Source organism: Periplaneta americana, chromosome 2 (genome assembly GCF_040183065.1).
Source record: "Periplaneta americana isolate PAMFEO1 chromosome 2, P.americana_PAMFEO1_priV1, whole genome shotgun sequence".
NCBI classification, from domain to species: Eukaryota; Metazoa; Arthropoda; class Insecta; order Blattodea; family Blattidae; genus Periplaneta; species Periplaneta americana.
Genome location: NC_091118.1, coordinates 112,105,802 through 112,221,421, shown reverse-complemented (window position 1 = coordinate 112,221,421; position 115,620 = coordinate 112,105,802). Strand labels below are relative to the sequence as shown.

The 115,620-nt window shown below is 36.0% G+C and overlaps 2 protein-coding genes across 4 annotated transcripts; both read left to right on the top strand.

Annotated features, from left to right (window-relative positions):
* Positions 1-5,293: 5,293 nt before the first annotated feature.
* Positions 5,294-8,634, top strand: LOC138694511 (U1 small nuclear ribonucleoprotein A-like). Its single transcript, XM_069818297.1, has 2 exons — positions 5,294-5,404; positions 7,631-8,634. The coding sequence occupies exon 2, from the start codon at positions 7,664-7,666 to the stop codon at positions 8,357-8,359; it is 696 nt and encodes a 231-aa protein (XP_069674398.1). The 5' UTR covers positions 5,294-5,404; positions 7,631-7,663; the 3' UTR covers positions 8,360-8,634.
* On the top strand, positions 5,307-107,573 carry nbs (nibrin). Of its 3 annotated transcripts, none has more exons than XM_069818293.1 (10): positions 5,307-5,400; positions 63,996-64,129; positions 65,750-65,916; positions 67,960-68,119; positions 82,800-83,055; positions 88,535-88,672; positions 94,606-94,966; positions 96,905-97,442; positions 103,974-104,132; positions 106,765-107,573. In XM_069818293.1, exons 2-10 carry the CDS (start codon positions 64,031-64,033, stop codon positions 106,963-106,965), a joined length of 2,079 nt encoding a protein of 692 aa, XP_069674394.1. In that variant the 5' UTR covers positions 5,307-5,400; positions 63,996-64,030; the 3' UTR covers positions 106,966-107,573. The 3 variants fall into 3 exon arrangements, with proteins under 3 accessions (XP_069674394.1, XP_069674392.1, XP_069674393.1); XM_069818291.1 differs by lacking the exon at positions 5,307-5,400 and adding an exon at positions 56,293-56,714; XM_069818292.1 differs by lacking the exon at positions 5,307-5,400 and adding an exon at positions 56,308-56,438.
* Positions 107,574-115,620: the final 8,047 nt, after the last annotated feature.

The following is a 115,620-nucleotide window of genomic DNA, read 5'->3' as shown; positions in this document are numbered from 1 at the left end:
CGATGAGTTGTAATAGACATAGTATTTAAGATGAACTCATATATACTAACTCTATGATTAAGCTCTGATCGCGATTGGGAGGTTGACACCATACAGCAGCCATCAGCAAAATTGTACTCACAATGACATCACTGGATGCAACCCGCAATACATATCAATCGAGGAGTATAGAGCACTACGTTGGATCCCAGTGGCAGACTCAACACCAGTATCTGAATTAGACTACGCATTAATGATTCATAGATGGAAAAATCATATTTTATTTCACCTTAATTATTACTGTACCACACTATTGTTTAGATTTTGCAAGTTTTCATTCAGAAAAGAATTGTTCGGAAATATACCAAATGTAGAGCCAAGTAGAGGTAGGCGACCTAAGATAAGACTAAGGTATAGATATTTTTTTATGGAGAGCATTTTAAATAGCTAAACCTGAGTCAGTCTGATATATTATGCAATGGAAACTTTATGTTTTCACTTATTTCCAGCTGTCTTAACACGTTAGTATACCTAGTAGCCTAGACTTTTTTTAAAGTCATATTTTGAGTCCTGTCTGTTACTACAGATACAAATTGCTTTATATTCCGATTCCTTTCTTCTATACATTTTCTTCATGCTTAGAATAACACTTTTTCTGTTGTGTTTCCTTTAAGTGGAATGACATCGACCAAATAGTCTTATATGGAGAGATTCTTCATAAACTCTGCAGATGAAAATTATCAATTCTACTGCATCAATGTATGTGTTTTCACATAAAGCGAGCAAATAGAATACAATTCATGCATTTTTTATTTCATTTCTTGTTCAGCTAGTGTTTCAATGTCCATTATCTCCTCTGTATTGTCTGTATGGATTTCATACTATTAAAAACATAAATCATTCAGGACAAATAATGTTGTTGTTTTCTAATGCCAGGCGTTTGACAATAAAGTCATTTGACCTCTTGCACTCCAATATTTTTCGAAGATATTATCATGGTCAGCCACTGAAGCACAGATTTTGAGGTGTTCCAAATCAAATCTTGGTTTGAATTGCACAATACGCAGTTAGAGAACTGATATATTCCAATTCTATGCAGGTGTTTGGCCAAATAGTCATGGTCTGTTTTCAATCTAAATCAGTGGCGTATACTGGTTAAAGGGTTTGGGCTACCGCTGACCCTATTATTACACAAAATATATCTAACAATTACTTTAATTTTAATTACTATGGTAAAACTAATAATAAAAAATTATTACATTATGTTATATTATAAACTTTTTCTTTTGTAATTTCCTTGGGCTACTGCCAGTAGCCCCGGTAGCCCGCAAAATACGCCCCTGATCTAAATGCAGCTACAGACGATTTGCGTGGTAAATCGGGAATTAACTGTGGATTATGATGCAGAGAGTTCCATTTTTTCCCTTCAGATTGTGTTATCAAATTTTGTTTGTTGAAGTCTAAGTATGTAGATTTAATAAACCTTTTCACAGAGTAATATGTAGATTTAGTAACTGTTCTGTAAGTAGCAGTGCTGCCCTTCCTTGCTAATGCATCCGCATTCTCGTTTCCCAGGTTTCCACACTGGGATGGTATCCATTGGAATACAATTCTTTTATTGAGTGTTATTAATTGAGAGAGCATTTTAGTTATTTCTGCTGTTTGAGATGAAGATGTGTGTCTAGAGACTACTTATTGATAGAATAGCTGCTTTGGAGTCTGACAATATAACTGCATTTTTAAATTTATTGATGTGGCATAGAAGATTCCTGAGACTTTCACTTATTGCAATGATTTCTCCATCAAAACTTGTTGTTCCATATCCAAGAGATCTATAAAGTGAGAAGAGACAGCACATAACACCTGCACCTGCACCTTGTTCCCTGGAGGTCAAGAATCTGTCGGTGTATAAATGAAGCCAGTTTTGTGAAGGGTACCTAATATTAATTGTCTCTGAAGGTAACTGTTTCATTATTTCAGTGTTTACTTCTGATTTCAATATTTTTTCTGTTAAATTTAGATTATACTCTATATTTAATAGAGTTAAAGGGTTTGGTTTAATTTGTAAGTTTTCTTTTAAATTCGGGATATTGATGTGAAAATGGCAAGTTGTAGCCGATTTAAGTGAACACCATATTTTAACGTTTTGGTGGCTACTTCATTCACACACAACCCCCAGAATGTCTGGAGAACCACACCTGCTGTTGGTCGACAGGTCCATTGGACATAGCTGGGAGATCTTGTTGATCACCAGCTTTCCCTCCTTAAACCACTGGAGAACGATTTTAGTGCCATAGTAGGTCAGCAATAGGAACAGAAAAGTAGAAAGAGGAGGAAGGAAAGTGAAATGAACCCCTAGGCCTCGAATGCTCTAATGCAGTTGGGGTCGAAGAAAGTAAGAGTTCAGTCAGAGGAATGGATAGGAAAGGGTAAAGAGGGAATTAGGTATTGAATAGAGGAAAATTATACCAAATTCAGTCATTAACTCATCAAGCTGACCAGTGCTAATTGATGAGTAGCCCCTTCCTTTAGTTCAGCTTGTAAAATTATGCTTACTAACAGCTGCGCCACGGGAAGGTAGGGATGGGACATTGGGTATTTGTCCAGGTTGGTTCCTTAAAGCCTTCAATGGGAAGGATTAATGGCTCTCCCCCCTGTATCCGACAGATACCCTTTTGCAGCCGGACAAATAATGTTAGAAACTTGATTGAAACATGTCTTAATGAACTTTCCTTCATTTTTGTACTTCAATGATTCTGCACTTTCCAAAGCAATAACATAATTGACGTGGAGTTTTCTTTCACTCATATCTTGTTCCATCATATTTTAGTACGGTACCGGAATTATTTGAATTTCGTTTTTTAAATGTTGAGATTGCTTCGCCCCATCCAGCCCTACAAAGAGAACATTATTTTTATTCTCATTTTATCACAGTCTACAGCACAGTCTAATACATACAGTCGCGCAACTTCATCACTTTTTTTGCCAACATTCGCGACACTAGCGCCCAAGTGGCAGGCAAGGCACTGGTCATAGGGTTGATACAGCCAGCACGTGCTTTAAAGGGATGCGAGATGTTATAATAACGTTTTAATCATGCGTCGGAATAAAGGTAATGTGTGCAATGACGAAAATTGCAGTAACAACAAGTTTAAATCTCCGAATTTGTCGTTCTTCATATTCCCTAAAGACCAAGAGAAAATCATAACTCAGTCATAACCAATAATCCACGTTGTAGGTAGCCTACGTATTGTGTTCTGTACAACATTTATTACTTATCAGTTACCTATTTGTATGTCAGGAAGGACAGTTTAAATAAAAACAAAGTAAATACCTGTTACAGTATATTATTTTTTTTTGCAGAGATCATATGTGTAAATGTGTAACCATTCCGATTTTGGATAATATATCTACAGTTTTTAATGCAAGTAATTCTATAATTTTTGTATTCGCGTTTTTTTCTTTATATTTTTCAAAAGTTGAATGTTATATATCATTCAAGTAGGTACCATGGTGTTAATTTTGCAAGAATTCATGGAGTATAGTAATCCTTTTGCAAAATATTCACTTCTTGAATAAATCCAGACTGTGTAGATAAATTTCTGATGTGTTGGTGTAGATTCAAGTGGCAGACGTATTAAGTTCTCAAGAAATAAAAGAGCCTTTTTAAATTTAATATAAAAAGCAATCTTTTCTGTAATAATTTGGATGACTGTTATTGGTGTTGATTTTATATTCCCAGTGATTATTTGAGCCGTTCAGTGCAGAAGTGGTGTAAGTCAAAATCAGGTAATGAGGTTTAAAGTAAAAATTATGTAAAATACAGCGCAAATTAGCAATTAATATATCCTTCATGCTATTCACTGACTATTAATAGTTTAAATACATTCAATATTAACTGCCACTTTGCGCTGTATTTTACAGAATGTTTACTTTAACCCCTCATTACCCATTTTTGACTTACACCACTTCTGCTCTGAAAATAAAATTAGGCCCTACATTTTCTGAGTTAATTGAAGTTAACAATTTTTTCAACAAAATTGTGTGTTCATTTATTTGTTCTCACCTACGTCATATTAACAGTAAGTGCATGTAAATTACGTATTATACAGGTAGGATAAGTTAAAATTAGGCATTATGTATAAAAATTGGAAATGTAATGTAAAATGCGGCAAACTTGCCATAAAAATTTAAACCACAACATCAGTACTATTTGTGACTCAAAATAATAAAGGAAATACCGGTTCTTAAGAAATGGAAAAATAATGAACTTCATATTAATGTTTAAATCCTCCCCTTTTCTTTATTTTCAAGTTTACCTCAGCGGCCGAGTTTACCCCAATTTGTGGTATGCAAAATCGTTAATTTCTCAGGAAATAGGGGAGAGGAGTTCACCGCGCGATGTATCCTACGAGATATGCCCTACAATTTTGAAGCTACTAATTTTTACTCTTCTCACAGGAAATACAAAGTTCCAATGATTCATAACTATATTTAGAAATGAATTGAATTAACCGACCAAGCACGAACAATTATATTATTTCAAACCATGATACGTGATCAGGGCCATTATTCAGCCGTAAGGAGCAGAAAGAATCACGTTTATTCCCAGCTTCTGAAACTTGTAGATTAACTGCGTGTGAAATTCTTCCAGGATTCTAAAGTAGAATTAATAAGAGCCATATACACTTATTGTATAGCATAAAAATATAAATTAAATTACGCAAAACCCGTTTCCTGATGTGTTATCATATATTGTGTGCACACTTTTAACTTGCCTGCCGCTAGAGGGCTACTGTCGCGTCAGCTGTCAAATGTTGGCATATTTTATACGTGACTGTATCTATTAGACTGTGGTCTACAGTATACAGTCACGAAGCTTGAGTTTTGAGGGTGCTAGAAACAATAGACTGTGACGGTTCTATTTTGTATTGCCTGTAATGAGGCGATATTAGCGATCCTAGTGATGAGCAACTACCTAATGTTTGCATATTTACTACGTATTGAGCTTCGCGACTGTATATACTAGACTGTGATTTTATACTATATATATCAGGTGATTATATTTAAATAATAATAATAATAATAATAATAATAATAATAATAATAATAATAATAATAATATTGTGCCCTTCGAAGATTGTGCCCTGAGAGGATAAAACAACGACTAACTCGTTGGGATAAAAAGATTGTGCCGGTAAGCACTGGCTGCGAGCAATATTTTTTTATTCCAGAAGGTGCCTAGTAACTTTGATGTTTTGGATTGGCAATGCTGAATTTTGACATTTTTTTTTTGCCCGCTAAATTCCAAACCTGCAGTCTCAGTCTGCGCCTGTTGCCGCTTATACGTGATTTGTAAGAAAGTTGAATGTGAAAAGTAATTGTTGCAGGTGTTGTCCTGATGTAATAAATCCACAATAGGTATGTAAGTAGTAATGTCATTTTGGGATCATTAGAATATTGACATGCATTTTGTCATTAATATTATACAACTGTTTTAAATGTTGCTAGATAACCTTAAATAATTTGCGTTCAACTAACGTTAATATCGAAACATGGTGGTTATATAGTAAGTGCCATAAACTGACATAATATGCCAAATAATTAATACATAATAGCTATAAATGTATTGTTTTGCCTGATCTTTGTCACATATTTTGCGACTGTTAAATTGTATACATTAAAGCTGCACGTAAATGGGATTATTGTGCATCATAAAATAAACACAATCTAGATTTAGATTTAGACCCGAACCTAGAGGTGTGGCTCTTTGGGGATGCCATTCATTTTCTTTAATTCCAATAATAAAATGTTCCGCACCGTAGCGTCATTGTCTAAGACATCATGCCTGGAACGGAATGCGCGCTGGTTCGAGTCCTCATGGGAATTATGGGGAAGATATTTTCTCATGAAATTTCGCCGATTGTATGGGACATGCCCACCCACCATATGGATGAATTTGGGGCGCAACGATAGCGAAATCTTGTTTCGAAGAAACAACTATAATGGCTACCATACGATACCACCGTCTTTGATAAATGAACGTTTACCTATGCTGAAGCACGTGGACGTGAGGCCAACCTGGAACTGTCTACATAAATGCACATGTTAGTTTGTGATTGATTAATGATTATGTATGGTCTGCTAGGAAAGGTAAAATGGAAAATAATAGGTCTAATCCTATTTCTCAACGAGTGTTCATTTGTAATTCACATGTTCATACTGAATTCGCTCGTGCTGTCAGGAGACTATTTCAGTTGAAATTGTCAGGTGTTGGAGTTCCAAGTCATACTATGATTCATAACTTGGTTTAATAACTTGGGAAGTCTTTAAAATAAGAAACAAATAAGACTGAGTGCAATGCTCTCAGGAGAAACTCTGGATGGCATTGAGCACTGGCTGAAAAATTCTCCAAAAAAAATCTCTTCTGTGTCTTTCTCAGCAAACGGGAATTTCCTATACTTCTGTACAAGAGAATACGAAGTTACTTAAGTTAAAACCTTACAAAATTTATATGGTGCAAGAACTTAACCGGATATGATTCATTACTTAGGAGTAGATTTTGTGAATGGATTGTGAGTAAAGTGCATGATGGCAAAATTGATCCTAATCTCATTTTGTTTTCGGACGAAGCTTGGTTCCACTTAAATGGCTACCCAAAATATTAGAGTGGAGTGAGCACTTAGCAGTGACAGGATAATAAGTATTTTTTTCTTTTTTGAAGAAACAATGCGATCGTTATGTGCAAAGAATTTTGCATCCCCTTTTTTTTTTAATTACTGTGAGGGAAAGTAGTTTGCGTTTTTCCAGCAGGACTTTACGACTACACATAGACCCAAATTTTCCTTGCAGACAGTTCATGAAAGTATTCGAGGATAAAGTTATCATTAACTACACAATATAGCCCCTTCAATCCCCGATCGAACCCCCTCGGAATATCTCTGTGAAAATGATAAAGTAAACAGGACAAATCTATAATCTTAGAAGAACTCAAGAATAACATCAATCAAGAGATCTAAAAAGGATGATGGATATTTTACGTCACTTTTCATACAGAGGGAACTACTCGCCAGACTTTTATAAACAGTCGCATTCCCTCCAGTTTAAGCCGGAGCTGATGGTATAAGAAGACAGAAGTAATCTATAAACGTCATTGGCCCACAAACCTGACCACTTCTGCGTAATTTCCTTCTGTATGAGAAATGAAGTATAAATAGATGCCAGAAGTGTGTGGAAAATGAAGGTAAACAATTCCAGTATCTCCTTCCATGACATGAGTATCTAAATATGTAACTTTTTAAAAATAAAAATTAGTAATATTTTGTTAAACGGTCACTAGTATCGCGAGCTTAACCCGAAATCTTACTCCATGGCCAGTGAACTCCATGCCGCACTCACATTTCATAGTTAATTAATCCATTCGCCCTGTATCTGCTATGTTTTAAGAGCATTTTTACTAAGTTTATAGTACGGTAACTTGTTAAGCTCCTCACTTTACAGTATTTCGTCATATAATAACACGTCTTTAATTGGATGGCAAAAAATCAAAAGTATGTCAAAGGAGTGAATAATTGGGTGAGTGAGCAAAGCTCAATAATATCTAAACCTTAACTTATAAATATTAATATCTTACCTTTTACTTTATTTGCAGACTTTTAAGCAAAGAAGCAGTCATTTTGTAGCCATGGACTATCGACCGAATCATACGATTTATATCAGTAACCTAAATGAGAAGGTAAAGAAAGAAGAATTGAAGAGATCATTGTATGCCATTTTCTCTCAGTTCGGTGAAATTCTGGAGATTGTAGCCTTGAAGACATTGAAGATGAAAGGGCAGGCGTTTGTTATCTTTAAAGAAATCTGTAACGCAACAAGTGCTCTGCGATCGATGCAAGGTTTTCCATTTTACGACAAACCCATGAGGATTCAATATGCCAAAGTGGACTCCGATTTAATAGCCAAGATGAAAGGCACTTTTTCAGAGAGGCCTAAGAAAGCTAAAAAGGAGCCAGTAATATTGAAAGAATCGATTATGGAAACAAAGAAAACAAAGAAGAAAGGTGGTAAAGAGCAGGCCCAACAACCATATAACACCGGAGCAAAGAACACACCTACTACAACGTCGGGTATCGTCCCAGAACAGCCTCCAAACCAGATCTTGTTCCTTACCAATTTGCCACCCGAAACGAATGAGGTGATGCTTGCCATGCTGTTCAACCAGTTCCCAGGGTTCATTGAAGTGCGTCTGGTGCCAAACAGATATGACATCGCATTCGTGGAGTTCAAGAACGAACTGCAGTCTTGTGTGGCCAAAGATGCCCTGCAAAATTTTAAAATTACCCCTACCAACGCTATGAAGATATCATTTGCAAAGAAGTGAATAAATAATGTTTGGTGATATTGAAGTTTTATTTCACATTGGAGTGTCCTAATAGAATGGATTACACATTGCTTTCAAAATATTTATATTATAGCTAATGGGGCCATTATTTCTATTTCTAGGTACAAGATTCAAAACATGTAAATTTACCTTACGAAAATATTGGTGTAATTAACTATCTTCTTTTCGCATCTCCTGAATAAATTTTGTCACATTTGAAACCCATGTAATAAAATAAAACAGGTTTCGCGCTATTGCATTTTGGTAACATTAAATTTGTTTTCTTTCAATTGTCTTATACATAAAAACCCTAACAACTGAAATCTAGATTTTTATTGCGTTTTCATGCAGAATTCAAAATGCTTTGAACATGCTTGTCATATTGAAATCTTAATGAAAACAGGAATTCAAAATGATTTGAGTCACAAGGTCAATGCTCCTAAAAAGTGGGATTGGATTGTATTCAATACGGATTGAATTGTATGAAAACGCATAAGTTATCACATTCAAAATGATTTCTATACACATAGCTCATGAATGATTGTCATTTGTTTGATCTGTCATCTGTTTTACCAAGAGCGATCACAGTATTGTATTTTGAAAATTCTTGTTATAACTAGAGTCCTGCATTTGGCACTGAATAAAAGATAAATGTACGTCGAGCATACTAGTTTTGCTTAGTAAGAAGAGCAAGTTGCGAATCAACCATTCACGCTGCAGTAAAGCATTTTCCTGTACGCTTTGGTACTGTGTGTTTACATCTGTTTATTCATATGCCTGTGTGTATGTCGATGAACACCAGGCATAGTACACTTGTACAAAATATCACTTGGATTTAATAACAACAATAAGAAATTATTTATTTAAAGGCAGCTTTATAGGGTGTTTAAAAAAAGTGTCGCATATTTTTACAGTAGGTAGCATTGGTCGAAACTAGAAAAAAGTTCCTATAAATATATTGTGTCCAGAAACAAATATCTGTTGAGATATGGGCCATACTTGTGGCCTATGATGCCCACCTGTCTGTTACGTAGACATTACAGAAGGTTACCACGCATTGTTACACATGTTTCAACCCTTCTCAGTGAATCACGAATTCTTGCGACCACACCTGGCTGTTGTTGGATTTGCTCACATGCATTGGATACACGCTCCTGTAAATGTCTCCATAGCCAGAAATCCAAAGAATTTAGGTCAGGTGATAGGGGAGGCCATGCCATTGGACCTCCTCGACCAATTCATCACCCATTAAACCTCCAGTTAGGTATTGTCGTACGAGCAGTGGCGTAGCGTCAATGTAAGCTAAAAAGCTTAGCTTCCCCAGTTAATAATAATTTCATAATAAACCTGCAGTTTATGGAGAAAATTATTTATTAATTTTAATAGAATTTATATTTACGCGCTAAATATTGTGATGCGGCAGCTCAGGATTATTTGTGATGCAGCAGTAAACAAGAAGCCTGCACACACCAGCTTCCAAGCAGACCGGTTCCTTCTGTGTAATCCACCCCGCAGATTTTCCATCCCTTTTAAACTACCCTAGTCGCAAGGCTCGCAAAGAAGCTAGCTTTAACATTTAAAATAAGTAGTTTCCGAGTTATCCCTATTCGTCAGTTGTGTTCAGTTGAAGTGTTAGTGTGCATTGTGGCTGATATAATAAATAATGAGCGAAATAACAGTTCCTGACACTAATTTACTTGAATTTTTAGGACAATTGTATTATCAAGACTGACTTACGAACAAAAGTGTGATTTAAAAAACAAATGACCGACTCCCTTGCTGTCAATGAAGGACACCACCAAAAGACAGACGCATACTTACGTAATGATACTAATATTGTGATTTCTCTAAGTATGACAGGGAGTGAGCTAATGATATACGTATACGTGTCTATTTGTTAAGAGATATGTGTAAACCATGAAATCGTATTTTATTACGTCTCATTTGAGGTCATGCTTATTGGTGTTACTTACGATGTTCCAACCAATCTTCGACTGCTGACTTGAAATTGACTACTATTTATTTTAAGACTGTATTTTTGTAATACATTTTCTCATATTGCATGAAAGACAACTTGAGTTAGCTTCCCCTGCTCAAAATTTCATGCTACGCCACTGCGTACGAGGCATAGAAAATGGGTTGGTTATCCTTCTTGCATAAACAGAAAGACAACCTACACCTCTGAATACTGTACATACTTACTAACAAATAAAATGATAGACTTTATAGCACCCTAGACCTTTGTTTAGTCCTACATTCTGTTTAATTCTGTTGAGGGATGCTATCCACTCTTAAAACGTGCACCATTTTGTTTTGTTTTTTAAACGAATGACGATCATAGGCCACAATATAGCATGGTCCTATCTCAACAGATATTTGTTTCCAAACACATTTTTATGGGAACTCTTTTTCTAGTTTCGACCTATGCTGCCTCCTGTAAAAATATGTGACAAAAGATAATTTTTACCAGGAACAGACAAAACTAACACATTTTCAGGAGTCACCACATTTTTCCCCGCACATGCAATGAGAAAATCATTGGACCTAAGATAAAGGTGACCCCGAGCAAGTTGAGATAAAATGCACTCTGCTATGCTCGTTGGACTTTGACCAGAAGGTTCAAAGAAACCCCAGAATCTCTATACATGACATCCTCAATTATCACAATACCTTAGTATAAGGACAAGTTGAAACATGTCTGGTATGTCCGTTGTCTCGACTGTCATGACAGCAACACGTTCTGCCTCAGTAACTTCAGCTGAAATATGTTCTGTGCAGACCTCCAACTACACTCTAACAGCTCAGTTTGAATAATCTTGGATGGACCTTTAAAGAAAGATGCACTCTCTAAATGAGATTTATGCACAGAATCGAGTTTACATGTATATTTTATCAATGTCAAAAAAATACCAGGATTATTCGAATTCTTAGCTTCATCGTGTCCTCTCTTAGTGCTAGTTCATATGGGCCACAAAATTTTACGCAGTTTATTATTTTAGATACATCTCTGTTTTTGCGAATTTTGTTGTTGTGTCACTCAACTGATTCTTGTAGGCTTTAAACCCACACGAACATCAACCGATGCTAGGAAAGCAAGGTTAATGACATTATTAATTTACATGCTTGTCAGACTTCTCGTGCTTGTGGATTTTTTTCATAAAGTCTAAGTCTGACACTCCTTTATCAGTCCATGCCATACTTGCAGCGTCACCCGAAACCCCGAACAGAAGATATGGAAAACAGAAGTGCATTCTGAACTTCACAGCCACAAAGTCATCGAAGTTATTATAAATTTCAGGATTAAAAGTTCTATGGCCAGTTGCAGAAATGTTAATCATTTATGATCGGACTTTGATCGATGATTAACTTGAGTTTGACCAGCAATCAGTTACATTCTTTTTGCACAAACAATAATCTGTATTTGATTGGCAATCAAACTGTCGTCAGATTTGATCAGTAATGTTTTGCTGGTCAAATAGTGATTCTCCGATCAAGTTTGTTTCATATGTTGCATTTATAGATTAATTTGATATTCTTTTGGAAAATATTTTGTTATGGATTCTTCAGATGACATTTTTGAAAGGTATGAGGAAGAAATATTGTTAAGACAATGGAACATACAAAGGCGAGACGAATTATATTTTATGTTTGAAGAAAAGGAGTTTGAAAACGATTTAAGTTAAGTAAAGAATCTTGTTGTTTGGTACTTTAAAAAATTGAAAGAAATATATGTAGACAGACTATCAGAAACTATCCTCTCTCTGCAATGCATCAACTTTTAATTACATTAAGGTATTATGCAACTGGTACCTTTCAGATAGTCTTGGGTGGTATTGTAGGGTTGCATAAGTCTACTATCAGCAGAGTGGTGAGAGAAGTTACCCATGAACTTGCTTTTATCAGCGCAGACTTATATAAAGCCTTCAAATTCTGAGAGGGAACATCTTGAGATTCAAAGATAATTTTCAGAAATATCTGAATTCCCACGAGTAATTGTCTGTATAGACTGCACCCACATCCCCATTATATCACCTGGTGGAAATAATGCCGAACTCTATCACAACAAAAAATGTTTCTTTTCGATAAATGTGCAGGCTGTGTGCACATCTTCATTATGATTTTGGAATATAGTGGCCGGTTGGCACGATATTCCTCATGAGCAGGCTACGTACTCAGTTTGTGAATGGGGAAATGGAATTCTATTAGACAATGGTGGCTTTTCTTGCTCTAATTTTCTGCGAACACCTCTGTCTAACCCAAGGACTGAACCAGAGGAACTATACAACACAACTCACATACGAACACGAAACTGTATAGAAAGAGCATTTGGCATTGTTAAAAGGAGATTTCCATGCTTATCAATGAGTTTTCGCTTCAGGCTGAGAAGGTAGCAATCAACAACACTCAGAAGTATTATGGCATGTTTTGTCCTATATAACCTACTGTTAGAGCATGGAGAAACTGAACCCCACCTCCAGATGAAGACTTGGTACGAAGATTCTATCCCAAAGCTGAAAGGGACCAAGCATCATTCAGTGGAAGAGGAAATGGAGGACATGTTGTCAGGACTGCTTTAATAAATGCACACTTCACAGAAATGGCAGAAAGGTAAATAAAAACAATACAAGTTTATTTTCAAACATGCAACTTTATTTTTTAACTCATTAGCCAAAATTGTTTTTTTTTATTTCCAAATCTACTCTGGCAACCTCAAGGTTTGTCTTCAATATCTCTATTTCCATGCTGTGTTTCTCCAGCAGAAGGTGACACCTTAAATCATAGAAGTCCACTTTACTACTTGTATAGCCTTCCATCCTGTTTCTTTTGTGCTGTCGTGCAGTAGGTCTACTTGTTGTAGTCTGCATCTGCTGAAGGCCTGCTGTTGGAGTCGTTTCTGGTCTATTTACAGACGGAGACTGCAAAGGTGGTGGAACAGTCTGATGGGCTAGCACCTCTTCATGAGGTTCCATCTGTATCTCTTCAACATTCATAACAGCAATGGACCATCAAAATACGTTTCCAGTGACTCGACACAGGAAACGGGATCAGAGTCAATGTTTTAATGATCTAGTACTTGGCCATCTCTGTCGCACAGGTTACAGAGAGGTGTGAAGTTCTGATAGAGTTTGGCTATAAGCTGCTCCCCATCTACGAGGCGCGTCCATAAAGTAACTTTCCCACTCGTCCCATAGCTAGCAAACCATATGTTGCGCAAAGTGATTGCATGTACATGATAGAGTAATGTCCTGGCATGGCAAATGCGCTAGTGGAACGTCCCAAGTGCTCTCAGTAGCTTCACTGCATTGGTTGAAGATGGACGCTCCTATTCTAGCTCCCACCATGTGTGAAGTGCAATCAGTGATAAAGATTTTGAATGGACAGGGCATAGCGCCAATTGAAATTTATTGTCAGCTGTGCCAGGTCTATGGGCCTAACGTCATGAGCAAGCAGATGGTGCATTGCTTCACAAGGTCATCTGTGATGATGGTTGGCCTCCCACTGCGCTCCTCATCATGCATATTTTGGTGTCCTGCTGTAAACTGTCTACACCTGTTGATTTCACTTCCACATGCCTCAGTAGAGGTGAACGATCATCCAACCTGAACAGAGATACCGGTATCGTGTGGTTAGCACTTCTGATAATACCTTTAGTAATTTTATTGTGACTAATTGGTAATCGATTACAAAATTCACAACTCTGATAAGAAGAAAGTGAAGAGTACCAGTATGTATTTATATTTATGATGTTACCGTTGCCTTCCTTCTTTTGAAAAAATGTGTGATCTTGGAATTAATGACATAGCTTACCTCTTCATACCAATACATTATTAATAATAATAATACCATACTTCGGTCGATAAATGAAAAACAAAAACCTTGCACTATAAAACAAATTAATTATTATTAAATTAGGACTAAACAAATAGACCTAAGCCCTAAATCAATAAACACATAAAACTCGGAACGGCATGTTGAAATTTCTTCTGAATTCGTTGTTGTGGTGTTTTGAACCATAGACACAAAGAGCATTAAAAAATTTGTAAATTGCTTGGAAATTCCTGGACTCGAATAAAATTCCTCTTCTACTTTCTACCATGCCCACAGCATCAGTTTTTTTTTCTACTGTATTTCATATTTTTTTCTACTATCTTCACTAAATATCAATTTCAAACCGCAAGAAAATAGCTGTGCGTGCACTCTTCCCCATCGGCTCCATGTTCTCGATGTAAGATGTTTCTGTCATTCTATAGAGCTCACTGGATGTGGCAGACTACAGTCACTAATTGCGATCGTGGTTGTAGCACACACTAGTATACCACAGTATAATACATACAGTCGCACAACTCGTACGTATAAAATATGTCAACATTTGACAACTGGCACGACAGTAGCACTCCAACAGCAGGCAAGTTAAATGTGCGTAAAGTACATATGATAACACAGCAGAGAAATGATACTGATATTTTGGCAGTCTCCGACATTACATTGCAAAATGGCAAACGAGCACAAGGCTACTACTATGTGAAACAAATTATGCATGTATGCATGGAAGTCAACACTTAGTGATGAGAGAAAGGCTGCTATCTTGTATTTGAAAAGCTTATAAGTTGTAACTGTATGAAATCGTGGACGTAGATTATAGATAGACCACCAAAGCCGCATTGATATGATGTGTCCAGCACACCTGTACAGCAAACGAACTGTTGACCAAACAGACATTATTACCTGGGTTCAAGCCCCATATAAATGTACCAGTAATTTCTTAGAACAGGTATGAGTATGAAAGAATTGCAAGAAAATAGTCAAATTAGAATATACATGGGGTGTAACTTTAATAGTGGCAACACTGCTGTAAAAGCTAAACGAGATGTAGTTCATTGTTGTCACTTCTACCACATGTTAGTCTATGTCTGCCCTCCTTCCCCCTAAAAGGACTCTTCCCTTTGACTCACAGCGCATGCGCTATGGAGAGTTGAAGTTAGTCTCCTGTTAGTTATAGCTCTAAGCAGTTGTGTTTCGCCATGCTTACAAAGCAGGAACAGCAATCTTGTCTGAAAATTCAATCCGCCCGTAGTCATACAACACGACAATGTCATAACGGTCTTGTTGAGGAATGTGGAGAGATGGCGTTACCATACAGGACTGTGGCGAGGTGGAATTCGATCCTTCAACAAGGGGCGTGACCGTGTGGAAAACATGGCTTGGCTGGGTCGTCTGAGAGTTAGTGAAGAGGAAGTGTAAGCTGTTTCTGCGCCATTAGACAGCGATCAACAACAGACACATCCTATAGCTGATTTGTACCGTCGCTGGAGGTGTGAAGTGTTTTTCCATCCACCACATTCGTCCACACCTGCGGAGTAATGGTTAGCGTGTCTGGCCGCGAAATCAGGTGGCCCGGGTTCGATTTCCGGTCGGGGCAAGTTACCTGATTGAGGTTTTTTCCGGAGTTTTCCCTCAGCCCAATACGAGCAAATGCTGGGTAACTTTCGGTGCTGGACCCTGGATTCATTTCACTGGCATTATCACCTTTATCTCATTCAGACGCTAAATAACCTAAGATATTGATAAAGCATCGTAAAATAACCTACTAAAAATAAAAATCCACCACATTCACCGGACTTATGTCCCTGTGATTATGACTTCATCCCAAAGATGAAGAAACCACTTCGTGTCGTGACGTTCGATTCTGGACTGTTCCGGATATTCTGCAGGCAGTAGGGCGGTCCATCAGAAACATCAACAGAACAGGAGCTGCTACATGGATACTACGACTTCCACATCGCTGGCAACGAGTTGTAGACAATGCTGGTTACTACATTGAAGGACTGTAGAAGTTTCACAGATGTATCACGTGTATATTCGTAATAAATAAATAGTTGCCATTATTAAAGTTACAACCTATGTATAATGATCCAATGACACGAAGTATAATTCCATACTTTGAACCCAGTGAGTGCATTATATGCCTGAGTTCGAGTCCCGTACATTTATAATGGGTCCACATAAATAACAATAGGCCTACAAAGAAATTGCAGGGAAAATGTGAAAATTAGCATACATAATAAGAATATCAAAGTAAAAATCGATAGTCTGAACCTAATGAGAGCATTATTTCCTGAGTTCGGATCTTGTACATTTATAAGTCAACAGTATGTGTAAGAAGGAAGTGCAGAAAAACAAAAATATTCTTCATTATTTGCAAAAATAATGTCCCTAGATTAAATAGTAACAGGCCTAAGTTTGAACTCAGCCAGGACATTATATTCTGAGTTCAATCCTTTTATACTGATAAGAGGTAGTGTACAGGTATGAATTGCCTAAGAAATAGAATGTTTAATATTACAATCTCTCCTACTGGAATACTAATAGGCCATAGTTTGAACCCAGTTTGGATTTATTTCCCAACTTTCACCCTTGTAAGCGATGCTAAAAAATTTGCAGAACATATAAACGTAACACAGGCCACAGCGTGAACCCAGTGTGAGAGGACAGAGAAAAGATGAGAGTACAGAGTGGTCTGAGAGGACAGAGTGGACAGTGATTGGACTGAAAGGACAGAGAGTGGACTGAGAGTACACATAGTGGAGTGAGACTTCAGAGAGTGGACTGAGAATGGAATGAGAGTAGAGAATGGACTGAAGAGACAGAGTGAACTCAGAGTAAAGAGGTTGGACTGAGAGGACAGGAAGTGGACTGAGTACAGAGTGGACTGAAGAGAGACTGGACTGACATTACAGAGAGTGGTCTGAGAATACAAAGAGTGGACTGAGAACACAAGAGTGGACTGGGAGTACCAAGAGTTGACTCAAATGACAGAGATTGGACTGAGAGGACAGAATGAACTGAGAGAGCACAGAGTGAATTGAGAGGACAAGAAGTTACAGAGAGTGGAGTGAGGACTGAGAACACAGATTGGACTGAAAGGACAAGAGAGGAAAGAGAATGGACTAAGAGTACAGAGAGAGAGGACAGTGGACTGGGAGAACTGAGAATATAGTGGACTGAGAGACAGAGTGGACTGCGAGTAGAGACAGTGGACTCAGAGTTCAGGGAGTGTACTGAGAGGGCAGAAATTGGATTGAGAGACGAGAGGGTAGACTGAAACTGGACTGAGAGGAGAGAGGATTGAGCCGACAAATAGTGGACTGAGGGGACAGGGAGTGGACTGATTGGACAGAATGGACTGATGTACAGAGAGTGGTCTGAGAGCACAGAGATTATACTCAAACGAGAGACAGTGGACTGAGATTACATAGAGTAGACTGATAGGACAGAAAGTGGAATGAAAGGACAGAGTAGATTCAGGGTACAACGGTTGGACTGGGAGACAGATTGGATTGAGAGTGCAGATAATGGGCTGAGAGAACAGAGAGTAAACTGAGAATTCAGAGAGTGGACTGAGAGAACAGAGAGTGGACCAAGAGGACATAGAGGGGACTGAGAAGACAGATCGTGGACTAAGAGTGGACAGACGGTACAGAGAATGGGCTCAGAGGACAGAGAGTGGACTGACAGGACAGAGATTGAACTGAGAGAACAGAGAGTGGACTGAGACTACAGAGAGAGGAATGAGAGTGGACAGAGAGAACTGAGATTACAGAGAGTGCATGTAATAAAACTTACCAGAAATCGTTTTTAAAGAAACTTTTGTTATGTAATATTTTTCATAAGAATCAATAATAAGCTAGATATTTCGATTTATTTAATTCAAGCCCCCTTATAACCTCTTTTTTATATAAAATATTTTGAATGCCATATAGCCTATAATCTAAGTTAGAACAAACTTAATTTATATTCCAATTGTCATATAAATTGGTTCTGCCATTATCACGTGAAAGGGTAACAAACATCCAGACAGACAGACATACAAACGAAAATTTCGAAAGTTCGAGTTTTGGTCTCAGGTTAGTTAATTATACATGTTAACACCAACTAAGATTTATTAGTAGTACTGACAATGCCATGCAAAGGCATATGCCAGGGGAGGAGGTGTTACTGAGTTTCAACCCCCTCATTGAACTTAAAATATATAGGGTATATATATATATATATATATATATATATATATATACATATATATATACACATATATATATATATATATATATATATATATATATATATATATATCGATTTAAATATTATTTTTATCTATAATAGCTTTCCTTTCACTAATTTTTCACTATTATATACTTATATATACTTATGACTAGGGACTGGATTTTTATGTAATATCAAGATGTGAAATATGTACATACTTACGTAAGTAAAATAAGCGGAATATGTACCAAAATATGTAAAATCATGAAAATATTTAATATCAATATCTTGCAGATATAGGATAGAGAAGACTCTCCACTTGTGATTTCATAGAGCACCCGACTTTTTTTACTGCACACTTAACACATTACTATTTTTCCATCTGTAGTGAAAGCTTCGTCTATAGCAATCCATGATTTTGTTTTTGTCGTTAGGGTTGAAGATACAGTGGAAATTTTAGTTAAAAGCAGTAGATAAACTCGCACTTTATACTGTAAGTACTAAAATTAGAGAAATGAGTGAAATGAATGACACAACAGTATTGCAAGTACTGTTTCGCTGTACTGGATTAGGAGAAAATAAGAGGAGATGTGGGACATATGCATTTTAGCTGCTCCCTGTAAGAAATAAAGTACCTACTAAAATCTCAAACTATAGGCATTTACAAACTGTTGTTTGAAAAGTGGCATTCCTTTCTCATTCAGGAGGAGGATTATTCCAGCCGAGAACCATACTTAATAATAACTTGGGAAATCCCATTTCCGTATAGGTTTACTAAATTTAAAGTAAAGCAATAACCTGAAAAGCTATTTATTTTAATCTTTCAACATCTTTCCAGTTTGTTCCTTTATTTCAGCTTCTTTTCAAAAGTCGGCTACTTTATTGCGGCTCATGCCAGACTTGACACGGGTTTTTACAATACAAGGTAGTTGTATGAGAAAGGTTGCCTTCTGTTCATTCATATTTACAGTGGGTGCTATGGGGTGAGTGCCTCTATTACTTCCTGGAACTAAGGACATTATGTTTCGTCCCGAAATATATTCTTTCTTGGGTAGGTAAAAAGGCTTTTTAAATCTATGTATTTCAAATTGGAAACTTCTCCAGCAGAAGTTCCCCCCCCCCCCTTTTAGAGAAATAAAAATGAATAAAACCCCTAAATATGTAGATTTATGTAATACCAAGCCATAATATGTAATGTGGGGTAAATATGTAAAAATATGTAGTATCAAATTTCAATATATTAATGGTAATTACAAGATTCGCAAAGATTTGTTATTTATATACGGTTAGGTTGAAAGGAATATAATATGTAATTGCATAAAAATTCGGTCCCTACTTATGACTTTTAAGGAAGCCGGAGGTTCATTGCCGCCCTCACATAAGCCTGCCATGAGTTCCTATCCTGAGCAGATTAATCCAGTCTCTACCATCATATCCCACCTTCCTCAAATCCATTTTAATATCCTCCCATCTATGTCTCGGCGTCCCCAAAAGTCTTTTTCCCTCTAGCTTCCCAACTAACACTCTATATGCATTTCTGGATTCTCCCATATGAGCTACATGACCTGCCCATCTCAAACGTCTGGATTTCCACTCTGAGGCTTATTTTGGGGTTTTGTAACAAGCTGGTTTTTTTTACGGTGATGGGTTCTTAGCCCTTCGTTCAATCCCCAAGCTGGAAAACCGTACCTTATCAGCTGTCAGCGACTGCTTATTCAATATATCTCCATATCTGAAGCCCGTCTCCTCTGTCTGCAACCTGAGGACACGCCATGCCATGGAGGCAAAGCTGATATTTCACTGTTAGAATAACAAAATCTACATCGACATAAGGCTTAGTCCTCCTACCCCTCCTTCAATATAATCCCGTGTTGTTTGTTAAAAATGGAATGACTGTAAAAAATTATATTTCAAAGATTTTATAAGGTATTAATACATATACCGTAAAATAACAATAATAAAACAAAATATACAATACCGATAATGTAAACTGTAAACAGTTGACAAAATTCTGCGTACGGCACTGATGCCATAAATACTTGTAAATTCTACGGTGAAATAAGAACCTAATCTGAACTAAACTCTAAATCCGTGCATGTCACCTGCTAGGTCAACAGAATGAACAGAATATATTAGCAGTCGGACACTGAAGAGAAGAATTCGTCTGTGAAAGAATCGGTGACGAAGCTAAGGTCTAAATACTGGGTAGGCTGAAAAAATCTGCTTACCTTATATCTTTTTATACAGTACCGTAGTTTCCCCTAACTATGGTCCAGATTTGTCACATTTTTCTTTGTATATTCAGTACTATTCATCCAGATTAAGTGAAATTTTGGCTTCGGACTCTTGTAAGTTTATATTAAATAAATATTGACATATGTGTTTGAAATTATTTAATTACAAGTGTTGAAAAAATAATAAGCATTGGTACATAGTTGTATTCTGAGTTGTCCAACTATGGTCCACTCATATATTCATGCTTGAAAGCATGAATGGATTATAACTGGAGCTGTAATTATTCGTAAATAAATACATTGAGTTTCTAATTTAAGGGTAGAGACATAATCTAGCACAGAAATATTAAAAATAAATGAAAAGTACATAGATTCTTTTTATTAGTACACATTACATAAACACTCAATAAACAAGTGAAATCTGAAAGTCATTTTTCTGCAATAATGAACAATTCGACTCACCGGCAAAAAAACCGGGCCACTTAAAGTTTCTCAATTTTTTATGAGGCAAGAATCAGAAAATCCTTTATGAAATGAAGAAAACATTACTTCCCAGGAAAAAAAAAAAAAAAACTTACAAATTATATCAATTTTCTTCCAAATGTTCAACTGATTTTGTGGCCACCCAGATGTTGGTAATAGCGGGTATTGCCTCCCCGTGACTGTATGACTGTTACCATTCGCCGATTCAACCCTTCTGGATGTCAGTCTGGTCGATTCTATTCCATTCTTTACTTAGAACATTTCGGAGCTGCTATAAGTTGCTGTGAGGAGTTAGACGACTTCTAACTCACTTCCCTAGCATGCCCCACACATGTTCAATAGAGTTTATGTCAGGACTTCTTGCTAGCCATGTCATCCTATTCAATCCAACGTCGTGAAGGAACTTATCCACGATTCTTGTGGCATGAGGGCAAGCATTGTCATGCATTAACAAGAACTTTCCACCAATAAGTGGGACATATAGTACCACATGTTAAATTAGACCTTCTTCGATGAATCTTGGAGCAGTCAATGCACCTCCATTAATGAACACAAGTTTTGTGTGAGCTTCATACGAAGCCACCCCATACCATTACTGATCCACCTTGGAAACTGACACGTGAACTGAAGTTACATGAAGAAAAACGTTCTCCTTCTCTTCTCCACACTCTTTCACGTCCATCTGTAAACTAAATCTCGATTCATCTGTGAAGAGCACTCGTTGCCACTCCCCCAGGTTCCAATTAGCATGATTGTGAGCAAAACGTAATCGTTCAATATGATGTTGCTGGAGCAATTCTGGGCCTTTAGCTGGTCTTCTGGAATCAGCCCACATTCATCCAGACGTCCTCTTACAGTTCCCTCACTCACATTAACTTGTCTTGTTTTCTGGAAGGCTCTTCTGGTCTCAATAGCTGTGGAATGGCGATTTCTTAATGTGTTTAGGACAATAAAATGGTCGTCACAAGCCGAAGTTACTCGTTTTCTCCCTGAACCGGGTCTCCTGGAATAATCTCCTGTCTCTCTAAAGCAATGGTACACTCGATCGAGGAATCCCAAGAACTGCAGTCACATAATGCTGACTAATCCCACCTTCTATTAATGCAACTACTTTTGCTGAATCGGTAGGATTAAGCGACATTAATATACAATGAAGTACTCCAATACTGCCTCAAAAGAGCTTACCAGTCTGTAGACATCTTCAGCTTAGCTCGAAATGAGTCCGAGAAGTTTACAGATAATATTAGAAGAAGAAAGAATCTTCTTTTCAGATCATTGTTGGCTATTACGTATTCAGTATTACATTGTTACGTATCAGAAAATAAATGAATAACTAAATGAACCTCAGCACACCTACAGTTATTTAAAAAATCCTACAATTTTAAAAAATTTTAAAGAAAATGTAGTTGGCCCGGTTTTTTCGCAGGTGAGTGTATATTAAAAAACAAAAGTACGGTATCAAAATAAACACATTCTTAGCAAAATATTATGCAAATAAATTCACTGATAATGTTTATTTATCGTACTGAGAACTACATTCATTAGGCTTATTTTGATCCTTTGAATCTCCAATTCTCTTGTAAACCTGAAATTGAAAATAGATCTCTCTTTTTCGAGACGCATTTGGGGTCTTCAATTTGTTTTATTATGTTTTCCTTTCTATAGAATAAAATGTCTTCCATTTCTCGCCACCTCAGTAATTGCCGCTTCTTACTATACATGAAACAACAGCTCCATTGTTCTTCACTTCCAAAACATTCCCTGGCCACAATTCCTCCCCATAAGTTACTACCATATAACTATGTGCCTTTAGCATTAATTTAACAGATTTCGTCTTCTTTTCCATATCTGACTCACTGTCTGTAAATATGGAGAGAACACCGGAAAAATCATAATCTGTATCCAATTCAATTTCATCGCTCTCATAGTCACTTACAGGGACGGTTGTTTTCTTTCTACCCTGAAATTTTCGTTTTACTGGACCATCATTCGTGCTAGTACCATTGATGCTGGAACAGCCTGTTTCTTTGTGTACTTGGCTATAATGTTAAATTTAGAATATAGGTACTGAGATACCGTATTTGCAGAAATAAATAATCACATTGATCAGATTTTATTGAAACAAATATTTCAAAATGAAATACAACTATGGTCCACGAAAAATTGTGGTACATAGTTGAGGACTGACTTGTAGCCTTGAGATTAAACATTTTTCACGCAGAGTCCTTAACCTCTGCAAGTGTAATTATTACGTGAAAGTAAACACTATATAGCCAAGTTTAATTGTACAAAGAATCATATATCTACAACGTACCAGTTCTGCAGAGGAGAGCTTAATAAAACAGACAATCACAAACTGAATGATTTCGTGTCTTCACACATTCAGTAGAACGATGCACACTGACCTTGTTAGGCATCCTTATCATTGCCACGTGTAATGGTAGATAGAAGCATCTATGGGGAACATAATTCCATCACAGTGGCGCCTTAAATGGTAAACACCGAACTCTTGGGGGACTAAGTAATACATAATGCGTTTTGGACCATAGTTATGGGAAATTACGGTATATGTTTATCGGCTTATGTATCAAATTTTTTTGTGACACAGACCGCACAAGAAGATGACCACTCATTTCATCCCCAAACAGAATATAGGTATAACAGTATAACTTATTTGTCTCAGAGCACCCTGTTAGTGAAAGATATTTCTTATACCATGAAAATTGAAATTTTCTAGTTTATATGTCACCATCCACTATTTCAATACCAGTATGTAAATGTGATGCCGATCCCCTATCTTAGTAAGTTTATTTTGTTTCATATGCCCAACTTGAAAGCAGTTTATCTATTAATTCTGCAAATAATGACATCAATGAACACTCTGTAAGAGCCATTTTACACAAAATTAGTATGTAATACACAAATGCATGCACTTTTGATTACATTATTATCTTAATGATGTTTAATTTATAGTCGTCATTCGGAGTAATAAGTTATGTAAATTTATGGTAATTTTTATTTATTATTGATAAAATTTGTGTCAGCTTCCGTGGTTATACAATGCACATTCTCAGAATATCATGGTTGAGGCCAGCTCCCGTCCTGCTACTGAGTTGTAGTGAATTGATACCCTTTCTTCCCCAGCCTTCTCTCAAGCTTGCAAGTGCCGCTGACTGTGAGCGAAGTTATTGCGCCTGGCTTCGAGGCTTTGTGTCATAAGCCTCTCGCAGTGGAGTGACTGTCAACAGTGAATTTAATATATGGAAGGAACGGAGTGAATCAAAGTGTTACCATTCATCGTTATTATGAACTTACACTGTTACTAGATATAGTAACTCAAAGTCTCTTAAGAGCTTTCCCCTGAAAAGAATAGAGTTTCTGGAAGCACCCTCTAGAAAACAACCATCAAAAGAAATGCTACTAACACATTCCTGTCCTTAGAGCCAGTAATGATATGGTTATGTACATTAATTCAACTTAGAAAACTACTTCAGTCACTACTTAAAATGCATTCAAATGAGTACTTCATTAAACAAATTTACTTACTTATAAATAGCTTTTAAGGAACCCAGAGGTTCATTGCTGCCCTCACATAAGCCCGCCATTGATTCCTATCCTGTGCAAGATTAATCCAGTCTCTATCATTATGTGTTGATCTAAATGAGGGGTTGGAAAGCAATGGTGGATCGTTAATGTTTAGGTGAGGGGTTTGGACTTTTTCCATTGCTGGTTGTCACAATCAAAAATTAAGACACAATGTTTCGAAGGGTGGTTCTCCCTTCGTCTTCAGGTGGAAGGAAGGAGAGAAGAGTCATACAGAATAGCTGTACGTAACGATCCCAACAGTAGGTTTTTTCTCTTCTCTCCTTCCTTCCACCTGAAGACGAAGGGAGAACCATCCTTCGAAACGTTGTGTCTTAATTTTTTATTGTGACAACCAGCAATGAAAAAGTCCAAACCCCTCACCTAAACATTAACTCTATCATCATATCCCACCTCCCACAAATCCATTTTAATATTATCCTCCCATCTACGTCTCGGCCTCCCCAAAGGTCTTTTTCCCTCCGGTCTCCCAACTAACACTCTATATGCATTTCTGGATTCGCCCATATGTGCCACATGGCCTGCCCATCTCAAACGTCTGGATTTAATGTTCCTAATTATGTCAGGTGAAGAATACAGTGTGCAGTTCTGCGTTGTGTAACTTCCTCCATCCTGTAACTTCATCCCTCTTAGCCCCAAATATTTTCCTAAGAACCTTATTCTCAAACACCCTTAATCTCTGTTCCTCTCTCAAAGTGAGAGTCCAGGTTTCACAACTATACAGAACAACCGGTAAATAACTGTTTTATGAATTCTAACTTTCAGATTTTTTGACAGCAGACTAGATGACGAAAGCTTCTCAACCGAATAATAACAGGCATTTCCCATAATTATTCTGCATTTAATTTCCTCCCGAGTGTCAATTATATTTGTTACTGTTGCTCCAAGGTATCTGAATTTCTCTACCTCTTCGAAGGATAAATCTCCAATTTTTATATTTCGATTTCGTACAATATTCTGGTCACGAGACATAATCATATACTTTGTCTTTTCAGGATTTACTTCCAAACCTATCGCTTTACTTGCTTCAAGCAAAATTTCTGTGTTTTCCCTAATCGTTTGTGGATTTTCTCTTAACATATTCATGTCATCTACATAGACAAGAAGCTGATGTAACCCGTTCAATTCCAAACCCTCTGTGTTATCTTAAATTTACAGAGAATAAAAAGTAATGAAATACCAGAAACTATTACATAACTTGTGGAACTCCACTAAGAAAATTTCTCCACGAAGAAGTTACTGAATGTAATGATTTAAGCATAATTTAAGAGTATGTTCTTTAGGAGATATTGAAACCATAGGAATGCGTGCCTGGCTGGAAGAATGTATGTAGCGATTCCCAACTTTTCAGGAACATAAAGGATGACTCTTACTGTATTCAATATCATACCACACTGGTCTAGTAGCTAGAGTGCTGGACTCATAATCCTGTGGACGCAGGTCAAATTTCTGGCATGCCCCTTTCTTTATAACTTGTGCAGGGCAAGCTCATGGACCAGGTAACATAGGGTTTTCTCTGGGAGCTGCAATATCCCTGTGGCATCCAAACAAATAACCATCATCATCTCATCTCATAGGCGTAGCATACACCAGTCTCATATGGTGCATCTTGGGCAACAACTCTGATAGTAAATTGGTCTACGTAAGTGGCTTCACATGAATGTCGAAGAGTCAAGTACCTGCCATTAGAAAAAAAAAAAAAAAGAACCAATACAATATAAGAAACAGGTGAAAGGGATATGAGACTGTATTTTTTTTTTTTAATGAAGGATTAAGAAGAGAAAATGTCAATCTCTCTGTGGAAATAAACCTTAGAACATTTAATATTTACATCAATGAGATATGAGCTCAAATACTTTTAGTGAAATAATTCTAAACAGTTTACTTATAGGAAATCTTTCACTATTGTAATTAGTTATTTCGAATTTGTAGGAAAAATTTTATGTGAAAAGATATAGAAAGATACACTTTTAAGTAATTGATACAATTATATTATTATTATAACAATCACCTTCTTCATCTAATCTCATGTACCTGGTTGTGGGATCGAGTATGAGATAGGGTCCTCCATCTGTGACGGGTCTCTTCACTATTCTCTTCCACTAGTGCTCACCACGATTTCTCTTTTTTTTTTTTTTCAACATCCTTCTTAATTTGATATCCATATCTTGTTCTAGGTCATCCAACATGTTTATTTCCTATTACTTCAGTTTTAGTGTCCTCTTTGTAATTTCTCTTCACCCATCCTCATAACATGTCCAAACCATGTAATTCTGCTCTCCTCCAATATATCTTGCAATTTTGTAATTCCCAAAAATCTAATACCTTCCTTTATTAACTCAATATCTTCGTGTTTTCTGTATTATACTTCTAAGGAATATCAACTCTGTCGCCTGGATCCCTCTATGATCAAAATTTTGTCATAGTCAAAGTTTCCAGTGCGTAAGTATGTCAAGATTGGTGTGTAATGTAAATTATACATGATATTCTTGCACCTTTGAGATATGTCTCCATTCCATTCACCACTACACTATATTTGTCTAGAAAAAAATGTATAATATTATGTAATAAATACCCATTACTATGATACACTCGTATAATTGTTATATAATTATTATTATTGTAGTAGATGTTGTTATTACTAGTTCCATTATTATTATTATTATTATTATTATTATTATTATTAATGTAACTGGAATTATTAACAGTATTATTACTACTTGTAAAATCACTTGCAATTTTTTTTCTAATTTCGCTTATTTTACGACACTTAATCAACTGCTGTAGTTAACTGGTGGCTGAGTGAAATGAAGGTGATAAAGCCATCGAAATTAGTCCAAGGTTCAGCGCCGGAAATTACTATCACAGGACTTGAGGAACCACGACAAACCCTAGTGAGGATAGCTGGCCCCAGGGATCTAACTCTGGACTTCCCGATTAGAAGACAGGAATAATAACCAATACTCCACTCTGCTCGGTGTTGTGTGCACTTCAACAACAATAATCAATGTATAAGCCAAAACATTGAAACAATATATATATATGTATATATATATATATATATATATATATATATGTATATATATATATGAAAGCACAGAAACAACATACCAAATGTTCAGAAACATATCAGCATGAGTGCGAACAAGAGTTAGTTTCCATTCCGAAGATTGCATCAGCTTGGAGAGGGTGTGCAGAATGAGAGTAAATTGATAATAATGGCAAACACAGCTACTGATTTGAAACAGAACAAGAGTAAAGTATATACCGGTAACGAGAAACTGAAATAGGTGTGATCGTTAAAAGGAAAGCAAAAGTAAGGAAGCAGAAAAGTGTAGTTCATGATTTAACAGCTTGTAAGCTATGGGAAAAGGAAAACAAGCTAAGAAGTGTCACACATGAAAAAGCTTTATCTTTCGAATTGCAGTTTGCAGAGTACTGGAAGAAATTAACATCAAGAAAGAAGAATTAGATCCAAAGAACAGGAAGGTATTTATAATGCAGACTTTGTGATATTGTAAGGGTAAAGGTAAAGCTAGTCCCTTCACATGTCATGAAGACACTTGGGTCCATGGAAGTGGAGTATCATGCTTACTTGACTTCGGCACTAGATTGAGGTCCGAAAAGACCCTGTACTCAATTTGATAGGAGTCTGAGTGAATCTTGGGGCATTCCTGAAGTTTGACAACGAGAAAATCCGAACACCACCCATGATCGAACCCTGGATCTTTCAGTTCGTAGCCAGCTGCTCTACTAACTGAGCAACTTAGCCACCAGTGTGATAGTATATTAATTTGCAATGTAACATAAAAGATATAAGAACAAAAAAAAAATTGAACCTAAACCCAGGTAATTACAATACAGAATAGAAGAGAAAGAAGAGGGACTGTTTAAATATATAGAATATACATAAATATGTATATCAACTGCAGTAGCATTGTAAGTGTAAAAAAAAAAAAAAAATTGGAAAAAGTGGAAATCAAATGGAACATCAATGTTTCCGCTGAAACGGGTGATTAATTAAAAAACCCAATCCCACATACCTATTATCGAACAGTACACCACTGGCAATAAACATGTAAATTGTTGCACCACAAGTTTAGACCAATGAAGTGATTTGAAAAAGAGACAAAAAAAAAAAAGACGAAAAATCACTTAGGACAACATGCAATATAGTGCATGAGAAATGCGTTTGTATTTCAATTTACCTGCTGTGCTGTGATGCGATAACACAGTTGTCACACATTTCACTTGCTGTCATCTCTAAATACGCATCATCCATTACTATATCATTACTTTAGGATAACTGCTGGAATAAAAGAGTGGCTGAAATAAGTGTGTGTTTATAAAATTTAGTCATTTAGTTAATACATTGTTCAATCGTGAACAAAACAGATCACAACACACTGCACTCGGAACAGGCATGGATAGCAGGCACAAGAACCCATAATTGTGAAATGGTGAGGTTTAGGGTGGGGAAGAAAAGAGTTTAAGAAAGAGAGAAGAAATGATGTGTGGGCCTAAGTTAAGGAAGTTTTTTTTTTTTTGCAAAGAAAAGGGCTAAGCACAAAACATTTAAAATATATTAAAAAAATACAAAGTAACATCTTAGAAACAAAAAACATACCTTGGAAAAAGAAATATTAAATATATGGCATCCTTTCAGATTGTGAAGGCGTTTAATAATGGATGATGTGGCAGCTGTAATTGTGCGAGAGGATACAGGAAATGCTGGAAACAACAGCCTACCAATCCAGCAAGTAGTCTGAAACGAAGATAAAGAATCGACCTAACCAAACTTGCAATCATATTGAAGTAACTACATCAGAAGGAAGAAGGAAAGGAGTGTCGTATGTTAGACTAGTTTGTAGGCTAAGAAATGTACCAATCACAATTAAATGAAGTTAGTACTTCACTTCTTCGAAACATTCTAACTCTAAAGACAGGAAAGTTCTCAGAAAGACAAGATGCTATACAAATAACACAATGACATCACAGAAACAAAGTCATACTGACAACATAAAAACAGATGAGTTGAGAAATATAAAATTTGCAGCTCGAGTGAGAAGGAGAAAGTCTACCTAGACAGAGGATGCAGCAGCCCAACAATAGGTCTTGGATTAACACACAAACAACCAATTCCTTCAAAATATTTTAGGTTACAGTACCAGTAGTTACCTCGACCATATTACCATTTTCAATATTTCAAAATCAATTTTCTAAGAGACTCAAGCTAAACAACTTGGAATGATCAATTTTAATGTAAAGTATAATGAGACATGTTATGGAGAAAGAACGAAGGAAGAGTCTAATGAATGCATTGCATGGAGTGTGGCATTATAGGCAGAAATATGGACATTACGATGAAGTGAAGAGAAGCGAATAGAAGCATTTGAAATATGGATATGGAGAAGAATAGAACGTGTAAAGTTGACAGACAGAATAAGAAATGAAACTGTGTTGGAAAGAGTGAGTAAAGAAAGAATGATGCTGAAACTGATCAGGAAGGGGAAAAGGAATTGGTTGAGTCACTGGCTGAGAAGAAACTGCCTATTGATGGATGCACTGAAAGGAAATATGAATGGGAGAAGAATTCGGAGCAGAAGAAGGTATCAGATGATAGACGACATTAAGATATATGGATCATAAGAGAGACAAAGAGGAAGGCAGAAAATAAGAAAGAATGGAGAAAGCTGGGTTTGCAGTGAAAGACCTGCCCTTGGGCAGAACACTGAATGAAAAAGAAAGGAAATAGCACAAAAGGCTACATAGCGCTCAATCTTGTCACCTTGGCCAAAGAGATCTTGTATGTACCACTGCTGGAGAAGAATATTATTGGAGAATCTTTAGTGTATTGTAAATATTCATAACTTAATTATGTATGTCACTATTGTATTGATTAAGGCTAGTCGAGTGGAAGAGAAGGTCTTATGGCCTTAACTCTGCCAGCGAAAATAAAACAGTCTATTGCTTTGGAGCACTGAGCATGCCCAATGCGTTGTATCTGGCACTTAGAACATTCAGGTGGTCCTTTTTTCTCAAATGTACCTACTTTACTTCTAAAGATGACTGGCAGAAACATCGACATACGAATGAGCTCGCTCAAATAACAGCAGATTGCATTGACAGCAATGCAAAGAAGACTTCATTATGAAGCTGTTTCTTGTGATATCCGATGAATATTCCTCCTGCAAAAATAACTTAAAGTTAATGATGTACGGCACAAATTATAATCAATGATGCATTTATAAATATTTAAAATCTAAATAAGTAAATTTGTAATTTCTAACGTACCTTAATGAGTTCGATCAACACAGTTCAAAATGTATGTACCACAAGTTGCAGTTATCCTGTTTGGCCAAAGAAGGACGAATTTACTTTTCCATTTTACAATATTTATTGTGTGGTTAGTAGGAATTAGTAAAGTTTTACTAAGAAACTTTATGAAAGGGGCAATTTAGAAATTTGCTGTGAACATGAACTAATTTAAATACTCGGTAACAAATGTTCTGAAGGAGACTGGTCAAGGAAAATTACAAAAATAAATTCAGCGATTAATAAAACTGTCATTCATGCATCATTCTTTGTTTCACCCGCTCGCCACGATGAGGCACAGGATATGAGCGGGGCCTGAAACAAAAGAAACAAAACAAAAAAATTGCATTAGTGAATATACGGAATTTGCTTGATTTCTATTAATTCCATTTGTATACTATCTCCATTTCTCCTTCACTTACATTTACTCTTCCTTCATAAATCAGGATCCTCAGTCTCGTGGCTTTTGAAATCTGCATATAAAATTGTAATAATTATATTATACAGGAAGGAAACCAAAAATAGCAATGCGTCCAGTATCCCTAAATTAATAAGAATATTATTTCAAGATGTAAATGAGATAACTTAATTCAATAAATGAACAAAATACTATATTTCATTCGCAATTTATTAACAATATAGTAAAACACTTTATATAATGCTCCCACGTTGGTCCAGTGGCCAAAGCGCTGGACTTAGTTCTGTGGACCTAGGTTCGAACTCCGGCGTAAGCCCGGCATCCAGGTAAGAGAGGGTTTTCTCCGAAAGCTCCAGTTCCTCTGTGGCATACCAACAAATCTCTTACCATCTCATCACAAAGCGGGTGAAGTGAAGGCCAGTCTCCTATGATGCACCGAGGAGCGATTATACCCAACTTACTGAAACACTACTGATGAAAGCACAACAATTTAATAGAACTCATCCACAATGAGCACTATTTACGGTAAGCTAAAAATATATTAAGAAATTTTGAGCTAATTTATGGTGAAAAGAAAGAAGTAAGTAAATAAAGAATGTCTTATCGAAAGAAATGTATTTTAAATATCCACAAGGTGTTAAAACATAAACCACTTTATCATCCAACATTCACTTTGTTCAAAGTTTGTTGCTTAAACTAAGCACTTTTTTACTCTAAAAGCCGTTTCAAGAATGTCATTTAACTTCACTTCGCCTTGACGTTTTCAAGTCTCAGACATTAGATAATACAAAGTAAAGTGTCGAATTCTCAATCAAAGATAATACGGTACTTATCCTTCCCCTGACAAAATCTTAAGTAGGTAAGAAAGAAGTGAACTTGGTGTTTGACGTCATCATAATGACGTAGTGCCAGCATATGGCGTCTCTATGTGAAAAGTGCAGAAATCATTAATTCATTTCTGGCTATGTTATGTTTCAAACCTGTTATTTTCAAAAACAACAACCGAATTGGAATGAACCACAGACGAAAGTGTAAGCCTACATCAAATAACTTGTTCACAAATAAAGACGTGGTGGAAAATAAGAAATCATACGTCATTTATGTTCCGGCAATAAAGAAGAAATTGTACAAAATTGAGAACAAAAAAAAAATGTAAGCAATACGAATAGACCTAATATTAATTACTTGAACATTTCATTTACAATCTTAACTTTATGTTTAATAAGGTATATTAATGTAGAATTAAAAACAAATTTTGTTCTAAGATGAAAATAATATCACTCTATTGCAGATAATTATTTTGAAACTCCATTATTGCAAGATAATCTATGGCGAATCCTCGGCCTCATCTCGCCAAATATCTTCTCGCTATCACCAATCTCATCGACGCTAAATAACCTAGTAGTTGATACAGCGTCGTTAAATAACCAACTAAAAAAAAAAAAAGAAAAAGAAACTCCATTACGATATATAAACATTTACAAGTTAACCAATGTTACAAAATATAATCTCTCTTCGCCATTTATTTTCGATGATCATCCATTGATTTTCAGATAATCATCATGATCATGATCACGATGAACACAATAATAGAAGTAGTAGGACACAGTAGTAGTAGTAGTAGTAGTAGTAGTAGTAGTAGTAGTAGTAGAATACAAAATATTGTGACAGCGACGTGAGATTCGAACTGACGACCAGCAGAAGGAAGTGCAAGGTCGGCCGGCGCGGAGGTTGCGCGCGCATCTGCTTCCTGTGGCATGTGCTGTGGCTTAGGGAGTAGAGTGGAGTGGGGAAAGAGTGACCGCGGAAGAGAGGAGAGGGGTCCGGATTGTTCGAGTGACGCTTGGAGATATCCAGATAATTCGAGAGAGCTATCTCTGGACAACCGTAGAAATTTCTCGTAACTATGGTTTAGTTATAAAAGAAGAAACGCGAGTGAATTTGAGCAGTTTTTAGTCAGTCAGTCAGTAAGGCAGTGTTGTTAAAGTCAGTGGAGAGCAAGCCAGACAGTCTTGTGTAGCAGTGAAGCCAGCTTCGAGACCAGAGCGCGACTTGAGTTGTGTCCGTAACTGTGGAGCCTGAAGCCCGGAGTTCGAGTGCAGTGGACCGCAGTTGGGGGACCTGAGTTCGAAGTGCAGCAGATCGTCTCTGAAGGTTTGGGGTTCGAGATTCTGTGAACGCGAGTGACTGAGCTAGAAGAACTAGCCAAGACAAACGAGCTGTGAACTGAGAACTGACAGTTCTGTGTTGTAAATAGTGCTTTGTGAATATTAGTTAAGATTAACAGTTCATTGTTGTTCGTAATAGTCCAAGTAAATTGTCATTGTCGTTTGTGGAGTGCAATGACGAACGCTGTGTTGCTGTGCAGAGAGCAAATCCCATTGTTGACGGGAGTGAAATTAAATTGTAGAAAGTGAAGATTTATTATTGAGATAATAAAATTACATTGTTGTTCAGTATAAAAATTTACAATATTAATTAATAAACATATAAAACTGGCAATAAAATAAACTAAATTGAAATTAAAACCACAAACAAAATAAGTAAAAACCGAATTTCTCCATAAAATTTAACAAATTCCATTCCATTTAGAAAATATAAAACATGAGGTCTGTAAGAATACAGTTATTTAGCAGTACCGGTAGCCTAGTAGTAGTATTGGTAGTAGTGTTAGTAGTAATAGCAGTAGTAGTAATGTTAGAGAAGTAGTAGTGGCCGTGGCCATGGTAATGATAGTGGTGATAGCGGCTGTGGCAGTGATGGTGGCCATAGTAGTAGTAGTGGTGGGGGTAGCGATGGACGTGGCGCTGAAGGTCACGTAGTAGTAGTTGTAGCAATGGCCGTGGCCATGGTACTGCTAGTAGTAGTAGTAGTAGTAATAGTGGTATGGTGGTGGCCATGGTAGTGGTGGTATTAATAGTAGTAGTGGTGGTGACGGTAGCCATGGTAGTGCTAGTGTAGTAGTGGCCGTGGCCATGGTAGTGGTAGCAGTATTAGTAGTGGGGGTGGCGGTGACCATGGTGGTAACGATAGCCGTACTAGTAGTAGTGGTGCTGGTGGTAGTAGTAGTAGTAGTAGTGGTGGATGGACCATGGTAGTGGTACTAGTAGTAGTGGTGGTGGCAGTGGCCATGGAAGTGTTAGTAGTAGTGGCAGTGGCCATGGTAGAAGTAGGAGTGGTGGTGGCAGTGGCCATAGTAGTAGTAGTAGTATTAGTAGCGTCGATGGTGGTGGCAATGGCAGTGGCCATGGTAGTGGTAGTAGCAATAGTAGTAGTAGTACTAGAAAGTCACAGAATTAGTATTAGTAGTAGTAATACTAATGGCAATGGCGGTGGTAGTAGTATAAGTAGCGCTGGTAGTGGCCGTGTAGGTGGCAGTAGTAGTATAAGTAGTAGCAGTGGCGGTTGCAATAACAGTTGTAGTAGTGACGGTGGCAGTGGTGGTTGTAGTAGTAGTGGCGGTGGCCTTGGCCTTGGTAGTAGTAGTAGTAGTAGTAGTAGTAGTAGTAGTAGTATTAGCAGTGACGGTGGTGGTGACAGTAGTAGTAAAAAGTAGTAGTAGTAGCAGTGACGGTGGTGGTGACAGTAGTAGTAAAAGTAGTAGTAGTAGTAGTAGTAGTAGTAAGTAGTAGTGATGGTGTCGGTTACTGTGGTAGTAGAAGTATAACTACTAAGTATTAGCAGTGGCAGTGGCACTAGTAGTAGTAATAGTAGCAGCAGAGGCAGTGGCACTGGCCATGGCCATGGTAGTGATAGTAGTAATAGTAATGGTGGTGGCCATCATGGTGGCCGTGGTAGAAGTAGTAGTAATAGTAGTAGTAGTAGTAGTAATAGCAGTACTAGTATTACTAGTAGAAGTAGTAGCAGTAGTAATAGCAGTACTAGTATTACTACTAGAAGTAGTAGTAGTAAGAAGAGTAATAGTAGTGCTGGCAGTGACCATTGTAGCAGTAGTAGTAATAATGGCGGTGGCCATGGTAGTAGTAGGAGTAGTAGTAGTAGCAGTAGTGGTCGTGGCGCTCACGATGGCAGTAGTAGTAGTAAGTAGTAGTGGTAGTGGCGCTGGTGGTGGACATGGTAATAGTAGTAGTTGAAGTAGTAGTAAGCAGAAGTAGTAGTAGTAGTGGTGGTGAATGTAGTGGTAGCCGTTGGCCGTGGGAGTAGTAGAAGTAGTAGTACTAGTGGCGGTGGTGGTGGCGTGGTAGTAGTAGTACTAGTGGCGGTAGTGATTGTGTGGCAGTAGTAGTAGTAGTAGTAGTAGTAGTAGTAGTAGTGCTTACGATGGCCGTCGCAGTGGCCGTGGTAGAAGTAGAAGCATTATTATTAGTAGTAGTAGTAGCGGTGGCAGTGGTAGTAGTAGCAGTAATGGCAGTGGTGGTGGCAGTAGTAGAAGTAGTAGTGGTAATGGCGGTGGCCGTGGTAGTGGCTGTGGCCATGGTAATAATAATAATAGTAGTAGTAGTAGTGATAGAAGTAGTAGCAGTAGCCTACTAGTAGTAGTAATCAGTGGCGTGCATTCTGGGTAGGCTAGGTCTGCTGCGCCTACCCAGACAGACAGGAAGAAATTTATTAAATTTGTATTTAAAAGTAATACTGTTAATTTAAGAAAGTCTGCAGAGTCCTTAACTCATTTCAGCAAGTTTTGGCTTGGCATCCTATTTTCATTTCCTTTTGGCCGGTACTGTACGTCGCATTTGAATTATTGTCCGCAGTGTGCTCACTCTCGCATCATCTTTCGTCACTGGAGAGTTGTGCTCCCGGCACCGTAGCCTACCTGGCTCTGCAGTGAGCGTAGTGTTTCCCTTCATAGTCAGTACATTAGAATAGCTGGCGCCTGCGCCCTGATTTACGTGTCTTGCCCATTGCCGTAATACGTTAGGCTGGTAGGCGCTAATGAAAGCGCTTTTGGTGATGAAATTACTGTATTATAGTGTTTATTTGAACTTCTAGTGGTAAAGTGAGTGTGTTATAGAGTTTATTTAAACAAAGTGAGGTATAACTAGTGCGATATTGTTGTAATATGGCAGAAGATCACTGTATAATTGAATAGATTTTTAAAAAGCCTTTCGGTTGTAGATCATTTAGCGAAAAATTTGAAATTATAACTGTGGGGGGAAGACCAGTGCCGGCGCTTCCGAACTTAAAGTTTTTACATAAAGAAAAGAGTAGAGAATATTTACGTTATTTCAATGTGAACCAATATGTGAAAACTAATTGGCTAACCGGATGCAGTCATCTTAATAAATTATTTTACTGGCCATGCTTATTATTTTGTAACGAACAAAGTGTGTGTGGAACAAAGAGGGTTATAACAATTTAAATAATCTCAGCAATGCTATTGTCAAACACGAACGATCGGTCCACACCTGTGGAGTAACGGTCAGCGCGTCTGGCTGCGAAACCAGTTGGCCCGGGTTCGATTCCCGGTCGGGGCAAGTTACCTGGTTGAGGTTTTTTCCGGGGTTTTCCCTCGACCCAATATGAGCAAATGCTGGGTAACTTTCGGTGCTGGACATTATCACCTTCATCTCATTCAGACGCTAAATAACCTAAGATGTTGATAAAGCGTCGTAAAATACCCTACTAAAATAAAAAAAAAACGATCGCAGTGTCATTTGCGTTCGGTTGTTCAGCTTTCTTGTTTTGGAAGTGTTCGTATTGACACCCAACTTGATCAACAATTGAAATCGGATGTGGCGCGTCACAATGAAATGGTGAAGAAGAACAGAGAAATATTGAAACTTCTAAAAGACGCAACGTGCTTCTTAGTCATGCAAGAACTGCCGTTCAGAGGGCATGGCGAAAGTGAAGATTCACTTAACAAAGGCAACCATATAGAACTTTTACATTTGTTGAGCAGCTACGACACTATTCTTCGAGAACACTAGAGTCGTCTACAACATTTAAGGGCACATCGAACAGAATTCAAAATGACCTGATAACTGCTATCAGTGGCGTGTTGATGGAATCTATTAAGAATGACATTTCCATGGCCCAGCATGCTGCAGTTATATTTTAGATGAAGCATCCGATGTAAGCAACAAATCACAATTATCCACCACTCTCAGGTATGTCCATGACCAGACAGCACAGGTTCAAGAAACGTTTATTTCCTTCGTTGATGTGAGTGCAGATGGGTCCGCTAATGGTTTATTTAATCATGTAATGGACATAGTGGAATCTTATGATATCAGAGACAAATTAGTTGGTCAAACATATGACGGTGCGGCAGTGATGGCTGGAGAAATAAATGGACTTAAAACCAAAGTTCAAGACATTTATCCTAGAGCTCTCTTTGTTCATTGTTTCAGTCATGTCCTAAATCTAGTCTTATCTCAGTCAGCTATGAGTATTAAGGAGTGCCGGATCTTTTTTCAGACATTGAATGGACTAAGTAGCTTCTTCTCCAAGTCTACAAAACGCGCGCATGCTCTTACTGAATATTCCAACAGAATAATTCCAAGAAATGCACCCACAAGATGGAATTTCTCTTCCAGAATAGTCAGTGTTGTAAAGGAGAGCCGTGAATTTCTGGTGGACGTTTTTAAAAATATACTCAACAACTCATCAGACTGGGAAAGTGAAACTGTTGCTCTTGCGCGTGGATATTTGTCTTTCCTTTCAGAGTTTGAGACCAAATTTCTTCTAAATGTGTTATCAAAGATCTATGCATACACTGACATTCTGTACAACATTCTTCAGACGAAGCATTTGGATATTCTGTATTGTGTAGAAAAGGTTAATGAAACAAAACGTATTGTTCTACACGAGAGAGATAGATTTGATGCATTATGGAGTGATGTTTGTAATGAAGTCGAATGTGAAGAAGTGCCGCGAAAAAGAAAATGCCTGGAAAATGATGTCATAAAATACAGGAGAATATTTTTTGAAATAATAGACAATGTGACAAACCATATTGCAGATAGGTTTGGAAATCTCCCTCAGTTGGAATTTATTTCATTACTTGATCCAACGAAATTTCAGTCTTATAAATTAAATTTTCCTAATTCCGCCCTGGATGCGCTGAATGTAAAGCACAGTGCAGTGTTTGATATAGTTCGTCTAAAAAATGAATTGACAGTCCTATATTCAATGGAAGAGTTTCGTGGAAAATGATTTTAAATGTGTCACCAGTTCATTATGAGTCCAGACATAAAGATACTAAAGATATTAATCTTCGAAAATTTAAATATTTCTCTTCAGGGAAAAGGCCAGCTCAGTATTGATATGTTGAATAAATTACGGGATTTCAGTCGTAAACTTACATTTTTCGTAAGTCAGTTTCGGGAAGCTAATATGGCTTACTTTCGAACGATAGAAACTGCTCGTGATGAAGCCATGTTAAACGATTATGTGCAAATATTAATTGAAATTCAAAATGAATTTAATTCTAGGTTCCAAGATCTTGTCTTAAGGTCCACACCTGTGGAGTAACGGTTAGCGCGTCTAGCCGCGAAACCAGGTGGCCCGTGTTCGATTCCCTGTCGGGGCTGGTTGAGGTTTTTCCGGGGTTTTCCCTCAACCCATTATGAGCAAACGCTGAGTAACTTTCGGTGTTGGACCCCGAATTTATTTCACCGGTATTATCACCTTCTTCTCATTCAGACGCTAAATAACATAAGCTGTTGATAAAGCGTCGTTAAATAACCTACTAAAAATCTGACATGAACTGGTGACACATTTAAAATCAAAACAACTCCACACATCATTTGTCGAATTGTACAAATTAACCCTAGTGGTTTTGACCATACCAAGCACATCTGCATCTGCTGAGAGGTCATTTTCTGCCCAAGCGGATTAAATCATTTCAAAGATCAACTCAAGGGCAAGAAAGATTGAGCAGTCTAGCCTTGATGTCCATTGAGAAGAAAAAGCTGAAAGAAATCCGAAAATCCCCTTCATTCCACAGCGATGTCATTGAGAAGTTTTCTAAAAAGGAACGCAGAATGGAGTTCACCTTCAAGTAAATAAGGTATGATTTATTTAATTATTAATTTATTTTATCATTAGTTTCCGGAGGTTTCTGTTTTCTTACCCTTCTTCTGGCTGCTGCTCTGGTTTGATGTCAGAACTCACTAAAATTATGTCAAATATCAAATTAGCAATAAGTTCTGTTCGAGATATTGTAAGTTGTATACCTATGTAGCATGCAAACATGAAGAGCCTACCCTAATGCAATAGGATCCGCACGCCACTGCTGCAAATAAAAGTAACCTAACCGAAAATCATATGCATATAATCTCATGAGGACTAAACTTCTAATATTACATACAAAAAAAAAAATACTTAGATGTGACCTTACTGATGAAACGTTTCCTTCATCACTATAAGTTATGCTGCAGACTGAAGATTTATGCCATGCCCTTTTTAAACAAACCGCAGGCTTCATAACAAATCACATTGTAGGAAGAGCTTCTACGTTATAGTCCTATCCTGTAGCTACTAAAATTAAGGCATTGTGTAATGCTTAAACAGAAAATAAATTTATACTGAATACTCCTTACGAATTTAAGTATCACGAAAGTTATATAAGAATTGCCACGTTATTAATCATATTATGCTGAAAATAAAAGTGCATGCAAATGCATAGAATAAACCATATAATTCCATATCAATTAAACTTCTATTATTAGGTAATTTATATGAAATAGAAATGATAGAACTGGCCTTTATGATGAATCGTTTCCCTGTCCACAATTTGTTAGGCTGACTAGAGATTCATACTCTGTCTTTCTTGAAGTAACACGAGGTTTCATTACAAATCACATTGTAAGAATAGTTTCTACATTATTGTCCTTAGTGCACTGAATCTTGAAATATTTTGAAATGCTTAAACTGAAAATAAACCACTGATTAACTTTATATCTTTTTTTACTGTGTTAATATGAGGAAATTACCTGGATGACTAGTTTCGAAGTAATATTCATTGTCCGAAGCCTAGTCAATTGTACTAAATTATTCCTTCCGAAATTAAATATCGTAAAAGTTCTATAAAATTTGCCAAATTATTAATCATACGAGTATTATGCTCGAAACAAAAGTACACGCAAATAATATTCATAGAATAAAACGTAATTTAATGCGAATTAAGTTTCTAATATTAGATAAATAAAACAGAACTGGCCTTTCTGAGGAAACGTTTCCATGATCACTGTGTTTTGTTGCAGACTGAGGATTCATGCCATGGCCTTCTTGAAATAAATGGAGGTTTCATTACCAATCACATTGTAGATTATAGGTAATCTCTACGTTATGTTTATGTTATCTAATGCCTACCCACTTCACTTACGTGATTCGGGTTTCGCATACTGCGGATAGATGGCAGGACAGTGGCTCATTTTCAATTTGTACACCACTTCGGCAGGCCACGCTGTACATAATACGTATCTGTGAAGAGTTATGTCGTGTACTATGGTAAATGTATGTGTAAGTGTAGTGTAGGGAATGGGTGAGGATGATGATTATGATGGTGAGGAAGGGAGAAGGGGAAACCTGGTGCTGGCACGTAGCCTACTCCTGTCGAATAGCACCAAGGGGGCCGCCAGGCTTAACGTCCCCATCCGACGGAGGAATCACTATGAACAGCGACATATGCTTTTTCTTCATATACACTGCTGAGAGATTTGGGATTTAACCCAGACATATTGGTGTACAATTTAGTGATTAGTAGTTGTGCACCGCCATCTCTCCTAGTTCCTAGGTAGAAATTTTACATAAAAATCTCTGACCCCGCCGGGAATCGAACCCAGACCGGCTAGTCTGGAGACAGACGTGCTATCACAGGGCTAACTCGGCGGACTAGTGTCTACGTTATTGTCCATTCTATATTGAAGATTAAATGTGCTTTAAGATGCTTACACTGAAAATAAATTTGCACTAAATATTCCTTCCGTATTTAAGTATCGCACAAGTTGTACAAGAATTGCCAGGTTATTATTCACATAATGCTGAAATGAAAGAACACGCAAATAATTAGCATAGAATGAAACCTTATAATTTAATGCGAATTAAATTTATAATATTAGATATAAAAATAAAATATCCAGAACTGGCCTTTCTGATGAAACGTTTCGAGAACACTACATGTTAGGTTGTAGACTGAAGATCCATGCCATGACTTTCTTGAAGTAACACCAGGCTACATTACAAATCAAATTGGAGGAAGAGATTCTATGTCAGGCCTGCACAAGGTTTGCGCTCTCCGAGCCGGCTCACAGCTCATGAGCGGAATGCAGATATTAGCTGCGCTCAGTATAGGGTGGACTGGAAGAAGGGGTGATCTCGTATGAAATATGTACACAAAAGGAAGTACTAGTAAGAGTGTTCATGACACGAATTCCCGTTCAGTGTTTACAAAACTATCTTGGACTTGTTAATTTATTTTTATTTTATTGGGTTATTTTACAACGCTGTATCAACATCTAGGTTATTTAGCGTCTGAATGAAATGAAGATGATAATGTGGGTGAAATGAGTCCGGGGTCCAGCACCGAAAGTTACCTAGCATTTGCTCGTATTGGGTTGAGGGAAAACCCCGGAAAAAACCTCAACTTGTCCCGACCGGGATTCGAACCCGGGCCACCTGGTTTCGCGGCCAGACGCACTGACCGTTACTCCACAGGTGTGGACTTGGACTTGTTAATGAATACAGAAATATTTATTTTACAGAAATAATAGAAATTTTATACCTACTTAAATGTACAATATCATTTTGTTTTATTTTTATTTATCAGTACGGTACATGAAAACGAGATTTTATGCTGTTGGCAGCTGAAAGGAACAGTAGCCTACTGATTGTAATGAAACATCAGTTACAGATGTTCGATGCCTGCCTTTATTAATGTTGATTATAGAAAACAGTTCCTCACAAATATAAATGTTGAGCCAAACATAGCAATCATTTTCACAGCCAGCCTGTGTAATCGTGGATATTATTGCTAATGTTTAGTCCTGTAAAACTCAACCAGGCTAGTAATATTATTCAAACGATCTTTAGGCCTTAGGTCACATTGAAGATCAATAAGTTCGAGCTGTAAATCGTTAAATGTTATGTTTTATTTAACGACGCTCGCAACTGCCGAGGTTATATGAGCACACTTAAATGCAATCGACCTGGCCCGGAATCGAACCCGTAACCTCAGGCTTAGAAGGCCAGCGCTATACCAACTGTGCCAACGAGGCCCACCTGTAACTTATATGACATTGTTTCAACTGGTGTTGAAGGAATTTATTATGATAACTTTAAACTTCTTTCCATTTAAGACAAGATTTTTAGTAGGTTATTTAACGACGCTTTATCAACAGTTTATGTTATTTAGCGTCTGAATGAGAAGAAGGTGATAATACCGGTGAAATAAATTCGGGGTCCAACACCGAAAGTTACTCAGCGTTTGCTCATAATGGGTTGAGGGAAAACCCCGGAAAAACCTCAACCAGCCCCAACAGGGAATCGAACACGGGCCACCTGGTTTCGCGGCTAGACGCGCTAACCGTTACTCCACAGGTGTGGACCTTAAGACAAGATCTTGGAACCTAGAATTAAATTCATTTTGAATTTCAATTAATATTTGCACATAATCGTTTAACATGGCTTCATCACGAGCAGTTTCTATCGTTCGAAAGTAAGCCATATTAGCTTCCCGAAACTGACTTACGAAAAATGTAAGTTTACGACTGAAATCCCGTAATTTATTCAACATATCAATACTGAGCTGGCCTTTTCCCTGAAGAGAAATATTTAAATTTTCGAAGATTAATATCTTTAGTATCTTTATGTCTGGACTCATAATGACGCATTATGTTACGTTTCTTTCTACCTTTCAAAATGTTGTGGCAGATAAAGCACTGAGTATTTACTCCAGAAGCTATGAAAAAATAAGCATTTTCCCATGCAACATTGAAAGAATTTGCCCCACTTTTCCGTTTTTTAGATTCCTCCATACTGTACTGTAGCAGTAGATAAGCAACGTGAAACAGTTACCATGGATAAATATATCCATGCAGTTACTGAGAATACGCACTGCACTCCACTAGATAGCTGAGTGGTCATTTCCCTCTCCTCTACCTATAGCAAGTTTATGTCATTCTGACGTAATTCCTCTCCGTTTCGGCGAGCGGTAAACACCGCTCTCCCACTCCGAAGGAGCGCGCGCGCTCGTTGAGCGCTGTTTGTGCAGGTATGTTCTATGTTATTGTCACTTACTATGCAAAAAATTAAAGTGTTTTGAAAAGCATACACAGAAAATAATTTTGAATTAAGTACTCCTTCCGAAAATAAATATCACATAAGTTCTATAAGAAGTACCACATTATTAGTCATTAATGCTGAAAAGAAAAGTATGTACAAGCAAATATGCATAGATTAAAATCTTTCAATTTGATACGAATTAAGCTTCCAATCTCAGATATATGAAATGAAGAAGATCGAACTGGCCTTTCTGATGAATTGTTTCGACGATCACTATGATTTGCAGCAGACTATGGATTCATGCTAGCCTATGTCCTCGAAGTAAATGGAGGCTTCAATACAAATCACATTACGGTATAGGAAGAGTTTCTACGTTATTCTCGCTTACTGTATTGAAAATTGAAGTATTTTCAAATGCTTACACCCGACATACATCTTTACTAAATACACGTTCCGAGTTTATGTATCACACAAGTTCTATAAGAATTGTCTCGTTATTAATCATATTATGCTGAAAATAAAAATACAGTACACGCAAGTAATACTTTGAAATGCTTACACTGAAAATAAATGTCTACTTAATACTGTCGAAATTAAATATCGCGTAAAATCTATTAGAATTGCCACGTTATTAATCATATTATGCTGCAAATAAAAGTACACGCAAATAATATGCATAGATTATGTCCTTATAATTTCATACAAATTAATCTTCTAATCTTAGATACATAAATTGAAAAAGATAGAACTGGCCCTTGTGATGAAACGTTTCGATGGTCACTATAATATGTTCTGCTTCAGATTGAGGATTCATCCCATGTTATTCTTGAAGTGACGCGAGGCTTCATTACAAAAGACATTGTAGGAAGAGCTTCTAAAATACTGTCCCTTATTCTACTGAAAATCAAAGTATTTTGAAATCTTTGCACTGAAAATATATTGGTACAGAATACTCTTTACTAATTTAAGTATCGAAGAAGTTCTATAAAAATTGTCACGTTATTAATCACATTATGCTGGAAACAAAGTACACGCAAATAATATGCGTATAATAAAACCTTATAATTTTATACTAATTAAGTTTCTAATCTTAGATATATAAAATGATAAAGTTAGAACTGGCCTTTCTGAAGAAACGTTTCCATGATCACTGTATGTTACGCTTCAGACTTTCATGCCATGTCTTTCTTTAAGTAACGCGAGACTTCATTACAAATCACGTTGTAGGAAGAGTTTCGAAGTTATTGTCCCCTATTGTACTGAAAATCAAAGTATTTTGAAGTATTTACACTGAAAATAACTTTGTAATAAAACTCCTTCCGAAATTAAATATCGCATCTGTTTTGTAAGAATTTCCATACTTCTAATCATATTACGCTGGAAAGAAATGAACATGCAAATAATATCCATAAAATAAAGTTTTATAATAATTTAACGTATTAAAGCATTTTTAAATACTTACACTGGGAATACATTTGAACTATATACTGTGTATGTATATATATATATATATATATATATATATATATATATATATATATATATATAATGAAAAAAATAGAACTGGCCTTTCTGTGAAACGTTTCGATGATCACTATAATAGTGTGTTAGATTGAATATCGAGGATCCATGCCATGTCTTGTTTGAAGTAACGGAGACCAATACAAATCACATTGTAGTCTGTACCAACATAATAGCCTTATTTGTTCATTCCTGTTAAGAAGTGTCTGTTGATCTTTTTCACATTTTCACATGCTTTATTAATCGCAAATCATTTCTCAATTAGTACGATATTAAGTACATGGAATAAAATAGATGTCCATAACCGTAAAGATAATTGGTAACCATGAAAACATAATAATATTTCGTCATACTCTGTGTTGTACACTGCCTGCTATATTGCATTCAGGCTCTTACAATGCCTGCTTAATCAAAGTTATTTTGCCTCTAGTTGGCAGATAGTGCATACCGCTATTGACATCCTTGTCTGAGTCTGATAGTTGTCGAGCTTGATGAATGTTTTTTCCTTAGTAATTCCTACACCTGTCGCATACGTCGTTAACCGATTTAAATCCTTATTTATTAAGACTCCCCTATTACCAACTACGGAACGCAGAGAATGTTGACTTTTTCACCATCTTCATAATCTGTGCCAGCAATTTCGCTTCTTCTCCAATAACAAGGTTCTTTTTCTTTGTGGCGGTCTTCTGAAACGAAGGGTCAGGATCTGAATTATCCTTTTCGTTTTTTTCCTCGTAAACGTCATCACCACAAAGAAAGGGATGGGTGAAAATTTGGTAGTTTTTTTTTTTTTTTTTGTAAAAATAGAATCACATTCTTTTAGATCCCTACGTCGGTAATGTCATTAATCACGCCATCATAAAAACCTGCGGCAATTAAGTTTAAATGCGTGGAAACGTTTAAACTCATTTTCCCGTAATTTTTTGCTCACTTCTCTGCGTTCATATTGCTAAGGATTCCACAAATTTTACGTTACGAAACTGAAATTTTTACTGTATGTTATTTAAAGTGTACTTAAAGTTATGTTCACATTAAAAATAAATAAATAAATGTCTGTTTGCATTCTGTAAATTATATAAATTTGAATATCAATAGCTTTATTTTTCTCTTATTTTACAAGGTAAAACTAAAAAATGTAAGAACATAGCGAAGATATTGTAAAAAATCAGACATGACGCTTAAAATTTGAGGGATGAGAAATTTCGAAAATATGTAAATTATTATTTTTTAATTCAAATAACTCTAACTACTGAATATGTAAAAACTAAACTTAAACGCGTAATTACTGATATCAATATTACTGTGTGTACAAAAGAGAAGTTTCTGACTTAAATATATGTAAAATAGAAATTTCATCCATCACCTCCCTTTACGGTCGAAGAATGAAAGCAGTTTTTTTCATTAGATCACTGCACATCGCATAGGAACAGTGCACAGTTTCTGTCGATGTTTTCAAACTTTAACTTAGTTTGCTTTACTGCTGTATCGGAATATGTTCGCATTTAAGAGGAAATCGAAATTATAATCCGTTAGCAATCAGCTTCATGGTGAGGGGAGAGTGAGTCGCTATGAAGGTTAAATCCCTGACCTCTGCCTGACATGAAACAAGATAATTTCCCGGGAATGAGCAAATTAGCACATCTTCCTTTAAGCAGTTTTTTCGTGCAATGAGATTATATTAATTTTTCAACTACACCGAAATTCCCAACCTCTACTGCAGTTATTTTCAACCGGTCTGCCGCGAATGATCCGCTGGTGTGCCGCGAGAAAGTACAAATAGTAAAGGTTGTCGTAGCAAACATTGGAAAAATAAAAGTTTAGAATATCCTACCAACCTTAAAAAATCGTATTGTACTTGTTTTTATTAAAAAAAATTTCGTACATTAAGTACCGGTACCTCGACATATATATAATAACTAATAATGTAGTTTTTAATATTTCCTAAATAACAAATTAAGAAAACATGCATAATACCATAATTATCACTAATATTGCACTGTAATAATTTTCTGTCATTAAATGTTACATTTTTTCTTGTAAGCTTCAAATAGCAATACAGAAAAGTGTTCGTTCTATTTGTGAATGACATAGTAGGCCTACCCTACCTATTCTTTTCGGCGCTTCTCAACTTTTTTTCTAACATGCGCCCTTTCAGCTCAGCTGATGAATAATCGTTTGGGTTTGTAAATTTAATAATCTGACTGTCTATGTACTGTATATTTTTAGTAGAGCCATCGATGTAGCTCCAGGGCCGCCGACAGGATTTATGGGTCCCTGTGCAATATTGTGCTCGGGCTCCGTTGAAAAAAGTTAAAAATGACAAGTTACCAATTATTCTGACCACAATACTTATTTGCAAAATAAATAAAAAATAACCCCATACACAGATACGAATCTAAAAATATACACTTTTATTACATTGAAAACTTTGAGCAAAACTTCACAAATATACACTTGTATTACATTGGAAACTTTGAGCAAAACTTCACATTACCACAATATATTAATCATAGTCTATTCATCACGCTTCTTTTTCAGGAGGGCCTACATGGCATGTTTCATGACGAAACTTTCGCCTTTTCGTTGTCGTTCTTGAGTTTTGAAAATACTGTAATACTGTTTTTGGAAAGGCTCTTGTTTTCGAACAACACTTTCAGTGACACAATTTGTCTGCTACATTTTAATTTTCCAAGGTCGCTCAATTTCACACCAACTTCAAACAAAGTTCTACTCCCTTTCTTAATATCTTCCAATTTTCTGTCTCTCCTTGCGCTTCTCAGCTCCCGACTTATGCTTCTACTTGTCCATTATCCACTGGTAACACTAATGAGCAGAATATACTAGAAAAACGACAACGAAAAGACGAAAGTTTCGTTACGAAACATATTATGTAGGCCCTATTGAAAAGGAAACGTAATCCTCCGGCTTGGATTTGGGAGAGTCCACTAGCATATTGCGGTGAACCGACAGGGGTTGGTAGTTAAGAGGACAAGCCAATTGAACGTGTTCGGTACAAGCGACGGGAACATATTTCAGGCAAATCCCGGAGCCCTCAAATGTCGTGTCGATGATTGTGGGAAACCGACATTCTATTATAGGCTATAAAAGTTAAATATTTACATAATGAAGTTGTTATTTGTGTTAATTCTACTATTGTTTGTTAGTATGCCAGATTCATGTAACAAATGTTCTTACAAAATTTTATAGTATCGGTATGTATCTGTGAATAATTATTCGTGATAATAAAAAGTAATCAGACTCACTTAATCTAACGGGCCCCTACTGCTCACGGTCCCAATTATGCACTTGCCCCCTTTGCCCCCCCTTCTCGGCGACCCTGTGTAGCTCAGTCAGCAGACTCGGTGGCCTGCTGATCCGGAGTTGCGCTCGGGCTTGGGTTGGATCTCCAGTTTGGTGTGATTGATTGATTTCTTCTGAGGTTTTCCTCAGCCGTGGGACTGATGCCGGGTGGTCTATGGCGAGCCCTCGGTCTCACTTCACTTCACCCCCGTTTGGTCTGATTACCTGGTTGGGTTTTTTCCGAGGTTTTCCCAAACCATAAGGCAAAGGCCAGGTAATCTGTTGGGGAATCCTCGACCTCACCTCATCTCACTACATCTCACCAAAAAATTGTAAGAAAATTGAAATTGAAATTGTAAAAATTGTAATTGTAATCTTGTAAAAATTTGACTTGTTCCACATCTTAAAGCTTCATTGCTAATGTAAGATCTATGGAATATAATAAATTTAATTTAAAAAAAAACATCACTCATCACACTGTCATTCCTTCACTATGTTGGATCAATAATAATACATATAATATATATTATATATATATATATATATATATATATATATATATATATATATATATATAAAATAAAATTGAAAATATTTCGTTTTTAATGCATATGCATTTATCTCATTTATTTGTATTTTATAGACCACTTTCATTCCTAAAATTCTTAAAATTCCCCCTGGTTGAGAACCGCTGTTTTAGATTATGGGTGTGCCGCGGCATTTTAAATTACACCTTTAGTGAGCCACATGTTCAGAAAGGTTGAAAACCGCTTCACTACTGGATATAACCCTAGATCATAGAAGTATCAGATGGCTCAAGCCTGTACCACAGTCTACTATAAGTTATACAGTCACGAAGCTTGAGTTTTGAGGGTGCTAGAAACAATAGACTGTGACGGTACTATTTTGCTTTGCCTGTAATGAGGCGATATTAGCGAGCCTAGTGGTGAGCGACTATCTAATGTTTGCATATTTACTACGTATTGAGCTTCGCGACTGTATATATTATAGACTGTGCCTGTACTAAAGCTACGATTTGGCTACGGCGATCTTCGCCGACGTTCATCGCTGGGATTCTGTCCCGTTGATTTGAATGAGCATGGTTTCTTTACGGCGATGAACGTCAACGAACGTCGCTGGGCTCGACGAATATCGTCGGCGTTTGCCTTGGATGCAAAAACCTGGCGATCATCGCCGAGAAACCAATTGTAAAATTACAGTAGGTGATGGATTAAATTATTTAATAACATTGATTTATACATCATACATACCATAATGGCGGTAGAAACGAAATCTTTCTGCAATTTCTCCACTAATGAAGACGAGATGTTAATTGATTAAACACAAATCCCTGTTCGACATGAGCCAAAAAGAAGAACCAACGTAAACAATAACAGATCTATATTTTGCAACAACCAGAACTGTTAATACAATTGAGTAAAATGATTCATATTTGGACAGACACATGATGCGGCAGATTTAGCTACTGAAGCAAAAGTTTGAGTGTGAAATAGTAAGTGAAGTGGAATTCCGAGCAAAGAAGAGAAGTGCAACAACATTATTTTTTTATTTGTACTTTATTTCCTAAATAAATGCTCCTAAATGAAAAAAAAATAATATTGTAAAAAGTGGCTGTGGGGTAGTTCTTATTTGGAAAAATTGTTTTGTTGGCCCTGTTTGTTAGTTGGAATAAAAAAAATCGACATGGAACTCGGATGGATTTTGTGAAAACATGAAATTTTTGTCAATATTTTTTTAAGGCTAAAGAAAGGTGTCAGAAGGTGAACTTTTTCAGAAGTACTGTACAAACAATTATTTTTGAAATATGTGACGTCATTTTTATGCAAGTTAACACTAGATATCAAGATATTGAACAGCTTCAGTTTTGCTTTTTTGTCAGTACTTCAAAATTTCTTCAGTATTCAAATATTTTTCCTTGTAATGCTCTTGCCACTCTACAAAAGACTTTCCCAAATTTGTTCAAAGTAAGTCGTTTGAAAACAGAACTAGAGCGTCTCTATGCAGATCATGAATACCAGAACATTTCCCCTGATACAAGCATTAAAACTTGTAAGATAAAACAAAGACGTATTGGAGAAACCTATAGGCTCTTTTTCCTTATTGTGACATTACCGCCAACAAGCGTTTCAGTGGAGCGAAGTTTTTCTGCACTCAACCGCATAAAGAGAAATCTTCGCAATTCAATGGCACAAGGAATATTAACATCATTGGCGTGCATCTCCATTCACAAGGACTTGCTGCATGATCTGATTGAGAAGCAGCCATTTCATGACATCAGTGACAATACTCCTTCCGTAGATACAGACGAATCAACTTAATATACAAAAAATAGGTAAGTCGTACATACATCATGTTCCCTAATAAAAGAGCTTCACCAACTTTTGAGGTTGCGAGCCGCCACTGACGTGTATTGAAATACTTTACAGAGATAATTCTTATATGTCCAGTGTATATTAGAATGTCAGATATTCATACCAATTATATTAATGTATAAGCATAGTTATTTACAAACAAAATGAACTTTTGTGCTGTTTTTGGCTGCAGTAATAGGACATCAAGAAAGAAATATCTGACTATGCGTATTTTTTATATGTGTTAAAAATCTGTGGATAGGGTTGTTTCAGTAAGAAACGTAGCAAATAAAACTGTGTTATTCAAGGGTCAGTAAAACTGGTATCACAGCATAAAAGCTTCGAGATAATTACTGGTGTTTATACTGCAGTAAAACTTTATATGTTTTTATGGGGTCTGAAGAAACATAACTGAAATGGCATTTAATTACATCTGAAATAGTTAACAACATGTGATTATTTTACCAAAAAAAAAAAAAAAAAGCTAGTTACAAAAACCTTCTCGTCATATCAGTCAAAATATTTTCAGTTTGCAGGGATGTTACGATAGTTGTATTCAGTGCGGTCACAGCTTTGGACTTGGATTCTCATTGTTTAAAATGTTCCATTTCTTCCCTCTGCACATACTTCTCTTCCCTCACTGAATTGATTCTCCCACTGGCGCGTAACATATTTACTGAAGCTACTCGTACTTCGCTACCACGTGCGGAGACAAGAAGGGGGGAGCTTCGAATTTCCAAGAACTTCAAAGGCGGCCACATTTTTTTTAATTGGATTATTGTACGACGCTGTATCAACATCTAGGTTATTTAGCGTCTGAATGATATGAAGGTGATAATGCCGGTGAAATGAGTCCGGGGTCCAGCACCGAAATTACCCAGCATTTGCTCATATTGGGTTGAGGGAAAACCCCGGAAAAAACCTCAACCAGGTAACTTGCCCCAACCGGGATTCGAACCCGGGCCACGCCACATCTTAACAATGAACACATATTAAACTGTATTTGCGTGATTATAATAGGCTAAGCACATTTATTTTTACAAAATTGTTGTCTTGAAAACTGTGATGCGTATTAATTCGTACTCAAACACTCAGGGCCGTATTCATAGACATTTTTAGCGCGGGTTTCCGGTGGATGATTAGTGTTTTTCGTATTCATAAACCAGTGTTAGCGATATGATATGATTTGAATTCTGTACTAGTAACCAGTGGATAGCCGGGGCTAGCTTAGTACGCTCGTAGCGCGTGCTGGGAAATGTCTATGAATAGCACCCTCAGACTCTAACAAATTAAATTAACGCTCTGTTTATGTTACGAGATATGGTGGGAAACAGCTGACAGAAACGGCCACTGCGAGTTCGTGTTTCTTTTGTCTTTGCGCACTGTTCCTTCGTAATTTCTTGTCTACTTTCGACAACAATCACTAATAAGAATAATATTTTTAACTACTAGAATAACTTAATAACATTTATATTAATGTGAGATTTAATTTGTGAATACAACTCTCAACAATTGCGCATCTTTAATTAAACCAAAAGAATTCACAAATAATAATTACTGACGCAAGATTAGCATGACGTTAGTTATTGTGAATCAATATTTTGACACCAACACAGACCTGTTGATCAGAAGTTCAAGTTCTGATACTGCAAATGAGGATGAATGTGATGTATAGCTAGAGGTAAGGCAGTGCCTTTATAACCTGCCTTGATAATACTGTATAATTTTAAACTTGAGTGGTTTTTAGAACAGGTGTGAATGTATTCGGCAGTTTTTTCTGCATTTTATGATAAAGAAAATTGGCGTGTGTATTATAAATACGGTACTTTCTTGTTTTCCCCGCTAACAATGTTTTTATTTTAGTCGGTTATTAACGACGCTGTATCAACTACGAGGTTATTTAGCGTCGATTAAATTGGTGGTAGCGAGATGGTATTTGGCGAGATGAGACCGAGGATTCGCCACATTACCTGACAGTCAGCTTACAGTTGGGGAAAACCTCGAAAAATCCCAACCAGGTAATCAGCCCAAGCGGGGATCGAACCCGCGCCCAAGCGCCTTAACCGACTGAGCCACGCCGGTGGTTTCCCCGCTAACAATACATCTCTTTCATCACCTTCAGTCCATCGCAAAAATTGTGTCTGTAACACGCTACACACTTTATCGTTTATAGGATACATTCCTCGTTGTTAATAAAAATATTTGAGTCACCACTTTTAAAAATAATTATAAAACTGTCACTAAAAATAAATAACTGCTTAATTAACTTAATCTTCTAATATATCGTTTTAGCAACAAGACAACACAGTCACTCTATTCACACGTCTCACAAACTGAAATGAACAGGTACAAAGAAGTGTGAACACTGTGAAAGACAAGGAATTTTATCTCATTTTATTCGCGTGCCATTATTTTCCTTTCAAAAGAGCCAAGCCAGGAGCCTATAAGGGTGTTTGCAGCTACAGCGCCGTAGATGATTTGGGCACGTAGAGAGAATGGCTGAAGTTCGAATCGAAAGAGGAGAATTGGGAGGAAAAATTTAATGGTACGCAAAACGCGTCCTTGCAAGGGGTTGGGGGCTGTACAAAACTAAATATGTGAGCTCCAAGCCTGTTGGCCACTAGTCTCACTCCGGGTTACGCTGCTCCACTGAAGGAGCTCTAGAAAATGTTGAAGGGGAAAACCGAAAATGGACGTAACCTCTTAGGTACCACATACGCGAGGGGGACGGAAATGTGATCAAGTGATCACGGAACGGGGCGAGGAGGAGATGGCTGGTGTTTGCCGTTAGGATGGCAGGTATTATCTTGCACATTGAAAGGGGCTTAGCCATTTCGCAGTGCAAGTGGAGTCGTGAAGACTCTGTCATCTGTTGTTCGATGACAAGGCAAGTGAAAGCCGTCAGAAGAAGCGCCGTGAAATCTAAATCTGCAATTTGAGAGGTTCCCTGTCCTTTCAAATTGCGACTAATTGAGTGACCACGTACATTTAATAGACAATTTATAGGTTCTGAACTAGGGCATACGTCGTTTACAAGAAAAGGGGAATATATATGGGGAAGAGCATATAGGTCCGTGGCCCATTTCTTTTAGGGCTCATCCCGACATTTGTATAACGCCTTAGGAAAACCACAGAATACATTAGGCAGGATGAGTTGTCTCATATAAGAGACTAGCCAATTTGGCTAGGCTGAAGATCGAATGCCCAAGCGCATTTATAAGTCGAGCATGACGAGAAGACGACTAAAAGGTAGACCACTTAACCGTTGGAAGGATGAAGTCGAAACAGACTTGAGAATTCTGAACGTTACAGGATGGAGGAATGCTGCATCAGACCGAGGGAACTGGAAGAGCGCTGTGAAGCAGGCTAAAGCTCACCCAGAGCTATAATTAGAGATGGGTAAAAAATAACACAACAGTTATTTTGGAACTGTTCCGGTCTCGGAACTGTTGCAAAAATGAACAGTAGGTCGGAACCTCCTGTTCCGAAATAACAGTGTTCCGACTCCGAGCTGCTCACTTGCCCAGCTGTTGCGGGCTTGCAGTACCGCGTTGCTATGTTCCGATTCCCTCGGAATTGTTGCAAAAATGAACAGTAGGTCGGAACCTCCTGTTCCGAAATAACAGTGTTCCGACTCCGAGCTGCTCACTTGCCCAGCTGTTGCGGGCTCGCAGTACCGCGTTGCACAAGGTATGTTCCGACTCCGAGATAACAGTCGGAACGTCGGAGCTTGTTCCGATGAACCAACGACAGCTGCAGTTACACTGTTCTCGTTGTTCTTTATGTTGTACTTGGAACTTCGTTGGATAAAGTTGGTACTTGAAACTCTCACGTGGTTGGATGGGGGCGCATGGAAATTGAAATCCTTGCGGTGGCGCGAACTTTAATATCAACATTTGTAAGACTGGCCAATCATCTGTAATGTTATAGTAAGTATTTAATAATCTGTAATATTCATTCCCGCTTTATGGTTTATTTCACCATTAGTTGACTAATTCTGTTTTATAATCATTCTACAAAGTCATAAAGTACGCATACTATTATTAATTCATTGATCAGCTGATTCTATACAAAGGTTAAAGTCGTAAATGGTAATGAGTGGTTTAGTTACAATGTCTGTATGTCGTTTGTTGAGGTTAAGTCTGACAAGCACAAGTTTTTGTGCTATCTTCTCTGTTATCAAAGAACGACAAAAATGTTGTAGCATTATTTGTTGGAAACTGCCCATGTAAGTACTGATTTGGAGAGGAGGTTTAATGCGAAGTTTAAATTACACTTTGGTAAAGATGCGATTCCAACATTTTACTAACCCACTGCGGGGTTTCCAGGTTTCATTACTGCCAATATATATCTTTTTTATTTATGAAATTGTAATATTTATTATTATTATTATTATTATTATTATTATTATTATTATTATTGTTATTATTATTATAACTGTGCATTAAGAAAAGTAAAAATAAAAATTAATTATTTGTTTTTTTTTTATTATGTAATAGAGAGAACAGAAATTACATACCATATGTTTTAAATGTTATGTTATTTTTTTTTAGTTGGCTACCATGTCTTTATAACTTTATGTACGAAAACAAAGTGTTGTATTCTGTCCTTGTAGTCAACAGCTGTGTAATTACTAACATTAAGCTTTTGAGTTCTGTCCGCATGCACAGCAATTTTCCAAAATCGATTCGAATGTGCATTGCAGTGCCATCTATAGATAAGAATGTGTACTATGTCATGCCTATGAGTGCTCCAGTGTGAGCTGCATGGTGAAGAGGGAGGGTACTGTACCGTTCGTTTGAACGACTCCGACTCATCACCACTGGTGACTGTTATTTCGGAACTGTTATTTGGAACATAGTATTTTTTCGGAACCGGAACCGTCGGAACTGTTCCGGGAAAAGAACAACTTCGCCCATCACTAGCTATAGTGCCAGAAGAGGAAGATCTATAGATAATTTGCATAAACAAAAACCGCCCTAAATAAGGGTTCGATAGATCGGCCTACTAATCAATTCATAAAGAATAATCATTAAAAACAATTTTGTGACACTATGAAAGGAAAAAAACATTAAGATAAATGATACGAAATCATTTACAATAAAAGTTTGTTGGGTACAAATGATTACTAATTATAGCTAAGGATGATTTTAACACATGAGATCCTATGGCATCAATCGTTGCATCAGAAATTTTAAATTGTTTAAGTTGATTTAAAGTTTCTCGTGGGATCGTGCCACGGCACCGAACATGAGCCCAAAAACTGTCCAATGTGTGTTGTGGTATTGTGCTCCAAGATGCTGACAACAAGGCTCATAAATATGACTTGTTTTTCACGACACAAATTATGAATGTACGACCTAGATCATATATACTATTTTATATATGTACGACAATTTGATGCTGAAGTACGACGTTTGTCATAAGTTGGTACGACAGTTGCGTTTCCTATATCTGGCAACCCTGGCGTTAGAAGACAGTCAGTTACGCGGGAAACATCTGGAAGGTCATGTTGATTCCGTCGTCAAAGTGTGTTGTGGACATAAGATTTATTTTGATATATGTCATGTCTGTTATACTACCTATAACTTTTCAACATTTGAATTGTGAGGAACTGTTTTAAATCATAAGTGAAAAAAGTTAAACCTGCATATGTTACGTCTGCAATTTTGACTTACTGGTTATATGGATACCATCTAATTTCAACATTGCCATTTTCAAATTTATAGGTTATGGTGGATATTTTCTGATGTTTTCAATTACATGATTGAATTGGTGTAGTGTTGATGCTAATTTTCAGTGATAATTATAGAAATATTTGTGTTTTGACGTGCCAAGTAAATTAGTGTTCATTATCATGTGGATACTAAAAAATTCTAAAGGTGAGTAGAACAAGGAAACTAGCGCACAGGTGCTTCTGGTATTTTTGGAAGAGAAAATCGTTGAATTTATGAGATTTTTTTGTGGAGATGGAGTTCAAAATATAAGGATTTTATAGCTATATATTAGGAGAAAGAAAATCCAATAATTGGAAAATGTAGTAAATTACGTTTGAAATGAGAGGTACGTCGTAATGGAGTTCTATATGTTGTGGGTGGTTTTTTAGGGGAAAAAGGAACCTTAGGAATATAAAACATACAATACGATGTTCTACGAAATATACATGATTTGTATTAATGGGATTAAAGTTAAAAATAGAATAACCGAACAAATCATAACGAAATAAAGATATTTTTCTTAATTTAGATTTTTTTTTTCGCCATTACAGTATCTCAGCTCGTCAGACCAGTAGTAACAACATCATTAAAAAGTAGGCTACCTTTGGGATTCTTTTATTATAAGATATCGCTTAATTTTCGACCTAAACTAACCTAATCTATAGTAGGTTCGTATATGCAAGGCATACGAAATGCATAAACCAAAGCTAACCTAACGTAAGGTAACAAAACATAACGTAAAACATTTCAGTGTAGCCTATACTAGCGTGAAACTTTCGTAATGTTGCGCTAGGTTATGTTAGTAAAGACTGAAGAAATAACTGAATACAAGTGGAGGTGTATAAGTGGAGTACAAAGCTAAGTAGGCCCGGATCTATATGACTATAGGATATCGGTAGTATGTTTATGAGAATATATGTTGGCTAGATTGGAGAATGGGGTGATGTCATGTGGTCGACGTATGTGAGAAGGGCAAGTTTAGCCAAATAAAGATTGAATCTTCAGTCTGGCTTCATACGTACTACACTCAGGACTGACGACTGATTTATTTTGCGTTATTTCATGATGAAATGAAACTTGAGAGATAGTATAACTTAACAAATAGAACTATATACCGGGTGTTTCAGAATTCAACGGAAGAAATTTATCTGGTTATAGAGGGGTTGTAGACAAGCACTTGATATAAGGAGTCCAGGCTCTCCGACGAAAAATACCTGAGTTATCAGTATCAGTTGTCAGTTTTGCTACTCATAATTCAATATTAAAATGAAGTAGAGGTGTGAAATGGTATGCAATGGTTTGGGACCTTATTGGAGATTGCATGAAGTCCAACTGTTAAGAATTAATCAACAGCGTTTTCAAAATTTAGCCTTAACAGCATATGTAAAATTCTCGGCAAATAATGAGACAGCACGCCACTGCATTGCTTGTGTTTCACTCTCGTTCGTTTTCGTTACTGTACTTATTTTAGAATGGAATTATCAAGATAAAGCTCTGGTGTAACAGGTAAGTTAACGTGTCAGACCTTAGGCCAAAAGACAGTACGTTCGGGTCTGAAATGTGGATTTGTTTTTAACCCCAATACCTCTTATTTTATTGATAAGATATCCGAATTCTTTCTTTTCTGAACCACCGAACTACATATTGTAGTATTTATGATGCTTTCGGCAAGAGTATACTGTATAGTACAAGCCATGGGTTCATTACAGATTCTCTTGATACCAAGTCAGTGGTATTGGACTCTGTAGCTCAGTTAGGTATTTGTTAGACACACGCGTTTGGTTGCAAATATGATGAGGGCATGACCTATAAAAGCTGCAACAAATGATTTTGAAAGTACATTAGATAAAAATGAAGCTGGGGTTCCTCGCACAAGTTATTGCCGTCCGAAAAGAAGGAAGCTAATATATTTGAAAATTTCCAAGACAGGGAAGATAATTCCAGGCTAGAAGGCCATCGTACTACTACAACTACAAGTCCTATTACTACTACAACCACCAAAGTATCGTGGTCTAATTCATCCTGCCTCGGACTCTCATTACGGAATGCGCGCTGGTTCGAGTCCTCATGGGGGAAGAAATTTTCTCATGAAATTTCGGCCAGTGTATGGGACCGGTGCCCACACACCATCATCATGCACTTGTGGAGTTACGATAGGTAGCGAAAATCTGGTTACAGAAACCAGCTATAATGGCTGGAGGGGAGGGGGGAATCATCGTGCTAACCACACAATACTGCCATTCTGGTTGGATGATTGTCCACCTCTGTTTCGGCATGTGGACATGAGACCAGCAGCCAGCTGATTGGTCTTGGCCCTTCATGGGCTGCAGCGCTACGGATTTTTTTTACAATCACCATCACCAGCACCAGCGCTAGCAGCAGTAATAGCAGCACCAACACTAGCAGCAACAGCACTACCAGCGCTAACACAGAAACAGCAGCACCAGCATTGGCAGTACCAATGTTGGCAACAGCGGCAACAACAGTGGTGGTCCATCTTCGCTTATTTTCTTGATGTTGCCGTAGTAAATGCTTGATTTCTGTACAGAAACATGAAGCCTCAAAGCTCTTCAGAACTGCTCCTCAACTTTTACTGTCTCCTAGCTCTTACAGTAGTGAAAAGGTATGGGGTGAGTTCCCACTAAGGAAAAATTGTTCCCATTCCATCAAGAGACATAAAATTTGATGGTCAACACCACTGGCCAGTTGAAAATGAAACTCAGCGAAGGTGTGCTAATTGTACAGGGAAAGCAAAGTTCATCTGCAGCAAGTGTCAAATTGGAATCCACCCTAAATGTTTTGGGATTCATTTACTATAGGATATCGCTTAATTTTCGTCAAGTTGGACAAACTATGACGTCACAATATGGCGCCAATGACGTCACAACATGGCCGACGTAAACCAAAACAATAAATAAAAAAACTATCTAAAAAATTTAAAAAACAAATTGACGATATCTCATTCTACAATATAACCCAACCGCTCTTATCCAAAATACGATATCACCAGAACAATTCACGATATCCCATACTGGAACAGAGCCCATCCGCTCTTATCCAAAATACGATATCGCCAAAACAATTCACGATATCCCATTCTGGAACAGAGCCCATCCGCTCTTATCCAAAATAGGATATCAGCAAAACAATATCACAATATCCCATTCTGAAATATAACTCATCCGCTGTTATCCAAAATACGATATCACCAATACAATTCACGATATCCCATTACAGAATATAACCCATCCGCTCTTATCCAAAATACGATATCACCAAAACAATTCACGATATCCCATACTGGAACAGAGCCCATCCGCTCTTATCCAAAATTGGATATCAGCAAACCAATATCACAACATCCCATTCTGAAATATAACCCATCCGCTCTTATCCAAAATACGATATCACCAAATCAATTACAAACATCCCATCCTCGAATATAACACACCCCCTCTTATCCAGAATAGAATATCAGCAAAACAATTTCAAAACATATATTCATCTTATGTCACTAAAATATCACCTCAACGATCATCATCAGGGCTTGCAGCCCTGATACCCCGCTTTTTGCATCATGTGCTACACGTAGGATTATCATCGGGGCTTGCAGCCCCGATACCCTGCTTCTATTGGTGATATTGTATTTTGGATAAGAGCGCAATTTTGAACCCCAAATAAAAACATTAAAAAGAAACAACGAACAGATCCACACACACACACCCATATATACAAAACCAACAAAAATAAAAACATATATCTACAATAAATAAATTAAACATTATCCTCGATACATAATTACTACCCTAGCAAACGAAAACCCATCCTTATAAAAAACAAACAAAGCGCTCACCATCCAAACCTTCTTTTTATCCTTTCAGATCCAAACACATCCTTAACCAGTACGCCATTCAAACCTAGGAATACCAACCACGATCAAAATTTACAAATCTACCAACCTAACTACTTCCATCCAAAAAGTGACGTCATCAAGTGACGTCATAATATCACTTCACTCCATTCTACAATCTAGGCAACATAAATTCTCATAAAAAAAATAACGATATCCTATAATCAAGTAAACCCAATGTTTCTACCCTTACCACACAAAAATAGTGTTGTGCAATGTGTAGGCTTGTGTGAGAAGAGCAATTGAACCACTGATTCTAATATGTCTATGTATAAGCTACATAATAAATACATTTTGAACTACAAAAAGGGGTTATTCTATTCAACTACTGTATCACTGACCATTATGCATAGCGTCTTATTTTATGGGACGGTCTTTAATTTTTATCCCAGAAAGTAAATAAAGTTAAAAATGGTAAGAAAGCATTCTTAAGTCACCAACTAGCAAACTTAAACTCAGAAACGCATTTTTGAAGTCATTAATAACTTTATGCAGTAATGGGTTAATACTACTCTCTTCACTTCACCACCAATGCCATCATGTTGGCCTTTTTGATGCGAGGTGCTAGCCATAATTTTGTTCATGGGAAGCAAATCCTCAAAAATGAACTTCCTCTTGAATTGACTTGCAGCTCCATTTGTGACATAATGTAGCTATGTGGGATAAGTTAAAATGTAGTTCATTTCTACAAAAATTTCTGAACAGAGCTTCATTGAACACATGAACTGCTTCTTTATTGTGCTGCATGGAGTCTAGTCTGACACAATACCTAGTTCAAGTAATTTAAATTATTGTCATTGTCCCTGTAATATATGACACAAGTAAACAATGTCACACTAGTAAAATGCCAATGAGCCGGCATGATTTTTGAGTGATGATGAATACCATACTTTTCTGCAAAATCCTGTAGAATGAATAACAATTGCTGGTAGATTTTCTTTATATTTAGACTCTATCCTTTTGTTTTTGGCCTTCTTTCACAAATGAATAATAACATTAGCTTCCTCCTTGCTCTCTACGCTCTAATTCTTTGTGCAGTTGATTTTGCCATATTTTAGCGTAGAATGTTAGAAAACTCTACATTAGATTTACTCATAGAAATGGTATGGAGGATAACTGGAGCCTTATCAAAAAAATCGGGGGAAAACAATAAACATCAAAGATTATATGTTACTATATTACTAAGGTCTTGCAACTGAAGTCATTTTGCAACAAAAAATTTTCTTCTGTTAACATAAATTTTGTAAACAAAAGCATGTGAACTAATATTTGCAACTGAAGTCATTCTGCAACAAAAAAATTTCCTTCTGTTAACATACATTTTGTAAAGAACATGTGAACTAATATTTTTAATGTATCAATTTAATCATCATCTAATAGGCCTACCTCTTGGTGTCAGAAAGAAGGATTAATTTACTCAAACCAATAGCATATAATATATTTAAAGTGCCGGTAATCTGAAAAATATCTTGTAAAATGTTAAGGAAGGAAATTTAAATTTTAGGGAATCTCTCTCCCTAATGCTCAATGATGCATGTGATTTTCCCATACTGCAGAAATGCATTGGTCTGTTAGAGAATTGAGGACCTAACATTCTAAATGTGCTAAGTGCCAAAAACAACTTTCTGAGATATTGATGAAGAACACACTGCGAAATGCGTGTTGAGATACCTATGGTGTGACCAAAACTACTTCCGACCAGACAGCTTACAGAGATGGGTGAGCAATGTTGTCATGTTGTTTATCTTACGTGTAAGCAAGTGCGCTGCCGATAGAGTGCAGCAACGAACAGCTGACATGAACGAATACATTGCTAACCAATTTGTTGAATACTATGCATTAAAATTAGTGTACATTATTTTTTTATTAGTATATTATTATTATAATTAGTGGTAGTGGTAGTAGAACAGCGTTGAAAGAACTGTAAACTGTAAAAACAAGTTTAAATTTAATATGATACCTTTACATTTATGAGTGCCAGTATTCGTTCATGTTATATTGTTAGAAAAGTATCTTGCTGGAAAGCATTTATTTTTGTTACACTTTTCCCTTTTCCCCGGAGTTTCAAGTCTTGAGGACCCTACGTCATCTTCATCTACATGGCCTTTTCTTTTCCGATATCGATAATAGTGCACTTATTAATTTTAACACAAGCAGCAGTTCTCATTATGACTTGCGCCAAAGGTGAAAGAGGCCCACCATTATCTTTTTCTCTCTCAAAATTCTCTCTTACGTTACACACCATATCTTGCACTTGACTCTTTAATGGGGCACCTTGTACAATATTCTTTATTCTCTGCCTGGCTTCCTTTCTTTCCGACATTGCACAAGTCACCTGTTTAGAAACTCGTAGAAACTAGAAAACACACACTAGTCACACACTCCACCAATGACAAGGAAGATAATAATATGTTGTTGTTTTCTAATGCCAGGCGTTTGACAATAAAGTCATTTGACCTCTTGCACTCCAATATTTTTCAAAGATATTATCATGACCAGCCACTGAAGCACAGATTTTGAGGTGTTCCGAATCCATTTCTTGGTTTGAGTTGCACAATGGGCAGTTAGGGGACTGATATATTCCAATTCTAAGATAATAATATGTGTAATATAATTTAAACACAATAATTATTGATACACAAAAACAATAATAAAACTACACAATATCTTTAATTCACACAACACACATACTAACCAGCCAACTCAAAGTCATCCCGGCATTGTATGTACGTGCAACTTGTAAACATAGACACAGCAACACTGTCCCATTACCCCCATGGTTACGCATCTCTCGTAATTGGTTGATTTGAATGGTTCCCATGGGAACATGCTAAAGGTGCCATTTGTGAGGTCAGAAGTAGTTTTGGACAGACCATACAACACTGTCTTTTGACACACGAATGAGTCACTTACAGCTGAACTACAACAAATACTATTTAGTATGATAAGCTCATATTGATATTCCTCCCTTAGATTGAATAAAATAAAATTTGAAAAATTAGCACTTAGCAGATGAGAATGCTAGGTCTCCAATTGTACTCACAGTAAACAAACATTTCAGTAGTGCACATTTCAGTTCAAAATGATTAAAACTGTTTTCCTTCCGTAATACTCGAAATCCATGTTGTTAATTTTTTTTTTTCAGATTCAGAATAATTTTATTTTGAAAATTGTTTACACAGATAATTGCAAAGGTTTAACTATCTAAATAAATTAAATTTCCATGAGAATTTAATAGTTTTAAAATCAGTGGTCATGTATCAATACCATGACTTGACCCTTAACTTAGTATGTCATTCTGTTCCCTGTTCTTATTCAAGAAAATATCTTATATGCTTTAGATCTTGTATTGTATTTTTCTGATTGCATTACATTTTTTTCCTTCATTATAATACTTATTATTGCATAGAATTTGATTCATATGTTGGTTCCAGGTTTGTTAATTTCATTGTACCGTATGTGACATGCACTTTTTCTTTGTATGAAAGTTGCCAGTTCGATTATTCTTATATTATTATTGGGCTTTCCTTTTTCAGGAAACTTGTACCACTTGCTTGTAGGAAAAGGGCATATGGTGAGTCGAAGAGATGGAGACTTAATTCTGGCAGATGACCAGTCCATAAGTCGTTCTCATGCTGTCATCACTGTGGAAAATGACGTTAAACATTTGGTAAGCACTGAAAAGGAAATCATCATCATCATCCAGATATGTATTAGAACAGGTGACCTATTACGATCTCACATTAGTCTGTCTCTTAGCTGGGCGACCAACGGATCTCCCTTCACGAGGAGTATACAGCAGGATTTGTTTCAGGATGCATGTTCTATCCACCCTTCTGACATGATTTTTTCTTTTGACTGTTTACAAATTGTAATATTGGTTCGGTTGTAAATTCTTTCAGGAAATCAAATGGGATAAATAATGGACAAGATTATGTTGGGGCAGCTTTACATGGGGTATTTCCTTTCCCCTGCCACAATTCACCATTTCGTCGTAATTCTTCGATAATTTTTATCAGTGCAAAAGCAACAGCAAATGATAGCATTACGAGTGTACCATATTCTCAAGAATGAAATATAGGTATTATAAAGAAATACGACCTGGATAAGTAACAGCAAAGAATCTCTGTAGTTTATGTCAATAACTGATTGATAAGGTCCTTCACTTAACGTGTGACAATTGAGGGTGCTGGATGGTAGAAGCTCACACACAATTTCCTCAGAAGGTAAATTTGTGGGCAGGGATACTAGGATGTAGAGTTGTGGGCCCCTACTTTCTTGACGATACATTTAATGGGGACCAGTATTTAGACTTTTTGCGTGAAGAGTTAATACCAGCCCTTGCCGTTCTTCACCCAAACTTCCAGGATCCAGATTTACTTAATGTTTCCATCTGGTATCAGCAAGATGGGACTCATTATGCTGCTCCTGTGTAGCAATGTCTGAATGAAGTGTTTCCTAAGAGAATTTGTAGAGTGGTCTGCAATATCGCCAATCTTTCCCCTCTTGATTACTTTCTGCGGGATTATTGGAAATGTAAGGTATTTGCTACGAAGCCTGCTTATATTGATGAGTTGAAATGAAAAATATAAGTGGAGTGTACAGAAGTACCACAGCAATCATTGAATTCAGGTATTGATATGTAATTATTTCCTTCAAAACATTTCTTACTTTTTCTAACTCACATAATGTTGTCTGGTCTTGTTTGTACTGCCAGTGATTAGTCCTTTCTAATATTCATATTGTATCATTATTAGCTGTGTTGCCACCATGACCAACTTCACTATAATCATCGTCCATCATTCTTCAAAGCTTGTCCACGTTGTCTTTTCTGTCTTTGTACCTTCTTCAGTTCTTTGTTTAGTCGAATCTTCCTTTGTGCTGAAATCTCTCAATTTCTCATTTTGTAAATTTACTTCATTTCTAATTAAAAGATATCAAAGGAACAATCATATTAATAATTTTTTTCTTCTGTAACTTTGTCTTTTGTCTGTGTAATTGTACAAAAATTAATTTAGTTCATTTCCTACTTTCCTCGTTTCTGTTTGTATGTGTCTTTCTCTTTCTCTCTGTTTTGGTAATGTGAACATTTCTATAGCTTCACAACTTTCGTTTTCATTTATCCCTTTTGCCTTCAAGTGAAAATACGAATTTTTTTTAGTAGGTTGAACTAAAATACTGATCATTGGCCAGAAACATACTAACATGGCTACATTGCATTGCATAGCATAGATCATAAAAAGTCTGTGTTGACTCTGTAACTAAATATGTTGGTTAATTTTATTTTTAGGGAAATCCTAGCATATTGCCAGTTGTAACACTCGCTGACTTAGGCTCAAAGTATGGGACTTTCATTAATGATGGAATCGAGGGCTCATGCAGAATAGCCAAGGATTCTAAGCAGATTCTCAAACCTGGGGATCGCATTCGGTTTGGTCTGCAGTGGAATGAATGGAGGTAAAATAATGTTTTCTATAGTATTAATTCTTAGTTTGCTTCTTTTAAAAATAAACAAACTAAACATTGGTATTGTAAGAAGAGTTGGATTTTTTGTCTTAAAGGTGTATCTGCCTCAGAATGGATAACATAGGAGATGGCTCACTTTTTTAATAAAAGAAAAGCCAATTATCCAATTATCAGCCCTCAAACAAAATATTCTTACACTATTGACAAGAAAATGGAGATTTATATCATTTTGGGGATAGAAACTCGAGAGTTATGGCGGGAATAGATGCACAAGTGATAATTATGCTTACATCAAGTCAGTTTACATTAAACTGTAATTTTGAACTTTTCTATGCTGAGCAGTATTATATTAATATTTGCATATTTTATCTTCCCTACTAATTTTTGTGTAACAAGGACAATTAGAAATACAGTAAATTTTTGTTAATACGAACTTGGTTAAGATGAACACCTCCTTATTATGAAAAATTTTCTTGGTCCTGGTGCAATTAAAGTGGATTTAATGAATATTTATTCGGTTAACCTCTTAACGCCGAAATAAAAAAAATTACTGAATATGTGTCCACCATAAGAATTAAGTTTCTAGCTTTCTGTCAACGACATTCACAAAATATTTCGTTCATATGTTACGCTGTTTGGTCACTATGGGCTGTGTTCATATGATCACGCTAAGTGTTAGTGTTAGCAAATTTGTTATATTTGTCTTGGAGTTGACATCCAGCAAAAATATTATTAGCAACATTTATAAATATAATATTTGCAATTGATAACGATTTCAGACCACAAAATACTTTATAAAAACATTCCTTTCGAAACAGTGTTCTGACTGTGAAGTTGGAACAGTGTTTTAAAAAGTTTTAAATAACTCACTACCATTAACAATCATTAGTTCGCTTGCAAATGTGATATGCTTGTAACATTATCATGCTGACCAACGCAGAGTCAGAGGATGACACAGCTACTGGAAGAGATAGCAGAGTACCAGTATTTTACAAATTGCGTTTGTGTGTAGAGGATTGGAGAGTTGGCAGGCAGAAGCAAGAGGAGTAAGAATAGAATGGATGAAGCTTAGAATTTAAGAACAACTCATTTGTTCACTTTTCCCTGTGAGTTTACATATGTATAAGGTCATTAAACTTTACATTGTCATATACAATCAGAATGTTGTACATTTTAATTCTTCAACTTGCAAAAGTGTTTGGAAAATGGAACAAAATGGGAATCCGACAAGATGTGCAGGACAATGTAAAAAATGAGACTGTCTGGCAAAAACGGGACATATGCTCACCCTGATATTGGTGAAAATCTTTCAGTAACACACATATGAGGGATTAAAAGTAACAAACAGTAAATAAAACTGATTTAGGTTGACATATTAGAACAAGATTTTTTTATCTCCAAATAAAATTACACATGCAGTTTCACTTAAAATATAAGATAATTGCAATATGCACCATTTTCAGTCAGCAGTATCACTTAGATTTTCAATCTTATAGACAATATTAGACTTAGGGCCGATTTCACCAACATGTTATTAATGCATAATTAACTAGTTGTTATTTAACTTAAATACGAAAGTTAAATCATATTTAATTCGTTTGCATTTCAGTGATATAATAATATTATGAAGTACTTAACTATCAGTTGGAAATTCTAAATCATCTTCTGTACTATTCAAAATATACAATGCTGATGTTTTCCTTATCCTAAACCGCATTTACAAATCATTTTCGTTCATTGTATTAAAATAATCTTCTCTTTCGGAAATTCTCCTCACCATGATGAAAATTATTGTCGTTAATGCAGGATTAATTATTTAAATGACAAAATTTGACTATTTATCTTAAATGTAGTTTAATGAGAGCTTAAAGCCCAATTTGTGTTGGTGAAATGCATTGTCTCTTTAAGTGTCAATTAAAAACACTTTAAGTAACAATTAAAATTAAATATGTTTGGTGAACTCTGGCCTTAAAAATTTTGAGAATGCAACATATGTATGTTCTGTATGTTTCTACAATTTTACATTGTTAATAGGCTGGAGTATATTCCGCTCATTGTCACAGCATCCACTCTGTCTTCTGAAGAGAAGAAGAGTCTGAAGCAGTACGTCTCTACACTTGGTGGACACATTGTTAACAATTGGCAAGATACTGTTACCCACGTCACCATGCCCAGCTTGACCCTTACAGTCAAGGTGACACTGTTTTAACATTGTAATTACGTAGTCACTTAACAGAAGAATCGGCCTTCCTGTAGAACTTGTTACAATTACTGTGCTTGAAATTATACTGTACACTATGCAAATCTAGTCTTTCAGGTAAAGGCTCCCTGTAAAGCAGATTTGAATAATTTTTTGGGAAAAATTGTTCCAGGGCTGGGTATCAATCCCGGGACCTCTGGTGGAACGTACCAGCGCTCTGCCACTCAGCTACCCGGGAACTCCACCCGACACCGTCTCAACTCTTCCCTTTTGTATCCACACAACTCACGTGGGCTGACGAAACGCCAGAGACCCACATCGAGTGCACACAATCTCTGTGTGACTTGGAATTGTGGTTTTCTGTTAATGTACATAGTGACGTATATATTATGCAAATCTAGTCTTTCAGGTAAAGGCTCCCTGTAAAGCAGATTTGAATAATTCGGGTAGCTGAGTGGCAGAGCGCTGGTACGTTCAACCAGAGGTCCCGGGATCGATACCCGGCCCCGGAACAATTTTTCCCAAAAAATTATACTGTACACTGTTTACAATAAATACAAATTAATTTAGATGCATTTACACATACATACTACATGCGAAAAGAACCTTTATACAAGGAGAATTCTAACATTAATGAGATAGTTGTTATTGTGACAGAAGTGTAAATTTCATAACAATATACATGATTTCAGTGCTCAACTCAATTTTTGAAACTGATTCAAAGATCTCTTGTGAAATCATCTTGATTATACTAGTACTTCTCTCACTTTAAACAGTGAGTCTCAATCAGGGGGTGAGGGGGAGGAGACAAGTGCAATATAAGTGCCTTCTATGAAAAATTAAAATGTCAAATTATTTAACATTAATTAAAAACACAAATTATTTTCTTTTAAATTGATATCATTTACGAAGTTTCTCCTGCCCATGCTTGCCTAACAAAGGCAACATGTTTTCTTTAGAACAGAATGAAAGAGAGAAGGAGAATTAATTTGTATGCCTTTTGTTCATTGTTGGGTTCAAATAGGAAAGCTGTCAAAAATAATGCTATTGTTATAATGGATAGAATTCATTGAACAGAATAACATTATCTAAATAAAATCTGATCCTACCGACATTTTTCAAAAATAAATTAAAGAAATCCTAAAATCAGCCCAAAATATGATCCCCAAAAATGCAATACTCAAATACATTAATCGAAAGCCGAGTATCCCCAAATTAAAGACTTTACCCAAAACCCATAAAGTAAGTTTATCTATGATACCTGTTACAAATTGCATCAATGCACCCAGCTATAAAATTAGTAAATTTTTACACCAATACCTAAAAAATAATATGAACCTTAAATATAAATACGCTATAGGTAATACCAAGCAACTAATTAATAATTTACAACAGATCACAATAAATAAACATACAAAAATGATGCCTCTGGATTTAACTAATCTTTATACTAACATTCCTATACCGTATCTGAAACCATTGAAATTACGAGGGGGATCCAGGAAATAACGACCGTTTTGTTGTAATAATTAAAAAAAAAAAAATATTTATTTGAAAAAACAAAGTCTCTTACATAACTGAAGCTTCCTTTACTTCTCTACATAATCACCACCTACATTTAAACATTTGTCGTATCTGTTCACTAGCTTTAGAATTCCCGTGTTATACTCCTCTGCCGCCAGTTCATTAAGCCAGGTGTTCACTGTCTTCTTCAACTCTTCATCACTTCCAAAATGCGTACCACCCAGAAAGTCTTTCAGCTTAGTGAAAAGGTGAAAATCGCTAGGAGCAAGGTCTGGACTATAGGGCGGATGATCAAAGATTTCCCAACGGAATTGATCCAGCAATTCTCGAGTTGAAGCAGCAGTGTGCTGGCGGGCATTGTCGTGAAGAAGCACAACTCCTCTCGAAAGCATTCCTCGCCTCTTGTTTTGGATGGCTCACCGTAGTTTTCGTAAAGTCTCACAATAACGATTTGCATTGATCGTAGTGCCTTTTGGTATGAAATCCAGCAAAAGAACACCTTTGCGATCCCAAAAGACAGTAGCCATGACTTTTTGTGTTGAGAGAGTCTGTTTGAATTTTCTCGGTTTCTTGGGTGATGAGGGATGATGCCACTGACGTGATTGGCGCTTGGTCTCTGGGGTGTTGTGAGACCCAGGTCTCATCACCAGTCACAATTTGATCAAGAAAGGCGTCTCCATCTGTGTGATATCGCATCAGGAATGTCAATGCTGAGGCCATTCTCTGAGTTTTATGTTGGTCACTCAGTTGCCGTGGAACCCATCATGCACAGATTTTGTGGTAGCCAAGATGTTGCGACACAGTTTCACCAAGCAAAGAACGAGAAATGTCAGGAGAGGCAATATGCAATTTGTCGAGTGATGTGCGCCTGTCTTGCAAGATTCTGTCGTTCACTTTAGTCTTCAGGTCTTCTGTGATGAGTGATGGGCGTCCGGGTCGAGTTTCATCGTGGACATTTGTTCGCCCATTGTTGAACATTTCGCACCATTTTCTCACATTTCCTTCATTCATTACAGTATCACCATACACTTCTTTCAATTGCCGGTAAATTTCTGCAGGTTTCAAATGTCGGGAATTCAAAAATCGAATCACACTCCTCACCTCACAGTTGGCGGGATTATCAATCACGTCGTTCATTTTGAAGTAACACAAAATGCACAATGGCGACTTGTTACAACCAGTACTCACAACATTATGAGAACACATGTTAAGGAAGCCAGTTGACCTTCAAACAAGGAAGGGGAGTCAGCTGCGCGGCGGGTATGTGCGAACGGTCGTTATTTCCTGGATCCCCCTCGTATAAGAGAGAATTTAATTCATAACACTAGCCTGCGAATTTCAACTTTGTGTTTGTTGCCTAAAGTAAATAATGTGATTTTATATAATGTCGATGTTTTGAATTCGAATTTTCATTCTGTTTACTTCTATCACGTCAGGTTTGTTTGCAAAATCACTTTAAATGTATTGTATAATTACGTGAATTTCATCACAAACTTTATTTTACTTTTTTATTTCAAATGCAAAAGCAATATTTAAAAGACACAACTTGCTGAAATTATGTGTATGGTTGTTCATACATGTCACTAGAGTGTTTTTGCTTTGTTTTGTCTTGTTTACTTCACTATTGGATGTATAAATTAGCACAATGCAGCACACAAAAAATTACACCACTTGTTTCTTAGTTGAGGAAGTCCTCCTGCTCCTCTTTCTTTTATTTTTGTCTTCAGGTATTTCACGCTTTAACATCCAACAATAATGAGGATGCATACTGGTGCTCCATTGTCCCTCGTATTTCCTTTCGAACTCCTGCAGATCCTTGTGAAATCGTTCACCTTGCTCTTCACTCAAAAATCCTAGATTTTCGGGGAAATAATCTAGGTGAGAAAATGAATTTTGATACTCATGTTACAACCAAATTCCTTGTATGGTTCAAGCATGTTAGCCACAATGTTTCGGTAATTAGGACCCTTGTTGTTACCAAGAAATTTTAAAACAAATTCACAGAAAGATATCCATGCTGCTTTCCCTTTTTCATCCACAGTGTTTTTAAATGCTGCATCAGACATCTGTTTTCTTATGTCAGGACCATTAAATATATCTTCTTTTAATTTGCTTCAGATAGTAGTGGAAATTTCTCACATATGTACTTGAAACAGTCTCTGTCCTTATTTAAAGCCACGTTCTGCAGCACCCAATGGTCATGGACTTTGATCAACCAAGTGAAATGGGTGGTTTGCATGTCTTGTCATTAATTTACTTCTCTAGAATATAAGGTACTTAATACTGCAAATACATAGGATTGAATAATGACTCTGGTAGATAGTCACTGTCACTCGTCACAATTTCCCTCACCTCTACATCAGATTCAGATGAAAACTATTCAAGATTTTCTAGTCGCACAGTGATTGGTACATCAGGCCCATGGGGTACAGGCAAAATGGCTGACCGAATAACTGGATACACGATTTGCTTTTTATTTTTAGAATCGTACCCCTTCACATCACACGAACAGAAGTAGCAGTCATTACTATGGTTCGACTGCTCTCTCCAAACCATAGATACTCCAAAAGATAGCAACAGTCTTCTGCCGTTGATCCAATGATGAAGTTCTTCAATGCATACTCTACATACTTTGCTTTACTTTGATCTCCAAGTTTGATTCCAAAATAAGCAAGATATGACTTTTTCACAAAATCTGTAAAATTACGCCTCTGCTTAGGCAATGTGTATATATTATATAAGTTATATAACAAAAATGGTCTGGATTATTTATACATTCTCGATGCAACATGGTAAATACTTTCTTACTGAACTAAAAACTCTCAACTTTCTACTCCACAATAAAGCTTCAAAAACTGATTTCGTTTCGTTTCCAGATGATACACAGACTATTGAAATGTAAGAGGAACTAGGCGAGTTGAGTTGAGTCTCTCACCAAGGTATGGCTGACATTTCTATCTCCCACAAATAAAGATAATGGCAAGACTGCACGTTATTTCACCCTAACTTTCTTACTCTTGGTTTCGCAAGTAAAGAACCTTCGTTGCAGGGTTGGGTTTAGGAAGCCATAAATCTGACTGACACGCCCCCCCAATTAGTGAAACTGTGGACAAAGATACTGCCAGGAGACCGCTGAGAATGCTGTGTTGTGAATTTTCCATTTTTTTAAAGAATCCAACCAGTTGCAAAAGAAAATACATTTAAAGAGTCCAGCCAAGAGCAAACGTGGCAACAGCTTCCCCTAACTGGCCTGTCAATCACTGTCATCTGTGCAGAAGTGGTGTGAGGCCAGGGTTCTTTACTTGTGGAGCCAAGAGTATACACTTGCACCCTCTATCTGCTAAGAAACGTCTGTTATCCTTGATTTTCAATATAAACTTCTTAAAAATATGTTGAATACATTTGGTTTTCATATCTTAACACACTAAAACTACAATTGTTAAAGTATTATAGTCTAAATAATTACGCTATAAATTGTCGTAATATATTATAAGAAAATTAAAATAACAAAAACATGGTACGTGATAGGAATTTTCTGGCTTGGAATTTGACTTCAGCATGCTAAAAATACCCTAAAAACATTCAAACTTTGTAGGCAGTAATTTCATCGCAGACTAGTGTATTCATAGACCAACAGAAGAAGTAGAACAAGTCATCAAATTACTTAACATTATAACAAAACAAAATTACTTTGTATTTAATGATACATTTTATAAACAAAATAAAGGGGTAGCTATGGGTAACCTCTTTTAGGCCTCCTTGCTGAAATTTTTCTACAAAAAAATTGAAGATGAAACAGTTAAACAAATCAAATTAGATCACAATATTATTCTATACAACTAATATGTTGACGATACTATAATCATATACAGTCACAATAGCCCAAATAATGATATCACCAATACTTTCAATAAATTACATAATGACTTCATATTCACTACGGAAATAGAAAAAAACAATTTTATTAATTACCTCGATATCAGAATCACTAAGCAAAACAATAAAAAAATATAGCATATAACATATATAGGAAACCAGGACACACTAATCATTGAATACCTTTCAAATCTGCACATCCAGCTAAACATAAAATCAGCGTTTTTCATTACTGAATAGACAGAAGGATAAATATTCCCTTCAGCAAATACAAATATAAAAAGAAACCAAAAAAAATTTTGGAAATTGGTACTGAAAACTGATATAATAGATCAGATATTAAAAAATTGATATATAGAAAAGAAAACATTGCTAAATTAAAATCCAAGAGCACTTTGAAGAAATAAAAGTATATGGTTCTCTTACTTACAATAAATTCATTTCTAATAAATTACATTTTTTTTTTTCACATAGGACATAAGACTAATAATAAATTGAATAATACAATAAAATCAAATTTGACTGTGCACATAAATTGAGGACTGTTTTTGCAAAACTTGCTAACCGAAAAAACTAAATTTTACAGGAGAGACAAAACACTAAGTAAGCAAGTTTTGCTGTATCTCTCACTTATAGCAGTACGAAAGTTTTGAAAAAACTATCACACTTTGACACACTACAATGAAGAGAAATAACCCAATTTTACTAAGACGCTTTGAACATCATGTAGAGGCCTGCCTTATGTTAACGAATCCATCAAAATCTCAATTTTGCAAATTTTGCAGTTAGCAAGTTTTGCAAAAACGGTCCTCAATTACATAATAACGGTATATATGCTATTCAGTGTATTTCTTGTAATTAAACATATATTGGTCAAACCAAAAGAAACTTTAAAATCAGATACAGAGAACATATCACTAATTTCAAATATAACCACAAAAAATCAAGTTACGCCAAACATCTTATAGATACTGGACACAACTTTGGTAATATCAATGACACACTCTTAATTTTAAAATTCAATATACTCATAAATAATAATTATTCCATAAATACAGCTGAAGAATTCTACAAAACAAATTTCTACAAAAAGACAAACAAATTCTCAATGAAAATTTAATGAATTCGAATAATCCTCTTTATTATATCAATACGCAAAAAATAATTCCTATGTGGAACATTACACCATAGCCCAGCTGTTTCACTTCCGTACTTTGCTTCTCAGTCTTCATACCTCCGTCTACCGATACATACCGGCACCACTCATGCTTCTCTTCATGTAAGTTTTTTCATCACTTTCAGTGTATAGGACTATCTTTTTCAAAATTATTACATTTAGCTTTAAGCAGCTTCATGTCGGTCCAGTTTCAGCTTCTTTCTGCCTCTCAAATACCTCCTTCAGGTGTTGAATGTTTTTTTTTTGGCCCTATTTCCATTGATGCAACAAATCCTGTGATGGTGTTTGACCCTGGGTTTATGCCCATCCTCATCAGAATTGTAATTTCTACTTTTGGACTCTTATTAAAATGACGTACAATATCACTGACACACAAATTTACAGTTTTATGACTAACAGTAAAAGATTATAAATTACTTCATTATGTAAAAAAGTTTTTTGAATCTAATGATCATGCCCAGATATCAATGCATCTATTTCGGGACTAGAAAGAAGTTTATTTTACAAGCAATGCTGGACGAGGGGATTGACTGCTACGAAGATCACTCCAAAAGTAATGCACTCCAAAAGTAGCCTAAGTGACTGTGGCTGATGACGCAGCATTTTGGAAAATGGGGGTTATCTGAAAAACCATAAGGCATAAATCGAAAATTCTTATATAAAATTAAAGGGGAGAAAATTCTCTATTAAAATAGTTATATTTTGAAAATTATAATTTTTCATCATTTTTTGCGTTTTGTGGGTGTACATATATATATACCTTAACATTTACATCTCTTAACTTACAAAATCCCGTAAAATTGGTCGCAAGATCATAAATAGATCTGCTATATATTGCTGCCGTCACGACCTAATTCAACTTCGCAAGATTTACGACATTTGTAAGTCTTACATATATCCACATTTCTATCATTTCCAGTATATACTTTTCCTTTCAAAATTGATTATATTTAGCTTTAATATTACGTTTCTTAATTTACAGAATCCTGTAATCCAAAATTAGTCGTTAGATCATAATCTGATCCACTATATATTGCAGCCTCCACAATCCAATTCAGTTTCGCAAGATTCATGAGTCTTACATATAGTCTTGTTTCTACGTTGGGATCCCATGGTGGTTGTGCAAGCCTATGATAGTTAACTTATCGTCATATCTTTATATTTCTAAACACATATTATCAGCATTATGAAGACAATGAACAATTCACATACAATTAATTTTATTTTATGTGGCCAGTAAGATTGTTTTCTCCACATTCTCTATTCTACATTTCGTCCCTTTTTATAGTATAATGTTTGTATCTTATCTTGTATCATTAATATCCTACATTAATTTGTACCTAATGACATAATATATAATTTACAGCTTAAATTTTATTGCTAACGTAATCTGTTTAAAAAAAACTCAAAATCAGTAGAAAAAATACACTTATAATTTAAAAATAATGACTATTCATATTAGGATATTGAACACTATACTTCACACTACTGTTTAGTTATAAATTCAACACTAGAGCAATGAAAGTTTCTCAAGGTATATGTTTTTTGTAGGAGTCAATGAAACACTATATTAATATTATATTTCATTTTTAACTGAAAGTTATTTTACTTACAGTTCTGCACTTTTTTGTGCACCAAATCAAAGTTTCAAGAAAACACTTCAGAAAGCACGTGGAAATTGAATATTAACCAGAAAACCATTTCCTCAACCTTTTAAAATGCCGCCAAATTAAAAAACAAATGAAAATCGAGAATATAATCAGGGCTAACAACTTTGAAAATATATATGTCCCATTTGGCTCAAATATCCCCGATGTCTCAAGTAACCCCACCTTACCCGGTAATTGTAAAATAACTATTTTAGTATTTCACATTAAAATAAGTCAAAAGACTGAACATTTGCATGTTTTTTCATTTGAATCGTGCAGAGTGGTGTTATACTACTATTATTGCTGTATTGCTATTACTGATTCTACTTGTGCAATACAGCTAACTTACAAAATGAAGTTCCAGCTCCAAAATGAAAAACATGAGATCTTTGCGTCAAATAGTTTTGAAACTTTGATTAAGTAAAGTGGTTTATGATTGTCATACCAATAAAAGCAAGTAACAGGAATACAATAAATATATTTCTGTTGTGTCTTCAAATTATACCTGTATCATTTCATTCAGAAAATGTCATAGAATTTTTTAAAATATAAAATCGAGCAATATCTGAATCCTTCACTATTGCTTAGCTCCCCTTAAAACAGTATTAAAATGTGAATGCATCTAAATTTTTACATAAATATGTACAGTTCATACTATTTTCCTTTCAGTTAAAAGGAAAATATCGTATCATACAGAACATTTTTCTGAGATTTCCACTAAAATATTATTCTCTTGAATTTCATGCATTTACGAATAATGTCACAGTGAAAGTGGTTGCAGTTCTTAATATTTTTGAAGTTTTGTGTTGACTTTCCAGGACTTCATTATTTCTAACATCTTTTCCATGTAATTCACTGAAAAGTGTTTTTATAATAGGCTGGCTGCCAAATGCATTGTTACTGTTCTATTTTTAACATAACAGTGAACTTTCATATGATTTGTACATTAGATTATAGCCATTTTCACAGTAGACATACAGCAACTTGTTCGAAAATACATGTTAAGTTGCAGTGAGATAAATTCTTTGCATATTTGTGGTGACTTCTGATACCCTGTTGTTTTACATGCATTAAGAAATATGTGAAAAACAGCATAGTACAGCAGAGAAATGATAAAGTGTGTTTCCATTGTTGATCCACTGAATTGAACGTTTGTGACGTGTCAGAGAATAGATAGTCATGCAAGGAAATTATCTTTACTTTGTTTTCAATCATTGACTCCACAAACCTGTATTCTCTTTTCATAGCAACTGTGTTTGTTATATCTGCAGTATTTGGGAAAAGTGACATAAGTCAGTTTCCACAAACACTTTTTAATAATTTATTGACAAATTATGGAACACCTGCTCGCTTGGGAAAAGAGACAAGTATTTCTCCCATTACAATAATTCATACAGAAGAAAATCAAAACGACGTAAACCAGTGTGAAGACAGTTTTTTTTCCTTCTAATGTAAAATTAATATTTTTGACTTGTGCCACTTTTCCCGAGTACTACAGATATATTTTCTACTAGCCGTACCCGTGCGCTCTGCTGCACCCGTTAGAAATAAATATAAAGTAATTACATAATTAAAATAGGACATTTGTTCCAGGGAACATTCGCGTTTATTATATTACTTAATTTAAATTGTATTTGCATAATTAAAATGCGATCATTTTGATCCAGAGACCACTCATTTGGTCATAAAAATTATTTTAGGAAATACAAGAAACGAATGTACAGAATAGCCTATCAAGTTTTCTGTGCATAAGAAGCTATTTTAATCTTACCTGTCCTCGATTCACTTAGAAGTTACTGTAATAACATTATAGTATTATGTCCATCTAGAGAAACTACACTTTCCAATGGTGAATTAATAATTAATTATACAAATCGGTTAATTTAGCTTCTGATATTACTTCATACAAACACAGAAACATTATCTGTAGGCTATCTTTCATAGCTTTCGATTGTTGCTGTCCAAGGCCCCTTATAGACAAAGTCATTTGTTTTTTAATTCATTACACGGCCTTAGATGGCAGTTATTTTAATTTTAAAACTCATTTATCTCATTAAATATCAGTCCTATCAAAATTTTTCAAGGAATAAAACTTATCGGAAATTATTTTTAAAGAAACTTTTGTTATGTAACATTTTTCACAAAAATCAATAATAAGCGAGATATTTCGATTTATTTAATTCAGGCCCCCTTATAACCCCCCTTTTAAATAATGTATTTTGAATGCCATATAGCCTAAAATCTAAGTTGCAACGAACTTAATTTATATTCCAATTTTCATCGAAATCTGTTCAGCCATTATCGCGTGAAAATGTAACAAACATACAGACAGACAGACAAACAAAAATTAAAAAAAAAGCGATTTTCGGTTTCAGGGTGGTTAATTGTATATGTTAGGACCAATTATTTTTGGAAAATCGATAATTACCAGAAAAATTTCGGCTACAGATTTATTATTAGTATAAATTAAAATTAAGTTCACTATTGAACAGTAAGTGTTCACTTATAACTAGGGACCGGATTTTAGGTTTTTATAAAGACTATTTTAGGTTTTTGGAAAAGGTGAAATAAGTTTTTTTTAAGTTTTACGTCCAACCTGTGAAAGGGGTTGCAAAAACTGCCCGATCGTTAAAAATGTATCCTTACAGTTATCCTTAAAAAATAAATTATATTTATTAAGGCAACATGAACCCATAAGACATCATCGTATTCATCATCATACACAATCTCGCTATCGCGCTTGTGGAATACCCTATCAATGATACCAGAGACTGTCGGAATTTAGCATGTTCAAAAACAAACTTACTAAGCATTTTCTTACTGTGTAGAGTAGGTTTAATTTTTACTTAATTAATGAAAGAAATTTTCTTTCTTCTTAACTTCTACAATAAACTGTCTAGCCTATATTAATCAGTTAATCTTTCAGTACTTTGATTTTTATTGTAGTTGTAAATTTAATATTAATTGTAATTAAAATTGTTATTGCATTCTTAATATTATAGTTATATTGTATTGTATTTATTAACATTCCATGGTATTCATGCATGTTTACAACTAGAATATGGAACAAGTCAAAAAACATAATACTATTATAAAATCTTAATTTATAGTCACAGTCTAGATGAAATATATACAGACGAGATTTACAATACAGTCTACTAGTACAACACAAAGTTTTAGTATCAATTTCACGAAGTGTTATTGAATGTCATGAATTCACCTACAGAATAGAAGGTGTGAGAAATTAGGTACTTCTTTAATTTGGCCCTAAATAATTTTATGTTTTGAGTTTCATTTTTTATATTGATGGGGAGGCTATTACAAATTTTTACTGCCATATAATGCACTCCTTTTTGATAGCATGATAGACTTGCCGATGGAGTATGAAAGTCATTTTTTTGACGTGTATTTATGCTATGAACTGTTGAATTAGTTACAAAGTTTTCACGATCACATACGAGGAAGATTATTAATGAAAAGATATACTGCCAAGCCATGGGAATTATTTGTAGTTTTTTAAAATAGTCCTACACGATTCCCTAGCTTTGGCACCTACTATTATTCTAATTACTCTTTTTTGTAATAGAAATATATTGTTACTATCTGTGGCATTTCCCCAGAATATTATTCCAAAACTCATTACCGAGTGGAAGTATGCAAAGTATATTGTTTTTAAGGTATTGATATATCTTTTGCATAGTTCTAATAGCAAAACAAGCTGAATTTAGTTTGGGGGTAATTCCTTTAATATGATTTTTCCAATTTAACACATTATCGATTTTTAAGCCAAGAAATTTGGTTGTTGTTGTTTCTAATAGGGATCTATTATTAATTATTGCGCTAGAAATTTGCGAGGTTGAATTTGGACAGGATTTAAATTGAATTATATTAGTTTTGTTACAATTTAATACTAATTTATTGACTGAGAACCAGTCACATATTTTGGAGAGAATTTCCTCTGTTGAAGATTGGAATGTGTTGGAGTTATTGGCTGTAATTACTATACTTGTGTCATCTGCAAATAATATGGGATGACCTACATCTTTTATTAGGGGGGGGGGGGCAAGATAATTTATAAACACTAGAAAAAAGTAGGAGACCTAATATTGATCCTTGAGGAATTCCATTATTAATAGTTCCCCATGTCGATGCAGATTTCATAGTTGTATCGATTTCAACTTTCTGTTTCCTATCTATGAGATATGAGTGAAACATTGGTGTGCAACACCTTTAATTCCATAATAATCTAATTTATCTAGCAGCATTTTATGATTTATACAGTCAAATGCTTTGGATAAATCACAGAAAATCCCTCCAACTTGTAATTTTTTATTAACTACCACCAGAATGTTGTCAGTTAAACTAAATGTTGCATTTTCTGTGCCTTTATTTTTCCTAAATCCAAATTGTTCTGGGACTAAAATGTTGTATCTATCTAGATGATGATATAATCTTTTATACACTACTTTTTCAAAGATTTTGGAGAAGACTGGTAGAAGTGATATGGGTCTGTAATTTTCTGGAGACGTTGTTTCTTCCTTTTTGAAGATAGGAATAACCACTGAATATGTTAATCTCTCGGGAAATATACCATTGAACATTGAATAGTTACATAAATAACTTAATGGCCCAGCTATAATATGTGAACTCGCTTTTAATATTTTGCTTGTTATTTCATCATACCCTGAGGAGTTTTTTGACTTTAGATTTTTAATAATTGCAATTATTTCTTGTTTGTTTGTTGGAAATATTTGAATATTTGGGAATTTTGTCGGAAAATATTGCGTTAAAGAATCTAAACTGTTAGTAACATTATCTTGGGGGATGTTGAGGTTATCAGTTATTGTAAGAAAATATTTGTTAAATATGTTTGCAATTTCATTTGGGTCTGACGTTTTTGTATTGTTAGATATAAGGGTAGGCCTATAGTTTGTTACTTTACTTTTTGATCGTCCACTTTCTTTTTTAATTATGTTCCAAGTTGTTTTGATTTTATTATCAGAGTTTTGTATTGTTGTATTATAGTGTAATTCTTTAGCTTTTTGAATTACTTTGTGTAATATTTTTGATTAATTTTTATAGTGTTGTTTTAAGTTTGTATCATTACTATTTCTGCTCTGTATGTATAATGATCTCTTGGTTTTGCATGAGATTTTAATGCCTTGTGTAATCCATCTATTGTTACATATTGTTTCATTTTTATACTTTATAGGAAAACTGGATTCAAAAATATTTAGAAATGTTTTATGAAACTCTTTGAATTTACTGTTCATATCACTTTGACTGTATACTGATTCCCAGTAATCCCCTGATAGAGGGGAAGAGAAGACCATGGAAGGCCTGATGGCCTTATCTCTACCAGATTAAATAAATAAATAATTATTTCAATTTTCAATATATAAAAGATACAATACACACACAACTTTTGAATTACATTTGTTCAGACTTGATCAAGAATTATTTTAAAAAGTAACAAACAAACAAAACAACATTACTTACTGGTACTGTTCCTGGTTGCAATATATCACCATATACTTTTCAAGATTCTCGACTGAGAAGTATCTTATATTGTGTCTCAAAACACATTTAAGGACGAAAATGTTCTTTTGACAGCACATGATGTCTTATGTGCAAATTTCATCGCTGTCACTGCAGCAGGTACCCACGGTAACTGACAATTGAAGATTTCCTCCTGGAGAATGGAGCACACATTTTTCATTTTTTCAAACCCTGGATTCCTCTGCAATACTTTCTTCAGTTTTAATGTGACAGCTTCACCATGGGTCCTAGTACTTGTTTCTGTAGAAGCAAGTCAGTGACACCAATTGCATCTTTCAGTTGTAGCGACGAAGATTCCAATTACTCAATATATTTTGGAAGGTCACTGAAATGTGCCTTGGGGGAAGCAAGGGAGTCATAGATGTTGTCACTGCTAAGTACAGATTTTGCCTTAGGGATTGAAGCAGTCTACACATCGAGAGTGTTCTTTCCTCTCTCTCTAGAACTGTATTTATATTTCTCTCAAAATAAAAAAAAAATCGATATATGATGTAGTAAATAAAGGATAACGCTTATCAACAATGATTTAGGTTTTTTAGGTTCAACAGAATTAACATATATACGAATTCTACGATCATGATTCGGAAAAGTATTGAAGAAATTAGAAGTTCAGAAGCAGGGAAAAAAATAGGTAAAAACCTACAAATCCGGTCCCTACTGATAACACAATAAAGGGGAATTCAGAAAAATATACTTAAAAAGAGAATAATTGAATCAGTTTTATTACTCCCTCATTTTCAATAAGACACTGGTACATTACTGGTAGATTATGTTTTGCATTTATATTTTTTTCATGTTCCTGGTTACACTAATCTGAATTTTACGATGTTTTTTAGATAAACAGTATACTCCTTGAAGGATATGCCTTATATATGCCAATGTGATTCAGGTTGTGTGTGCCCTAGCACATGGAAAACCCATTGTGACTCCTCAGTACTGGAAGAGCTATGTAGAAGCTGTGTCCACCAAGCAGGCTATCCCAAACTACAAGGACTTCATCCCTCCTCTGGCTGAGACAACTCTCAATATGCATGAAGTGTCCTTCGATGTCAACGAAAAGAGGCGCACACTGTTTGCTGGAAAACAATTTGTGTTTTCTTCTCCTCACCAGTTTAATGCTTACTCGTGTATGGTGACAGCTGCAGGTAAATTTGTTTTGCCTACTGAAATTCGGTAAAATTAAGATTAAAACATGAGAAATTTTAGTGACCCTTGTACTTTAGACCAGGTGTGTTCTGTATCATAAACTCTTGTAGGTATCATGTTTCAACTTTACTGTCATCATTACCGAAAGTATTTCTTGTAGATTAGACAGTATAACATTATTTCCAAATGATTGCTGTTTGTTTATCTTATACTTTAGAGAAGAGCATGTAATCTTGTGAGACTGCGTAAAGCAGGGCTGGGCACTGAGGCAGTAGAAATTGCTCTTGGTACCCAGCCCTTGCATAAAGGTTCAGATTACACTGTGAAGTGAAGAATTTATTCTAATCTTCATTATTTGTTCTATTGCAAAAACACTTTCCAACATAAAACTGCTACATTAATAATGTTCATACTCATATAGTTACTTATCATTTAAAGTCCTAGAAACTTTTGTCAGGCTTAAAACCGACTTGTACATTTTCTGTTTATTGTATCTTTTCCACAGCATTTGTAAAATCCAGAAAGAGATCGTAGAAATTATCACATTGCAATACTATATTTTTCAAATTCTTTTTCTGTGTCTTGTATATGTATTGTAGTTAGTGTTAGTGATGGTAGTGGTGATATGAAAGAGAAAGAAATGACCAACGAATTTTGTCTGGAGCCTTCTCGCAGGAACAGAGTTCTTTTATATGCTGTAAATCTACAACTTACTTACAGCTTTTAAAGAATCTGGAGGTTCATTGCCGCCCTTACATAAGCCCGTCATCGATCCCTATCCTGAACAAGATTAATCCAGTCTCTACAATCATATCCCACCTCCCTCAAATCCATTGTAATATTATCTTCCCATCTACATCTCGGCCTCTCCAAAGGTCTTTTTATCTCCGGGCTCCCAACTAATACTCTATGCATTTCTAGATTTGACCATACATGCTACATGCCCTGCCCATCTCAAACGTCTGGATTTAATGTTCCTAATTATGTCAGGTGAAGAATACAATGCGTGCAGTTCTGCATTGTGTAACTTTCTCCATTCTCCTGTAACTTCATCCCTCTTAGCCTCAGATATTTTCCTAAGCACATTATTTACTACTGATGTTACCCCTTCTGTTCTATATAGACTTGTAACATTCCAAGTACCAAATCTCATAACTTTATTCTTTGCTGGAGGACCATCCCTCATTGGCTGTCTGCGACTGCTTATTTAATATATTCGCAGTTACCTTCCATATCTGGAAGTCGTCTTTTCTATCTGCAACCTGAGGACGCACTGTGCCATGGTGATAAGGACCCAAAATACATGGGGAAATCTGCAACACAGGACCCAGAGCTATATTTCCTTCTTGAAAGAAGCCATGCTAAGGATTTTATCACATTCAATCCATCGCCAGGTTGAACCTGTAAACCTCTGATTCAACAACCAACATGGTAACCATTAAAGCGATCAGGATGGCTCATTATATAAAAGTAAACAATAGAAAAAAATAGTGATGTTTCAAAAAAATTGTGAATATTTTTTTTTAAGATAATCCCCAGGATCTCTTATAAAGAAACGATTGAATTTGACCTAGGCTACAGTCCGTCTATATACAGTATGTTATAGCTTAACAAATTTAACTAAAACACTACTTGATTATCTCGAGTTCTAGTCCTTAGGAAAGAGGGAGGAAGAGAGAGAAGGAGATATGAGTGGAGTGTTACTCAGTCTGCTGCAATTCGTAGAGTACATCAATACATAGGCTATAGAATGAAATTGGTGTCAGCAACATTGAATTTGCAGGCATATTGTACAGCAAGTCTACCTACAGTTTGTCAAATCTTCTAAGAGAAAATATTAGGGATTGACTAGTCATCTGTAAATCTAGTGTTATAGAATCTTCCTAGTCGGCAATCAAGGCAGAAATGAAGAATCCTTAATTATGACAGTTCTGTTGGATGATCTTTTCTATTGGCAGTGATGCCAATCAATATCCTCTCAGATACTTACGAGGATTGATGTTTGAAGGACACAGGAATAGGCAAAGTGAGGAGAGACCAAAAGTTGGCGTATTTTATGGATTTACCTCAAATTGTCATATAATATTAAATAGTTTTTTATCCTACTCTTTGGTCAATGTGGCAAGCATACACACACGTACATGCAACATATGTACAAGCTGTGTGGAGGCGTAGAAAAAGAAGACAGGAAAGGAGATTTGAAGAGAGGGGAACAGATAGAGAGTGATTAAGTGTGACAGTGTATATGTGTTTGTGTGATGAACAGAACTAGTTCCCATATTTGCAGTATTTAACATCTGTGTATGTAAGGGATTGTTGTGAATTTGTTGATAGGAAGATTTTTGAAAGATTGTTATAAAAAATTAAGGGGAGAAACTTGTAAAATTTTGGTCATTTTCAATCAAAATTTGCATTTCGGTTTTTGGTGAAAAATGAATCAGCAATCTTGTATTTATATATTGAGCACGTTTCAGAGCTCTGCAGTGCTTGGAAGCATAAAAATTACGCCATATTTAAATGGCTGCATGCTGGAATTTGAATTCCATGCAAACTTTATAAGCTGTTTTCTCATACTTTTTCGTCATGTTGAAAGTGTAAAGATTTTTACAATTTTGATGCTAGGAATATGACATTTTTACTATTGTTCCATAATGGTTAACAAAACACAGTATCATTTCTTTGATAAACAAAATATTTTTGATATTAAAAAATGAAACATATTTAATGGACACTAAAAATTTTAATTTTGAAGTTGCATATTCTTTTAAAAAAAATCTGGCCATCTATAGATGGAAATTTTAAAATTCTGGATACTTAGTTAATTTCTAACCATTTCAGAGAAGCCATAAAAAAGTCATGCATGAAACTTGAATTTTGTAAGAGGAGATAGATTGTGAAAATATGCATTTTTTTTTAAATTTGAATAACTCAAAAACCATTCATCTGATCATAATGACTTGTATGCAAGAATACTTACAGCAAGGGAATGAAGTGTACAAAATATGAATTCTCTATTTTAAAAATTGTAGAAAACAGAAATTTCACCATCACCCTCCTACTTGAATATAACTTCACCTAAAATAGCATTTTGTTCATGTAATATATTACTGTGAAATATATAACAAGAGAGCAAATTGAATTTGAATGTCACCATTTATTTCTTAATTTGTTTAAATATGAAAGTAACAATTCACTGTTGTTACATTCATTTTAATAGAGCATCTCTTAGGTCCAGATAGCAGCATGAACAGTAGTGGCCTTTTCAGCTGAAGTGGAGATTTATCCAATGGTGGGATGCACGTGAATTTGCGAACACAAAGGGGGGTATGATAAGTGGACATGGACATTTCATGTGATGCAGCTATAAAAAAAGTAGTGACTTTCTCAGTTATTGTGTCAAAAATACAATGAAGTATGTTCCAGTTTCATGACTGACAATTTTTTCCTTGGTTTATTTTCTTAAATAAGAGATATTGTGGAATAAACCCTTGCAAGCTATATTTATAAAAATGTTTAATTTATAGAAAACATTTTTAATGTATTGTATATAGAAGTGCTGGGCATGTTTGTTGGGTATGTGTCTTGGTACCAAAACACATGAGTATGTTAAAGGAGCAATTCTGTTGTGCCTAGTTGACCTGGTTGGCGAGCTGGTGTAGTGCTGGCCTTCTATGCCTAAGATTGCGGGTTTGATCCTGGGCCAGGTCGATGGCATTTAATTGTGCTTAAATGCGACAGGCTCATGTCAGTAGATTTACTGGCATGTAAAAGAACTCCTGCGGGACAAAATTCTGGCACATCCAGTGATGCTGATATAACCTCTGCAGTTGTGAGCATTGTTAAATAAAACATATCGTGTTGTGCCTATAGTGTGCTGAATATATTATAATGAAGTGTGAGCACTTTCGAATTTGTCACTGTCTTTATTCTGCTTGAGGCCGGAAGAAGTAATCCCTGCCTGGAGATCCAAATTGAGAATTGTTTTCCCTCTGGGATATACTTCTCTTGACATCATGCATAAAGATATTGGAGAGTGATGAAGCAATATCTTTATGCATGTTTGTCTGTGTGTGATAAATATTGGAAAGCAGGAGAATTAATGGCTTTATTGCCAAGAACTCAGCATTAGAAATTTTCCGTGAAAATGTAAGAACGTGAAAATACTGTATTTACGCCATCGAATATAATACACACCAATTTTTTTTATCCTAAAATCCAGAAAAAAAACTGGCTAATATAATACTCACCTGTGCTAAAAACCACTCAAGATTAAAATTATATTATCAAGACAGGTTATAAAGGCACTCCCTTAACTCTAGCTATAAATCATATTCATCCTCATTTGCAATATTGAACTAAAAATTCTGGTCAACAGGTCTAGGTTGTTGCCAGAACACTGACTAATGTCATGTTACTCTTTCGTCATTAGTTACTGGTAAATTCTTTTGGTTTAATTAAAGATTCGCAGTTGTTAGGAGTTGTATTCATAAAATATTTTATTAAGTCATTCTAATAATTAAAAATATTATTCTTATCAGTGATTGTTGTCAAAAATGGACAAGAAATCACGAATGAAAAGTGCGCAAAAGACGAGAAAACACGAACTTTCTGTCAGTTGTTTCCCATCACATCTCGTAACATAAATAAAGCGTTAATTTTAATTTGTTCGAGGCTGAATGTTGAGTGAGTTTTCAAGACGACATTTTATCAAAAAAAAAGTGCTTATTATAATCATGTAAATACGGTAAAATATGTGTTCATTGTTAAGATGTGACTGATTTTGAAATTCCCGGAAATTCGAAGCTGTCCATTCTTGTCTCCGCACGTGCTAGCTTCAGTAAACTGATTATGCTCCATTGGAAGAATCAATTCAAAGAGGGAAAAGAAGTATGTGCAGAGGGCAGAAATTAAACATTCTAAAGAATGAGAATTCAGTCTAAAGCATTGAATACAACTATCCTAACACCCCTCCAAACTGAAAATATTTTGACAATAGACTCAACCCTATATGACGAGAAGGTTGCTTATTGGTTTTTGAACTCAATGAGTGGACGAAAGAGAAAGTGTATTTTTAACTGACTTTTTCTTTTCTGTAAAATAATCACATGTTGTTAATTATTAATGTTATTTCTGATGTAATTAAATGTCATTTCAGTTATACGTTTTTCTCACTTTACGTTTTTTTCTTCAGACTCCATAATAACGTATAAATGAAGTTTTACTATACTACTACTATCATCACCACCACTACTTTCGAATTTGTAAGAATGCTCTTTAATACAATAGAACTGGTCTTACCTTTTGTACAGTACTTGGATATAATATTTGGTCTATTTTTACACCCACTGTACAGTGATTAAACAAATAACTCAGAGGCAAATATAAACTTGCATAAGTTGATTGGCATAATACCTGTCAAATTCTAACTAGTTAATGAAATGATAAAAATTCTTAGTTGAGGTTTTGATTAATTTTCAGGTGCAAAGGCAGATGTCTTTGAGCAGAGTGGAATGACATATGAAGATCTCATTCAGCCAAGTGTCATTGTTATGCAGCATTCATTCAACAGGACATCCCAAGATTCACAGGTGTCTGGCTCATTTCAAGAAGTGGCAAGTGAGCTCACAAGTTATATATCGTAATAAATACATAAAGTATAACACAACCACGACTCCCACCAAAGTATAGTTAACATAAGCTGAATAAATAAAAGTGGGATACAGGGCGAATTTAGTTGTAAAACTTATAAGGAACTCATCATACTTAACACACTGCTATATTCAAGCAAGAATAAATAATAAAAAAAATGTTGGGAATTTGAGTAGGCTACTTTGTTTTTCACCTCGGGTATTTTGACTCATTTTATAAAAATTGTTAGTTTCTCTTCTTGAGAGAAACAGTCTAATGTTCCTGATATCTATAAAGAGTTAAGGAACAGACATACTTTTCCTTATCGTTTGTTGAAACACAAAGCAGCTGCTGTGCCTCATGCACTGAATGTGTAGGCTGTACTAACAATGTTGATAGAATGTTTCTTTCATCTGTCTGTTATGTAGCCTGCCAATTCGTAATAGCAAACATCCTTTTTACATTTTCATTATACATTCATCTGAAGTTTGATTAGTGTAATATGTTACTAGTCAGCAATGTATCCTATGGAGTGGGAAAGGAACTGACCAACCTACCCCATTATCTCCTGGTTTAGTTGCCTCATGAGTGGTGGCTTATTGGTGTCACTTATGAGTAGAGCCCGGATTTTATGTAATATGAAAATAAAAAAAAAATATATGTAGCTAAAAATGGCAAAATATGTAGATCAGTATGTAACAAATAAAAAATATGTAACTTAAAATTAAACTTTATTAAATGTATTTTTGCACACTGATAAAAAATTACAAGCACACACAGGGTGCAAATTAAGATTTCTGATGAGGGGGGGGGGGGATAAAATCCTAGATAGAGAATACCATACATAAAATTATTATCCTCATTCGATACGGTTCAACACTTAGTCGCACTGAGTTGCTTGTCTTGCATCGTGATTATAATAATAATTATATCCATGAGCAGGCTTAAGATAAGATGTGTAATTCCTAAGTTATTGATTGTTGTCAGCTTACCCAGTGATGATAACACATTAATATTATTTTATTTGCTTGCTTTATACTGTACTTTATAAAGTATACTTGTATTAAAACAATTATATTTTGTGAGGGGGGGGATAGAAGTTATCCCTGGCAGGGATGTTAATATGAATTTATAAAAGGGGGATAACTTCCCAACAGGGGGAAATCCCCCCATCCCCCCTCCCCCATTAATTCGCACCCTGGATGCACATGTGATTCAACCTCATTTAATTATTGTTTGGAATTACAACCAATAATTAAATATTTGTCCATATTTTCTGTGGTCATTTAGTGTCGTCAACGGCAACCCATATGCAGGAATCGCAAAGTTAAGCTGTAATCATTTCCATTGTGTCAGTATAGCAGGAGTTCAAATAAAATCAGATATGTGTTCACCATATCTGATTTTAAAATTTCTGCGTGTCTGTCCGATATATCTGTTTTAGCATGTTGCATATTCTATACTGTAAATATCACTAGTGTGTAATTTATTATATTTATTGAGACTGTTATTTAAATTGTTTTTAAGCTTGTTATTAAGGTTTGTGCGCTATTGTAATGTTTTCTTTGTTGAAAAAAATTGCTGAATTTGTTGGAAATATATTTGTTGTATGTTAATGTTGCATGTTTTTTTTTTTCTTTTACAGCGGTGAGGGTTGTGAACTTTTTTTATCTGTTTAATCTTTCTTTTTTATGAATTAATTTCTTTATCACTTTAGTATTACATCCATTTTCATTGGCTATTTCTAATATTTTGTTGTATTCTTTTTTGTATTTCTTATTTAATGGTATATACAATAATCTGTCTATTAGAAAATTAAACATACTGAGTTTATGCATTGTAGGGTGTATTGAATGTGTTTCAATAATCATTCACTAAACACATATCTGATTTTAAAAATAACCGTAAGAAATCAAAATATGCTGCTCATTTGATAGAAACTGGTCACGAACTAGGACACAGCAAAGATACTTTTAAAATCCTAAAATCTTCTTCAACAATAGATTAATAAACAGCGGTGAAGAATTCTATATAATTAAACAATATTGAGTCATTGAGTGTCTCGTCAACGGCAACCCATATGCAGGAATTGCAAAGTTAAGCTGCAATCATTTCCATTGTGTCAGTATAGCAGGAGTTCAAATAAAATCAGATATGTGTTCACCATATCTGATTTTAAAATTTCTGCGTGTCTGTCCGATATATCTGTTTTAGCTTGTTGCACATTCTATACTGTAAATACCACTAGTGTGTAATTTATTATATTTATTGAGACTGTTATTTAAATTGTTTTTAAGCTTGTTATTAGGTTTGTGCGCTATTGTAATGTTTTCTTTGTTGAAAAAAATTGCTGAATTTGTTGGAAATATATTTGTTGTATGTTAATGTTGCATGTTTTTTTTTTTTTCTTTTACAGCGGTGAGGGTTGTGAACTTTTTTTATCTGTTTAATCTTTCTTTTTTATGAATTCATTTCTTTATCACTTTAGTATTACATCCATTTTCATTGGCTATTTCTAATATTTTGTTGTATTCTTTTTTGTATTTCTTATTTAATGGTATATGCAATAATCTGTCTATTAGAAAATTAAACATACTGAGTTTATGCATTGTAGGGTGTATTGAATGTGTTTCAATAATCATTCACTAAACACATATCTGATTTTAAAATAACCATAAGAAATCAAAATATGCTGCTCATTTGATAGAAACTGGTCACGAACTAGGACACAGCAAAGATACTTTTAAAATCCTAAAATCTTCTTCAACAATAGATTAATAAACAGCGGTGAAGAATTCTATATAATTAAACAATATTTAGAACATGGTACTATAATAAACGAAAATATGATTCATAATCATAACCCATTATACACTCTGTGATTTAATAAAATATAGTCCCCCACACTTCTATCATAACATTTAATATCACTACGCGGATGTAGGAACAGCAAGTAATACTTAACATCAGGTTAGTTGCATACAAACATGAACAAACACCTACATTCAGCTCCGATCATTAATACATAAGTATTGATATGGACGCGAAAATATGCGTATGTCAAGGCAGCACGCTAGGAAGAATGGAAAAATGCATACGACACAAAACTTCAATATCAATGAAACGAGAGATGGACAATGACGATACCTGACGTCTACTTCGAGTACGAAACAGCTGACCAGAATAAACCAAGGAGGAAAACATAACGTGAGGCAGATATAAAATACTGCGGACGAAGGATTAGGGAAACAACTGCTAGTGTCTGAGGTCAGGAGCATAGACAAGACTAATGGAGGAAAGGCAAGAGAAGACATGAGAAGAACGAGTGAAGGAATGAAGCGACTACCAGATATTAGTGATTGTGAGGACTGAATAGATAGGGCGTTGGAGAGGTTATAGCGAAGAAGAAGAGTGCTAAAAAGTGAGTGCAGGAAAGTCAGGGGTGGCAAAAGTGTAAGAAAAGGAACAGAGAAGAAAGTGTTAAGTGTAAGAAGATAGGGTAAGAGTGTAATAAGATAATCTATCAAACAATGAATACAATGAGAATTAAAGTGGGAAAAAAAAAAAATATATATATATATATATGTGTGTGTACTGTATATATATCTGAATAAATGTGAAGTGGAATGGGAGAGAAATTGGAAGTGTAATTTAAGTGAATTAGATTTTGATGTTTTTCAATGTTTTGGATTGGGAGTAGTAGCAGGGGTACTATAACTGTAGGAGTATTATCGAAATAAATATATGGATAGGGGTAATAAAATAGGAAATTTAGGAGCGAAGCGAAAAGAAAGAGATAAATATGTAAATAACGCAGATTATGAAGGAAGGAATATGCAATATTTAATAGGAGTGAGAAATGGAAGGGAAACAGTCTAGGTAGGAGGGAGAGAATAGAAGAGGATAAAGGGGGAAGGACATATAGCAATTCAGTCATAACAGAACATTAGAAAGCAATCAAGAAATTCTCGGAAAAGAATACATTAATAGAAAAGAGTTATATGTATAAAGGGATGGTGGATTGAAAAACAGAAATGTGAAGGTCCACCATAACTGTGAATTGTAAAGTTGAATGACAAATAAATATCAATATCAATAAGTATTGATATATAAATGCAAATCTAAAGTCAAATTCATATTCTTCGTTAATATAATATCAAATATTTGTTTTCAGATTATGATTTTGAGCATATGATGGTAATTATATGACCGTTGTTGAACAACTTATATCCATCGTGACATCGAACAACATTTGACCACAGTGAACATTCTTGACTCAACATTTGGTGATACTTTTGCGTCGTATACACAAAACATTATATAATTACTTTAATACATATAAAATAGAAAGTTCATAAAAGTTTGAAAACTGAATGTAAAAAAATACGGTTATAGGGCTCGAACCTGCTTCCTTCTGCCTGACACGAAGTTTTAGTCGACTGAGCTATTAAGACGAGATACAAGACCTTTCTTCTGTGAAGCATGTGGATCTAATCATGAATAACCCAAATTTCGATGTTGCTGCACAGTTTTAATATATAGGCCTATGTTTTTATAACACATTTACATATATTTTTGCAGTTTTTCAAGCTAGTTTCGGAACTAGTTAACAACAAACCTAATACATTGAATTTAAGTAACTGAATTACGCATTATCTTATGTATCCGAGCTTCGAGCCTCTAATCATGCACAATGTATTGTATCTGGGACTTAGATTATTTCATCGTTTCATTCTTTTTTTGAGGGACTGTACATCTGCACATGAAACATTCAAGCATTTAGAAAACGAAACGCTATTATTAAGCAAACCCTGCTGCACAATACTCATTAATCTCATTCATATATTAGAACTTCCTACTAATGATATTGAGCAGTTGCATAGTTCAGTTGGTAGAACAGCTGACTATGGATGGAAAGACAGGGGTTCGATTCAGGGTGGTGACAAGATTTTCTGGCTGCCAAATTTCCAGAATGGCTCCGAGGTTCATTCAGCCTTCTATGAAATTGAGTACTGGTTCTTTCCTGGGGTTAAAAGGGCAGTCAGAGCATGACGCCAACCACACTACCTCATTCTAGTGCCAAGGTCAAGAAAACATGAGACTCTACCTCCATGTCCCCCAAGTGTCTTCATAGCATGGAAAGGGATTACCTTTACTTTACTTTACTAATGACTCACAGTCTTAACTATATTAACAGTCAACTTGCATAAAACAATGACACAGCTTTAGTGGGTGGGCCAGGTTTGAATTTATTGTCTTCAACATGATTACTGTGATGATTTCATTCTGCTAGACCAACTGTCCTGGTATTCTCTGTTATTTTACCAATGAAACTCATTTTTTTTAAAACAAACCAGTATCGCCATTGTGTTTATCTATTTAAAATTTTTGCACATTTGTCAAACAGTGATCAGGAAATCTAATCTCGCCATAATGTCTGACTTTCATTTTACATTCGTACATGAGATGCATGTCTGCAGTTTCTCGATTTGAATACACTTCCATATCACGAAGTTCAGCAATAAGCTGCAAAAATACATATTGATGTTGTCAAGAGAAGTAGCCGAATTTACAAATAGAACATGCTCGTATGTTATTATGACAATCAGCGAAATCCTGTATCTCAACTCTCAGTATTAACTGAGAATTCTGTTCGTCAGAAGTTGGGTAGAGCTGTAAATAGTAGCTCAGTTCATTGAAAGCAATGCTGGAACAACTTTAACTTGAAATTAGAGTTCCTCCCCCCCCCCCCTCCCGGCCCTGAATCTGTCCCAGAACTGGGTACTACATTTTGTGAAATACCTTATGTATGTTTGTACATTTAAGTGAAATGCTAATAAAACAATATTGGAATATGAAAATGTCTTAATTTTGACGTGAATATGCACAATTTTTTATCCTGTTCTGTATTTCTTTTGCAGAATATTTAAAATCCAAAGGGAAGCGGGTGATCCCAGAGAGTGAAATTGGTCTCGCCATTTTGTACTGCTCGACAGACCGACATTGCAACCCAGACTACCATGTTACCCTTATACTCAGTGGATCTAATGAGGTCCATAGTGAGCCACAACTTGTATTGGCTTTGGATACTCAGGACTCTGAGTCAAACAGAGCGAAGCCCACAGGGATAGACATAATCATTCCAGAGAGTGGCACGGTACGCAAACCACCAAGCACAGATACCGCTGCAGCTCCTGCAGCTGGTGAAATTGTCAGCAAAGTGAAGAAGGAACGTTTGTCCATAATGGACGAAGTTGATGCTGCTGTCATGTCCCCAAAAAGGTTAGAAGCCACAAATTTTTTGCTTAACTTTTAAAAAAGAATACCAGTAATCACAGCATTAGCATAACAGCAATTATTAATGCAGCTACTGCAAAACTCATTTTGTACTGTTGAATTACCACATTTAAGAAGTTCAGGATATTTAGTGAAGGTGTTCTGATATTAAAATTAAAATACAAACTGCTGAGCCATTTATATCCGAACCCACACTTTCTGAAGTCAAAATTGTGCTAGAAAAGCTGAAAAAGTACAAGTTTTCAGGTAGCGATCAAATTCCAGCAGAATTACTACAAGAGGATGGAAGTGCATTATCTAGCGAAATTTATAAGCTTGTACTTGCTATTTGGGAAAAGGAAATTGTACCAGAACAATTGAAGGAGTCCATAATTGTACCTATCTGTAAGAAGGGGGCCAAGACTGACTGTAGTAACTGTCGAGGAATATCAGTATGCAGATGAAATTATTGGGGATAGGCATAATAGATCGACTATTGATCAGATTTTTTGTATTCAACAGATATTGGAGAAAAAATGGGAGTATAAATATACAGTACATCAGTTATCCATAGATTTCGAAAAGGCATATGACTCAGTTAAGAGAGAAGTTTTATATGATATTCTTATTGAATTTGGTATTCCCAAGAAACTAGTTCGATTAATTAAAATATGTCTTAGTGAAACGTACAGCAGAGTCTGTATAGGTGAGTTTCTGTCGGATGCTTTTCAAGACACTGTGGGCTAAAACAAGAAGATGCATTATCACCTTTACTTTTTAACTTCGCTGTAGAGTATGCCATTAGAAAAGTTCAGGATAACAGAGAGGGTTTGGAATTGAATGGGTTACATCAGCTACTTGTCTATGTTGATGATGTGAATATGTTAGGAGAAAATCCAGAAACTATTAGGGAAAACATGGAAATTTTACTTGAATCAAGTAAAGAGATAGGTTTGGGAGTAAATTCCGAAAAGACAAAGTATATGATTATGTCTCGTGACCAGAATATTGTACGAAATGGAAATAAAAAAAATTGGAAGTTTATCCTTTGAAGAGGTGGAAAAATTAAAATATCTTGTAGCAACAGTAACAAATATAAATGACACTCAGGAGGAAATTAAACGCAGAATAAATGTGAGAAATGCTTGTTATTGTTCGGTTGAGAAACTTTTGTCATCCAGCTGAAAGTTAGAATTCATAAAACAGTTATATTACTGGTTCTTCTGTATGGTTGTAAAACTTGGGCTCTCACTTTGACAGAGGAATGAAGTTATCATAATTGCTCTATCTTAATACTTATTTATAATATCAACATTCAGAGTGTGAGTACAGTATGTTGGGATACTGTACAGTTCGTATAGTTCTTCTATTATTATGCCGATGTTGATATTACGAAGGGATGGAAAAGATTTTAGTATATTCTCAACTCCGAAAGTTTGATTGATTACTCTATGCTGTCGACTCAAGTATGTAGATGAAAGGTCGCTTGTCTTTTCAAATTAAAAATCAAGACATTCTGGAGATGACTCCACACATTGCGAGTAACAGTATTTGAAACACTAATTTTGTTGGATGATGTATACTGCTGTACTGTTCAATTTGTCATTTTATTAAAAAAAGAAAAAGCTTTCTACTTCAGGTTAGTTTGTTATGACAACTATTGCTGTGTATCACGCACCAATGCTGTTCGATGTTGTGCATAATTTCGTTGCAGTTACCCAAGAATGTACCATCATGTTAAAACTTATTTTCTCTGCTCATGCTAACTACTATTTGATTGAGTTGGTAGAAGCAGCAGCATCCTTCTTTTAAATTCTCTTCTAAGACAATCATACCAATATGGTAATGATGTAAATATGTAATTGTTGAATAAGTTTAGTTGTAGATGAATATTGAAATATTGAATTGCTTCAGAAGTCATGCTAATAGTTAATGTTTTTTCAGGAAAAGAAGTTCGGAGGATGATGGCTTCCTGACTGCATCAAGGTGCAAGATGCAACCCATAATAAAAGAGGAAGTTGAAAGCAATAAAATAGTTGTATTTTCATCCCCATCCAACAAGAAACCAAGGCAAGTCACAAGGATGAGTGATGATGAAGAAGATGACTTATTTGCATTCCCATCTGACAATAAACCAAAGCGAACATCAAGAATGAGGGATGATGATGATGAAGAAGAAGATCTGTTTGCATTCCCATCTGAAAAGAAACCAAAGCCAACTACAAGCAGGATAAATGACGATGAAGAAGAGGAGGACTTATTTTCCTTTGTCAAAGAAGAAAAACCTATAATAGTTGTAAATGAAAGTTCTGCAGATTTCTCAAAGAAGAGGAAGTCATTGAAAAAAGAACATGATGCAGAAGAGTTGAGTCCCTTAAGCAAAAGACCTGCCCTGGAGAAGGATGTTTTTAAGCAAAGTAAAATAGAGCCCCAGAGGAATGATGTCACTCTTGATGGTTTTCTTACTGTTAACCAGGACAAGGTAGGAATGCCCTTCCTTTACTTATTGAGAAGCGATGGTTACCGTGTTTGCCATTAGATTTGAGATTTACAGGTTCTTAGCAGCTCAAGAGTATATGTAAAACTGTTTTGTTTCTGAATATAAATAATTTCTAAATTTCATGAATGTTGATTGGATAATTGGAAATCCGAATATGTTATGGTGCTTGGATAATTGGAGTTCTGCCATATTATATTTAGTCACATAGTCCCGCTGATATTAGTCAATATGAGAACTGCTATTGTTACAGTAAGATAATACGAGTATTTCTAAAGTTGAAGTAGTGAAAGTGAAACTCTAAATAGAAGTGAGGCAAAGTGCGAGATACGTGACTTTTGTGACAGTTGGGTATGAAGGATTTCAAAGACATGACTTGCAAAGGAATGTAACAAGAAAGTGATACAGACTCTAGTGATTCTATAATGTTAGTACTCTTAATCTCATCAGTTGCACAGAACACAGAATAAATTGGTGTAAATCACTGCAAGTTGAGGGTAAACATATCATTTTCAATCTGGATACTGGATCTGAAGTCATTGCTTTACTATACAGATTTGTAAAACTAGTTGTAATGATTGATAGATTAAAAAAAAAAAATGTAAGCTTAAATTTATTAGGAGTATGTGGTGGCTTTAAAATTAACCCTTGAATTGAATTGAAAAAGGGGAGGGCTTGACAGCCCTAGCACTGTGATCTGAAAGATCTGTTGCGCATCCTAACAGTCCAGTAGTTTGATGTTCTTAATGAATTGAATCAAACTATGGGCTGGGACAGTTGATAGCTCTTCAAGCTTTGGAAAATGCTCTCTGATGGGCGAGTGCATTACAGTTGCACAATAGATGAACTACAGACTCATCTCCCTATGCAGCACAGGTTGGGTTGATGTTATGTCCTATTCTCTGTAGGTTCTTCTTGAGGGCACAGTGTCCTGTAAGGAATCCGACTGCCCAACGGAGCTGTTTCTTGCTCAGTTTTAACAAGTTGCTTGACCTTTTTTATTAAAATTTCTTATGAGGGGCTTAGAGTGTCTGCAGCCCTCACTTGAGTTCCAGTAGCTTTTATGTTTCCCTGATAACCTGCTTTACTGGTCTTTTAGAGATGTCCCAGCACAGGCTCAGATCCTATGAATGGGATCTCAGTTCCCTTTTTGGCAGCCTCATCTGCTCTCTCATTACCCTGAATCCCTGCATGTCCCGGCACCCATTTCAGCTGAACTGTGTTATGTTCAACCAGTATCATGATGGACTCGTGGAATTCCGATACCAGTTTCGACTTAACCAAGAGGCTTCAAGTGCCTTAAGTGCCACTTGGCTATCTGAAAGTATAAGAATATGTCTACGATTGTAGCCCTTCCTAATACTTTCCCTGACACTGGCTAAGATAGCAAAAATCTCAGCCTGAAAGATGTGGCATATTGACCCAAGCTAAAAGAAAGCTTCGTGCCACTTCCAAATAATCCAGCACCAGTTCCTAACTTGGTTTTGAAACCATAAGTGTACCAGACTGGACCCTTATTGTTCTCAGGTTTAACCTGACTTTCTCATTCACTGCGCTCTGGGTAAGTGACAGTGAATTTATTGTCAAACGAAACCCTTGGTTCTAAGATGTTGGTTCTCATATTGAGAATCCGTTAAACATCTTTGTCCCAAGGGAGCCTGAGATGATCCAAGTGTTCAATATTGACCACCGTTGGCTGGCGACAGATTCTATGGCATGCCATAAGGGCCTCAGTCTCAACCCAGATATGTAATGGGGTGAGTCCTATCAGCATTTCCACTGCCGCAGTGGGAGTTGTTGCTATGCAGAACACCCTTTGCAATTTGTTAAGTTCAGTCCTGTAGTTCCTTAACTCTTGGCCACCACATAAGTGTGGCATAAGAGAGTAAAGGTCTTCCCATAGTGATATATATCCAATATATAATCGTAGGTTTTAGACCATAAGTCTTACTAAGCATTCTTCTAAAGTAGAAAAGTTTTCCGGGCTATGAGGCCGTGGTCTGTTGGTTGTGAGACCAAACGTTTCGTTCACTGCTGCGGTGAACATCTTCAGTGGTGTCTATTGCTGGTGCGGCTGGTTCTACTGCGCGTGCCGATTACAGTCTGCACTGGCTGCATCGTTGTATATATAGTGCGGGAGGGGGGGGGGGGGGCTTGCTGTTGTCGCCTCGGTCTGCACCGCACCAGCAATAGACACCACTGAAGATGTTCACCGCAGCAGTGAACGAAACGTTTGGTCTCACAACCAACAGACCACGGCCTCATAGCCCAGAAAACTTTTCTACTATTGATGCCGGCCGTGAAAGCCTACACTCCAATATTCTTCTAAAGGTCCAAAAAACCCTGTGGGACTTGGCAATTCAGAAATCTAGAAGCTTTTTCCAAGTTAATCTGTTGTCTAGGATAAGTCCTAGATACGTAACTTGTGAAGAGTAGGATATCCTCGCACCAAAAAAAGAGTAGGTTCCTTCAAGTTCCGTATAGACCTCTTTCTTGTGAAAGGTACCACTACCGTTTTGTTGGGATTAACAGAAAGTTTATTTCTGTTGGACCAGGCTTCAATCTTTTTCAGTGCAACTTGAAGCACTTCAAAGACTGTATTAGGAAATTTCCTTTTAACAATTATTATAGCAATATCATCTGCAAATTCGATGGTAAAATACCCAGCCCCATTGAGTTCCAGCAACAAGGCATCCACAACCAGGTTCTAAAGAGGTGCGAAAGAATGACACCTTGAGGATAGCCCCTGGGCATAGTCACCTTTAACATTTCCCCAAATAGGCTCATGGTAATTTGCCTGTTTTCTAGCATAAAATGTATCCATCTACAGATGATTGTAGGGACATTATGCTCTTGAAGGGCTTTTGACACCACTTCACATGAAGTTTTATCAAATGCTGCTTCTATATCTAGGAATACTCCAATGGCACCTTCTCAATAGATGACACAACATGATGAAACGCTGCTTCTATAGATTTACCTAGTAGATAAACAATTGGTACTTGTGTAAAGAAAAAGAGAAATGAGGCAAGGCTTATTTGACGATATGCCTTGGTCTCGGCATAGCTAGGTTGCCCAGGTTTGGGTATAAACGTCACTTTGGTCTGTCTCCAAGCCAATGGAACATAACCAGAGACTAGGCAGACCCTATAGATTCTGCAATGTAAAGACTGCAGTGTGTCAGTTCCCTGTTGCAGCAAAGCAGACATGATCATATCAGGATCTGCGGACTTACATGGTTCAAAAGAATTAATGGCCCTTCTTACTGTAGTAACAGTGATCACATCCCTGACCAGGTTCCAATATTCTCTACTCGAACATAAACAGAGCAGATTTGGTTGCTCCAGATAAGTCAATTTATCACTGTCTACTACTTTTGAATCCAAAAAATGAACGCTTGCTAGATGAACCAGTGTTTCCATATCGGACTGAGTGTAACTACCCTCTTGTAGCTTCATTATGCTTACTATCTTGTGAGCACCTTTAGCCATTAGCTTCACGAGTCTTGCACTCCTAGGAATGTTTTCCATCCCCTCGCAGTGCTCCCTCCAAGCCTGCATTTTGGCTTTATGAATAGCTTTATTGTAACTCGTAAGTTCCCTCTGATAGGTGGTCCAATCACCAGTTCTTCGTGCAAGTTTAAAAAGCTTCCTTGTTTTACGTCTAAGTTCGTTTAGCTCTTTAGATGACAAAAGAACTTGCCTTGGCGAGCCAGCAATCTTAGCTTGACAATTATTATGATAGGATAGGAGAATGGACTGTTGCAGCTGATCAACAGCCAACTCCACATCTATTATAGAACGAATGTTCCTAGAGATACCTGATATCATTGCTGAAAGGTCTTTTTTATATCCATCCCAATCAGTTTTCCTTGGGTTCCTATTGATCACTGGATTAGTGATTTGAGATTTAATTCTAAAGTAGATGTGCCTATGATCGGATGCAGAAGTGTCCGATGATACATGCCAGTTTGAAACTAGTTCCTCACTAATTTAGTCCCTAGTGTCGTGTCGACAACTTCCCTCCTCTGTGAATTAGCAAAAGTTGGTTCGTTACCTTTATTAAGAATATTTAAGTCAGTACTTACTAGATATTCTGCCAGCTGTTCACCTCTTGGACTGTTGTCAATGCTTTCCTACAGCACATGGTGAGCATTGGCATCAGTCCCTAAGATGATTTCCTTACCCGTCTCAGAACAATGGGCAATTAATCTCCTCATTGTCTCCGATGGTGGGTTGGGTTCATTATAAGGGAGGTATGCAGAGGAAAACAATAAAGTCCTCTTTCTGCCCCCTCTGCCTCTGCCCTCGACAACTTCCCTCCTCTGTGAATTAGCAAAAGTTGGTTCGTTACCTTTATTAAGAATATTTAAGTCAGTACTTACTAGATATTCTGCCAGCTGTTCACCTCTTGGACTGTTGTCAATGCTTTCCTACAGCACATGGTGAGCATTGGCATCAGTCCCTAAGATGATTTCCTTACCCGTCTCAGAACAATGGGCAATTAATCTCCTCATTGTCTCCGATGGTGGGTTGGGTTCATTATAAGGGAGGTATGCAGAGGAAAACAATAAAGTCCTCTTTCTGCCCCCTTCCATTAGGGATGTTTCAATAGTTGTCACATCCCTAGAACAAAACTTCACGTGGAACAAAGCATTAATATATTTTCTAACGTAAATGCTTTTCAGTATTGGGAATATAAAGTGTGCCCCCAGTATAGTTAACTCCCCTGATAAAACCCTTGTATATCCAAGGTTCTTGAATGAAAGCAATGTCAATATTTTCCTCAGCTAGCTTCTTGCTCAATACGGTAGAAGCTGCCTTGCAGTGTTAAATTAATTTGAATTATTTTCATAATTAACAAATCAAACACTTACCTTAGACAGCCTCTTGAGTTGAAGTCTCCCCAGACATTCCAACATCCATGGACTCTGGAGAATCCTTCTTCTCAGCTGCTGCCTCCTGTTCTTCCTGAGCCTCTTTTTACTGGGATTGAATAGGATCTGAAAGGGACCCCAGTAAAGACAGCCAGTCCTTTGTCCGTGATTTTGGCAGGAGATTCCTGGTCAATCATCATGATTAATTGCTGCCTAGTAGAATCAGTCTGCCTGTGAACTACTTTTCAGTGCTCTGTACAGAGCCCCTGGTTAAGTAGTTGTATGCGTTTAAGGAGCACTTTTGGATCACTGGTTGTTAGATCCTGGGTCCTAAATGCCACCTTTAAATGGTTTGGGAAGGTCTTTAGCCTCCACCACCTTAAGGACAAAATTGTCCCTGATTTGAACTCCATTTAGATGTCTCTGGAGCCAGTTGCAGGACTCCTGATTCTCACATTGGTAGATCAGGGCCCCATCTTGAAGTGAGAACTTTGTGACGAGTGGTAGAGATTATCCAGATTGCGCTTCATCTATACCCCTCAGGATCACCTCCTGAATATGCTTGACATCATCGACTACAAGGTTGTCATCGGATAAGATACCCCAATGATGGCCATCTTGTATGAACCTAAGGCTTCACCTGTGTCTCTTAACAGGTTTAGCTTTAGCCGAAGGTGATGTGTCTATACTGATACTAGTTCTTTTTAGAAGTCCCTTGGCCAACTTGGCTCCCGCTACAACTAGGTTGAGGAGAGGAATCCGGTTGCTAACTCTTTTCAATTTCCTTCTAGCCGCCCCTGATAACTTTTTAGTGCTCAGGTGCAGCCAATTTATAGAAGAGGCAGTGATATCCATATCCTTGTTAAGTGATAGGTTTCTCTCAACTGGAGAGTCCCTGTCACCCATCTTTGTTTTCAAATGTTGTTTATGTAATTCATCCATTTGGAGTCCCACGAGTAGACTAGAGAAATAAAAGTCACCCAACACAGAGCTCCAATTGTATTGAGAAGACTAAATAGTGCAGGGTTTCGCCTGTGCCCTGCAGAGATCGTTAGTGACACTGTTATTTTACTACTCCAGTGCCATACAGCCCTCGGCATGATGCATTTACACCTTGGCTTGAGTAGACCAGAGCCCATATATGGTAACTGTACTCCAGCTGAGAGACCTGCTGAGGTCCTCCAACTGAGAGTCCCTTTGGGTTGGATTTTGGATGGAAGCCACTTCTTTGTGTGGTACCTCCACCGTGACCTCTCTGGTATGAGTAACTCTGCCATACTGCTCCCGGTTTCATTGTATACTCACAAGACCCCCCCCACCAACTTCAAGGCATGCAGTTTGTGGGGGAGGGGGAATTAAACCCTTAAAACAGGTTCAATTTGAGATCGAAACAAACAACTTTATTTCAGTGATAGTTCTGACTGACGAGGAGAGTTTGTCGCATTGATTTTATAGATTTTTACTCTGCTGACAAATTAAACAAGTTTTCTTTTGGATATGGAACCAAGACGATATTGATATCCTTTCTTTACATGACGTAGTTTCAATATTCTAAAACCACATCAGTCCCTTCACCATAAAGCATCCAATCATAGTATTTATTGTGATAGATATTAAATTTGTGTTCTTGTATATTTTAGGAAAACGCAGTTATGGATGAGTCATTTCTGAGTCTTGCAGAGAATGTGAAAAATGTAACAATTGTGGAAGCAAAACTGTTGATTTCCCCAAGTGTGCCAGCTTCTCTCAGTACAAACAACAGCTATCCAAGTGGCAGTAATTTCAAGAAGTTTAAGAAGGTTGGTAAGCTTTATAATTATTTTATATTGATAAAATTATGAAAGTAAGTACCGTATATTTCCAAATGTAAGGTGGGCCTTTAACCCAATTATTGGCCGCTCAAAATCAGGGTGCGCCTTATATTCACGTGTGCCTTACATTCGCATAGAAATATGAACATATCACCGATACCACAAAACTACAGTATTCAAGCCACCCCTACATATTCATACAACAATAACGTCACCTCATAAAATTCACAAGTTCAAAGGTAACCAATGCTAAAATATTATGGCACTGCACCAGGTATCACTGTCATTCTTACCGTATATTTGCTTGGTTAGTATTACTCGACTGAGGCGAGTGGAGCCTCAGGCATAATGTGAACTATCACGATAACACTATATGAACACAGGAGCAGTACAAGTTGCGCTCCGGGCTGCAGGACTCCACTGGCCTCGGTCAAGTAATACCATATTTCTCTTCATTACAAGCAACCTTAATCTACATAAGTACAAACTCATTCACTTCTAGCTTCTTACTAATGTATTTCTCCTTTTAATTTATTACCGGTACGTAATGGTAACATGATAATACACATTGTTGTTCTCAGGAACTATGGGTACTTTTAACAATGCACTCACTTCTAGCTTCTTACAAATATTATTTTCTCTTTTCAGTTATTAACGGTAACATAATAATACTCATTGTACTCAGGAATGGTACTTTCAGCAATGCACGCTTGGTAGAGATGGTTTAAAAACATGATAGCAAACAGAAGAGAGAACATTAAACTTGTTATGGTATATTAAAATATTTTCGCGACCTGCTTGTAACTTTTCGCTTTCCTATCCTACATTTTTTATTTTGTAGTCAGTCTTATATGCGGAAAAAAAAAATATATATTTTTTTTTACTTTATTATATCTTGCATTTGAGGTGCACCTTACATTCGGAAATGTATGGTACATATAGATCATTTTTATGTAGGTGACTTATATTACCAATTAAGCTAGTATGCATTTTTTGAACAAACAAGTACATGCAACTATATAATATTTGAGGTGTGTTTGCATTTCGATATTATGTTAATTAGTACTCCTTCAAGTCGTAGTGTTCTCGTTAATATTGTTTCCTCAGCATTATTTCTTAGTTGTTGATTTAGGTACAGTTCTAGTTTATTATTTCCATTTTTAAAACTAAGACTGATTGTTCCTCAGTTATTGACTGTTCTCCTTTTTCCATACCAATTTAGTGCAGATAGGATGTTCCTATAGTCTTGCATATTGGCAGAAGATCCTGACTAGTACTGCATCGTTTTCTTTACAAATAGTGCCCTTATTTATATGCAGACAGTTTCTTTTGCACAGACGTGCTTGATTGGACAGTCATGAATGTTTCTGGACATTACATTGTCTTTGCATAGTCATTAGTCCATCCCTTTGTTTTCATGTAGCTAGCATTAATCCATGTCTATTTCAGTCGTGCAATGGACATTTGCATAGAAAATCACTGTAGGGTAACCATATCTTTCTTTCCAGCACTAGACTTCATTTATCTCTATATATCTGAAGCTGAGGTTGTTGACCACATTCAATGGAGAAATGTCTTCACAATGATAGTACTCCTTTAGGGTAGTTACTTCTCTCGGTTATGGGTTTCCAGCAAAAACATCCATAACTTAGTGTCTCCTATAAATGTGCAGTGCCAACATCCAAAGTGATGGATTTGTCAATAAAAATTTTAGTGGAGTCTTCTCTATTCCAAGCCTTTCAATCTTCTTTACTAAGCCAGTCCTCATATCATTATCATATCTGCACTGCAGGAGGGAATGCTTAATGGAGTCTTTGTCCTCATTGAACACTTTTCAATTCACTTCAGTATTTGTCAAACTGAGCCTGCTTTGAAACTAGTGGTAACATACAAAACTTTCTGTGAATTGTGCTATTTTATTGAAGTGAACTTAATTTATATAAAGTAAATGATTGTGACTCATGTACTTTGTCTTTAAGATTAATTATTGATTTTTTCCTAAAAGAAAAAAATATAAATCTATGTGACAGATGAGACATACCTTGTGATGGATGTGATAAGTGCAAATTCGTAACCATATGGTACTGCATTTATTACAGGAATATATATACATTAAATATTACACAAATTAGTACACATAACATAAGTGTTGTTTAAAGAAAATCCAGTAAAACAATACACATTCACTTTAGATACATATATACGCAGTTCACTCCAGCCTCTACCTGAGAAAATCTGTTGGCACTTGGCAAGAGATGGACATGTCCATGTGAATGAACAGTTCATGCTTCCCTATGCAGACCAGACCCAGTCCACTCTCCACCGCTTAGCTTCCTCAGGACTGGTGCTCCACACTACTGTGATATAAACCTACTGAACATGAATATCTGGAATTGGTCTACATAGGAACTCTCTATATAAGTCATTGGAATTTAAAAATCGGTATTTCCTCTGAAATTTCTAAATGTTATGAATACGCTCGAGCAATTTCTGAGGTTTTCTTTTCATTTTTAAAATTTTGTCTACAGGCTCATTTACTCGTGGAATGCAAGATATATAAATTTAATGATTTTCTTACTGTGTGGAAATATGGTTATTACTTCGCAATGTTCTCTTTCAGGTGCGGCCGGGTGGCTGTAATTCTGTTATCAGAGCTAATGACATGATTCTTTATGAAGTCAGTAACAAAGGAGTCAGTGAATGGCCTGACAAGGTGCATGATGAAAACGTCAGTGATGACGAAGAGAATGATGATGATGATTGGGCTTTTATTAAGCATTCACAGAGCATTAAGAACAAAACTCGAGCAATGCGCAGATAGATTTAAAAATATCACTTTATATATATGAAAATATTTATGTGAAGAGTGAAAACGCTGCCTTAATCTGCAGACTATTATAAATCTCCTTTTTAAAAGATGGATAACAATATAATAAACATTCATCTGAAATATAGTAGGACGATTGCTGAGTATTCAGTTTGTTTTATAGCCAGATTTGTGTTCCCTTGAACTCCGTCTGCTGAGGGGGAAGCAGCAACCCTACACAGGATGAAGCCTCCTCTTTCTGCCAGCATTTGGTGTGTTATCATGGAACAGTACTGTTATGACTTCTTCCACCATGGGGCAGTGAGATGATCTATATTTCCTATCAGTCCGCACTTTCTCCAGGAGAGTTTCCAGCATATAGATGCCATTCACTATTTCCTCTTCTAGCTGGGTGTCGCAAGAGGATAACACAAGATCTGGTTCACAACCCGGAGCACCTGACCATTGGGCATGAGGAGTAGAAAATATACATAAAGTATGTCTCACTGACATTTGGATACTGATTTAAAGTTGAGCTGCCAGGAGTGACTGTGACAGCTTTCAGTAATATTGTATGTTGTTACCTGTCAGCCTAATAGAAGGATAATAAATTGGGAAAAGATGCTGCTAGTACAATTTTATTATGCTGTGGAATAAAAAGGGCACGAGTCATGGAACTTAACTTTACAGGAAACACTAAAAACTGTCTGTTAACTAATAAAAATATACTTAGATCTCCCCTCCCCCTCAAAAGAAGACAGAGAATATGTGCTTTCTCGTACTTACTTACAAGTACCTTTAAACAACCTGGACGTTAATTGCCACCCTCACATAAGCCTGCTATTGGTCCCTGTCCTGAGCAAGATTAATCCAATCCCTAGCATATCCCACCTCCCTCAAATCCATTTTAATATTATCCTGTCATCTATGTCTTGGCCACCTTAAAGGCCTTTTTCCCCTCAGGTCTTCCAACTAACACTCTATACGCATTTCTGGATTCACCCATTTGTGCTACATACCCTGCCCATCTTAAATATCTGAATTTAATGTTTCTAATTATATTAGGTAAAGTTCTCCATTGTGTAACTCTCCATTCTCCTGTAACTTCATCCCTCTTAGCCCCAAATATTTTCCTAAGCACCCTATTCTCGAACACCCTTAACCTCTGTTCCTCTCTCAAAGTGAGAGTCCAAGTTTCACAACCATACGGAACAGCCAGTAATATAAATGTTTTATAAATTCTAACTTTCAGCTTTTTTGAGAGCAGACTGAATGAAAAAAGTTTCTCAACCAAATAATAACAAGCATTTCCCATATTTATTCAGCATTTAATGTCATATTGACTGTCATTTATGTTTTTTACCGTTGCTCCAAGGTATTTGAATTTTTCCACCTGTTCAAAGGATAAATTTCCAATTTTTATATTTCAATTTCGTACAATGTTCGGTCACGAGATGTGCTTTCTCTAGTGATGAAAATATTTTACTTTACTTTTATATTCTTCTGGAAAAAGAATAATAAAATTCATGACTCATTCATGCATATCAGATTAATATATAAGATATTCTTTAGCTCTCTATTACTGAGGGTTTAATTTAAGAGTAACAAATATTAACCTCAATTTGAATGAAAGTTAAATAAATATTAGTGCAAAATGACATACATTATTACCAGTACTGGGTATCATTATCATTGTCTGCTGCTGTAGTTGGCCATCCCATTAACTCCTCCCATAAGGGGTGTACTTCATGAGACATGTGAGATCTGTCATCTTATTTATCTATCTTATGACAGCTGTCATATACCTTTCTTGCTGATCAAGCCAAATTTTGATGGAGATGAGAGCCTCGAAGTTCGAAAGTATATGCAATTGCTCCATCAATGTAGTCGTAATCTTCATAAAGCCTGGTTTTGCATATGAATATTCAAACATATAAAACCGAGAGACAGAGAACAGCTTCCTTTTCTCTGGTTAGGTTGACTGTCTCTAGAACTATTCTATTTCTTTTATTAAATTCAGCTATTAATGCAAAAAATTGAAAATGAAATATTGAATGAGGTAAACTTCACACATTTTCTGTAATTGGATACTTTAAAGTAGAAATGTGCAAAGTGCCAAAATCATAGAAAACGAAATTATTATGCAGAAAAGTGCAATGTGCCTAGGAGGATGATGTATGAAAGAGGCTACATTCACTTGTGTTTCTTAAGCGAGATATTTAGATGTTACGTTGCCAGCACCATGCAGTTTCAGACAGTAAGCGCCCTCTTGAGCTGCATCATAGAATGCAATGGATCTTCAACTGGTCATGTTTGTGCCCAAACTTACACACAGCAAAATGTTTTACAGATGTCAGCTTTCACGTTATAACTTTGGAGTTTGTGTATGGAATACAATGCAGTCTATGTGTATGTGGGATGAAAGCATCGCGAGTAGAGGTGCCAATGATATTGCCTCATGTGTACTAAAACTGATGAATATGGACATAACAAACAAGAAGAATCTGATAACTGTGCAGCTGAAAACAAAAATCGTGTAATGGTTTTCATGTGTCTCTTTTTAGTTGCCATTGGTTTATTTGAGCACATAGAACAAGCGGCCACAGTTTCTTGCAATGCGATTCTGATTTCGCTTTGATTGAAAAACGACAAATTGACAAAAGCCTTCATTCCTAATGACCTGCTTAAAATCGTACAAGACTCTAAAGTTGTAAAACCATTTCAAACCGTTTCAATGCTAGAGTCATATTTCCTTAATATGCAAGATGTTGCTGCTCAACTAATTTCCATCAAGAACTTGAATATTTCTAAGGCATGTTGCATTCCGTATGATGCTAGTAAAGCAGGTAGTGTTTCTGTGAAATAGTCCCATGATAATGAAGCAGTGCATACCATTAAAGTGCTTAAAAAAAACGTGAAAGATGTGCAGTCAGCATTGTTTCAAGTTAAAGAATAAATAGGGAAATTACTGAAGAAAAGAAGGGGGATCTACTAGCAATGACTCCCTATCTTCCAAATGAGGAGCATAGGCAGTTCTACAGGCAGATCTGTGAGTAAAAATTGCTCCAGAATAGGAAAAAATAGGTATTGGACTTTGCACCATTCTACTGCAACTGTACCCATTACTTAATCCTTTTCACAATCTGTGTTACATAATTAAATATGGAGAAATAATGTCTTTACATACCACTATTATTAATGAGTAAACACTGTACTATTGCTGTTTTCTATCAGTAAAAAAAACATGACACAAATACGTGTACAATTATTCTTATGGCTACATTTTTTTATCTTATCTCCAATGTTTCATTTTGGCATGTTGCACCCTTATACTTTAAAGTATCCAATTGTGGATACTACACAAGATTTGAATAAAAAAAGACCTCCTACGTCAAATTTACAGATAATTATGTTAATATTGTTAAGGATTCTTTGGGAAAGCCTAGTGCAGTAAAAATAAATGAAAGCTTTTCAGGATTCAAGGAAATAAAAGACTATACTGCTGTAGCATTGGAAACTAAAATTTTAAATTCAGTGGAAGAAAACGGTATCTCACTATCCAAGTACTGTAGTCAAGATTATGAAGATGCAACAAATACAACTTTTACAATGGTGCAAAGCAAGAATTGAACAAAAAATGGCAAGATATGTCCACTGCAGCACATCATTTGAATTTAGTTTTAAATATCCTGCTACATAATAAGATATTTTTTTATGTAGTTGGAAGACTTCATCTGTATCTTTCAGTCAAAGTACAAAGTTATGAGAAATGTTGTCCTTAGCCTCTTACTCATTAAACAGATTTTGTCCTACACATTGGAAATCAAGATTCGAGTCAATAAAAACTCTAAGGCATGGATATTTAGATGTACTGTAATGAAAATTCTGACTGCAGTAGTGTTGCAATCCAAAACTGTCAGCGACTGTAGCAAAACCAGTACTCTGAAAAAAACAGATGGAAAAATATAATTTTGTCATGCATTCCAAAGTACTTGAAACTATTCATTATGTGTCAAAATTACTTCATTCTAACGACACTGATCTTCAATTCAACTCTACTTCAAACTGCTGCTAGTTTGCTAAATGATAATAGGAATCATTTCCAAGAAGCACTGTTATCCAGCATTTCCCTTGCAAAGCAATGGGGAGTTGACACCAAATTTGAAAACAAAAAATTCATAAAACTGAGAACCAGTTTGATGAAGTGACTCAGGATGAATGGCTATCAGATCCTAAAAAGAATGTCAAGTAAATATGTTTAGCATGATATTAGATATCACTGTTAATCAAATTCAAGTTAGATTCAATTCTATGAAGTGTCCGAGTCACATGTTCACTGCACTAACTCCACAGTTTCTATCTGCTGCAACAAGTTAAAAATTACATAGCAAAGCATAACATTTATTGGTGGAATATATTGAAGATATAACAGAGGACTTTGCATTTAAGTTACAATGTTTCAAGTGCATTTTAAAGTGAGATATAAAACAAAATGTCAGATCGAAATTGGCATACTCTCGCTAATTGAAAACTACAATTTAACATCAAGCATTCCAGATGTTTATACTGCTTTTATTTTATTTCTGTCTACATGTAACTATTGCTTCAGGTGAGCAATCATTTTCCAAATTAAAATTGATAAAAGCATACTTATGTAGCACTATGTCACAAGAGTGATTAAGTGGACTTCGTATTTTAAATATAGAGTGTGAAAGAACACAAAGAATTGATATGAATGAAGTAGTGGACTCTTTTGCTGCGAAAAATACTATGCAGCTTTTTCGTTTGCAATGATCCCTAAGGATTTCTTATATTGTGTTGTGCCAGTTTTTAGAGGCAAGTAATATACCTAGGTAGTGGCGGTGGCGGCTTACAATGAGGGACATAATAATTGAGTAATTCGGGTTTTTTTCCTAAGTCAAGGAGTGCCACACTGCGCATGCTCAGAGTCGAAAGTTTTCGGTCATATGTTGACGATATATTCGCTCTGCTTTTTGTTTAAATACTACACATCTATGCTGAGAAGGAATTAAAAACTATAGCCTCTTATGAACTGCGCTACAGATGTTGAAAAATTTTCGCCCACTCAACAATTATGTCCTTTACTGTACATTCCATCTTTGACCTCTCTGGTCATAGTGGTATAACCATTCCATCTAATACAGAGAAAATGCTGTACTACCACCATGTCTGTCCAGAGGCTGAAGATGGCAACTCCATTACTAGACTTACTTCCTCCAGGCCAATAACCTGTTGAAGGGACATCTTTTTACTAAAAAAAGTCCCTAACAACCCTTAACACAGAGATCCTTGGGCAGACTGTTAAAATGTTAGCAAGAGACTCTTATGGGCCACTAGGCCCAATACATGGAAGGGCGATGGTGATAATGATAATACATGTAATAGCAACAGCAAGGCTTCTTGCAATGGCCAGGTAGTTCAGTTGATAAAGCAATGGAGTTTTGTTAGGAAGGCCCAACTTTCTCTGTTACGCTAGTTGACATCCAAAGCACTGGGCAGAAATTACACTGCACAGCATCCCCTAGGGTCCTCTTAATGCTTTATGTTAATTAGAGAGATTCCACAAGTTCGTGCCAGTTCAGAGTCAACCATTGACTACCAGCCAAAGAGTCGTTGAGATACTGTGCTGTCAACTCACACAATGCTTTCCTTGTTTTACCTGGGCTGTACTGCATGGTTATATGAAAAGCACACATTTGCTGGCGAGTATGGGCGTAACCCAATATTCCCAGGCTGTATATAAATAATTTCTATTCAGTTTTTTCTGTCCTTTTAGATCACTTTGATCAATATCATGGTGTTATTGATGTATGTATATTTAGTTAACAGTCCGAAGACTGGTTGGCACCTCATAAGTGACACCCATGAGGCAACTAAGCCAGATAATGAGGTAGGGTGGCCAGTTTCTTTCCCCCATCATTGCATACATTGCTGACATATTTCATTAATGGGTCATTCCATACAAAATTTTAAGAATATGCCAGTGATGTCATGGATTTTTTTGGAATATAATAATGTTGTTATAAAAATAAATTAAACTGCCAACTATGACTGCCATTATCATTAATATTTTAGTCATACGGATCATGGCGGAAACATAGTAAAGGTGTGGGATTGCGCAAGCTGTTACGATAGCGGCTGAGACGTGTGACATAATCTTCACTGCAGACAGCGATCGCAGCTCATTGCGTTGAGTACATTTTCTTTAATATACTTAACTAGACATTAATATTACAACACATAATGAGTCATTGTGCAGTGTACGGTTGCAGTAATCATTATAGAAAAACCAGAGGCACTAATATTAAATATTTTTCATTCCCGAAAGATAAACATCTTCGTGAAAAATGGGAGAATTGTTGCAAACGCCAAGACACTCTACCAAAATCACGTAAGTTCATATTCTTTATATCTTTATATTGATAGGATAGTATGTTTCAATATATTTGTGAGTTGGTTTTAACAGATACTAAATTATAGACTGAAACCAATCATAAATATATTGAAACTTCTTAACTTATCGGATTCATAACAATGTCAATAAAGGATATTAAGTTTTCAGTATAGCCTACCATACTATGCTTATTTATAAGAACTGACGCTAATTGTAACACTCAATTATTATAATAATATCTAGCCATGTCTTTTCAGCATGTATATGCTGACAGTATTTTAAAGATGATGACTTTGATAAAACAATGCAGCAGAGATTGCTAGGCTATTCACCAGTTCGTGCACGGAAACTTAAACCTGATGCTATACCTACAATAAATATACCTGGAGGCAAACATTCAGCAAATGCGTCAACTAGAATGGAGCGACAAAATAAGAGAGTAAGGCGGAATATTGTGAGAGAGATTCTACAAGCCTCGATAAATGAGACACCAGAACCCGATGAGTAGGTATTTAACATTGGACTTGCAAATTGAGTTACTGAGGCAGAATAAAAGCATGTGTATTTCTAGGGCTTATTACAATGAAAATATTTTTGCAAGATTTGTTATTTATAAGAATGCACAGATTAACGCAAATATGCAAAAATGTTAATATTGCATGCAGAGGCGAATCTAGCTACTTGGTGCCCCTAGGCAGAGAAAAATATTTCCGCCCCTTATTTCGCCATATATGCGTTATTTGGATCAATTGAAATAGGCCTAATTGTTTCCGCGTTATTATTACTGTTTCTAACATCGGAAATGCCTGACTCAGATAAATCACACATTCCACTATTTTCGGTACCTACTGTACTTTTCGCCACATTATTACACTCTGATGTATCTGGACTCGAACTGGAACAAGCTGGCTATGTTTTTTTTATAGCACATCTACTTTTTCTCACAATTTTCTCTTTTTTATTGCCTAGTTTTCCGCGAGTTTCCAGTATTGTTGTTTAGTCAACTGTCCGAAGACAGGTCTGGACCCCATAAGTGACACCATCAAGGCATCACTCATATGGCAACTAGGCCAGGACATAATGGGGTAGGGTGACCAGTTCCTTTCCCCCTCCATTGCATAGATCGCTGACTAGCTACATATTACACTAATCAGATTTCAGATGCAGTTCTTTCTCTGAAACATCGCCAAGTGAGATGTACATATCAGCCAGAACCCCAATCAGAGGTGTTTCCTGTATTGAGAACCACTTAGCTTTTTCAGACTGTCACTCATTATAATGAATATTAAAAAATAAATCACCTAGGTACAAAAGAACTGCACTCTTTACCGTTTCAAAATAAACTGAACTGCCAAGCGTCCGGCTGATACAATGGCTGGTGGTATTTTCTTTGAATTTAAGTCTGAATGGGCATTATTGAGTGTTGATACTGGCTACTCTTATTACAGAGTTAGCGGCGTCTCTCAGCAGAAATCAGTTCTCTTCCGCCAGAAGTAATTACGACATTAGTTAGAACAAAAACATTTATTAGAATGAAAGAAATTAATAAAACAATAAAAATGTCTGGAATTTCAAAGGGAAATAATATAAAGAAAATGAAAAAAAAAAAAAAAAAGATTGCATAAGAATAAGTATTTACTTAAAAGAGTGGGATTTAGAATGGTGAAATTATATTATGTCGTGTGTGGAATAGTAAGGTAAATAATTTAGTAGACTATATTATGTCTCCAATAGCCTAAATATATAAAAAATATTTGTTTACTATATAATGACATATTATTCCAAGAAATGCATATACATATATGTTAATGAAGGTTCAAAAGTATGTACAGCTGTCAAAAGAAAAAGTGGCCACTCTCCTGAAACAAAGTTCCCTTCGGGTATCTTTGCTACAATTCGGAGACAGGAGATGCTACATGTTGTTGGACAACGTTGCCTGATATCTACAGTTATAATTGAAGTATTCTGTGTGTGATTCAATAGCATAATGGTAGCGTTCCGGCCTCTTAATCATGAGGTCCTGCATTCGACTACAAACTCATGCTTTTTATGTACTTTTTTGTTCTGTTTTTGAGAGAGACAAACTATACATAAAGGCTCCTTTCTCTTTTACGATTATTTTAGTAATTAACATCAGATTCATTAATATATTATGCCATGACTTTATCATTATGATATTGTGGCTGCAAATGGAAAGAAAAAAGATTTTATTCTCAATAAAAATATCTTTTGTGGCATAAACAAAACAAATTTAC

Bases quoted from the DNA above. Each gene is read 5' to 3' on its own strand.
- LOC138694511 (XM_069818297.1), top strand. From the start codon at position 7,664: ATGGACTATCGACCGAATCATACGATTTATATCAGTAACCTAAATGAG.
- nbs (XM_069818291.1), top strand. From the start codon at position 56,690: ATGTGGATACTAAAAAATTCTAAAG. The intron at 83,056-88,534 runs GTAAATTTGTTT...ATTAATTTTCAG, and splicing joins GTGTATGGTGACAGCTGCAG to GTGCAAAGGCAGATGTCTTT. The intron at 88,673-94,605 runs GTGAGCTCACAA...TTTCTTTTGCAG, and splicing joins CTCATTTCAAGAAGTGGCAA to AATATTTAAAATCCAAAGGG.